At 50.5% G+C, this 136,818-nt stretch overlaps 11 protein-coding genes and 1 pseudogene across 19 annotated transcripts in view; 6 read left to right on the top strand and 6 right to left on the bottom strand.

The window, feature by feature from the left end:
- The window catches only part of ZFP3 (ZFP3 zinc finger protein), a 25,583-nt gene extending 4,598 nt beyond the window's left edge, over positions 1-20,985 (bottom strand). Inside the window, exons 1-2 of one of the 4 annotated variants that reach the window (XM_032615252.1) lie at positions 20,913-20,985; positions 133-4,873 (exon numbers count right to left, since the gene is read on the bottom strand). In XM_032615252.1, coding sequence (XP_032471143.1) covers positions 3,354-4,865 — 1,512 coding nt within the window. In that variant the 5' untranslated portion in view covers positions 4,866-4,873; positions 20,913-20,985 and the 3' untranslated portion in view covers positions 133-3,353. Of the gene's footprint in view, positions 1-132; positions 5,008-13,697; positions 14,028-20,912 lie in introns of those variants that run through there. The other 3 variants (XM_032615250.1, XM_032615251.1, XR_004347233.1) reach the window with 3 other exon arrangements.
- Positions 20,986-54,868: 33,883 nt separating this feature from the next.
- On the bottom strand, positions 54,869-76,958 carry KIF1C (kinesin family member 1C). The gene is given in 24 exon segments (XM_032616216.1): positions 54,869-56,181; positions 57,769-58,383; positions 59,190-59,262; positions 59,409-59,595; positions 59,998-60,081; positions 63,474-63,568; positions 64,411-64,490; positions 68,541-68,573; positions 68,575-68,617; positions 68,746-68,825; positions 68,936-69,105; positions 70,105-70,250; positions 70,454-70,532; positions 71,032-71,107; positions 71,199-71,264; positions 71,415-71,492; positions 71,814-71,925; positions 72,014-72,192; positions 72,926-72,991; positions 73,606-73,785; positions 74,125-74,201; positions 74,611-74,743; positions 75,006-75,126; positions 76,810-76,958. Coding segments are annotated over 22 exon segments (3,309 nt in total). The 5' UTR covers positions 74,717-74,743; positions 75,006-75,126; positions 76,810-76,958; the 3' UTR covers positions 54,869-55,497.
- On the top strand, positions 75,133-77,958 carry LOC116745497 (translation initiation factor IF-2-like). The gene is made up of 2 exons (XM_032616248.1): positions 75,133-76,431; positions 77,156-77,958. Exons 1-2 carry the CDS (start codon positions 76,338-76,340, stop codon positions 77,956-77,958), a joined length of 897 nt encoding a protein of 298 aa, XP_032472139.1. The 5' UTR covers positions 75,133-76,337.
- On the top strand, positions 77,373-84,026 carry INCA1 (inhibitor of CDK, cyclin A1 interacting protein 1). The gene is given in 8 exon segments (XM_032616220.1): positions 77,373-77,497; positions 79,117-79,206; positions 81,873-81,986; positions 82,224-82,263; positions 82,540-82,580; positions 82,582-82,731; positions 83,196-83,361; positions 83,599-84,026. Coding segments are annotated over 7 exon segments (702 nt in total). The 5' UTR covers positions 77,373-77,497; positions 79,117-79,162; the 3' UTR covers positions 83,746-84,026.
- Positions 84,027-84,172: 146 nt separating this feature from the next.
- On the bottom strand, positions 84,173-85,888 carry LOC116745466 (annotated as a pseudogene).
- Positions 84,410-104,710, top strand: CAMTA2 (calmodulin binding transcription activator 2). Of its 2 annotated transcripts, XM_032616214.1 has the most exons (28): positions 84,410-84,547; positions 85,833-85,927; positions 86,138-86,241; positions 86,621-86,688; positions 86,771-86,906; positions 87,506-87,577; positions 87,841-87,994; positions 88,338-88,472; positions 89,021-89,955; positions 90,674-90,800; positions 92,491-92,625; positions 94,276-94,391; positions 95,012-95,196; positions 95,499-95,577; positions 95,719-95,941; positions 96,100-96,401; positions 97,484-97,680; positions 97,934-98,117; positions 98,322-98,393; positions 98,695-98,882; positions 99,067-99,141; positions 99,250-100,369; positions 102,959-103,026; positions 103,259-103,347; positions 103,489-103,573; positions 103,824-103,913; positions 104,013-104,169; positions 104,284-104,710. In XM_032616214.1, the coding sequence occupies exons 2-22, from the start codon at positions 85,897-85,899 to the stop codon at positions 99,311-99,313; spliced, it is 3,582 nt and encodes a 1,193-aa protein (XP_032472105.1). In that variant the 5' UTR covers positions 84,410-84,547; positions 85,833-85,896; the 3' UTR covers positions 99,314-100,369; positions 102,959-103,026; positions 103,259-103,347; positions 103,489-103,573; positions 103,824-103,913; positions 104,013-104,169; positions 104,284-104,710. The 2 variants fall into 2 exon arrangements, with proteins under 2 accessions (XP_032472105.1, XP_032472106.1); XM_032616215.1 differs by lacking the exon at positions 87,506-87,577.
- Positions 99,293-104,710, top strand: SPAG7 (sperm associated antigen 7). Its single transcript, XM_032616221.1, has 7 exons — positions 99,293-100,369; positions 102,959-103,026; positions 103,259-103,347; positions 103,489-103,573; positions 103,824-103,913; positions 104,013-104,169; positions 104,284-104,710. Exons 1-7 carry the CDS (start codon positions 100,285-100,287, stop codon positions 104,391-104,393), a joined length of 684 nt encoding a protein of 227 aa, XP_032472112.1. The 5' UTR covers positions 99,293-100,284; the 3' UTR covers positions 104,394-104,710.
- Positions 104,711-105,518: 808 nt separating this feature from the next.
- ENO3 (enolase 3) lies at positions 105,519-113,596 on the bottom strand. Of its 3 annotated transcripts, none has more exons than XM_032616219.1 (12): positions 113,271-113,596; positions 109,633-109,719; positions 109,291-109,386; positions 109,082-109,140; positions 108,841-108,910; positions 108,310-108,443; positions 107,191-107,413; positions 106,902-107,099; positions 106,499-106,700; positions 105,971-106,079; positions 105,757-105,815; positions 105,519-105,670 (listed from the first exon to the last, which is right to left on the bottom strand). In XM_032616219.1, the coding sequence occupies exons 2-12, from the start codon at positions 109,715-109,717 to the stop codon at positions 105,601-105,603; spliced, it is 1,305 nt and encodes a 434-aa protein (XP_032472110.1). In that variant the 5' UTR covers positions 109,718-109,719; positions 113,271-113,596; the 3' UTR covers positions 105,519-105,600. The 3 variants fall into 3 exon arrangements, with proteins under 3 accessions (XP_032472110.1, XP_032472108.1, XP_032472109.1); XM_032616217.1 differs by lacking the exon at positions 113,271-113,596 and adding an exon at positions 112,010-112,640; XM_032616218.1 differs by lacking the exon at positions 113,271-113,596 and adding an exon at positions 110,351-110,882.
- On the top strand, positions 112,559-115,988 carry PFN1 (profilin 1). The gene is made up of 3 exons (XM_032616222.1): positions 112,559-113,372; positions 114,845-115,037; positions 115,660-115,988. The coding sequence occupies exons 1-3, from the start codon at positions 113,241-113,243 to the stop codon at positions 115,755-115,757; spliced, it is 423 nt and encodes a 140-aa protein (XP_032472113.1). The 5' UTR covers positions 112,559-113,240; the 3' UTR covers positions 115,758-115,988.
- A 642-nt stretch (positions 115,989-116,630) lies between these two features.
- On the bottom strand, positions 116,631-121,250 carry RNF167 (ring finger protein 167). 3 transcript variants are annotated; one of them, XM_032617722.1, is made up of 10 exons: positions 121,174-121,250; positions 120,537-121,035; positions 120,372-120,452; positions 118,992-119,117; positions 118,799-118,886; positions 118,519-118,609; positions 118,184-118,289; positions 117,948-118,041; positions 117,220-117,300; positions 116,631-117,138 (listed from the first exon to the last, which is right to left on the bottom strand). In XM_032617722.1, the coding sequence occupies exons 2-10, from the start codon at positions 120,618-120,620 to the stop codon at positions 116,840-116,842; spliced, it is 1,050 nt and encodes a 349-aa protein (XP_032473613.1). In that variant the 5' UTR covers positions 120,621-121,035; positions 121,174-121,250; the 3' UTR covers positions 116,631-116,839. The 3 variants fall into 3 exon arrangements, with proteins under 3 accessions (XP_032473613.1, XP_032473614.1, XP_032473615.1); XM_032617723.1 differs by having other exon boundaries at positions 121,207-121,240; XM_032617724.1 differs by lacking the exon at positions 118,992-119,117.
- A 231-nt stretch (positions 121,251-121,481) lies between these two features.
- SLC25A11 (solute carrier family 25 member 11) lies at positions 121,482-124,477 on the top strand. Its single transcript, XM_032617725.1, has 8 exons — positions 121,482-121,728; positions 122,329-122,481; positions 122,565-122,771; positions 122,958-123,048; positions 123,130-123,220; positions 123,307-123,406; positions 123,487-123,538; positions 123,675-124,477. Exons 1-8 carry the CDS (start codon positions 121,634-121,636, stop codon positions 123,828-123,830), a joined length of 945 nt encoding a protein of 314 aa, XP_032473616.1. The 5' UTR covers positions 121,482-121,633; the 3' UTR covers positions 123,831-124,477.
- A 157-nt stretch (positions 124,478-124,634) lies between these two features.
- Positions 124,635-128,910, bottom strand: GP1BA (glycoprotein Ib platelet subunit alpha). Its single transcript, XM_032617720.1, has 2 exons — positions 128,639-128,910; positions 124,635-128,408 (listed from the first exon to the last, which is right to left on the bottom strand). Exon 2 carries the CDS (start codon positions 128,400-128,402, stop codon positions 126,576-126,578), a length of 1,827 nt encoding a protein of 608 aa, XP_032473611.1. The 5' UTR covers positions 128,403-128,408; positions 128,639-128,910; the 3' UTR covers positions 124,635-126,575.
- Between the last annotated feature and the right edge of the window lie 7,908 nt (positions 128,911-136,818).

Genomic DNA, 136,818 nt, shown 5'->3' with positions numbered 1-136,818 from the left:
GAAGCTACCAGAGCACATGTTGGGGTACTAAGGTGAAATTTATAGGATGGCAGGAAAATGGCATACAAATTCATATTAAGACCATAATGAAACAATGTACTTTGGAATATACTTAGAAAGGCATCAAATCAGTAAAATTGTAAAGAAATACTTTATTTACATAAAGTGTTAATATACCAGTAAAACTGTTTAATTAGGGAAGGATGAAAATGTACATGGTTAGGTCTGCAAAAATTCTGAAGGGTATTTCTGGGTATTTTGGTAGGTTTTTGAGATTGTGAGGCCTGGTATTTTTAATGGGTCTAAAATTAAGAAAATTCACATCTTTACTTTCCTTGATAGAATTCTACTTGCACTAGATTATGACTACCAGTCAATTATATTATGGTCAGATTTTGGCTCCTAAGAAAATTGAGGGGGAGGGGGCAAACAAGGAAAAGAGAGAAATATTTCTGAGCTAGCTGGGTGTAAGGTGGATAAGGGCAGGTAGTGAGGTTACAGGATGTGTGTGTAGTGTATATAACAAGGTGGAAATAATTTCATTCACCAGAATTTCTCTTGGGAAAGAATTAATATATGTTGGAAAATTCTTTTTAGAATGAGAGGTGAGAACTTCTTCCCTTAATATGATCAGGCACAACAAAAATTGGTCACTAAATTGCCTTCTAGTGTTCCAATGAGCGGTCTGTTATTGAAGGGCCTAAAAAGGAGCTGAGGTGACAGCCCTGAGAGGGGAAGACAAAGAGAAAAATCTTCAGTGGCAGTTTAGCAAAGAAGGGACTGCTGAGAACGAGATGTCTAGTAGGATGCAAACCCCCTTCTCCACCTCTTACACACCAGAATCTTGAGTAGAGTCCGTATTACTCATGGATATGTTTCTGTGAGGGGATCCTTTCTGGGGAGCTTGAATAGGTGCTGAGTTCGATATTAAGGGCTGGCAAGGGGTGAATGTGCAAATAAAATATTCAAACACAGGAATAAGAAGGTAAGGGAATAAGTAACATCCAGGTTTCACATGAGAAAGATACGTTTGGGTATAATTCAATTTGAGCTTGAGTGATGAAAAAAGGAATGAGAGCACACTGCACTTGTAAACACCCTATGGAAAGAGATGAGTTAAAGAACTTCTACTAACGTCTAACTACTAGAGACCGAGGTACCTGGAAGGATGTGGAAACTGTGTAATCAGCTTTTTTCTGTTTGTTTTGATATGGACTTTTTTTTGTCTTTACTGTATTTGTTACAATATTGCTTCTGCTTTATGTTTTGGTTTTTTGGCCTTGATACATGTGGGATCTTAGCTCCCCGACCAGGGATCGAACCCACACCCCTGCATTGGAAGGCAAAGTCTTAACCACTGAACTGCCAAGGAAGTCCCCATCAACTGTTTTACTTGTACAGCCCTTTTCTCAAGCCAAGAGCATGAGCCCGGGGGTGGGGGCACATATTGGGGTACAGAATAAACCCACTTGATGGGTTTTGGCTATGACCAGTTATGTTTCCAAGGACATGATTTAAATCCATTATATTCAATTTCATGTAGTAATTAATAATGAATAGAAAATGTACAAAGGATTTCGAATAAGGCAGTAATGCACGCACCTATTCACAGTACAACACAGTGCTTAGGAGCACAGCTCAGGGCTGGAGTCTTGGCTCTAGCACTTACCAGCTGTGTGATCATGGGCAAGTTACTTGACTTCTCCCCTGCCCCTCACCTTTCAAATTGGTGTAAGAGAATCCACATCACTGATGGTTGTGCAACTCTGTAAATTAACTAAAAAGCATTCAACTGAACACTTAAACAGGTGAATTTTATGGTATGTAAATTATACCTCAATAAAGCCGTTTTGTTTGTTTTTTAAAAAAAGAGTACCCACACCATAGGGAGGCTGTGAAAACAAAACTGTAAACTGTCTGGCACTGTGCCTGGCACATAGTAAAAATTCAATAAATACTAGTGATTAGTATTAGTGTAATAAAGAGATTAAAGAATAAAACACTGAAGATATATAAAGTTAAATTTTTTAAAAAGAAAAAAGGAATTATTGGGCCAGTTGAAACTTGAGATCACTTAGCTCAACTCCCCTCATTTTACAGATGAGGAAATTAGGGATCAGCAGGTGAAGTGCCTTATTCAAGGTCTAGTTCTAAGACCAGACCCCAAGCAAGCTGGATCCCCGTTAGTGCAATTCCCACTACCATTCACTGCCTCAGAAACATTGACACATGAAAAATTGAGGATGTGTTTCCTTGAAGAAAAAAAAAAAAAACACGTAAGAGAACACAGGAAACACATGTAGAAATGCTGAAGAAAGAGAATTCCAAAGCCAAGGACAAATTGAGAAGAGGCTGTCACATCCTGGCCTATTAGCCAGGGACCCCAGCAGTGGGACCCAGGTCATGGGAGCTTAAGTGCTTTGGCAAGGCAGGGTCCTGGTCAGTCAGGTGAACCAGCTCATCACTGTGGCCAGGTGCCTAGTGACAATGAAGCTGCAGTCCTCTTTGTTATTTCCTGACACAGGATCTGTCAGCAGCAACACAAGCTGGGGCCCAAAGTGAATGCAGCAGAGTTCTTGGGAGCACTCAGTCTGAATGGCCCTGAAATGAGAAAGAGCTGCAAAAGAGCTGCTTCTGCCCATGCTGAGTAGTCTGGCCTCACTTGTTTATCCCCTGGCCTTGCTAATCAGCCCCTCTGGATTCTGAGGGCCTTCACTTACAATCCTATAAATTGCTTGTCAGTTTCCTCTACCATGGCACCCTCTCAGATGACTAAGGAAGCCTAGCACCAGATGGGAAATGACCCAAGCTTCCCGCTTCTTCATTAATGCTGCCATCTTCCAAGGGAACTTGATAGCAAGTTTGGAAGATTTTGAAGCTAAAAAAGCTTACTAAATTCCAATGCTAAAGAGTGGGAAAGAGAGAGGTGTGTCTTCTAGGCCATGACTTTAACATTTCAGGGGTAATATTTGAGGGGTCAACTCTGTCATTCCTAGGAAGTGGTGGAATCATGTTCCTCCATTTTTCCTGAACAGTAACAATTTGGGCTAGATGGCCAGTAAAGACCCCTAATGTTATGTGATCCACTAGTGGGGAGGGAGGAAGGAAAGGAAAAAGGGATAGTGGAGAATTAAGGCCTGAAACAGCTTTTATGATTTAACTCAGTACACTGAAACTTCTCAATGAATAGTTCATAAAAGTGCCTCATCCTTTTTGACCAACTGTTTAAATAAAAATCAGTAAAAGGACAGAGGAGGTTCTGTCTATTCATTTGATCTGAGAACTTGGGGTACAGACTGAGAACAATAAGTCTGACTTCAGCTTTTCCACAGAAGGCTTTCATGCTTTGCAGATCATTCCATACAGTGAACACTTTGATGTCGGAGGAGGTGAGAACTCCGACTAAAGGTCTTCTGACATTCTTGGCACTCATAAGGCTTCTCTCCAGTGTGAATTCTCTGATGTATGATAAGTTGGGAATGCTGGCTGAATGTTTTCTCACACTCATTACATTCATAAGGTTTCTCTCCAATGTGAATTTTCTGGTGGAGAAGCAGCTCAGAGTTATCCCAAAAGGTTCTGGCACATTCATTACACTGATGAGGTTTCTCTCCAGTATGAATTCTCTGGTGGACAATAAGGTGAGAGGTCCGCCTAAAAGCCTTTCCACACTCAAAGCATTCATAGGGTTTCTCTCCAGTGTGAATTCTCTCATGTCTAAGAAGTTCTGAGTTTCCCCTAAAGGCCTTCCCGCATTCCTTACACACGTAGGGCTTCTCACCAGTATGAATTCTAATATGTCTAATAATCTCTGAGTTCTGGCCAAAAGTTTTCCCACATTCATTACATTCATACGGTTTGTCTCCTGTATGAATTCTTTGATGCCGGATGAGCTCAGAACTCTGACCGAAGCCTTTCCCACATTCATTACACAGATAGGGTTTTTCTCCAGTATGAATTTTCTGGTGTCTAATGAGGCCTGAGCTATGCTTGAAGGCTTTGCCACACTCATTGCATTCATGATATCTTTCTTCAGTATGAATTCTCTGATGCTGAATAAGCTGTGAGCTAACCCTAAAGGTCTTCCCACATTCATTACATTCATATGGTTTCTCCCCAGTGTGGATTCTCTGATGTAGAATAAGGGCTGAGTTCTGACTGAAGGCTTTACCACATTCTTCACATTTATAAGGTCTCTCTCCAGTGTGAATTCTGTGATGGTGGATGAGATGTGAACTCTGAATGAAGGCCTTTCCACATTCATTACAAGCAAAGGGCTTCTCTCCAGCATGAATTCTCAGGTGCCTTCGAAGGCTTGAGTTAGTTCCAAATGTTTTTCCACATTCTTTGCATTCAAAGGGTTTCTCTCCACTATGAACTCTCATATGCTGAATAAGATGTGAGTTTTGATTAAAGGCTTTCCCACATTCTTTACATGTATGAGGCTTTTCTCCCAGAGAATTTCTATGTGTTTTATTAGGTCCTAAATTCTCTATGAAGTTTTGGCCAGAAGCAGCAAATGTGCTAACTGCCTCTGCCGTAGTATCTCCCTGGTACGTGATCAGGTTTGAGCTAGGATTGTAGGCTCGCTCACTTTCATTATTTTCATGGTCTTTCTCACTTGAGGGTGATTTCTTAAAGATAATCAACCCTGATGCAAAGTCTCTCTCCTCAGGGGACACCTGCTCCAGAACCTCTTCTGTGGACTCTCTGGAATGCTCCTCCAAAATGTCTTCTTCACATGCTGCTCCAAACTCGTGACCCTGATAAACCACCTTTGGAAGTTTTTCTAATATTGCCCCATGTGGTTCAGATTCTTCAGAAATTTCTTCCTTGGGAATTACCTCCTTGTTCTCAGTCCCCATCTCACAATCTGAAATGAGAGAGGGTAAGTCTGTGAAGTGGCTGTATCACAGCTAAATGAAGCCAATACTAGGGAGTATGGAGCTTGACATGGTTCTGACAGCACCCAAAAGCACTCTCTGTATCTGGTGAGATTACAGGACGCTGTTGAAGAGAAGAGAAAGATTTAGGATTATGGTGGACATGCTACACAAAGAGCAGATGCTGACTGAGAAGAGTGAGGGAAATTATCAGAGGAAAAGATTTAAGGAGAGAATAGGAAATGGATGGTAAGAAGATGCTGATAAAAGTTCCATAATATTAACAGTGAATTGAGGCAGAACCTGAGGTTGGTAATAAAAATATTTAAGGAAAATTGTGGCCATATTAATAGATGGTATATGGAAAAGGTTGGGAAAGGGACAAAAATGACTAATATAACCTTTGGGTTTATAGAGGAAGAAACCAGAAATGAGTAGCAAGAAGAAATATCTTTAGCCCAGTTCTGTGGCGCTCACCAGCTCTAGAGAATAGGGGATTGTATATGTTGTAGGCATTACCTATTCAAAAGGTTAATGTGACTTAGCTATAACAGGGACAGAAGGAACCACCCTTGGCTCCCGTATATTTGGATAAAGTATGGTTCTAGCTTTTTTCTAGATGGTTACTAAATTGTATCAATACCTAATTTTCCCTACTAATTTGAAATGCCTCCTATACCATAGTCTAAAGTTCCATATATATCTGGGTCAATTTCCAGGCTCCATTCAGTTCTATTGATCTATTCCCTCTCTAACACCAAACTGTTCAACCTATTGTAGCTTTAAATTTTTTAATATGTTAGAGAAAGTGCTCACTTGTTAGTCTTCTTTTTCAAATATTCCTGTCTATTTTTCCAAATAAATTTTAGCATAATTTTGTAAAATTTCCAAACTTACCCTGATGTTTTTATATCCATCACGTTTCTGTATGTCTTCTCTTTTAGTGAGTTTTTCTTATATTTTCTGACTGGTTGTTATTATATATATATGCGTGTATGTGTGTGTGTGTGTGTGTGTGTGTGTGTGTATACATATATATATATACATACATATAGCAATGCTGTTGATTTTTACTTACTAATATTCTAATTGGTCCCTTTATACAATTTTCTTAGCACTTTTTTTTTTTAGTTTTTTAAAAATTTATTTTATTTATTTTTGGCTGCACTGGGACTTCGTTGCTGTGCGTGGGCTTTCTCTAGTTGCGGCGAGCGGGGGCTACTCTTTGCTGCGGTGCGCAGGCTTCTCAATGCAGTGGCTTCTCTTGTTGCAGAGCATGGGCTCTAGGTGTGCGGGCTTCAGTAGTTGTGGCACGTGGGCTCAGTAGTTGTGGCTCGCAGGCTCTAGAGCACAGGCTCAGTAGTTGTGGCGCACGGCTTAGTTGTTCCGCGGCATGTGGGATCTTCCTGGACCAGCGCTCGAACCCATGTCCCCCTGCATTGGCAGGCGGATTCTTAACCACTGTGCCACCAAGGAAGCCCCTCTTTAACACTTTTATAAATCTTAAAGCCTATACTTTTTTAAAACTTCTAAAAGGCTGTGGCAAGGATTTTTAGTTGTCTATCCCAATCTCCACTCTTCCCCACCTCAGCAGCAACAGAATAATGAATTTATTTTTGTAGCAATGAGGCTGCCTAAAGAAATATATTCTCAGCCTTCTTTACAGCTAGATTTGGCCATGTAACTAGCTTCTGGCCAATGAGACAGTAAAATGCAAATGACAGCACAAGGGACTTCTGGGATATCTCCTTAAAAGTAAGGGGATACATTTCTTCACCTTCTTCTGTGCTGTGCCTGGGGCATGAAGTGATAGCTGAAGTGCCATCCTGGACCATGAGTTCACCAGCATACCTTACAGTGGGACAAGAACAGGAAGGCACCTGGGTCCTTGATGACTCTGTGGAGCTGCCATACTTGCCCTGGAACGCCTGTCTCTGGACTTCTTTTATCTAACAGAGAAATAAGCTTTTTCCTTGCTTAAGCTATTATGGTTTTTTAATTTATGAAGCGAAACTTGCTCCTAATTGGTACAATGGCCCCAGGGATTTAGCTGTCCCCTCACAGAAGATCCAAATGCTGGGGAAATGAGCCCAGTTTCTGTTCAGGTATTAAGCAACCGGGAGCTAATATTGAAGAGGAGAGGCCCTTTGCCTAGAGCAGTGCATCTGTGCACCACAGCAAATCTGAGCAACACAATCCTCCCATCAATAAAAGTGTTAATTGCAGAAGGTGGTTCTCAAGGGGGAATGGGGCAGCTATGGGACTTCATCCTTATTTTGCAGAGTCATGGAATGGTTTTTAAGCCAAGGAATGACACAGTTCATGGTCAGATTAGCATTTCAGGTAGATATACACAAGTGGCCATTTAGTGGCTGAACCAGAAAGCAGCAGACAAGGACATAAAGGAGATCAGTTAGAAGTCTGATGTAGTCATCAAGGCAAAGGGTGATGAGATCTAACTAGGGTAATAGTGGTAGTGTGAATGAAGAGGAAACAGACTAGAGAAGTGCTTGAGAGGACAAATTCTCTAAGACTTGGGGTATGATTGGATATAGGTGTAAGGAAGGTGTAATTAGATGGATAGTGATACCACCAAGGTTGGGAATATTGAGGAGCAGCTAGGTTAGGGGGTAAGATGATAAATGAGCTGTGATTTGGACAAGATGAGTTTCAACACATCCATACAGAAGTACCAAGGAATCAGTCAAAATATATTGGTCTAAAGCTTAGAGCAGTCAGGACTAAAGATACAGACTTGAGAGTACTCAGCATAGACAATAATGAGTATAGTTGTGACAACTGTCAGATACTGAAGACAGAAACCTAGAAAGCCAAGGCCAACATTGAAGAGTACTCCAGTTAACTTCCATGTTCCCCTCCAGATCTTTCAACTTTTCTTCACCTTGCTCTCTGCCCCAGAAGGTAACCTATATAGCACTCATCAAGGGGCCCTCTGGCTTCCAGTTGTGTTTCACCAATGGGGAGCCCTAGCAGGAGGCTGGAAGGAGGGAGGACAGTGAGGTCAGAGTATTTATCCTCCTGGTTCCTTCCTATGAGATCACCTTGGGTTCATGGTGTCCCTCAATTGAAGTTCATTACTCCTCTCAAGGAATCATCCTACCCAGTTGTCTCTGTGGGCTTCAGGCCCTCCCCTACCTCTTGCCTCTTCTGGCCTAGGGCTGGTGACTACTCTGCTATTGCCAATCCCAGCTTTCCTCAGTACCCTGCCTACACCTGCATCTTTTATATTAACTTCTTTGCAAATAAACCCTTCTCAAATTATCCTAATTTGAGCGAAGTACCTGTTTCCTGTTAGGACCCTAATGATAAAGGGGTAGGCAAAGGAAGAGAAGCCTGCCAAGAAGAGAAAGAATGGTTAGTGAAGTAGGAGAAGAACCAGAAAAAGTGTCATATAAGTCACCAAGGCAATGGCAGAGGGAATTACAAAGCGTCACACACAGTTGATAGATCCAGTAGGATAAGAACTGGAAAACGTCTGCTGGGACAATTAGGTGGTCACAGATGACATGTAAAAACAGAGTCAACGGAATGACAGAAGCAGAAGCCAGGTGGCAGTGGACTGATTAATTAATTTGCTGCTTCTTTCAAAAAATCTGGGTGAAAGGAGAGGACCAAGATGGGCAGTAGTGTAAAAGGTCAAAGAAAGTCAAAGAAGAATTTTCTCTGATGGTAGAGATTTGAACATGTTTATATTAGAAAGGATGGTGCCAGTAGAGAGAAAGGTTAAGAGGGAAGAAAAGATGAGATTACTGAAGAAATGAAGATCCTGAGAGGCAGGAGAGACTGGGGTCAAGTGGTGAGGGAAGGGCTAAGGGGTGATTTTGGGGTGCCCTTTGTACAGCCCCTTTTCTCTGCCCAGCCTCCAGTCATCCACAGGATCATACCCTCTGGCCTCCCTAATCACTCAGGGGTGCAGCTCTGGTAAGCCCTCTTTCCTGACACCTGGAAGGAACCTGATCTCCTACTGAAATCCTGAAGTGTTGGAAGCTCTTTGTGCTACCCCTAAAAATGACCTGGAATCTTCTTCAACTTTCCCCCACTCAGCGCCTTCTCTAATTTTCCCCTGGAATAAGGGCAGGCACACAGAAACTGGATTTCTCCTTTTCACTGAAATTTTTGAAAATTATAGATAATGTGTACCTATGTAACTGTAAGAATCCATTGTAGAGAATTTAGCTATCTTCATCCATCGTACTATTTGAGTTAGAAAGCACTGTCTTAAATAAATTTCTCTCTAATGCTCAGCCAAGAACAAGTTCTACAAGCTGGTATTTCAGTCCCTATCTACTTCTGACCCCCTCGCTGGCCTTTCCTTTTCACCAGCATCTCTCCCATAGTTACTTCTTTTCCAACATCAAGCTCCACACAAAGTCAGCATTCATAAAACCCACATCTGTCCCACACCATATGGAAAATCACGTGTCCACAGTAAAACAAGACGCAAGACATAGAAGTTAGGTATGTATATCTATCCCCAACTTCAACACCTGGTTCAAAATTCTAGTCCAGAAAGTCTTCCCCAACTAAAATTTGCCCCCTCTGACTATTCTTTTACTTTGCATTCCACCAGTGACACGATATTAATGCCAGTTGTTAAATATTGTTTTGTTTAATAGACACCTTCTCATATACAAATCAATGCCATCCTCCTTTTTATTTTCCTTGGATGCACTGTGCGGCATGCAGGATCTTAGTTCCCTGACCAGAGATCAAACCCATGCCCCCTACAGTGGAAGCGCAGAGTTCTAACCACTGGACCACCAGGGAAGTCCCAAAGCCATTCTCCTTTTGGTTGATTTTCCAGAGGCACAGATACACATTAGACCCCGTCCTCATATGGAAACACTCTATTACTCATAGCATAAATTTAAATTTCCAAACGTAATTTCTTATGTTTGTCACTTCTTCACTTTTCTAAATTTGAAATTAGTTGTTTCTGGAGAGAGATAAGATGGATGTGCCATCTTAGGAGTAGGATGACCACTCTTGGTCCTCAGTCTGGGGGATGTCAAGCATCTACTGGGTCTCCATAGTTCAGAATAGGGTCTTCAACTCTGCAGATCTGGATTTTTTTTTTTTCAATGCACTCAGAAATCCTCATTCACAAAATACTGATGCATAAACCACCTATTAATTAACCATGAGAAATAAAACTTCAAAAGGACCATACTGTCTACATGAGAAGCCACCACATAAAACCCTAAAAATTGTTTAGTTGGCTTACAATCATAGCAGGAAGTTTTTTTTTTTTTAATGAACGATGCTTAAATAATGATTCTTGGCCTGGAATTAGGTTAGATGAAGAAAAGTCAACTGGAAAATCTCTAAAAATACTAACTTCCAGGTCCCACATCAGACCTCTCAGAGTCAGAATCTCCAGGAGTAGGCAAAGGAATGTGTATTTTTAACAAGTGCCCAGGTGATTCTGATGCCCTATCAGGTTTGGGAACCACTGTGTTAGACAGTCTGAGTGACTGGAGTTATCTAACTCTCAGTCTGGTGCATCCATCTGTACCAAGGTCTGGTCCACCAAGCAGATCAACACGTGTGCAAAGCAGCAGGATTACAGATAACACTGCCAGTTCTTGCTCTGCATTCTTTTTTCCTGCCCTCCAACTTGACCCCTCCCCCAACCCTACCCTAAACTTCTGGGAGCAGACAGGGAATATAATACAACTGACTAGGTCACATTTCCATTACGCTTATCAGACTGACCCTAGTTACCGTGACTGGACCTGAGTTTGCCCAAACTGCCTAAATCAGAGTTTACAGCAATCTCTTGGGATAGCAATATCACTCAATCCTCTAAACTCATCTGCCAAAAACATATTGTGATTTTTAGTAAAAAATCATTGAATAATCTATCAGCTGACAGCCTGATTAGGTCTTTTTAAAATGTTGTTAAAAGCAAAGATTGGAAAAAATTAAAAATTTTAAAAAAAGCAAAGATTGGGACTTGAGTTATAAAAGGTCCAAGAATCATTTACTCCCTCAGTAAATTGTCCCCCTGTGTGGCACTCCAGAGGTTTTTCCACCCCAGCGTGATATGCCATAGTAAAATTAAGGAGGGCATGGGTGAGAGGTATGTCTTTCTTCTGTAAAGGAGGAAAAGAGCAATTGTGAAAAAGGAGGTGGAAAAGAGAAATCTATAGGCCACAGGTCCACTCTCAAGCACACTGGTGGTAGGCAAGGGTACAAACTGAAGTCAAGGATCTAGAGACTGATGTCCATTCAACAATCCATGCACTTACAGATGTTATAGAAAATGTTTGTGGACTCCCTCAATATATGTCATTTGAAGACTACTGCACTTAACAGCATTCTGGGCAGAGCATGGGGTGAGCAAAGCCTCAGAGACTAGGAAGTACAGGAGGAATAAGAAAAGGAACAGAAAGAACATTCTGACCTCAATGTAGCATGTGCAGAGTTGGGGTAAAGAAGGAGAGAAGATAAGTGAGCATGCACTGACCTTCTGGGGAGTAATGAAAGCTCTTACTATGTGCCAAGCAACTTACACACATTCTCCTGTTACACCCCTACCACCTCTTGCTGAGACAAGTATGCTGGAGACATCAGTGTAGAGAGGAGTGAAATCAGCCCATCGGAGTGCTTTCCTGACTTTCTCCAGCAACACTTTTGACAGCCCCAGAGCAGGCTGGGAATCTGGGGACACGTGTGGTGGAAGAATGAGAAAGTGAGGGACTTGAAGATGTTAGCCAGGACACAGTTGAGATGACCAAGTGAGACAGGGAGACAAATGAAGTGGGGGAAGGAGGGAAGAGTGGAGGTTACAGACAGGGTGAAGGATGTGGTGAGCACACGGATCCAAGGGCAGGAATCCTGCCAATTGGCATGACGTTTAATTTTGAAATGTCAAAATTTGTAACATCCTTTGCAACTATTCAAATTCATGATGAAAAAATGATGAAATATTTTGGATGTCAACTTACAAACACGTAAGGGGATACACAAAGCTTTTCAAATTATTTTATGGGATATTTGAGCAAAAAAGTTTGCAGTGGCCTCGCACTCTTTGCAGGAGATCTGACCTCACCCAAGAGCTCCAGGAGTGAGCTCCAAATGAGTTAACCCAGTTAAGTTAATACCATTCCCCTGCCAGTAACTGTTCAGAACAGTAGGGATTGTTTCAGGAATGGACATCTGGGTCAATGATACTCTGAGGAAGTTTGCTGGGAACTTCTGGGAATAGTTTCCTGCCGTCCTGAGAGAACCACAGAAGAGACTTCTACATATTGTTGCCTGGAACCGCTGCTGCCATTTCACTACCAGCTGTGGATGAAGGCAGGACGAGCTGAGAAAAACTGAGGGGAAATGGAGCCAGCAGGGCCACTAGATTCAGTCATTCCTGAAACCACTTCACCTCTTGACTTCCAATTATGAGAGCTTATACACTTGTATTTTTTAGGCCAGCTTGAATTGTATCCTGTGACTTATAGACAAAAGCATCTTAATTCATAAAAATACTTTCCCTTAACTTCTGAAAGGTCAGATCCTACTAAATACTCAGTATCCAGTACAAGGATCACCTCCTCCCCAAAGTCTTCACCTACACCTGCAGGAAGGAGGTTATCTCTTGGTCCTCTGAATCAGCATTTCACTCACCTCTTTCTTTGTACTACAGTTATCATGTCGCTTCCTGTTCACTGCTCTCCAATGGCTACAGAATTAAAACTTCTTAACATGGCTCATCATGCCTTCCTGGTCAGGCCCCTGTCTCCCTTCCCATCTCCTGTCCCATGCTCTCCAATGACAGGTGGGAGCTGCAGTCATGCTCAGGGTGCTGCAGTTCAAACACTTCTTATTCTTTAAAGCTTCTCTGCCTTTGAGAACAGGCTATTCCCACTTCCTGGAATACTACTGCCCACTTTTACACTTAACAAACCTCTACAAGACTCAGCTCAGAGACAGAGAGTCCCCTCTGTCTTCTTCTCTGTCCCTAAGACTCCTTCACCTTGTTGCAGCTACCTCATTGTACTGTTACTCTATTTTCATCTCTGCTTCCTTCTTCAGACCATGAACAAGGATGATGTTCTATTCATCTTGATATTCCCAGCGCCAAGCACATTTCGGGTACCTGCTAAATATCTGTTAAATGAATTTGTGTAAATATCTTATTTACATAACTAATCTGTGACACCCTTGAGGACTAACTGGATAGTTCATTCATTTTGTATCTAAAGAGCCTAGATCGGTGTCTGACACATAGCTGATGTCAATAACTATTTGTAAAAATAAGTTCCTTCTGCCAATCTGGATGACACTTAATTTAAAGCACTGTTATCCTCTTTTCCTCTGTCCTCCTGGTTCCCACAATCAAAAGGCTCTATTAACTCTGCACTGAAATCTGTCTCCTTTCCGTAACTAACCCTCTTAAACCAATATCCGGCCCTGGGCACAGTCTGCCAGGAGGCCTGAAGTTTATGACACTGCCCGCCATTTCGTCCCCGCAGCTTACTTGGGGATGGAATGTCAGAGGAAACCACAGCTCCCATCATCCCCCACGTAAGGACACCCCCGCGGAAGGGGGTGTCCCTGCTGCTCCTGTGCCAGCGGCTGACAGGCAGGGAACCGGGACGGAGACGGGCCCTGGCCGCGTCCAGGGTATGTGCCGGTGGGGACCCGGTGCGGGGTGGGGAGACCATAAAGCCCAAGGTCACAGAGCGAACCCGGGTCAGGCACGGGCCTAAACGTCGGGTTTTCGCGGGGCTGGTGGGCCAGGGGTTCGGGAGCGCAGCACCCTCCACCCCCGGCCGGGACAGAATGAGGTCTCACCTCAGGCAGCTACCGCCCCACACGCGCTCCCCGCGGGCTCCCCGCGCTGCTCCGCCCGCTGCCTCAGAACCCGCAGCTGTTGTCTGGGTTTCACTGGCTATGGGCATCAGCCACTTCCGGTACCCGGGCGGCACTCCAGCCAATCAACGCGCGCCGCACTCCCAGGAGGAACAGGTGGTCGGCAGGCCGGGGTCTCCTCACCCTTTTCAGGCTTGCTTTGCGCCGGTTCTCGCGCTCACCCGAGCCCCATCTCGCCGCTGCCCTGCCACACCAGCTCTCTGAAGTGGCCCTGTGCGCCTGACGATGCCCCACTTCAGCCCCAGGATCACTGACGAGCTAGGTCCTCCGAGTTTCCTAGAAAGGCTCCAGGGATGCACTTCCGCCCTGGGATCGGCCGCTCTGCGCGCTGCTGTCGCTCCCCAAGCATTGATCTGGACTTGAGAAATTGAAAGTTGGCTTCGCTTTCTCACCGGGCAGAGATCACGCGCCCCCCTGCATCCCTTATCCCGTCACTCCCTCCCTTGAACTACACGAGTCTGGTAAACACAGACCCCTACATCCTAGGAACAGGCCAGTCATCTGCTGGGGGCGAAGGGAGACCCGCTCTTGAAGTCAAGGAGGGCTTACTGGAGGGAGTGATGTTTGGGCTGAAATCTGAAGGTTGAGCGGGAATTACCCGGGTCAAGAGTGAAGGGGACAGCGGTTCCGGCAATGGGAACGGCATTCTTCCCTAGCCTCCTTATTTCTTGAACAGCTTGACCCTTCTCAACTCAGCACCTTTGTGCTTGTTACTTCCTCTGCTTCTTGTTATTCAGGTCTCACTTCAAAGGTAACTGCATAGGAGAAGCCTTCCATCCTATCTAATGTTGCCTCAAACTATGATACCCCTCCCAAATATCAGTTACAGGGAAGGACTATGATTGGCCTTGTTTAGGTCTGGTGCTCACCCCTGGACTAATCATTGTATTCAGGGGAAAGGGATAGTAGGTTTAGCCAAATCTGGGTCACTTGTCTGCCCCAATTGTGGGGGCAGGCTTCTGTGTTCGCCTCACCATAATCCTATGGAATAGGGAAGGGAGTGACTACTCACAGAAAGTGATATTATGTATATATCTAGTACACAGCCTATCAGGAAAAAAAAGAAAGAAAGGGGAAAAGAAAGCTTTTGCTTGAGTTCATGGGATTAGGCCCTAGATTATAGGGTCCACCACTTTAGCCATTCTCACACCAATATCCTTAACTCCTTTGCCCTACTGTCTGCAACTGCATTGGAAGTTTGTTAACCCTGGATCAGTTGAAATGTCCATTTTCCTTGCCCAGGCAGCTGACAGCTGGTGGGGAAAATCATACATTTTGGAGAAGAACCCCAAAATAAATTTATGGTCTCCACTTCCCAGAGGTCTTTCACTTCTGCCTAGAAATCATCTTGTTTCCCTAGTCAGCTTGTCTACCATTTTCATGATTGCTGTTTCAACCTTCTTCGTTCTGCTTGAACCTCTGTCCAAGCCATGACCCACCATCACAATCACTGCCACCTGCATTCATCCCAAGGAAAGATGTCCATACTACGAGAGTATCCTGCCACAGACCAAGAGTGGGAGACATTTGGTTCTACTGTATTTATCTAGTACACCTACATTAACAGCCTTCTTCTCAAGAACCTAGATCAGTAATTCTCAATCTTGGCTGCACATTGGAATCACCTGGGGAGCTTTTTTTTAAAGTATGTTTTTATTAGTGAGCAGTATTCAATTATTTGAATACACCACATTTTTTTATCTATTCACTTATTAATATTCAGGTGGTTTCTTGTTTATGGCTATTACAAAGTTGCTAAGAACATTCATGTACACTTCTTTATATGCACAGATGCATAAGCTTTTATTTCTCTTGGATAGCTGCCTAGGAGTGGAATGGCTGTATCATATGGTAAGCACATATTTAACTCTTAAAGAATCCAGCAAACCATTTTCTAAAGTGGATGCACATCTTACATTTTCACCAGCAGTGTATGAGTCTTTTTCCTCCACATCCTCGCCAACACTTGATCTGATCAGTTCTTTTTTTCTTTTTCTTTTTAAATTGAGCATTACAATAGAGATCTAGTGGCCTCTTATAGTGGTTTTACTTTGTGTTTCCTTACTGACTAATTCACCTGGGGATCTTTAAAAATATTGATGTCTGGTGCCACCCACATAGATTCTGTTGAAAATGATATGAGATATAGTCTGGGCTTTATTGTTTTATTTCCCAAGCAATTCCAATATGCAGCCAGCAAGGTTGGAAACCAATAGCTTAGGTCAGTGATTCAAAAAACGTGGTGTCTGAATCAGCAGCATCTGGAATGATGGTTAGAAATGCAAATTCTCAGGCCCCACCCACAGATCTCCTGAATGAGAAACTCTGGAATTAGAGCTGAACAATCTGTGTTTTAACAAGCATTTCAGGAGTTCTAATGCACTCGAAAGTTTGGGTATCACTGGTCCAGACATTAACAGTGCTTCATTTGATCAGCCCCTGTACGTGGGTTAAACAGGAAAAAGATAGGCTGTAGCCTCCTGGATATTCCCCTGCTCACCATCTGCTTCATTACACTAGCCAATTTAGGGGCCATCTGGAGTAATGGGGACCTACCAAGGGAAGGAGGCCAAGGCATATGATCCACAAATACCATTCTCATGCCCAGTGTGTATGAGGATGTGTATGACTAGGTAGGGGCTGATGTTTCACTGTCTCCTAACAGGTTCAGGACTTCCATCGAATTGAGTCTTATTACAGATAAGTATGAGAAGTTTTGCTCCTTTTGAAAAAAATGGCAGGTAGGAACGTTGGCCGCCCTCTTGAATTCACACAGAGACAAGTACATGGAAAATAAAAGCCATACTGCTCTTGCTCGACCTCGTCCCTGCTATCCGTGGAAGATGTGGGAAGGAGGGCTACCAGTACTGGCTACTCTCCTATCTTATACGTCAAAACTGTGTCATTTCTCAGATTAGTTACAGCTCTGATGTGGACCTAAGTGCTGATCATAATTATATTTTCTATTGTCTATGGACCATATTCCAAACTACTACCAAACTATTAGTAACAGCACTCAGTGTCCCCTGAGATTTAAATAACATTGTGAATGTAAGTCATTGTTAGGATTCTGGAAGAAATGACCAAAAGCACCAACCCTGCGAACTTTCAGGTCTTTCAAAACCCTTCTCTCCCAGGTGAATAACCCTGGGCCAGGACACAAGGACACTGGCTTGGATAGCTTTCTCTTCCTGTAAACTTCTCTTACCAACTCCCCACATCTACTTCTTTTATCACTATCACCTCTCTCCTTGATCCTGCCTTCCTTTCCTTTCAACTGCACCAACTTCATAGTACATCCTACAGACCAAAATCTCACTCAGCATGACACAAATGCACCTAGCCTTATGTGACTTAACCATTTCCTACAAACATACCTTTCCCCCCATATAGACAGAGTGTTCCTTGAGAGCCAGCACTCTGTTACATTTCCCAGAGAGGTGCTGGCCGTGCTGGGCCCATGTTTAGTAGAAACAGGCTGACCTGAAATATTCATATCTCGCCTCCACACACTAAAGCAACTGGCTGAAGCTGAGTCGAGGCTCAGTTAAGTCTTCAGGGAATCCCCTGGCAGTCCAGCAGTTCGGACTCCACGCTTCCACTGCAGGAGGCACAGGTTAGATCCCTGGTGGGGGAACTAAGATCCCTCAAGCTTTGCAGCAAGAGAAAAAAAAAAAAAAAAAGTCTTAAGTGTTCTCCTTTCACCTCCAGCTATGAAGATGCAAAGAAGTAAAACAAAAAGGCAACTTCCTTTTCTAGAGTTACAATTACCCCAAGGAGCTCAGGGCAACCAATTCTGAGCCTGATCCAGCAAGGTCATGTTATCACTGAGCCAAGATAGCAGATCCTTCTTGGGCAAGTTCTAAACCTAAGAGGTGCCTCCAGGGTCCTTATAAGGGCCATGTCTCTCTCTCAGGTGAAACCATGGCCCCTTTCACATGGTATAAAATGCAGAAACACCTGAAAACCTTACTCTCCCAGTACCTGCTCCATGGTTCAGTGCCAGGTGGAGAGACAGAGAAGAGAAGGCTGCCCTGGCAGAGGGGTCAGTGCTGGGCTTTGAGGAAGGCAAGCCGGAGGTGGTGGGAGGGGATGCACTGGAAATAGACAACAGCAGAATGTACAAGGGAGCAAGTGATCAGAGGACAAACCAGGAGCCCCAGGGTACAAGTTTCCTCCCCAGGGCTCTGGAGTCTTCACAAGGTCAGCAAGATAATGAGCCCACTGCCACCAGGGCTAAGACATGACTGAGCCCTGACAGTGCCCCTGCCCACCGAGCCTGCTTAGAACCTGCTTATCACAACACTTCAGGAAACTGCTGGTAAGTAGTCTGAATTCCCATATGAGTAGAAATTATTTGCCATCCAGGCCAAGGCAGTCCTACATGAATATTTCTGGAGCTCTGTTTTGAGAAACAACATGGGAGGAAAATCAAGTCCAAGTGTCTCCCACCATCACAGGGACATAGAAGTTTCCAATGTGACTAGTGAACCCAAAGGAGGCCAGAATGACTCCTCACTCTGTCTTCATGGTTTTGTTTTCCCAGCTCAAGATACAACCCCTAAAAATCATGGATGATATTCGGAAAAGATGAAGACTCTAACTCGAAAAGATACATGCACCCCAACGTTCATAGCAACACTATTTGCAATAGCCAAGACATGGAAGCGACCTAAATGTCCATCGACAGATGAACGGGTAAAGAAGATGTGGTGTATAAGACACATCGGAATACCACTCAACCATAAAAAAGAACAAAATAATGTCATTTGCAGCAACGTGGATGGACCTCGAGATTATCATTCTAAGTGAAGTAAGTCAGACAGAGAAAGACAAACCTCATATGATACCGCTTATATGTGGAATCTAAAAAATGATATAAATGAACTTATTTACAAAACGGAAAGACTCACAGACACAGAAAACAACTTATGGTTACCAAAGGGGGAAGGTGGGTGGGGAGGGATAAATTAGGAGTTTAGGATTCACAGATACACACTGCTATATATAAAATAAACAAAAAGGACCTACTCTATAGCACAGGGAACTATATTTAATATCTTGTCATAATCTATAATGGAAACAAATTTGAAAGAGAATATATATATATATTTCTCTGAATCACTTTGCTGTACACTGGAAACTAACACAACACTGTAAACCAACTATACTTCAATTTTAACAAAATCTTGGAAGCAATATTCAGTCCTTCAGCAAGATCCCTTCTCTATGATGCAACCTTTCTCTCAGGCTAATGCAATCCATTTGCCATCTCCCATGCTCTGTTTATTTGCTGTTCATAGTGTATTTTCTCTTATGCCACATGCCTGCCCACAATGCTGCCCTTGGGTCCACTGCCACTGAAATCCATAGCTGTGATGACGCCTCAGGGTCTTTCTCAAGCAAAAGGATCCCTCTGTCTCTGAGGCTTAATTCTGCTGCCAACATCCACACGTCTTCTCTCTAGATTTATCTCGGGCTTGTTGCCTTCCTCCCTCGTTCAAACTCTCTCTGCAGTAGTGAGTCATTCAAATGATCCTTAACCTCACTACATTAATGCCATCCATATACGATATCATGGTGTACAGATCTTATTCAAGTGGGCAAAATACAAGCTTTGAGGCATGGTTTAAAAGAACGATAAATCCAAACCTTACAAATACCTAACAGTTTACAAAGCCCTCTCATATAAACTAGCCATGATCAGGGTCTCTGAAAGCTTAGGCTATCTATGGCAACTGTAGAAAAGTCTTTCACAGGTGATGGTGACCCAAAGGATTCAGCGACTTGTCCAGGTTTACTCAGGTCAGAAGAGGGGAGGGGGCTTCCCTGGTGGCACAGTGGTTAAGAATCCGCCTGCCAATGCAGGGGACATGGGTTTGAGCCCTGGTCCAGGAAGATCCCACATGCCACGCAGCAACTAAGCCCGTGTGCCACAACTACTGAGCCTGTGCTCTAGGGCCCGTGAGCCACAACTACTGAGCCCACGTGCCTAGAGCCCATGCTCCGCAACGAGCCCCTACTCCGCAATGAGCAGCCCGTGCGCTGCAATGAAGAGTAGCCCCTGCTGGCCACGCAACTAGAGAAAGCCCACACGCACTCAGCAACAAAGACCCAACGCAGCCAAAATAAAATAAATTAATTAAAAAAAAAAAGACGAGGGGAGACTAGATTAGCACCCACATCTTCAGACTCTCCTCACTCCAATCTGGCTGCCCTCCTAAAGTCCCACTGAATACACATCTACCTCCATCTCTTCATGGGGCTCGGTTTTGTCCAGGCCTGTTTTGGCACTATTTTGACCAAGAGTCAGCTGCAGAGAGGAAATTTCAAATGTGACATCCAGAAAAATCCACATCTGCCTTACATGTACATAAAGTATCTCCCATCTACTGGAATAAAATCCTGCATGATGAGGGTGTTTGGGTTACTTATCTGGCTTCCCTACTTCAAGACCCAGTTCCAAAAAATCACATCCACAAAAACTTCCCTGATTCCTCTCTTCTCATTTCAGTTGCTCCTCCACTGTCCTCCTGACCCCTGGCATTTGGGCTAATTTGACCTTTTGGATCTTGTATTCTCTTGTAAGACTATTTGTCATCTCCCCACCTAGTGATAAAAACCCAACCTGCCCTCTGGGATTTTGCCCAGAGCACAGCGCTGACCAGAGACAGTCTGTACATGTTGACTGAGAAATGTTTACCTGGAAAAGTCTTCTGTGATTAAACTGAATTTTAACAATGGCCTCAAGGAGCAGAACCTTAACCCAGAAGAGTAATGGCAGGAATTGGGGGCACAGGATAAAGCTGGTTACAAGAGCAAATATAGCCAGCTGGCTTTGCAAAGCTCCTTATATCCCACTAGATCAGCAGTTATCATGGGATTGGTAACTTTTTCACAGGGTGATAAGGAACATTAGCTGACCCTAGCGTCCACAAGTTCTACCTAATATAGGAGGGTCAGTGAACCAAAATGTAGCAACCAGATGGATCAACCATAAAGCTTGGTTAATTTCATTCTTTAATTTTGGATAGGGCCACCCCTGGATAAGCAACAATCAATCTTATAAAATTATACATTCTAGATAGTCAAACTAGACCTTTCCTTAATCATGATTGAGTATGTAATTTGACCTACCGTGCTGGACCCCAAGGGAGGACACACTGATTCAGGCAGTATCTTTGGTGCCAAGATGTTGAAAGAATCTGGGACTGTTTCCAGCACTAGAGGGCGACTGTTGAAAGTCTCCAGAGCCCAGAGGGAAAAGCAGCAACCCTGGAGGAGATGGACAAACAACCTTAAATTAGGCAAATACGTCACACCTCCCATCATCCTAACAAATACTGCTTAATATGAGATGTGGGTTGTTAGGATGAGAGAAGGAAGGGGCTGAACCTGGAGGAGACTGGGATTCATGGAGAGGGACATAAATGATTATATTAGGTCGCGTCAAAATCGGGGGATTCCCTTCCCTTGACAAGGCCTAAGTGTGAAATTACGTGAGACAATGGACATTTCAACCCCTCAGAGACCAGTCAAAGGACTATCCTGCTCCTTTAGAATAGCGCGCTCAACAACAGTGTGCAATGTCCAGGTATGGCTACATTTGTTTCAGCCCTCAGCTTGTGGGACTAGCCTTCCACCCTAACGCCATCCAACAGATGAATTCTGTTTTATATCCTGAGATATAGAATGTCTACCTTGTGGGGAGGAGAGCCAAAGAGCTTTGCCTAAAGCCAGGCATTTGCTTCAAAGGGGGAGGTGTTCTGACTTCTGAGATCAGCAGCAGAAACCACATCCATGCAAAACTCCATGACCTCCTTTGAAGCAGGTTTAATGAGCAGATCCTTTCCTGTTCTTTGGTAGCAACATTAAACCACAAAATGTCATAATTTTAGGGAATAAAAAAAAAATCCCAGGCTGCTCTGTAGACCAGATATTTCAGAATTTCTGGAGGTGAGGTGGAAACATCAGCAAAGCTCCCTTGGGGGGATTCCAAAGTGCCCCAACTTAAGAATCCCTGGTTAGACTATTGGGGAGCCACCTGGATCTGGGACCAAGTTGGCTTCTCTGGAGTTCAGGTGCTCCAGGCAGGTGTAGATACCTGAATGAAAGTGGCCTCCTGACAGGAAGGAGGAAGAGGGGCAGGCGTGCCCTTTAAAGGGTTAGGTCCCAGCTCCTGCTTTGGAGAGGTGAAAAGAGTGTTGGATTAAGCATCACAAGACCTGGATTCCAGTTCTGGCTCTGCCATTTAGTATTTCTGGGACCTTAATAAGTGACTTAACCTCTTGGCTTCCTTATCTGAAAATGGGCAGACGTGCCACGTCTGCCCATGATATGCCTGATGAGAAAACCACCAAGTACAGAGCTGACAGTTTTAAGCAAGAAATTAGTTTCTGGAGACATCACATAATTTAAGGCAATTTCCCCAAAAGGAATAAAGATAAAGTGAGCTGGTGTCATCACGTAGCTCATAAACCTATAATAAATGAATATGTTTTGCTTTAAGGCTATGTTTATGATGTATACAATTTCACAAGGTACTCTCTCCTAAACGTATAGGATCAAGTGGCATAGCAGTTCTTGAAACTTTTCTACGGAGTTTTATTACATCTCACTTTCATTTTTCAATGCTAACATTAGCACCATTACACAATAAGTACAAGGGTGAGGTTATAGAATGCAAAAACATTTAAAATTATAACAGTACATTTTTGCCACCTTTGTAATTCTTTGTTTTACCTTTTTTTTTTTTTTTTTGGCCGCACTGTGTGGCTTGCAGGTATCTTATTTCCCCGACCAAGGATCGAACCCAGGCCCCCACAGTGAAAGCACCAAGTCCTAACCACTGGACCACCAGGGAATTTCCTTGTTTTATTTATTTTAAATAAACTTTTTAAAATATAAATTTATTTATTTAATTTATTTTTGGCTGTGTTGGATCTTCGTTGCTGTGCGTGGGCTTTCTCTAGTTGCGACAAGCGGGGGCCACTTTTTGTTGCAGTGTGCAGGCTTCTCATTGCGGTGGCTTCTCTTGTTGTGGAGCATGGTCTCTAGGCGCGCGAGCTTCAGTAGTTGTGGCACACGGGCTTAGTTGCTCCGCGGCGTATGGGATATTCCCGGACCAGGGCTCCAACCGGTGTCCCCTGCATCGGCAGGTGGATTCTTAACCACTGCGCCACCAGGGAAGCCCTTAAATAAACTTTTAACTTTAGAACAGTTTTAGATTTATAGAAAAATTGCAGAGGTATTACAGAGTCCCATGTACCCCACACCCAAGTTCCCATATTAACATCTCTTTATGTATTATTTATTTATTCATTTATTTATTTTTGGCTGTGTTGGGTCTTCGTTGCTGCACTGGGCCTTTCTCTAGTTGCGGTGAGCAGGGGCTACTCTTCGTTGCGGTGCTCGGGCTTCTCACTGCTGTGGCTTCTCTTGTTGAGGAGCACAGGCTCTAGGCACGTGGGCTCAGTAGTTGTGGCACACGGGCTTAGTTGCTCCACAGCATGTGGGATCTTCCTGGACCAGGGCTTGAACCCATGTCCCCACATTGGCAGGAAGATTCTTAACCAGTGCACCACCAGGGAAGTCCTCCCACATTAACATCTTACCTGAGAATGGTACATATGTTACAATTAAGGAACCAGTTGAGCCACTGTTATTAACTAACATCCATATCTTATTCATATTTCCCTAGTTTTTACCTAACGTCCTTTCCCCATGCCAGGATCCCATCCAGAACACCACATTGCTTTTATTTATCATGCCTCTGTAGGCTCCTCTTGGCTGTGCAGTACATTTAAAAATAACAGCTCAATCCACATCACCACAGGAGGCACAGGAGCAAATCAAAACAACTGCCAAGTTCTCATAATACTCACAAAGGAGGCGGTCATTTGTTTACCAGTTCATTAGTGTGAACAGTATCCAATTTCCTTCATGAGCTTTCAAATTGTGAATCCCAAAATTTTGTTTTAATTGGAGGGGATTGGCTTTATTTTGCTCTTTGTGTATTAAATGGATTTTATATCACATGCTTTCAAATTACTCAACATCTCATAAAATGCATCCAATAACACCACACAGATATAAGGCAGTTCCCTTATTGAGCAGAAGACAGATTCCATATTGTGGGGCCCACCTCAGGAGACTGTGCTTTTGAAGGTCTAGGACGGGGTCAGAGCTATCTGTATTTTAATTCCAAGGTGGTTAAGTCTCCACGTTCCCAACTTAGGGGGCTCGGGTTCAATCCCTAGTTAGGGAACTAAGATCGCACATGCCGCATGGACAAAAAAAAAAAAAAAAGAAAAATGAAAAAGAAAGTCACCTTAATCCTAAGGAACATCCTTTCGATTTTTTTTTTTTTTTTTTTTTTGGCTGCATTGCGCGCTTGTGGGATCTTGGTTCCCCGACCAGGGATCAAACCCATGCCAGGGAATTCCCAGCCTTTCAATTTAAATTCAGTATCCGAGTAACACAGCCAGCCTGGACGCTAAAATTCACACTCAAGAGAATGAATGATAAATATTTCAGTGAACATGTGCCAAGACACATAAGTGTACAGGCATCCTTCAGCCTACATGCAGGAGCTGCTCCTAAATTTCACTTTTAGATTAGTTACTGAAACCAGAAATACATTTATTTACCTTCAGAACATTGTTATGACTATTGGATAAGTTTTCCTAACAACCCACAAAAATGTATTTATCCATTAACACAATGATACATTTAAAAGTGCTTTCCAGGGACTTCCCTGGTGGCTCAGTGGATAAGACTCCACACTCCCAGTGCAGGGGGCCTGGGTTCAATTGCTGGTCAGGGAACTAGACCCCACATACCACAACTAAGGAGCCCGTATGCTGCAACGAAGGAGCCCGCGAGCCACAACTAAGGAGCCAGCCTGCTGAAACTAAGACCCAGTGCAACCAAATAAATTAAATAAATAAATATTAAAAGTGCTTTCCAGGGCTTCCCTGGTGGCGCAGTGGTTGAGAGTCCGCCTGCCGACGCAGGGGACACGGGTCCGTGCCCCGGTCCGGGAGGATTCCACATGCCGCGGAGCGGCTGGGCCCGTAAGCCATGGCCGGTGAGCCTGCGCGTCCGGAGCCTCTGCTCCCCAGCGGGAGAGGCCACAACGGTGAGAGGCCCGCGTACCGCAAAAAAAAAAAAAAGTGCTTTCCAGGGTTGAGAACGACTGGTAAAGCATGGACTTAGAGAGAGCCCTGCACTCTACTTACTGGCTCTGCATACTTGGGAAAATGACTTCAGCTTTGCACCTCAGTGACCTCACCTGTAAAATGGGATAATGTTAGTACATAGGGGTCTTGGGAGAATTAAGTGAGATAATGCACAAAAAACACTTAGCATATGCCAGGCACTAGAATGTATGCAATGGCAGTTACCAATGCAGCAACTGCTGGTGCAAATAAAGAGAGGAGAGATTTTCGGGGATGAAGGCGCAGTGTCCTCAATGGGCGTCAGGTGGCGCCACAAGCCTAAAAACCAAGTCCAGCCGTGCCTGGGAAAGTAGATGAGTGAAAAAGTTGAATCTCAGAGCACCTGTCAACCTGACATAGCTGCCACTTTGAATAGATGTGGTGTCTTAAGTCAGGTGTTAACATTTTAATGGACCCATAAAATTCAAAATATAGACCGTTCCCCTCATCCAGATTCTTTCTAGTTATTCCTATATCAAGGGACATGTTGAAACATGCATTACTGTATGTATATTACTTAATATAAAAGTAATATCATAACTGGCATCCCAAACAAGACAAGCCATTTCTGTTGGCAAATATGGCATTGAAACAATGGCCCTGGTGGAGAAAGAAAAGAGGAGAATGTAACAAACATTCGTGACAACTGTGGCGGAGATGGGAGGTTGCCTATCCCAATATCACCCACCGCTCCTAGAATCCCGGAGATTTAGCGGGGCGCATAGCTTCTTGCAATAAAGAGTACAATTCCTAGTTCTCCTTGAGCTGGTGTGGACGTGTGGCTAAGCCCTGGCCTGTGGGACGTGAATGGAAAGGGCAGCTTGTAGGAAATTTCCTTGAGAGACAGATGGCAAGTACCTTCCTCCATTCCCTGCCTGCAACATGGTTTTGATGCCAGCAACTCCACCTTGTACCTGAAGGCTGGGGCTGCACCCTACGGATGATGCCAAGAGACTATGAGGGCTCCATAGGAACTCTGAATTGTCTACCTCTGGCCTTTTATGTGAGAGAAAAATAAATTTAAATCACGAGTAAGCCATTTTATTTGGGGTCTTTGGTACTCATAGCCAAACACCATCCAACTGATACTCCATGTAAGAACCCTGGTTTTGTTTTTAAAGAATACTTTTGTATTTTAAAAATATATGGATAAGGGCTTCCCTGGTGGCGCAGTGGTTGAGAGTCCGCCTGCCGATGCAGGGGACACAGGTTCGTGCCCCGGTCCGGGAAGATCCCGCATGCCGCAGAGCGGCTGAGCCCGTGAGCCATGGCCGCTGAGCCTGCGTGTCCGGAGCCTGTGCTCCGCAACGGGAGAGGCCACAACAGTGAGAGGCCCGCATACCGCAAAAAAAAAAAAAAAAAAAAAAAAAAAAAAAATATATGGATAAGGGACTTCCCTCGTGGCGCAGTGGTTAAGAATCCGCCTGCCAATATAGGGGGGAACAGGTTCGATCTCTGGTTTGGGAAGACCCCACATGCCACGGAGCAACTAAGCCCGTGTGCCACAACTGCTGAGCCTGCGCTCTAGAGCCCATGAGTCACAACTACTGAAGCCCGCGCGCCTTAGAGCCCACACTCCACAACAAGAGAAGCCACTGCAAGGAGAAGCCTGCACATCTCAACGAAGAGTAGCCCCCGCTCACCACAACTAGAGAATAAAGCCTGCATGCAGCAACGAAGACCCAATGCAGCCATAAATAAATAAATAAGCAAACAAAAGATGGGGGAACAACCTAGCATAAAAAAAATATATATATATGGATAAAAAGAATGGAAGATGAATGGAGAAGATGGTGACAGAGATGTGAAGACAACACTCAAACTTTTAAGACTGAGAAAGAGAAGGGGAAATGTGGACAATAATAAAGTAACAAATATCACTGATTTGAGTCTTCTTTCAGTGCAGTCTGAGAAGGAGGAGGGAAAATCCAGAGTGGGAAGACTAAGTGAAGACCCACAAAGCTCCTGCTGTTGAAACAGCTGGGCTCTCCCACTAGCTGTTTGAATTAGTCACCAAACTAGTAACCAGTGGGGCTTAATCAAGGCCAAAGGTTTCTGAGATGAGAGTAACAAGTGGAGGTAAAGTTTAAGGTACTAATCATTCAATAAATCCTTGAGTCACCATGGACAGGCACTTTTCCAACAAGTAGTTGGAAAATATATATTTACAGAGACTTTCTGGGATGGTGGTAAGGACTATTAGATAATACACCGTACTTACATATTTAGTAGTAGTCATTTCCCCTGGGAAAAAGGATGCTTTGAGAGTAAAGACCAGAAGCCCATTAAATGGAGAAGTCACAGATGGGTTCCTCCCAGATAGCCAAAAACAAACAAGGCCCGTTGCCTTGCCTCTAGTCCAGAGACATCTTTTGTTTGATATTTGGTGGAATTCTTCTTGGGCTGCTAGATTTAGCAACATATAGACAACTATAGCTGTTTGTGCTCTTTTTGATTTGCTTTTTTTTTTTGGAACCTTTATCTTTGGGTACTTATAATTGGTTTAAAAATAAAGTTCTGTGACTGAGTTTTGTTTTTGTTTTTTTGGCAACGCACCATGCGGGATCTTATTTCCCAGACCAGGGATCGATCCTGCGCCCCCTGCAGTGGAAGCATGGAGTCTTAACCACTGAACCACCAGGGAAGTCCCTGAGAATTGTTTTGAAAAAATAGAAGTCCTTCAAGCTGCCTTGGATCCAAAACAATCTGAAGTCTTCCTGTTCTGCTCTTCCTGGGTTCTCCTACAAGAATATCTATGTTGGGAGTCCCCAAGACCACCTTCAGATTTGATGATTTGCTAGAATGACTCACCAAACTCAGAAAGCTGGTTTATTACAGTGAAAAGATGCAGATTAAAATAGCAAAGAGGAAAAGGGCATAGGGTGGAGTTCAGGAAAGAGCAGACACAAACTTGTTTCTCCTTTTCCTGGGGAATCACATGGACAGTGCTTAATTCTCCCAGCAACAATGTGTGACAACCCATACAAAGTGTTGCCAACCAGGGAAGCTCACCCAAGCACTGGAGTTCAGGATTTCTGTTGGGGGTCAGTCATGTAAGCATGGAAAGCCTATGTGACTGACCTTAGCTGTTCAGTCTCCAGCCCAGATGTGGCCCAAAGCCCCTAGGCATACAAAAACAGGTGTTCACCATGCATCACATTGTTAGCATAAACTATCTGGTATGGCCCAAGGCCTCAGATATACAAAGATACTTTTAGCAGGCAAGATATTCCGGGCTCAAAGGTTATCCCCCCAGGAGCTGGTTAAGGGTCAGTCTTGAAAATCTTGGGAATGTGCAGAGTTTGTGCAGCCCAGATCTGCTGAGTTCTCCCTCTATTTTTACAATAAAGCCATAAAAATTAATAATAATAATAATCTACCTAACATCTTTATAATAAAGAACGATTACATGAGCTAGCTTCTGAAAACCTCCTTGGAAAGAGACCAATCAAAGCATATTTCTAACAGCAATGTGTCTAGCGTGACAACACTCAGTAAGTGAGTCAATGAATATAGGGAGGGCCAATACCGGTGCCTCTGGAGATGTGAGATCTGTGTCTTAGAGCTGCCCAGTTTTTCCAGCTGTGGCTCTGTGCCTAAGCCCACTCCTACAGCTCTTTCCCTTGGCTACCTTCCTCCCAAGTGTTCCCTTCATTTTTCCTTCCATCCCTTTCTCTCTCCTCCAGCTGTTCCAAGACCCCCAAGATCCAGATTTCCATTCAGTCCCCACCAACCAACGCATCCAGGCTCTAGGGCTTCCCTCCAGGATCAGGAGTAGGCTGAGGCAAGTGAGGCACAAGGCCACAGTATTTAAGGTGGCATCACTCTTAGGGTCATGCAAGAGAGCAAGTGCCTCTGTAAATTCTGTACCCCAGGCATTCACTCTCGTCCTAGCACCACATTTTGTCTTGAAAGAGTCTCTGCACGGGAACCTGTATCCCTCAGTTTTGCGTGGGCAGGTATGAGAAGAAACACAGAAGCCAGGCCCTGGGAAAGAGTCAAGCATTAATTCATATGAGCATGAATGCATCTTCATTTCCTCCTCTTTAATATACACCATCCCAATGGGTAATTCAATCAACATTAAATACCAGAAAATAACTTTAATGCCAGTATCCACTTGTCTCATCTTTACCAGGGCCCCTCTACTCTTCAACAGTTTCAAAGGCATAAGGGCTCTTTTACCACAGCACCCTGGAATCTTTCTTCCCAGTATAAACTACTTGGTAGGAGAAAATTTGCCAGGACCCTTCAATTCAAGGCCTTCTTGCATTTCCCTGATTCCAGGTAGGAAATTACTACAAGAGCTATCAGGAGATTTGACCCTTATTGACAAGGACGTCTGAGCTACTTACATGGCGTGACAAGTCAGAATGTTTCCATTACTTTCCAAGAATTGCAACCAGTGCTTTTCCAACTGATGTGGCACTTCTGATGATATAGAAAGAGGAACTGTAGACAAACTTACTTCCAGGTTTACCATTTGATCCATTATTCGCATAAGAAATACATGAACCAAGGCAGTGCATACAGAAATCAGCTAGCAGCTTCGTGTCACAAAATAAATACACAGAGACATTCCAATTGCTCAAGTTTTTATCATCTCTTTTTTTCACAAAGCAGATTCTCAGGTACAAGTCTAGCTGAGGGTATCCTCACATTCATTACATTCATAGGATTCTTCCCTGAAATGAATTCTTTGATGTTGCTGTAAAGCTTGACCTAGGTCAGAGAACATTTCCACATTTATTACAGCCAGTTTCTCTCCCATATGAATTCTCGGGGTTTCAATTATAACCGAAGACCTTCCAGCACTTATGATGTTATTCACAGGGTTTCTCTCCAGAATGAATTCTTTGATGTTGAATACGACTCAAGAGCTGATTAAAGGTTTTACCACATTCAATAAATTATAGGGTTTCTCTCATGAGTAGACTCAGTGATGCAGAATAAGATGTGGGCTCTGAGGAACGGCTTTCCTGCAGTCATTACATTTACAAGGTTTCTCTCCTAACATGAAGTCTCTGAACTGGTAAGGCTGAATTATATCTAAATGTTTCCCCACACTCCTTACATTTGTAAGATTTTTTTCCAGTGTGAATTCATTGATGTTCAATGAGACCTAAGCTGTAGCTGAGGGTTCTTCCACACTCAGTGTACTCATAGGGGTTTCTCTCAAATGAATTTTCTGATGATGAACAATGTATGAACTCTTCCAGAAACTTTCCCCACACTCACTACATTCCTATGGCGTATTTCCACTGTGAATTCTCTTGATGTTGAGCAAGTCAAGATAGCCACCTAAAAAAGTTTCCCCACATTCCTTACATTCCTAAGGTTTTTTCCACTATGAATTCAATAATACCTAACGAATTCCATTTTCCCTTTGAAAACTCTGGTATTCATTAGGCTTATATGATTTTTCTCCAGTATGAATTACTCCATATGGAGTATGGTGTACATTTTTCAGCCACTCATGTCACATTTTCACCTAACTCATTGGTAAAGATTAAAAACAAAACCCTCAGGGGCTTCCCTGGTGGCGCAGTGGTTGAGAGTCCGCCTGCCGATGCAGGGGACACGGGTTCGTGCCCCGGTCTGGGAAGATCCCACATGCCGCGGAGCGGCTGGGCCCATGAGCCATGGCCGCTGAGCCTGCGCGTCCGGAGCCTGTCCTCCGCAACGGGAGAGGCCACAACAGTGAGAGGCCCGCGTAACGCATAAAAAAAAAAAAAAAAAAAAAAAAAAAAAAAAAAAACAAAACCCTCATAAAACTTTGTTGGTGAGGTGGGGTGGGGACATGAGCCCTTGTTCACTGCTGGAAGAATGCCAATTGGTACAAATTCCAGGGAGAGCAAATTTTCCCAAATGAAAAATGCATGCACCTTTGACTGAACAATTCTAAGAATGTGTTCTACAGATAGGCTTTATTGTGTGAAAAATCACAATTGTACAAAGTTATTTAGTGCAACATTGTTCATAATAGCAAATGGTTTGAAACAGTCTAAATGGATCCACAGGGAAGTGGTTAAACAAATTATGATACATACATAAAATGGGATACCTTGTAGCCACGACTAAGAATGAGGAAGCTCTTTATAAACCAATATGAAACTATCTTAAAAATAAAAATAAGGTTCAGAATAGTCTTTACTGAACATTACCATTTGTGTAACCAAAAACACAAAAACAAAGGAAGGAGGCTTCCCTGGTGGCACAGTGGTTGAGGGTCCGCCTGCCGATGCAGGGGACGCGGGTTCGTGACCCAGTCCGGGAAGATCCCACATGCCACGGAGCAGCTGGGCCCGTGAGCCATGGCCGCTGAGCCTGCGCGTCTGGAGCCTGTGCTCCGCAACGGGAGAGGCCACAGCAGTGAGAGGCCCGCATACCGCAAAAAAAAAAAAAAACAAAACAAAAAAAAACAAAGGAAGGAAAACCCCACAAACCTGATTGTATATGCACAGCCTATCTCTAAAAGGATGGAGATCCTTATTCTAGGCAGAAAAACATCGTTCTGATGCCCTTTTGTTTTGTTTTCTGTACCACACAAATGTACTGGTTATTTTAAAAATTAAATTGAAAAAACCCTGGAATCTAGAAAAGAGACAGATGAAGAGATGTGAATTCAGGCGGGCGATAGGGTTATGATAGAGCAAGGAAGTCAAGAGAGTTCATTATTTAAAACTAATCTGTTGCAGTTTCTAGTTCCACATGTACAAAGCTTGGAAATTGCCACTCCATCCTAACAACAAGTAAAAAGCTAAACAAGCTGAAAAATCAAAAACTCTCCTAAGATCTGTAAGAGAAGTGAGTTCACAGGGCAAACAACTGCCCCCCAAAACTGGAGAGACAGGCAAATACAGAGAATCAAAACATACTGGAGCAGAAACCACCACTGGAACCATTGCTGGGCTAGGGAAGCCACAACTGAAATTGATGAATTACTGGAGGCAATTCTGAGAGTGTGAACAAGTCTTAAGAGTTAAAAACTCTAGGGGTGGGACTTCCCTGATGGCGCAGTGGTTAAGAATCCGCTTGCCAATGCAGGGGACACGGGTTCAAGCTCTGGTCCAGGAAAATCCCACATGCCGCGGAGCACACAACAACTGAGCCTGCACCACAACTACTGAAGCCCACGCGTCTAGAACCCATGCTCTGCAACAAAAGAAGCCACTGCAATGAGAAGCCCATGCACCGCGACAAAGAGTAGCCCCTGCTCATCGCAACTAGAGAAAGCCCGCACGCAGCAACGTAGACCCAACACAGCCAAAAGTAAATAAATAAAATTAATAAATTTTTTAAAAAGAAGAAAGAAAAAATCTCAAGAGAATTTTTAAAATATTTTGAACTGAATGAAAATTAAAACACAACTTATCAAAATTTACAGGATGCAGTGAAAGCAGTGCTTAGGGGGAAATTTATAGCATTGAACGAATATATTAGAAAAGAAGATCTAAAATCAATCATCTAAGCTTCCACCTTAGGAAACTAGAAAAAGAAGAGCAAATTAAATCTAAAGTAAGAGAAGAAACGAGCTAATAAAAATTAGAGCGGAGGGACTTCCTTGGTGGTCCCGTGGTTAAAAATCTGCCTTCCAATGCAGGGGACATGGGTTCAATCCCTGGTCAGGGAACTAAGATCCCACATACCTTGGGGCAACTAAGCCCGCGTGCCACAAACTACGGAGCCCACATGCTCTGGAGCCTGTGCACCACAACTAGACAGAAGCCTGCACACCGCAACAAAGAGCCTGCCTGCTGAACGAAGATCCCAAGTGATGCAACTAAGACCTGACGCAGCCATAAATTAATTAATTAATTAAATATTTTTTAAAAAATTAGAGCAGAGGGACTTCCCTGGTGGTGCAGTGTTTAAGAATCCACCTGCCAGTGCAGGGGACATGGGTTCGATCCCTGATCAGGGAAGATCCCACATGCCATGAAGCAACTAAGCCTGTGCACCACAGCTACTGAGCCCACGTGCCTAGAGCCCATGCTCTGCAACAAGAGAAGTCACCACAATGAGAAGCTCACGCACCACAACGAAGAATAGCCCCCGCTGGCCACAACTAGAGAAAGCCCACATGCAACAACAAAGACCCAACACAGTCAAAAAAAAAAAAAATTAGAGCAGATATCAATAAAATTGAAAACAGGAAATCAATAGAGAAAATCAATGAAACAAAAGCTGATTCTTTTTTTAAATTTAATTAATTAATTAATTTACTTATTTATTTTGGCTGCTTTGCATCTTCATTGCTGCACCCGGGCTTTTCTCTAGTTGTGGCAAACAGGGGCTACTCTTCATTGTGGTGCACAGGCTCTAGGTATGCGGGCTTCAGTAGTTGTGGCACAAGGGCTCAGTAGTTGTGGCTTGCGGGCTCTAGAGCACAGGCCCAGTAGTTGTTGCACATAGGCTTAGTTGATCTGTGGCATGTGGGATCTTCCCGGACCAGGGCTCGAACCCGTGTCCCCTGCATTGGCAGGTGGATTCTTAGCCACTGCACCACCAGGGAAGCCCCTGATTCTTTAAAAAGATCAATAAAGGGAAATCCCTGGTGGTCCAGTGGTTAGGGCTCTGCACTTCCACTGCAGGGGGCGTAGGTTCTACCTCTGGTCAGGGTACTATGATTCTGCATGCCACGTGGCACAGCCAAAAGAAATTAAAAATAAAAAACAGTAAAAAGATCAATAAAATTGACAAGGCTCTAGCCAGGCTGACTAAGAAAAAAAGAGTGTTCTGCTAATAACAGAAGTAAAAGAGGGGACATCACTACAAAGCTTATGGACATTAAAAGGATAAGAAAGGAATACTATGTACAACGCTATTCCCACAAATTTGATAACTTAGATAAAATGAATCAATTTCTTGAAAGGCACAATATGCCAAAACTCACCCAAGAAAGAACAGAAATAGGCCTGTTTCTATTAAAGAAATTGAATCAATAATTAATAACCTTCCAAAACAGAAAGTAGTTTGGGTTCATTGGTGAATTCTACCAAATATTTAAGGAAGAACTTACACCAGTTCTCCACAATTTCTTTCAAAAGACAGAAGCAGAGGGAATACTTCCTACCTCATTCTATGAGGCCAGAATCACGTTAATAGCAAAAACAGACAAAGAAAAGAGAACTACAGACCAATTTTTCTCATAAACATAGAGGCAAAAATCCTCAACAAAATATTAGCAAATAGAATCCAACAATGTATAAAAAGAATCATATGCCATGACTAAGTGGGTTTATACCAGTATGCAAATCTGGTTCAACATTTGAAAATCAATTAATATAATCCATCACATGAGCATGCTAAGGAAGAAAAATCACATGATCATATTAATACCAAATTCAGAAAAAGCATTTGACAAAATCCAACATGCATTCATGATTAAAAAAAAAACCCTCAGCAAACTAGAAATAGAGGGAACTTCCTCTACTTAATAAAGAATACTTGGGGGGCTTCCCTGGTGGCGCGGTGGTTGAGAGTCCGCCTGCCGACGCAGGGGACACGGGTTCGTGCCCCGCTCCGGGAGGATCCCACGTGCCGCGGGGCGGCTGGGCCTGCGCGTCCAGAGCCTGTGCTCTGCAACGGGAGAGGCCACGGCCGTGAGGGACCCGCGTAGCACCAAAAAAAAAAAAAAAAAGAATACCTGGGACTTCCCTGGTGGTGCAGTGGTTAAGAATCCAACTGCCAGTGCAGGGGACAGGGGTTCGAGCCCTGGTCTGGGAAGATCCCACATGCCGCAGAGCAACTAAGCCCGTGCGCCACAACTACTGAGCCTGCACTCTAGAGCCCGTGAGCCACAACTACTGAAGCCCACGTGCCACAACTACTGAAGCCTGCACGCCTAGAGCCCACGCTCTGCAACAAGAGAAGCCACCGCAGTGAGAAACCCATGCACCACAACAAAGAATAGTCCCCGTTCACCACAACTAGAGAAAGCCCGTGCACAGCAAGGAAGACCCAGTGCAGCCAAAAATTAAAAATTTATTTAATTAATTAATTTAAAAAATATATATCTAAACAACAACAACAACCCTGCAGCTAACATCATACTTAATGGAGAGAAACTTGAAGCTTTCCCACTAAGATCAGGAACAAGGCAAAGATGTCCTCTCTCACTACTCCTTTTCAACATTGTAATGGAAATCTAATGCAATAAGACAAGAAAAGGAAATAAAACATATACCACTTGGGAAGGAAGAAATAAAACTGTCCTTATTCACAGATGACATGATCGTTTAATGTAGAAAAATCTGAAAGAATTGACAAAAAAAGCTCCTGGAACTAATAAGCTATTATTGCAAGGTTGCAAGACACAAGGTTAACATACAAAAGTCAATCACTTTCCTATATACCAGCAATGAACAAGCGGAATTTGAAATTAAAAGCACAATACCATTTACATTAGCACCTCAAAAAATAAATAAATCTAAAAATATACATACAAGATCTGTATGAGGAAAACTGCATACATACTGTTCAAAGAAATCAAGGAAAAACTAATTAATCAGAGAGGTATTCCATGATCCTGGATAAGAAGACAATATAGTCAAGATGTCAGTTCTTCTCAACTTGATCTATAGATTCAATGCAAACCTGATCAAAATCCCAGCAAGTTATTTTATAAAGATTGACAAGCTGATTCTAAAGAGGCAAAAGGCCCAGAAGAGCCAATAAATATTGAAGGAGAAGAAAAAATTTGGAGGACCGACACCACGTGACTTCAAGGCTTACTATAATGCTAAGTAATCAAGACATTGTGGCATTGATAAATGAATAGACAAATAGATCAATGGAACAGAGTGCCCAGATAGAACCATATAAATATAGTCAACCAATCTTTGACAAAGCAGCAAAGGAATACAATGGAGAAAATATAGTTTTTTTCAAGTGATGCTCAAACAATTGGATATTCACAGGTAAAAAATAATGAATCTAGAATCTACAAACCTTACACTCTTCACAAAAATTAACTCAAAATAGATCACAGACCTAAATATAAAATGCAAAACTATAAAATTTCTAGAAGATAACATAGGAGAAAATCTAGATGACCCTGGCTTTGGTCATGATTTTAAAGATATGACACTGAAGGCATGAGCCATGAAAGAAAGTATTGATTATCTGGAATTTACTAAAATTAAGATCTTCTGCTCTGTGAAAGGTACTGTCAAGAGACTGAAAGAACAAGTGACAGATGTGAGAAAATCAAAAGATATATGTGATAAAGGACTGTTAAAATATACAAAGAACTCTTAAAACTCAAGAATAAGACCTGATTAAAAAATTGGCTAAAGAACTTAGCAGACACCTCACCAAAGAATATACACAAGTGACAAACATATGAAAAAATGCTCCATGTCATATGTCATCAGAGAAATGCAAATTAAAGCAACAATGAGATACCACTAACATACCTATTAGAATGCCCCAAATCCAGAACACTGACAACACCAAATGCTGGCAAGAATGTGGAGCAAAAGGAACTCTCACTCACTGTTGATAGGAATGCAAAATGGTACAGCCACTTTGGAAGACAGTTGGCAGTTGTCAGTTCTTACAAAACTAAACCTACCCTTACCATATGATCCATCAATCATGTTCTCAGTATTTACCCAAAGGAGTTGAAAACTTATGTCCACACAAAAACTTGCACATGGGTGCTTAAAGCAAATTTATCAACAATTGCCAAAACTTGGAAGCAACCAAGGTGTCCTCCAGTAGGTGAATGGATAAACTGTGGCACATCCAGACAATGGAATATTATTTATTGCTAGGAAGAAATGAGCTATCAAGCCATGAAAAGACATGAGGAAAACTTAAATGCATATTATTAAGTGAAAGAAGCCAATCTGAAAAGGCTACATACTGTATGATTCCAACTCTATGACAGGCTGGAAAAGGCAAAACTATGGAGGCAGTAAAAAGATCAGCGGTTGCCAGGGGTTAGGAGGAAGGGCGGGATGAATAAGCAGAGCACAGAGGATTTTTCCGGCAGTGAAAATGCTCTTGTGTGGCTGAACCACACCACACTGACTCCATTCTGTCAGCTCCATCTTAGGACCGCAATTCTATTCCCTCGCCTTTCTGTGTTCACAAAGAATGCGCCCAAGCCAGATAAGTTCCCTATCAACTTTCACCCTTACCTTCATCTGATATGACAGCTGGAAGAATGTCTTTTGCTGGTGCAGATAGTTAATGGTCATGATACCCCTCGGGGGGAGGAAAAACCCAGGTTCCAGTCTGTGCAGCCATGCTTCTCACTTGGTAGTCAGATTCTATTTTTAGCTTTGGCCACTTTACATCCCCTTGTACCCTCTGGATTGTCCATCTGCCCAAGCCTTCCTACGCATATGTAAGTTCTCCACAATAAACTTCATAATTGTACTTCGGAGTTGCCTGCTTCATTTTTCTGTCTCAAAGTTCCTTCTCAGTTTGGAGGATATTATGAAATACCTCCTCCTCCCTGTATCAAGTCGGTATGATACTATGGTGGATACAGGTCATCATACATTTGTCCAAATGCACAGAATATACAACACCAAGAGTGAGCCCTCAGGGCTTCCCTGGTGGCACAGTGGTTGAGGGTCCGCCTGCTGATGCGGGGGACGCGGGTTCGTGCCCCGGTCCGGCAGGATCCCACGTGCCGTGGAGCGTCTGGGCCTGTGGGCCGTGGCCGCTGGGCCTGCGTGTCCGGGGCCTGTGCTCCACGGCGGAAGGGGCCGCAGCAGTGAGAGGCCCGCGTACCGCAAAAAAAAAAAAAAAAAAGAGTGAGCCCTCAGGTAAACTAGGGACTTTGGAACATGTTGATGATGTGTCAATGTAGGTTCATCAATTGTAACAAACGTACCAAGCTGATGGGGGATGCTGTTAATGTGGGAGGCTTGGCATGGGATATCTCTGTACCTTCTTCTCAACTTTGCTGTTAACCTATAACTGCTCTAAAAATTTTTTTAATTGTGTACTTCCCTGGTGGCGCAGTGGTTAAGAATCCACCTGCCAATGCAGGGGACAGGGGTTCGAGCCCTGGTCCGTGAAGATCCCACATGCTGCGGAGCAACTAAGCCTGTGCGCCATAACTACCGAGACTGCGTGTCATAACTACTGAGCCTGCGGGCCACAACTACTGAATCCCGTGTGCCTAGAGCCCGTGCTCCGCAACAAGAGAAGCCACCGCAATAAGCCTGTGCACCACAGCAAGGAGCAGCCCCCATTCGCTGCAACTAGAGAAAGCCCACGCGCAGCAACGAAGAACCAATGCAGCCAAAAATAATTTTAAAAAATAAAATTAAAAAAAATAAAAATTGTGATCTTTCCCACAGCTCCCTCATTTTCTTTCTTTGCTTTTTCTCCATAGAATTTGTCACCATCTGACATACTATTTATTTCACTTATTTGCTTTCTTTATTGCTTTTTCCTTCCATGAGAATGTCCATTGAGGGAAAGGCTTTTTTTCTTACTGCTAAATATTTAGAGCCTAGGACAGTGCCTGGCACAGAACAAGTGTTCTATAAATAATTGTTGACTAAAAGTACAGTTAGGACATACCTAATCAGTATGCTTGCTCTTCTGTCTTCAGTAGCAGATCTTGCCTCTACCTCACAATGTGGACCCACAAATCCAGGCTAAGTGCTCCCCCAGGTAATTGTGGGGGTCCCCAAAGGAGGTCTTACATGTACCAATGGACAAGGCTGGTCATCCACAGACTGACACATTTCATGCACTTCTCCTGCTCAGGACTCCTTCCACTGGGTATCAACTTGTCCTGGCTCCTAGAAACAATGTCAGCTATTATTCCTCTGTTAAATGCTCCAAACCTTTGAAAGCTGTATAGAAACTGCTATTATAGAGTTATAAAAATTTTTTTAAGATTTCTTTTTGATGTGGACCATTTTTAAAGTCTTTATTGAATTTGTTACAATACTGCTTCTATTTTATGTTTTAGTGTTTTGGCCACGAGGAATGTGGGATCTTAGCTCCCCAACCAGGGGTCAAACCCACACCCCCTGCATTGGAAAGTGAAGTCTTAACCACTGGACCGCCAGGGAAGTCCCTAGAGGTATAAAATATTAATGCTGCAAGAGACTTTTGAAATCAGCTAGTCCAAGACTCTCTTTTAGTACTTGCACAAGATGAGACACAAAAAGCAGGAGTTTTGCTCACAGCTCAGTTTGGTGTCCAAGCCAAGCCCAGAATCCAGAGCCAGGACTAGACTCCCTGAGATTCCCAAGCACTCAACAGTTTGCTTAGATATAGTCATAGTTCTGTTATACTTTTTCACTTGGTTCATAGGTTATTTTAATTTTCAAAGCTTGGTTTTCTCCTGTACTAATGGGAGGATAAATCAGCATCATCTGGGAAAGAAACAAGAGCCTTAAATGTGTCCATACCCTTTCACCCAATAATTGTATTTCTGGGAATTTACCCAGAAAAAAAAAAAAAAAGACCAGAATTTGAAAACTTTTGCAATGGGCCCTTGCTGTTTTTACCTACCCAGTGTTTCTTTTCCTTTTATTGGTAACTATATCCTTCTTTCATCTCCCAATTTATGCCAGCAGGGTTTGAGACTCTCCCTGAATTCTAACCAACCAAAAATACTTATAGAATAGGTTCTCCTTTGTCTTTCTTTGATACCTATTCAGAGAGAGCACTTTTTCCATATGCTTACTGGTCACTTGTACTTCCCATTTATTTATTGAATAATCCTTCCACTCTCCCCCTTCCCTCAATTTTGTAATACGACCTTTGTCATTCTCATACTACTAGGGGATATCTCTGAGGTATGTCTCTTCTATTAACCTCTCTGTGCTTGCAGGCGTGGCATTCTGAGCTGAGCCTGGATGATGAGAATTTCCATGAACAGGAATGGGCAAGGAGAGCAGTCTGTAGGAACAGGGTGGACAGGCTGTGTTGACAAAGGGGCTCACTGTATGACAACATGGTGCTTCCCAACATTTTTATTCTCAATTTTACTACCCGGGAAATCTAAATTGTGGAGTCCAACATATATTTTAGAAAATTTTTCTAATACAAATACTTGTGTTTTAATTTTGTCAATAAAGATATCTGGCAAGGGGAACACTATCAACATCATTTTGTTCAAAAAAAAAGAAAGAAAGAAAAAGAAGAAAACAAGGAAGGAAATAATTTCAGAATGAAGGAAAAGCCTTCCCAACAAAGGTAACCTTCTCATACACATTGCACACACACGGTCCGGGGTACCCAAGCACTTCCTTCGGGTCCAGGGCAAACCCCAGCGTTCAGGTTGTGTTTGGAAACTCCTGCAGTAGTAGAGGAGAAGTAGGGTCTACAACACTCAGAAATGGATCAGGACTTTTCCCCACGGGTTCAAAGGTGCCTGGGCGGGGAGAACACAAGACTGTGGACAGTCAGACTAAGAGCACGGAGCCTGACTCTGATCTGACTGCCCCACGCTCCTTGATGTCTTTCCTTCTTTCTTCTCCCAGTCTTGCCTCCAGACCTGATTTCAGACCTACTGGGGGCCTATGATTCTTTCATGAAAGGCAAAGGGAGAATTGTCCTTTGCCTGACTTAGAGATTTATTTTGCTGTAGGTCTGAGACTTCTCTTTGGTCACTGAAAATCACCATCTAACTTGTGGGGTGCAAGGGGGATATTTTATTAAAAGTGACCAGGGACTTCCCTGGAGGTCCAGTGGTTAAGATTCTGCACTTCCACTGCAGTGGGCACGGGTTTGATACCTGGTTGGGGAAGTTCCGCGTGCCGCGTGGTGCAGCCAAAAAAAAAAAAAAAGTGACCATCGTTTCCTTTAAAATAAACTAAGTTTATTTTAAAAGAATAAGGTGGGGCTTCCCTGGCGGCGCAGCAGTTGAGAGTCCGCCTGCCAATGCAGGGGACACGGGTTCGTGCCCCGGTCCGGGAAGATCCCACAGGCCGCAGAGCGGCTGGGCCTGTGGGCCATGGCTGCTGAGCCTGTGCGTCCGGAGCCTGTGCTCTGCAACGGGAGAGGCCACAGCACTGAGAGGCCCGCGTACCGCAAAATAAATAAATAAATAAAAGAATAAGGTGCAAAAGAAAAAATAAAGCAAGGTGCAAAAGAATACATACATACATACGTGCGCGCACACACACACACACACACACACACACACACACACACACACAGGTCTACCTCTATTTATTGTGCTTGCATTTTTTACAAATTGAAGGCTTGCAGCAACCCTGCTTCGAGCAAGTCTATTGACACCATTTTCCAAGAGCATTTGCTTGCTTTGTGTCTCTGAGCCACATTTTGGTAATTCTCCCAATATTTTAAACCTTCCACCAGCAAAAAGATTATGACTCATTGAAAGCTCAGATGATGGTTAGTATTTTTTAGCAATAAAGTATTTTAAAATTAAGATATGTATATTCTTTTTTTAGTCATAATGCTATCGCACATTAAATAAACTACAGTATAGTGTAAACACAACTTTTATATGCACTGGGAAACCGAAAAATTCATGTGACTCGCTTTATTGTGATATTCGCTTTACTGCTGTGTTCTGGAACTGAACCCGCAATATCTCCGAGGTATGCCTTATATATACATATACTCATATATATAAGAAAAAAGGTAAGTGTGTATGTGTATACCTGTATGCGCGTGTGCACAAGCGCACACACAAACACACATTCTGCATTTATAAGAACTGCTGGTGGTTTGGCGATTGTCTCTGGGGAATAAAACTTGATGCCCTACATCAACTATACTTCAATAAAAAAAGATTAAAAAAAAAAAAAAAAACTTGAGGTCCACCATGGGAAGGAGACCTACTTTTCCTTATACATATCCTTTCATATTCACATGAATTTTTTTTTTTTTACCGTGCTGTTTTCAGAGTGATTGTTTTAAAATCTTTATTTCGTCTCAAAAAAGGTAACAGATTATTTTCACTTTGGCGTTCTCTTGCCCAGCCATTCTCTAGCCCATTTTTTGGTATCTATAAAATAAAACTTGAATAAAGATAAGAAAAACTAGTGACGATGCAAATTATCAGCTATGGACCTTCTAGATTTCTTTTTTGGTCTGCCAGGTTCTCAATGCCTACAACAGAACCTGCTCTCTTCACGTTCCCTGACACGTGAGATAACCCTTCTTTAGGTGGTAACTGTGGGATTCAGCTTTTACCATTGCCCATTTTCTGTCCTTTCATTTCTCACAGCATTTTAGGTGGTCTGTGTGTGTTTTAGTTTTTAAAAATTCATTTGACTTGTTACTATTGAAATTTTCAAACACATACCAGAGTCGAGAGCATAACATAAGGAACCTCCAAGTACTCATCACCCTCATTCAGCAAACATCAGCTCACAGTCAATCTTATTTCATCTATAACCCCATCCTCAGTGGGGACATGTGCCTCCTTAACTATAGTTAGATTTGGAATTTGCTTTTCTTGGGCGACAGGGTAGGGGAAGCTTTTATTTAATAGCTTTATTGAGATATAATTCACATACCGTAAATTTCACTCCTTAAAGTGTACAATTCAGTGGTTTTACAGAGTTGTGCAATCACCATCATAACCTAATTTTGGAACATTTTTTTCATCCCCAAAAGAAACTTTGTATGTACCTATTAGCAGTCACTCTCCATCCTATACCTCGCCCCAGCCCTAGGCATCCACTGGTCTGCTTTGTCTCTAGAAATTTAACTGTTCTGAATAGTTCATAGAAATGGGACCAGAGAATATGTTGGGATTGCTTCTTTATGCCTCTCATAACCTCAGTGACTCAACGATTTAGTCCAACGTCTGAAGCTCAAAGAAGTCTAACCTCTGAACCTCCTGAGGCTGTTAGTCTTCTTCAATCTGGATTCAGCATTCCAACACCGGAACGCTGCTTTTGGGAGTGCCGTGTCTCCATGGTTACTGTCCTGAACTCCCTCTCAGAAGCAGGGGCGCACTCAGTGCGTGATGATGGTAAACTGCAGTGTTCTTTTAATGGAAATATAAAACCTGCTCAGGATGCAGTTAAGCTTTCTAAGGTCTCTTCCCCCTTCTCCTTCCGTTCCCCCTTGCATATAGCTATACAGAAGCAGGAACAGGCCCCCTGCCTCGAAGTTCCTCTGATTGTCCAGTCCTCCATGGAAAATCTTATTATTTATTTGTCAGAGCAGAGACAAAACAAATGTCCTTAAAAGGAAACAAGCAACTGCAGAGGAGGACAATGCTCGCCCAGGCAGCCTCCTCCTTTCCCCACTCCAGCCTGTACGGAGCAGGGTACAGGCAGACAAGCTTGGGTCCATGCCGGGGCAGATCCCAAAGAAGGGTGTCTGTAGTCTGTCCCCTCCTTGAAAGAAAGCAGGGCTTGAAAAGGCTCCCTTTCCCTGCAGGCCTCCCCCTGGTGCCAGATGCAGGTACTGTGAAAAGCACCGCTCCAACCCAGGCCTTACAACAGGAAAAGCTTCTGAAACAAGTTATTTGTGGTGGAGGGCAGCAAAACAGGCTGAGGGCCAGCAGGACTTCGCCGTGCTTAACAGCAGAGAATCTCAATCAGAGCAACATGTTTCTTTTCCCTTTCACTCCACTACTTACGTTATCTCACCTCTTCTCCCTGTAGCATCTCAACCTCTTTCATCTGATAATCCAACCTTAGCCGGTGGAATTAAAAAACCTGTAACACCAAATACTTTTGGTGTAGATAGAAGTGCTTAAGAAAGGCAAGCCCTGGGCTAGCCATTAACCTTGGTTCTCCAGAAATATAAGAAATAGGTGAGGAAATATTTACATACTAGGGACCACAAACTGTAAGTTAAATCTTTACTTATTCTGTATCCTGTCCTGCAAAAACTGGGGTTCAGGATCTTTTAGTTTTCTTTTTCTTTTTAACCTTCCCATTTTATTTATTTACTTATTTTTTAAATTGAGGTACAGTTTATTTACAACGTTTCAGGCGTACAGCAAAGTGACTCAGTTATCAGGACTTCCCTGGTAGGCCAGTGATTAAGACTCTGCGCTCCCAATGCAGGGGGCCTGGGTTCGATCCCTGGTCAGGGAACTAGATCCCACATGCATGCTGCAACTAAGGAGCCCGCCTGCCACAACTAAGACCAGGCACAACCTAATTAATTTTTTAAAAAGTGATTCAGATATATATATATATATATATATATATATATATTCTAGTTCAGATCCTTTTCCCTTACATGTTATTACAAAATACTGAGTATAGTTCCCTGTACTATACAGTAGGTCCTTCCTTTAGTTTTTCTAAAGGGTCGAAGAGCTTCTTCCATCAATATTAGAAGGGTTGTTTTCATGATTCTAAGAATCATTTGTCTGTAGCCTCGAGCCTGTGAACGTTACAGGAATCTTCATTTGTTTGAGTGTTTGGTATAGAAAGCTGTCTTTGTTCACTTAAGATGTAAACTGTGTTAATCATCACAAGACGTTGACTTTGCTCAGGGACCTGGTCACTATTAACCCTCTGGGACATCACTGCTCTATCTCTAATAAATTCCACTAATAGAGAAACCTCTGTGTGTTCTCAGGAACCTATCTAAAGGCACTCCTTCTTGTAAAAACAAAACAAATGCAAATTAACAAATAAATCTATAAGATTAACTGGAAAACACAATGCAGAATCTTACTTTCCCAAACTCACTTGTACACCCAAACCAAGGAATCCATGCAAATATCTAGAACAATGTAAAGCCGTCTGGGAGGATTTTACAACTCACCAGTGGTTCGGTCACAGCAGATTTGGGGATGGGGGAAGAAGTCACTAAGTCAGGGAGGGAAAAATTCAAATTACCTGTTGGTGTTTCCATACTGATGACAGCATTTCCTGCTCTTACACTCTTCGAAGGAGGACTGGACTAATGCTTAACACAGTATTCCAGGCTAAGTGCTCACTGACTCCTTAACACAGCCTCATGAAGTAGGTACTACTATTCCCATCTACTGTCGGGGAAGCTGATGCACAGAAAGCTTAAGTAACTTGCCCAGAGTCACACAGCTTGTGAGTGGCTCAGAGTCCATGCCACTGGCCACGACTCTTTACTGAATAAAAGGGAATCTTTCTCTCAGTCGACAAATATTTGAGCATCTACCATAAATTAGGTAATAAAACAAGGGAGCTCCACAAATATGATCTTTGCTCTCAAGGAGGGGAAAATTAATGGGGGTAATTTAGTAGGAGAAACAAGAGAAGTTCATAAGTAAATAGTGAAGCAGAACAAGATTAAGTTTCCTCAAAGAGGTATATACATTTTTCCACAGGGGTTCAGAGCAAAGAGGAGACACCCTCACGTCATATCTGGTTTGGAAGATGAAGGCTTCACTCAGGAGACGGGATATGAGTTGGATCTTAAAGGAGAGCAGTATCCTGACCAGAAGACAGTTGCAGAAGGACAGAAGTTGTTCTAGGCCAAGGAAAAGATATGACATGTTGGGGAGTCCCATTTGGCCAGTGGGTTCTCATGTGGAACAAAGTATGAACTAGAACCAGGTCTCCTGACACCCCGTCTTGGGCTCCTTCCCCTACTCTTCACCGCCTTGTCAATCAGAGCATTCACCTGTTGATGACTCAGGCTTCTACGCTTGATAGAACCTCCCCAGGACTCAAGGTCTTTAGTTTAGAAGGAAGTGACTCCTTCCCGGGCTACTTCCTTCAGCTGGAGGTGGACCTCTAGCTCTGGCCTACTGCCAAGAAGCCGACAGTGACGTAATGCTACTCTTTTACTGTTCTCGTGATATCTGCCACGCCCGCCTTGATATACTCCTTTTATAAGCCTCATGATGGCTTCTCTCTCCTGCCAGTCTTTGCTCAAGGAGAATCTGGGTCTGACTCAAAGATAAACAGGTTCAGTCCCTAACCTCAAAGAGTCCACAGTCAAGGGGAGATGACAAGATTCACAATTGCATCATCACATGGTCCATGTAGTGACAGAGATGTGTCCAGGATAAGCTGGAAAAGAAAAGGATCCCCAACCCAGACTGAGGGAATTGACGTTTCCTGAGATGACAGCAGTTAAGCTGAGACTCCTGGGGGACAGGAGGAAGCCAGTTGAAGGGGGCTGTCAGGGGCGGAGGACCTTCTAGGAGAAACAAAGAGGCAGAAGAGTGTGGGGTCTGTAAAGAACAATTTGGTGGGAGGCAGAGAGCTCTCCAGAAAGAAGGCAGGAGAGGAAGACAGAGATATTTAATATGACTTTTGTGTCATCCAAAACACATAGGAAAATGCGTCCTAAGCAGTAGACCCTCCATAGCTTTTTTTTTTTTAATAAATACAATAAGATGACAGATTAAATGTTCTCTAAAGTTCCTTGCAGTCCCCCAAAGTCAATGCTGCTGCTCAAGGCCTCTTTGAAATTTGAGTTCCAAAGACTGCGAGTTTCTAATGGGAGATATCAAACCTCATCTATGGGCTTATTTTCCAGAAAGTGTGCTCCACAGAAGTATCTATTTGGGTGAGGGGGAAGGATGTGAAACCTACCTTAAAGGTAAGCTATACTGTTTGCTGGGTTTGCTCTGCCCTTGGGTGAGTTGTCAAAACAAGGCCCTGGACTGGGGACAATCACACGGGAGGGGTAAGAACTGTGACCCTTTAAAACCACCACGTTGAAGCAGAGGTAATAAGCAAGATAAGGATCAGGCTGATTTGGGCTTATCTCCTCTGACCTCTGAGGCCAGTGTTCCTGAGATAGAGGGGAGGGGACGGGGCCGCTGTGCTGCCGGAGCAGAAGGCAAACAGTAGGAAGGTGGCAGCACTCACCTATGATCTCCTTCTTACGCGACTCAGACGTGGGCTAAATCACCAAAATCAGTACGAAGGGTTTACCCCACGCACAATGGTGCACGAATTAAGGGCCTTCACAGTGCCCACCCCAAGGCCAGTCCTCACAAGGCGATGAGGATTTTGTGTCCAGCCTTCCCACCCACCCACAATATTAGAATGTTAAACGCTGCTGTGAGGTCTTCACAATAGGAACCCTAACAATTGTCTAGGATCCCAGGTACACTAAGTCCCCTACACACGAACCTTCAAGTTGTGAACTTTCAAAGATGCGAACGTGCGTTCAGGCATGAGTGAAACTGCAGCTCGCCCTCCGTCTCCTGTTGCTGACGATCCTTCAGCTCTACCGTCTCCCACCTCCTCTCCCTCCTCCGGTCAGTAACTCTTGTTGCCTGTTCACTCGATGCCAGCCCCTGGATGCCAGCTGTCGTCCTGCACTACTGTCCTTTTCAAGGTACTGTACTGTAAGATTAAAAATGGTTTATTTTTTGGGTTTGTTTTTAATGTATTATTTGTGTGAGAAGTATTATAAACCTATTACAGTACAGTCCTGTATAGCCGATTGTGTGAGTTGGGTACCTAGGCTAACTCTGTTGGACTTACGAATAAATTGGACTTACAAACACACTCTTGGAACAGAACTCGTTTGTATGTAGGGGACTTACTGTACTTTGTGGCTAATAGGTAAGGAAATTACAGGAAAGGAAAAGTCAGGGGATGGAGAATCCTTACCACTTGCCCCTCCCAGCCATCTGGACTGGATATTATGAGGGACCACAAGGAACCATCATCTTTCTTGGCTGCAGAATGAAAACAGTGTTAGGTCCCCCTAACTCACTGACTCCCTATCTAAGAAGTGCTATTCAAAAAAAAAAAAAAAAAAAAAAAATCTTTCAAACTAGAAAAAAAAGAAAGAAGTGCCATTCCGCCTGGCAGGTAAGAGCCTTAGGGCTGTTTAGGCACCGTGAGGCCGTCCGCCAAGAAGCACAGGGATTCTCCAGGTGAGATGGGCATGTTAGACCCCTGCTCCCCTTGGTCATTCCCCCGCCCCCATCCCCTCCCCAGGGCCACCACTCCTATGCCTTGTCCCCCAGCTTCTACTCTTCTGTGAAAATTCATGGTGAATCCCAGGTTTGAAGCACTTCCCACTGAGACCTATGGTGACCTTCCTTCCATTTACGTCCACCCTCTCACCCGAGACGTGAACAAGTGAAACCAAAGGTGGTTTTCAGTCAGATCCGTGAAACTCTAACTTCCTTAATAAATAATACGCTGTAAATAATACGCTGTAACCTACCTTCACTGATCAGGCTCACCTTAACTGTTTATACAAAACTTCCACGTCCTCTAAGCTTCACGTAGCCTAAACGATAAGAAGTTTGCCTGAGTTGTCGTCCAGTCAGCTGTATCCAGTTTGAGCTCTAGCCGGTTAAGACTGGTTGAGACCGCGGGCCTTCCATCTGGGCATGCGCAAGTGTCCCCGCGGTGACCTTTTGACGTCAGCGGGCCCCCAACTCCACCCTCAGAACGTGCTAATGGCGCCATTTTCTCAACACCCGGCCCATGAAGAACCCTGTCGCTTAGCTGCACCTGCGCAGAACAGAACGTGGATTACCTCGCCTTTTCTTATTCCCATCACCTTTCCCCACGCTCCCCAGGCCTCAGACGGCCTTGCTTCTTTATTCCATAAACACCCCAACCCCTCTCATTCCTGGAGGCGGATCTGAGATTTGTTCCCCTGTCTCCTCGGCTGCCTTGTGAATAACACTTTGCTGTAAACCTCGGGGTCTCTGCGTTTGCCTCACTGCAGGTGCCCAGTGATATTCTTCCTTAAGGAATATTCCACTTCCTACTTCAAGTATCCATTCCTCCCTGGGCCCCAAACAAGAGGTGCTCTTATAATCCTACAAGCCATGAGCACCCCAGGCACACTTCTTTTTTTTTCTTTCTTTTTTAATTTTTGGCTGCCTCGGGTCTTCGTTGCTACACACGGGCTTTCTCTCTAGTTGCGGCGAGCGGGGCTACTCTTCATTGTGGTGCCTGCGCTTACTGCGGTGACTTATCTTGTCGCGGAGCACAGGCTCTAGGCGCGTGAGCTTCAGTAGTTGCAGCACGTGGGCTCAGTAGTTGTGGCTCACGGGCTTAGTTGCGCCGTGGCATGTGGGATCTTCCCGGACCAGGGATCAAACCCATGTCCCTTGCACTGGCAGGCGGATTCTTAACCACTGCACCACCAGGGAAGTCCCCAGGCACACTTATTTCTGATAATACCTGTTCAAAGCCCACTCCTTGACCCCCATCTTGTGGGTCTTGCCTCTCCTTTAGTCTTTCTAGCATCTGCTTCTCTTCAGTTACAGAGCTTCATTTCTAAGACACAGAGGTTTCTTTAGTCTCAAACTCATTCCCAGAAAAGCATCTGCACTTAGTTATTTTCCTTGCACCGCTCTGCAAGGCCCCTATCACATAGGCGACTTTGTCTATACATTGTCGTGATTCTTCTCATTTTTTCCAGCCATTTAAAAATGTAAAAACTGCCCCTAGCTCTCCGGCCATACAAAAACAGGCAGCGGGGACTTCCCTGGTGGCGCAGTGGTTAAGAATGCACCTGCCAATGCAGGGGACATGGGTTCGATCCCTGGTCCAGGACGATCCCACATGCCGCTGAGCAACAAAGCCCATGCACCTCAACTACTGAGCCTGCGCTCTAGAGCGCGTGAGCCACAACTACTGGGCCCGCATGCCGCAACTACTGAAGCCTGCGTGCCGCAACTACTGAAGCCCGTGTGCCTAGAGCCCGCATTCCGCAACAAGAGAAGCCACCGCAATAAGAAGCCCGCGCACTGCAACGAAGAGTAGCCCCTGCTCACTGCCACTAGGGAAAGCCTGCGCGCAGCAAGGAAGACCCAATGCAGCCAAAAATTAAATTAAATAAATTTTTTTTAAAAAGGTGGTGGGCCAGAGAGACCCCTGAGATGGACAATAAACAAGTGAAGAAGTACAAAGTAGCCTTTCAAAGAGAGAGGAAGGCTATGTGGAAAATAAAACAGGGTGAAATACACTAGAGAGTGTGGGTGTCTCTGGGTAACATGATGGGAAATCAAAGAAGGTTCTCTGAGAAAACACGATTCAGTTGAGACATAAATGACACACAAAGATGGGGAAAGAAAGTGCTTAAGACACTCAGAGATAAAGTGAGAAAGGTGGGTGAAGACCAGATCCTGTGGGCCTCATGAGCCATGGTAAGGAGACTGGCTCTCAATCTAAGTGTCCTGAGAACCACAGATTTGAAAGAGGAGAGAGGCTGTGAGGTTGGGCTCCGGAAGCTTTACTTCTAAGAAGCTTCATATGTGATTCTGATGTACAACCAAATTAAGAACTCTATCGCATCCTAAACATTTCCCCTCAAAGGTCTGACTCTGGATCTTCTGTCTAGAATCTTTTCAAAAGGATATTTCCAAAGGCCTTCTTTCCCCTACCATGTAGTGTGCAGTAAGGGCTTCTAGCTGGGTCCTGGTCTCACAGTCCCACATCCTGCCCATTTCATGACTGAAGAATGATCAAGACGTTCTGAATCATAGAGAAAGCAAGCTGGGTGGTTCCTCCATCATGGGAGTGACAGCCACCTGCCTGGTTCTGCATAAACTTTCACAGGAGCTAATTCAAGTGTGAATGCCCTGCCCTGGAAATTAACAAGGATAAGAATCCATCTGACTTTTTACCATATTTATTAAATGTATTTAGTTACTCTCCAATACAGCTCCTGCTGTCTACTACAAGTTATGATATAGCCAAAAGCTATTCATTATGTTTACAGACTATCTCCTTAGTGAGAATTATCCAATAACTAATTATTATCTGAGAACTCAAGCTTTGATTAAATTTGTAGACTTTTCCCCTCCAGGATGAATTCTCTGAAACTCAATAATGTGAGAAATTCATTTAAAGCCAGAACCACATTTGCCTATTATGATACAACAGAAACAGTACCAGCCTGGAAATCTGAGATCTGGTCCCAGACTTACTAGATTCTAAAAGCAAGTTAGTTAGAATTTCTGGGCCTCATTTTCCTCATGAGTATTAAAATTCTGATAGTGTTTACAATTTTGTATACAATTAACATGCATTATTTTGTGACTTAAAGTCAAATAAAAACCTTACAAGAAAAAAATCAGAGACTTGGGCTAAATAATTTTTCCATATATATTCTCTCATGTCCAATTAAATTCAAATACAGGTTGTAATGCCTTTATCATTTTCACAGCTTCTCTTCTGTGGGTTTTCTTGTGTGTGTGTGGGGGGTTGGTTTTGTTTGTTTTGTTGCTGCTTTGTTTTGTTTTTGTCCCCCCCCCTCCCCCGCCCCTCCCTGCAGGGCTTGCAGAATCTGTTCCCAGATCAGTGGATAGAACCCATGCCCGCAGCAGTTAAAGCACATAGTCCTAACCACTGGACCACCAGGGAATTCCCTCTGTGGGTTTTCTTCTCTGAAATCTTCCTAAGGTGATTGTCTCGCTTTTGCTATAGGAATTTCCCTTTAAGACACTAACATACACTCATTTGCGGATTTCTGAAAATCCTGTTTCCTGGTCATCGTTCTTTTTCCTCTGCAGCCCCACACAACCTAACATGCTACGCACATAGTTGGTGGGTGTTCAATAAATACTTGTTGAACAAACATTTTAGGGTACATTTATGGGAGACAACAAGAGATCCTTTGTGGTGAGGAAATGTGGATTATTTCCATGTTCTTCCTTCTACTTTTCTGTATTTACCAAATTTCGAACAAAGCAAACCCCAAGCCAAAAGCTCCTCTAGTATGGGGGCATCGTTGCCCCTAAGGTTGGTCCACTTCCCTTGCACCGTCCCTATGTCAGAGGGTGCCCAATGAATGTCCCTTCTCTTTCCTTTCTTTGGAATTCCTGATCATCCATGATGTGGAAGAAAATACTAACTCTGAAGGGAGTCAGGTCGTTCCCTCTGGAAAACGAAGATGATAGCTGGTCTCGGAAGAAGAAATGCCCGCAGAGCTCCAGGCCCTACACTCCACACCCGTGCCGCTCTCCTCGGGCCCCCGAGTCCCCCAGCCTCAACCTCGGGCAGCTCCAAGCACGCGGGAAAGGGAAGCCCAACCTAGCGCCGCGTCACGCCCAGCCTCCTGCGCGTGCACGCCCCCCGGAGACTCAGGAGCGCGCAAGGCCGCGCTCTCTCAAGGCTCTGTGAACGCGCTAGCGAAAGCTACCCGCAAGCGAACGTGCGCCCTTTCTCCCCCTGGCGGACAACAGTGGAACAACAGGGCTTGGGGCGAGGCTTTGGTGGATACGGGGTACCAGGCATCGTGGAGGGTTGAGCTGGAGAACGCCTCTGACATTTTGGGGGACCCGACCTCATTTTGCGACACCTCTCTTCTGTTTCCAGTCTTCATTTCCAGTTCATAACAAGGGAAAAGGGAAGGCACCAACCTTGAGCTCCCAATATGTGCCAGACCCTTTTCCTGTATTATCTCATTAAATCTTCCCATTGATTAGTCCTATTTACAAAGAAGGAAACTGAGGCCCAGAGGGGGTGACTTACCCAGAGTAACACAGCTAACTAGTGATGAGTCTGGAACCCAGGTCTGTGTGCTCCAAAGTTCGACTGCAGCCCTAACCTTCTGGAGATGGGGTCCTGGGCTTAAAGAACAAGACCCTGCTTCTCCTCTCTAGCTGAGAAGTCACTCCGTAAGGACAGCCAGAACCGTTTCCATGGTCATTTTAAAGAAGCTTAGCTCATTAGGCATGAGAACTTTTCAGGCTGGTCCACGTGCCTGGGGCATCAGGCAGGATCCCAGCTGCAGCCTAAGAGCTACGGGAGCTCAGGGCAAGACTTTCCCAGGTTATCGGAACACACAGTCCTTCTTCAGGTTCGGGGGCAGAGGGAGCAGAAGAAAGGACCTGGAGGAGTCGAGATGGAAATCCTCATTGATGAGGCTATTGGGGCACTGCATTGTTTAGGGATGAGAGAAGCAGCTTCTACAACATCCATCTGGTGACCAGATCTTTAGGAGAGACATACTATCCAGATGATGCCACAGTCTCCTCTTGCCTTTCAAGAGAGACAGAAGTGGGTGGGAGGAGTGAGAATGTGTATAATGAGGCAGAGGCTGTTGGCCTGAATTGCCAAGGAAACCAAGGGTAAAATTGAGGGAGCTAGAAAGCTAGCAGGTTGTCTGCCATGACTTTTGTCCACGATCCTGGAGGAGGCTTACAAATAGTGGTTCTCATTTCTTCTCAGGGCAGCTTTGGAAGAGACCAGAAACTAGAGGCAGACTCACGTGAGGAGAAGGCAACGTGGTTTCTAGAAGGAAAGATGATCATCCTAGAGGCATGAGACAGTCTGAGCTTCAGTCCAGTTGACCTGAGCTGGAATCCTAAGTTTGCCTCTTAGGAACTGTATCACATTGGGCAACTCATTAATCTATTCAAACCTCAGTCTCCCCATCTGAAAAATGGAGACAAAAAGAGTCCTTTACAGTTTTAAGGCTGATATGCATAAGGGATGGTAGCATGTGTAGAACAGATAAGAGATTAGTAGGCAATTCTCTGAATAAAATCTAAAATTCATCACATTTTAAAAGACTGAGCTGAGGGCTTCCCTGGTAGCACAGTGGTTAAGAATCCACCTGCCAATGCAGGGGACATGGGTTCGAGTCCTGGTCCGGGAAGATCCCACATGCTGCGGAGCAACTAATCCATGAGCCACAACTACTGAGCTTGCGCTCTAGAGCTCGCAAGCCACAGCTACTGAGCCTGCATGCCACAATTACTGAAGCCCGCACACCTAGAGCCCGTGCTCTGCAATAAGAGAAGCCACCGCAATGAGAAGCCCCTGCACCGCAACAAAGAGTAGTCCCCGCTCGCCACAACTAGAGAAAGCCCGTGCGCAGCAACGAAGACCCAACGCAGCCGGAAAAAAAAAAAAGATTGAGCTGGAAGAGAGAAATGGATAAAAATGGTAGAAAACATTTATACAAGGTAGTCTTGAGGGGAAAATAATCCCACTGTATTTTAAATTAGTGGGCTATCTCTCCCATCTCAAATCCTACAAACTGTCTGTGCCACTCAGCTTGCTCTGACGTGCAGAGAACTTTGTAGTCTATCATTTTCTTGCTCACATTTAGTCTCTTTAACCAGATTATAAACTGCTCAAATAAACACAGTCGACAAACCATCCATTACATTCCAAATCTTGGGTCACTGTCAACGGATCCCTGAAGACCTGGCATTCAAAATTGCCAAAATAAAGGTAGCCAGCATAAGGGTGCAGAAACCAAGAGTAAACAATTGTAGCCTTGCCCAGGGCTGCGGTTTGGCTGCAACTGGGATAATGTCTATGGTTTTGGCTGCTTGCACCTCAAGACTGACATCAGGAAGCTGTGGGCAAGCAGCTCAGATTTTCACATGGGTGGAAGTGTGTTCCTAAGGTTGAAAACATGGGGATTCTGGGGTTTGGCCTGGTGCAGGCAGAGCAGTGTTGCAATTTAACCTGCAAAACATGTACAATACGGCACCGCCATGGACAGGCTCCTCCAAGCTAGAACGTTAAAACAAGCAGGCAGCATCCTCCTTGAAAGCAATCTTAAGACAAAATACTATTTGGAATACTGAATGCACCCTGATAAAAGGCAGGAAACACGAACGGGATGAAATAATCAGGTGGGTGCAGTAAGCTTGATTAACACGTTCATTGTAAAACACGCCCAAGACAGAACAGAACCTGGGGAAGTTGTGGCTGCTTGGGAGAACTTTCAAATAGCTAAGTGATTCAAAGACGCAGAAACCACCCCCCCACCGCCCTGTCCCCCAAATGCCTCTATTTCCTGTTAGGAACAGCCACTTGGGCGTTGCCAGGCTGAGACTCCGTCTTCCTCCCCTCTCATCCCTCCCTCACCTCCCTCCAGGACAATGACAGCCGTTTTGGGGGCAGAGATGGAGACACTGGGTAAGCAAAAATGAAAGGGATATAAGGAATGGGTTACACACTCAAGAGGAGACGTGATGCTGAACATTCCAGAAACCATGATGGAAACATTCTTCTACCTTAACCTGAGTGGTGACCTACGCAAAAATTCACTGAGCCGCACTTGAGATCTGCGCACTTTACTTTTATATAATCTAAACCTCCATTGAAAACCAAAACCAAACGACCACCAGCCACAAGCTCCCTCTGTTTTCCGTCCTTTATTGAAAGGTCCCACATCCTCAGGGACCCCAGGCAAACCAGACGCCAGACAGGCCCCCCAAATATAGCAGGAGGCCTGAAAGGGGAGAGGAATGACTTATGATCCCACCACACCTCCCTGGAAACAGAAACCCACCACAGACAGACAGACAGACAGGGCCAGGAGCGGGGAGACCTTACCCCCCTCTAGGTTCTCTCCCCTTTGCCCCCACTTGAAAAGAAAGTCAAACACCGACTACGCGGCACCCCAGCCCCCCACCCACCCTAGCAGCGTTTGTGGGACCCCCTTCCCCACAAGGGGCAGCCCCGAGGCAGCTTCCCGTCACTCTCCTTCACTTTGGTTCGCTCCTGGCAGCTCCGTGCCCTCTTCCTTCCTCCCTCAGCCTCCGGCCCAGTTACCCCTACATCTTCTATCACCTACTCGGACCTTCTCTCTGGTCTCTAGGGCCTCCTGCCCCAGGGCTTCTGGGGAAGCAGCATCTCCTCCCAGCGAGGGGCTCCGCCAGGACCTCTCTGCCCAAGATGCGGGGCTCACACGGCCGCCCCACTCCCCTGGAGGTCAGGGGCTGAGCGCTGCCGCCTCATCCGCGGGGGCGTGGTGTATGGGGGGTAGCGGGGCCCTGGGGGCCTCTGGGCTGGGTACGGTTGGGGCTGCTGGGGATAATAGTTGTGCTTTTTGGGCTGGAAGTGCTGGGGTTCGGGCTGTGCAGAACCCCCTCCCCGGGACCGGCCCCCTCCGTCCAGGGAATTCCTGCGGGGACGGTGGGACCTGCGGGGACTCGGGGGCCTGCGGGCAGGGGTGGCCAGAGAGGGGGTGAGCTCCTCAGGGGGCTGGGGTGGCGCTGGGGACTCCCCGGCCCCCGCCCCCGGCCAGGACTCGCGGTGCTGGGGGTTGCTCTTGAAGGGGAAGCGCAGTTTGCAGTCGTGAGGGGGCACGAAGCGGGCGGGGGGTCTGCGCAGCCCCCCGCCCCGGCCCCCGGAGCCCTGCAGTCCCTGCAGCCGCAGCTGCTCCTGCTTGAGCCAGCGAAGGCGCCCCCGACGGAAGGCGGGGTCCTCCTCCATCAGCCTCGACACCCGCTCCCAGCTCGACAAGGGCGGCGAGGAGGGCCGCGCAGGAGGTGCTCGGTCACTGGGGGCTTCCTGCTCCGCTGCCTCAGACCCTTGGGGCTGAGCCCACGTGGCCTCACCGGCTTCTTCATTCTCATCCTCGTGATCCTGGGAGGGAGAGGGGGTGAGAGAAAAGGGGGCACGTGAGGAGAGTGGAGTCCTGAGGACGTGCAGATTCGGGAGGACAAGCTGGAAGGCCCTGGAGCAGCTGGACGTCCGGGGTCCTGAGAGAGAGAGGCATGGAGATGAGGAAGCTGGAGGGACACTGGTTTAGGAGCCCGGACCCAGAGTCGGGTGGCCGACGCAGTCCAGGTGTGCCACCTCCTAGCTGTGGGTCTGGATCTCCGGCTTGTAGCCTCTGTGCCTCAGTGTCCTCACATGTAAGATGACATCAACAATGACAGTACCTATCACATAGGGCTGTTGTAAGATTACCTGAGAAATTCTACCATGCCTCACCTAGTGGGCACTCAGCAAATACTGCTGAATAAATGATGTGCCCTGGGGATACAGCAGTCAACAAAGAGGGAAGAAAAATACCTGCCATCATTTTAGTGGACGGACACAGTTGATAAATAAATAAGGAAAATATATAGTATGGTACATAAGCTGTACTTCCATAAAATGTTAAATATATGTATCTAAGTTATTTAATATATATTATTTACATTATATGTAAGTACCATGCAATATATTTTATATATATTTTATATAAATGCATATATGTGTATATATTTTATACACATATAAAAATATATATTCACGTGGAAAACACCAGAGCAAGGAAAAGGACAGGAGGCCAGGGTGGGGGTAGATGCAGTGAAAGGACAGGAAGAGATTCACGGAGAAGTTACCATTTTAGGGAACACCCAAAGGAACTGCGGGACGAGCTCTATGGCTCTGAGAGGGAAGGGCACTCTGGGCAGAAGGAACAGCAGGTGCAAAGGCCTTGAAGCAGGAATGCACCCAGCAAGTTCAAGGAACAGCAAGGAAGCCCAAGGGTCTGGAGAGGGGAGAGTGAGGAGAGGGGTAAGAGCTGCATTTGGAGCCGTAAGCCTTCAACACCATGACTGCTGCTATAACTGGCTGCCTGTCATCCCCCTTTAGAAGGCAAGCGGGAGCGCAGCAGAAATTCTGTCTGTTGTGAGTAACCCCAGTAGCTAGCACGATGCCTGGCACACAGTAAACACTCAACTATTTACTTGTTGAGTGAATACATGGAAAACGGGTAGGTGATAACACTCCCACTCGCAGGGCCACTGTGAAGGTGACACAGGAGAAGCGCTCAGCACAGCGGCTACCAGAGTAAAGGAAGGGTCACCCAGGAGAGGGGTGGTTCTATGAGTGGTCACCTATGGGAACACTCATTAAGTGGTAACTTAAGGACTGTACCCTTTATATCAGTGGTTCTCAAACTTCATTGTATTTTAGAACCACCCGGGGTACTTATTATAAATGCAGATGTGTCCCCAAAGACGCTGATTCAGTAGGTCTGGGGCAGAACCCAGGAATCTGCATTTTCAGTGAGTGCCCTGGTGATTGTGAGGCAGGTGATTCACAAACTATGCTGTGTTAAACTTCGGTAAGATTTTTTAAAGGAAGAGGAGGAAGGGGGCTGGACTCTGAGGTGGGAGGTTCAGGTTGCTACAGGAGAGAGATGCAGGCGGGGACAAGCCGGGCCAGGCCCCGTCCTACCTGGGTCAGGGGGATGACCCTCTCCATGCGAAGCATGCGGTCCCTCAGGGCCTGCAGCTCGCGGTCCTTGCTGCTGTTCTGCAGCTTCACCTCCTGCAGGATCCCCGTGAGCTTGTCGATGTGAGCCCGGAGGTCCTCCACCTCTGCACCGCGGGCTCCCTCCTCACTGCCGCCACCTCCACCTCCGCTGCCTTCCTCCTCGCCCACCGTGTCCCAGACATCCCGGGCCACGGCCCTCCAGGCGTCCCCGGGCCCCTCAGGCTTGCCGTAGGTGCGGCACAGCTCCCGCATCTTGAGGGCAGCCAGGGCCTCGATCTCGGCCCGCCCGTGGCGGAAGTCGGCCAGGGCCACCTCGTAGCAGATCTCCTTCACTGCCTGCATCTTCAGGTCGGCCATGGTGGCCCAGCGGGGGTCTTTGCCCTGCAGTCGCCGTCGCTGTGGGATCTGGTACACCCTGCGGGGGGCCCTGCGCTTGCCGCTGCTGGGCAGGCCGCAGCGCTTGACGATAGTCTGGACCGTGGTGGGCGGCAGCTGCTCACGCAAGGACGAGATGAGCCGCCAGCTCTCTTCGCAGGAGCGCTTGTCGGAGTCGTCCCCGCTGTCAGAGTCCGCGTACTGGGGCCACAGAGAGGGAAGACAGACGGGGAGAGGGCTAAGGGCACCCCAGAGCCATGTGTCCCAGCGACATGGAAACACCGTGGTCAGAGCGGCTCGGTGCTGGGTGCACGGCTTAACCTCTGCTCGTCTGCACAGTGGAGGTAATGACGGCACCTCCTCACAGATACGTTTTGAGGATTAATGTGCTCAGAGCATATGGCACAGAGAAAGCGAGTATTAGCTGTAGCCGTACCAAGTATGGGTTTCGTGTGTATATATCGCTCAGGATGCGGTTAAAGATTTAAAAGTAAGTCCATTCAAAGAACAATCCTTTTTTTTTTTTTTAATATTTATTTATTGATTTATTTGGTTGGCTGCGCCAGGTCTTAGTTGCGGCATGCGGGATCTAGTTCCCTGATCAGGGATCGAACCCAGGCCCCCTGCATTGGGAGCATGGAGTCTTAACCACTGGACCACCAGGGAAGTCCCCAAAGAACAATCTTAAGTAAATAACAACATGGGCGGTACTTGGATTTGGTAAAAATCATAAAGGTGGCACAGGTTCAGCTAGAGTCCAGGAAGCCCCAGTCACCTGGGAGGAACCCTAGTTCCCTGCATGGGTTCCTCCCTGGGTCACATTTCTCTCCTGTCTCCTCCTAGATGCCACCTCCACCCGCTAGCCCCGGGCCCACTCCCCACTCTGGCTCAGGCAGGGTGACCAAACTCAGAGTCAGGCTGAAGCTCTGCCAGGCCGGCTGCTCCAGTGCCCACCCGCCCACCTCCCGCCTCTGCCTGCCCCACCGCACCCCTGGCCAGCCCCTCACCAGCCGCTGCTGCTCCAACAGAAGATCAGCCTCCTCCTTTTCTTTTCGGTACTGGTTCTCCAGATCCTGCAGCCTGGGATTGGGTGAGGAGGGGAGGAAGAGCTCTGAGGTTCTGGAGCCACCTCAACAGGGCGTCTGACAACAGGAGGGCGCTGGGGGCTGGGCACCTGGGAGGGACGGTCAGCAGGGCCCTGGGGCGCAAGCACCCTCCCCACGCACCTCTTCTCCATCTCCAGCTTGATATCAATGCCTTGCTGCTCCAGCAGTTCCTTCTGGGCAAAGTTCCAGTCGACGGGCTCGAAGGGCGGTCCTGGGGGCGGGGGGACCCCTCGCTCCCGCTCTAGCCGCGCCTGCTCCGGGTGATTGAAGCGGAAAACGTGGTTCTTGCCCATCACAATCCTATTCCCTGGAGATAGGAGGATGGAGAAGTGGACTCACTCGCCCACGGCAGCACACCCCTCCACATGCCCGAGGTGCACAGGGCCTTGCCCACAAATCCCAGGATACCCAACACAATCTCTTCCATCACCCCAAATCCAAGAGCGGCTGGAGCTGAGGCTCCCCTAGCTGGCCCCAGGAACCGCCCTGTCCCCGACAGCCAAAGGAAATCAGGAGCTTGGCATCCTCTTCCTGTTGCCCTGAGGCAGCGAGACAAACCAAAACCTGACTCCCTCTCTCTTCCCTTCCCAGTTCCGTCTTCACATTCCCACGCTGTTTCCTATTTGTTTCCGGGTCCTGCCCAGGAGTCACCCAAGAAGCTCCTCCTTGCACAGCCAGGGCCCAGGACCCTCACTGCCCCCTCCTCTACCTGACTTCAGCACCACAGGCTCAGTCACAAGTTTCCCGTTGACGTAGGTCTCGGCTCCTTCGCAAGGCTCCAGGGTGACCACCACTGAGGCAGGGAGAGAGGAGAGGGAGTGATCAGACCCTGGGAGGGGGAGGGGGATGGTCACAGATTCCCACCCTGCATTCCCCCAAAACACACATACACCCCCAGTCCCACCACCCAGTACCTGTCAGGGGTGCCATGGCCCCTCTGGTGGCAGGCAGCACGGGAAAGGAAGAGCAGAAGGAGGGTTAGAGCCCCAGCTACAATTCCCAGGATCCTCTGAGGGGGCTCCCTTCTCACCCTCTGCCATCCTCCCCAGCAGCGGCTTAGCAAGCCCGGAATCCTCAGAGGGCGTGGCCTCGCAGGTCCAGCTGGCCGGCAGGCCCTGTCATTTCTGCCTTCCAGATGACCACTCCTTCCTTCCCAAACAACACTGCTACTGGCCAGGTCTGAATTCCTCCAGCAGGCTCCTAGCCCCACTTCTGTCTGATGCATCTTGCACACTGCGACCTAACTAATCTTAAGCCACAGTCAACTATCTTCAGTCAAGATCACTATTTTCACAGGAGGAGATAAAGCCAACCCAACCCAAACATCTCTCAAGGTGCTCCTTGTACAAATCACCAAGCCTGCTGCTTGCTGGGACATGAGGATGCCTGAGGCACTTCCCTGTCCTTGAGGACCAGTGCCCCGTTGTCACAGAGGGGCCCCCGTATTCCAAAAACCCAGACTCTATGACTCCTTAGCTGAGGGACATTAAGCAAGTCACCCGATTTCTGTGAGCTATAAAACGGGATAACAAAGTCTTTCTTTACAGAGTGGCTGAAAGGCTCAAATAAAGTGATGTGGGAAAGAGAGTTCTTATTTACTTTACAAGGAACAAAGAAACCAGAATGAATGGTAACGTAAGGCAGAGACGAGCCTACGGACGCTGTAGGAGTACAAAAATAGCAAAGAGTAACTCGGCTTAGGGGCAGAGGACTGGGAATGATTATGGGAAAGTGGTAACTCCTGAGCTGATGCTCAAAGGGAAACTTGGATGAAGGGGCAGAAACGATGGAGAAGATGTCGGACACAGCTAAAGCATCACCACGTCGGTGACCGGCAATGCAAGAAAGTGGCAGAGAAGAGGACGAGGTGGCTAGAAGGGTACCAGTCTATCCCCGCCCTTATTTCCCACCACGCCCCAAATTCATCCATCCATTCCACAAATATATTGCACCCCTATGATATGCCAGGCACTATTTTAGGTCCTGGAAATACAGGAGAGATAAAAACCAAAATGCCTGGTCTTACCGAGCTAACTTCCACTTGGTAAGAAAGATGATAAACAATTAATTGAGCAAGTAACCTAAAGGCAGGGTTGGGCGGGGATAGTTGTTATGGAGGGAAATGGGGCCAGGTGAGAACCCACATGAACCCACAGCGATCTGAACCGAGGCAGCCCAGGACTCACAGCACAGGCCCTAGAGTCTGCCATGCTGCGTCCCAATCCAATTCTGCCATCCTCTAGCTGTGCAGTCTCAGGCAAATTCCCTAACCCCTGGGAACCTCAGCTCCCTCACCTGTGAGCTACGTGCGAAAATGCAAAGGCACAAAGTAGATGGTAAGTAATAACTATTTTTCTGTGTTCACACCTCTATCCGTGCTGCCTGCTCTTAGACGTCTTTGGTCAAGTGTTAAATCTTAAAGGCCCAAATGGACTAACCCTTTATACAGCCCCCATCATTTGGGGCACAGAACCATCTGCTGCTTCCACTGTGATGTAACCTATTCGGGCCTGTCACCTCCCCAAACACACCCTGAGCTCCCGAGGGTGGGCTGCCTCCACAGGCCTTGTGTGGTTTTGGTATCACCCCAGTACATGGCTTGGGGGAACCGCAGAACAGGAACTCGGTAATAACTCACTGGGCTGAACGGATTCAATAGCTCGCAGCCCACAGGGCCGGAAGTGTTTGCTGCCGCTAGGGACTTGAACGAGACCAGAACAACTGCATTAATCCACTGACCAGAAAATGGAACTGAAGTCCACCGGGCAGGTCTTCAACCTGAGCTGCAGGCCACACGAGAGCATCTTTTCTTATTTTAAGACACATGCTGACCACGGGTGCCCTGTCTCCTGTCCCCCAGAAGCATCAGACCTGAGGCACATAGCACAGGCTCCAGGTGAGGGAGAGCTCAGGTGTGACACGGCCAACCTCCCTGCCCCACTCACTTCCCAGAGCTTAACTTCACTTGGGCACAACTGAACCCAAATCAGTCCATTAAAAAAAAAAAATGACCTGGACTTCCCTGGTGGCGCAGTGGTTAAAGACTCCACGCTCCCAATGCAGGGGACCCGGGTTCGATCCTTGGTCCAGGAACTAGATCCCATGTGCCGCAACTAAGAGTTTGCATGCCCGGCGAGCCGCAACTAAAGAGCCCATGAGCCACAACTAAGGAGCCGCCTGCTGCAACTAAGGAGCCCACGTGCCACAACTAAGGAGCCGGCGAGCCACAACTAAAGGAACGCTTGAGCCACAACTAAGGAGCCCGCCTGCCGCAACTAAGGAGCCCATGTGCCACAACTAAGAAACCGGTGAGCCACAACTAAGAAGCCTGCCTGCCGCAACTAAGGAGCCCATGTGCCGCAACAAAGAAACCAGCAAGCCGCAACTAAGGCACCTGTGAGCCACAACTAAAGAGCCCACCTGCTGCAACTAAGGAGCCCACGTGCCGCAACTAAGGAGCCCACCTGCTGCAACTAAGGAGCCCACGTGCCGCAACTAAGGAGCCCACTTGCCACAACTAAGACCTGACGCAACCAAATAAATAAATAAACATTAAAAAAAGACCCAACCAGAACAAAACGGTGACCTCAGAATATGTCCTAAGTGGTACTTAACCACGAACATTGTTTTGTTACCTGTCAGACAGACTACTACCTACACCCTGAGGGCTTGTGATTCCTAAAAGCTTTTGCTGCTGTGGCCAAAAACAGCTAAAAACCTCTGAAAGTTTTGGAACCACAGGGAGACATGGGATGACTAACTGCCTGAAACTTTTGTAGTCATGGCTACATAGATAATCAGGTTTTCAGAGATAAATTCAGATATCCCACTGAAAAACCTACAGGGTTTCATAAAAAATGACTAGGGTGCTATTGAGGCTAAAAAATCAAGGAAGAGGGCAGGATCTCCTCTTCCCAAAACCTCACCCTCTGAAGCCACAGTCTTCTGTTTCTGCCTTGGGGACCCTCACCACTCCCAGCTCATAACAAGAGTCTGCGCCCTGAGGGCAGGTGCAGATAGCAGGGCCCCCACTGCTGACCAGGAGTTCGAAGCCCCCTCTCAGGGCGAGGACACATCCTGTCACGTGGCGGCTGCACTCCCAGGGCCCGAGCCAGGGCTCGGTATTCAGTGAGGGGCCTGTCTCTCTCTGTCTGGTCACTCCAATCTCGCCCCCTTAGCCATTACCTTCTCCGTCTGGCTGAGGGATGCTCCGGAACAGACAGTGTTGCTCCCGAATGAACTGCCCAGTCAGCTTGATGTCCACATCGACCTGGCCGACCCTGGGGAAGCAATGGCCAACAATTTCTGAGCACGTGCCAGTCATACATACACCAAGCCCCTTCTGAACACAAGTTCAACCAACTCAGTAAGCCAATTATTCCCATTTCACAGATGAGGAAGCTGAGGCTCAGAGAGGTAAGTAACTTGCCCAAGGTCATGCAGCCCGGCAGTGGTGAAGCTGTGATGTGAGCCCAGATCTGCCTGGCTCCAAAGCCCACATCCTCACTGTTATACAGCAAAGGGGAAAGGGAACCTGGAGTGGGGTAGGTGCCCCCAGCCTTGGTTCCTGCATCCTTCCCATGATGATCACCAAGGACAGCTGAACAGCCTGTGTCAGGAGAGGAAGGAGCACCCTCACCCCTTTAACTCCAGGAGGTGACCTTGGAGGCGCTGAGCCCCAGGGGTTCATTAGTATTAGCCAGTGAAGTTACCTGTCATATGGGCATTGCCCTCAACAGCATGGGGCCAGGGTTATGTTTCCCTTCTCTCTCCCACCCCAAGGGAGGGTCCCACTAAGCGATGCCCAGGCAGTGGTGCTGGGGGCCAAGAACGCAGCGGTCCAAGCTCCCACCCACTCTCTGCTCCAGTAGATCAGGACCTATCCCCGCCAGTGCTGGGCTGGTTTGGTCCCAGGAGGGGTGTCACCCACACCAAAGCGGTGGGTGGAGGCAGGCTCAGCAAGTTCTCAGGAAGCCTGGCGCTAACAGGGCTGCAGAGGAGCTGTCCTGAGATGTGGGGTGTCCCCAGGAGATCATTAGAGAAGGGAGTCGCCAGCGTGGCCCTCCCTCTGCAACCACACCCTAAAAGGAGAGGCTGCCCCACGGGCCCAAGCAAACGCTACCTGGTGACACCATCTTTGATGTGGTAGAGCAGACATTCAGACATCAGGGGGTCTTCATTCAGGTTCACCAGGTGTGGAGTCTGAGGGGGAAGGGGTGGCAGTCAGGGGAGAGCCGCCAGGGGTGCAGCCAAGAGGGAGGGAAGGCGCTTGGCAGACATCCCACAGGCTCCCCGCTGTGCCCCTCCCCCTCACTGGGAGAGCGAGCTCTCCCACCCCCTGCTCCCACTCACCCCAATGCCTTTGGGGCAGCCTGACCCACCCCCTCCCCGCACACAAGATGCCCCCACCCTTCCGGCCCCTCCCCAGGCCCCATTTCTTCAGAGGCACCTGGACACACCAGTCTCCCTGACCCGAAACCTTAGAAGCCACCTGCCCTCTCTCTGCTTTCCCTGTATTCCCTCTGGCCCCAGGGCTCATCACTTCTTCCCTCAAAATATATCTTGCCACTTCGAGAGGGGACTGCTCAGACCTCTCCGGCCCACGCACCGCACGCCTGCCTGACCTGAGTCTGCTTTTTATGCCAGTACTCCTGGGCATCCTCCACGGCAGGGCCCCAGCCCACTTATCCAAGCCCCTTTGCGGGGCCCCCTCTCCCCTTCTGAGCACTTCTCAGTGCTCACCCAGTGGGCTCTGAGCACTCACTCCAAAAAGCCGGGCTCATCCCTGCCCATCCCCTCGCCTGCAACAGCCTCCCTCCAAGGTCTGTCTCAAATGCCACTTCTTCCACAAAGCCTTCCCAGGCCTTCCACCCGAACACAAGATCCCCTGCCTCTGTTCCGCAAGGATATACCGTGGCCTTTCTATGTGCAAGACCCCACTGAGGTGCCAGGCAGGACAGAGATGAGTCACACCCAGAGGCTGCTGCCCCGTTGGTCAGGAAATCAGAGCCAACTTGGGGAGATAAGACTTGTCGTGGAAACACCATTGCAGGTAAGAAACACATGCCTCATAATAGACTTCCTGAACTTTTCACGCCCTCACTTAGCTCATTCATTCATTCATTCATTCATCCCACTGTATCCTGGGAGGGGCTCATACACAAAAATGAATAAAATGAAGACCAGTCGGAGCTCATGGGGGTCAGGGGAGCTTCATGCAAAAGGCAGTATGGGAGCTGGTCTCTGATGATGAGGAGGACGTGGACATGAACAAGGAAGAGTGTTTCAGGTGAAAGAGGAGTCTGAACAAAGGCACGGAGGCAGGGGAGCACAGGGTGTAGGGGAAGACAGCCAGCAGTCAAGGCCCCATCTTTCTCTGGGAGCCCCCTGAACAGGAAGCCCAAGGCTACGTCCACGGTGGATGCGTTGTGTATCTGTGCGTCGGCCCCTCCAACGATGACTCTGCAACACTTCCTCTTCTCCTGAGGGATGACCACGCCCCTCCCGACACTGCAGTGTCAGGCCTGCTTGGGAATGGCAAACACGGATGGGTCCTGGAAGCAGAAAGCGATCTATCCCTCGGGAGAGGGGACATGATTTAGGGCAGTGCTTTTCAATCTTTATTCAGCCCTGGAACCCTTTGTTCACAGGAAACCTTACCTAGAAGCCTAACACGTCAAGCAGATAAGCAGAGAGCTGCTCAAGCCGAGGTGGGGGCAGGGGACCCAGAGTCCAGTCCTGCGCCCCCCCCCCGTCATTCCCTGTGAAGGAAGCTCCGAGCCAGGTTTGAAAATTACTGACTTAGGAAGTCCTTAGGCCTGGTGGAGAGGTCTCAGGAAAGAATGGGCTTTCCCTAAGGCCCTTGGCTCTCTCCAGGACAAACTGGAGCTTCTGCCCCAAGGACCCAATTCTCCACTCGACGTTTCCTAGGTTGGAGTCACCCCCGCCAAACCCGTTTCTCCTGTGAGCCTAACAGCTTTCTCTCTGAAATCCACATGACTTTTAAACTTATGAGAATGTCTCGCCACCTGGAGAAAATGCCGAAGTTACCTCCCCTAAGATGCTTTTTTTTACCAATCAAATGGGCAAAGATCAAGAAGTTGAAGAGGATGAGGGAACATGGGCTGTCTTGTATGATGCTCTTGGGAGTATAAGTGGGCATGGTTAAAATCTCTGGAGGCACGCTGGCAAAAGAGATCAAAGTTTTACCTGGCTACTGGTGGACCCCAAATCTCCACTTCTAGGAATATGTTCTACAGACAGCAGACCACTAGTAAGACTATCTTCTGTAACATTGTTTATAGTATCAAAGAATGGGAAACGACCTAAATGTCCATCAGTAGGAAGCTGGTTAAAAAAATTATCCTATGTCTATACAATAGAATATTCTGACACTGTGGGGGAAAAAAAAAAAAAACGGACAGAACTGCGATACACTGATATGTGAAAAAGTAACATGTCAAGTATGGAACTAGCACCACAGCAAAGAGGGGCGATGTGTGCAGGCCTACGTGGATGATTATAACACACGCCTGTACGTGCAGAGACTACCTCTAGAAGAACACATCAGGAGCCAGCAACAGGACTCGCCTCTGGGAAGGGAACCCGAGGGTGGGAAGGAAGGAGATTTCCTTTGCACCTCACTGTACGAAGTAAACGTTCCCGGTGGGGCGTGCCACCTTTACAAGAGCAACTAAGAACAAAACAGAACAGAAGCCCCTCCTGTTGGTCCCAAGCTCTAGCAGGTGGCACCTTGCACAGTGTGAGCCTCTCCAGGAAAGAAAAACCCATCCATCAGCCTGTCCATCCCTTTCTACCTTTCCCTAGCCCTGCAGCTGTGGCAGAAGCTCCACAGGTACCTGGCACCCCCAGGTGGCTGGCAAGCCATGCTGAGAGCCCCCTGCAGTCCCTCCTCCCAGATGTGCGCCTCTGGGGGATCCCAAAGCCCTGGGTGCCCAGCCCCGGACCTGACCCCTCAGCCCTGCCTGCCACCCTCAATCACCCACCGACAGCTCTCTCGCCCCTGGCCGTGCCTCAGGCCAGGCAAAGCCCTCTCCTCTGTCTGGATCCCTGTTCAATGGTCCCTGCTTGCTCAGTCACCCAGACGCCATATCCGTATGAAAATCGGAGGGGTCTCCTTCCAGTAACCCACTGCCCGGAAGAGGTGTATCTCACTTAGAGCCTGATCCTATGATGCTTCAAACCACAGCCCTGACAGGCATGGCTGGCTCCATTCCAGGGCTGGGACTGGAAGTTCCTGCTTTGCCCAAACTGGCCTCTGCATCACCGCTTCACCAGTGTGCACCGCTACAGCTGTGCTGGCCGTCGGAAGCCAGCGTCCACTCTGACTGGTTGGTCCCCGTGCTGTGCTGGTTGCTAAAGGTTTTGAATACCATTCCTGCCTCCAACTGAGCCTGATCACTCCTGCCCTGCTTCTTTCCTTCCTTCCTCTCCACAAAGCCTTACTGAGCGCTTACTACACAGCGGGCACGTGACAGGTGCTGGTGCGCCCCACTCGGCCGACAATACCCCACATTTGCTCGGCCCGATGTTCTCTCTGCTCCTCTCTACCACGCCCCCCGTCCATCTTTCAGGCTCCACTTTCCAAACCACCTTCTCCAGGAAACCAGTTTCCATACACCTCCAGGCCTCAGAGATGCTTCCATCTTTAAACCTCTCGCTGCGTTTACAAGCAACATCCTACAGGTTAGTGCTTACTCTTCCATTCCTTTACAGTCTTGTCTTCCCAAGTTATCCTTTCGAAACGTACTTTTAACGTGTTTTTTGCATTTGTTTGCTTGTTTTGAATAGCTAACACATACACAAGTTACAAAATCCAAATGATACAGAAGTGTACACAGTGGACATGTCGCTATCCCAACCAACCTGCAATCTCCCAGGGTCCCTCTCCCTTCCCCCTGGGGTAACCACCGTAACCAGTTTCTTATGAATCCAGAGATACATTCTACGCATGAACTCATACACGCACATGTGTGGGTGTCTATTTATAAATACCTAGATTCTAAGCAGCTCTTGAAATCCCCCTAAGGGCAGGGACCCTGGCATCCTGTGGTCCCTAGATGGAGGCAGAAGACAGGGACGGCCGGACAACAGAGAGGGGAGGAGCAGGAGTGGGGACAGAGGTGATGGAGGGACAATTCAGAGACCTGAGATCAGAGTTAGAACTCATGACCCTGCCACCCCAACCCTCTTCCTTTCAGCATCCAGAGTCTCTGAGGCCTCCTCACTCACCTTCTTTGGAGAGAAGACGCCCACGGTTCCCCCCATCTTCCCGGACAGCCACCCCCATCTCAGCCAGCAACGCTTCTCTGTAGGCAAAGGAGAGGCAGATATTGGTCTTGTCATCGGTACCCACGAACCCCTCCCCTGCAGGGCCTGACCTTCCCTCCCCACCTCACTCCTTCCAGGGCTCCACCTGTCGGCCCCACCCTCACACCTCTCCATCCTCAAGGCCTCCGTCTTACGTAGCTTCTCCTCCCAGGTCTCATTCAGCTCAGCTATAATCTTCTCTGTCTCCTGGGGGCACAAGACGGGCAGGGGTCAGGACAGACTGGGACAAGCACCTCCCAGGGGGTGCTTCCCAGCAGCCCCCAGAGCCCCACCCCTTGCCAGCTCCAGCTTCCCACCTGCAGTCTCTCCATGGCCTCCTCAGGCCCAATCTGGGGCTCGGCACTGGGGGAGAACGATGGCTCCAGCTCCCCGTTGTGTGCTGCGGGGGACGAGGGCGAAGCTGGGGCAGAGGGAGACGATACAGCTGGCAGAGCACCTCCGGGACTCCCCTCATCCACTTTCAGGCCTAGGAGGGAGAAGAAGGTAAAAGAAGGAGGCCAAGGAAAGATGGAACTGATCGGAAACAGAGAAGGTCTCACAGGAGACCAGCTTGGAAGGACTGCAGAAGACCCATGGTCCACCTCCACGAAGTAGGGAGACCTCCTACTGCAGCCTTGACAAATGGACACCGAGTCTCTGCTTGTTCCCCTCCAGGGATGGAAAGCTCATTACTGAACAAGGTAGCCAGTTCCTTCCATTGCAGGATGAATTGTACCATCAGAAAGTTCTTAGCTGAGAACTTTTCTTAGCTGAAAATCTGCCCCATGTTACATGTAGCTCTGTTTTCTAGTTCTGCCCTCTAGGATGAAAAAGACTACACTGCTTTTTTCTTTTGCAAGACTACCCTTCAAATGTACAGAGGCGAACATCGTGTCTACCTTCTCTTCCCAAGAACCCTTATTCTCCCCACCGTGCCCCTTAGCACCCCAACTCCTCAATGGGATGGACCCCAAGACTGAGTGCACAGTCCACACCGGACACAGCCAACACGGATCATAGATTATCTAATACAGATACCATTTCACAGTAAGGAGGCTGAGCCTTACGTTTCAGAAATTAGTCCACTGTTGACTATTATTAAGCTTATGGTCAATTTAATTCCCAATGTTTCACAAGAACTTCTGTCAAGGCAGGTGCCCAGCAGCCTATTCTTAATGACTTACTGTTCAAACCATAAACGCATGACTTGCCATTTACTCCTGCTCCTGTCGTTTCAGTAGTTCCAGGAGCCTGTCAAGTCCCTCTGAATCCTGCCTGCCTCTCCCCAGGAGGATCAGTCCCTCCCAGCTCTGTAACATCTAAAGGCGTGACCTGTCCCCTCTCCACATCTGCATCTAAGTCAAGGGACACTTGCTGGGCTTTCTGGGCAGTGGTCCCTCCCTGGTCCCAGGCCTGGGCAAAGGCAAATGAGGAGGGATGAGCTGGGCCAAGGAGCCTCCCTGAGCTGACCCTCCCAGAGTCCCACCTCCCAGGGCAGAGGCGGAGAGCCCCTGGGCCATCAGCAGTTCGCGCAGCCGGGCCACCTCCTCCTGCAGCTCGCGGATCAGCCGGGCATTAGGGTCCTCGTTGATGATGGCATTGCAGCGAATCTGCTTGGTGCGGTCGGCGTACCTGGATGAGGAGGGAGGAGTGGGACCGGTGAGGCCTAGACACGGGTGACCTTGGTCTGCTGCCTGATTCCCTCTCCCTCCCAGGTTTCATCATAGTGCAGTAGAGCTGAGGGTCAACCCTATCTCATGGGGAGGGTCCTGAGCTACCAGCCGCTGAGCTCCTGGCACTTTTCATGTCCCACCCCACGCCTACTAGAGCCCCACCTGAGGGTGCTAAGAGTCTCCTCGTAATTGATGTCCGCGGGGCTCAGGGCCGCAATCATTGCTGTGCGTGAATTCCCACCTACGAATGAAAGGAGGGGAAAGCTTGAGCTGGGCAGGGTCCTAAAAAAAGTCAGACTGGGTCACAGGGTCAGGGGGGCCTCATTGCTCAGGCAGGGGTCCAATAGGGTCACTGTCCAAGATAGGGTAAAGCTAAGAGTTGTGGAGCTAATCGTGAAATCTGGTGGTCAGAGAAAGTTGGGGTGAGGTCAGGGAGACATCAGACATCTGTGGGACAATCAGCGATCAGTGGGCGGAGGATGAAGTCAAAGGCAGGTGTGAGGTCAGAGAGCAGTCACGGGGAGCCAAGTCAGTGAGGCCCTTGGCTCGGCAGGGAGCGTGTGGCCTTGATCCCAGCATCAGGACACTTTCAAAGGATGCCCCTGGGGATCAGGGGGAGAGTCAACGGACCACTGGAGGATTTGAGGTTCCAGGGGTGTCAATGGGACTGGTATCAAAAGGGCGTTGGCAGGAATGGTGGCAGGGTCGCCACAGAGAGACAGAGAGGAGAAGCCCCTCACCCAGATTCTCCTTGAGCAGCCAGGTGAGCACAGAGTCCCTGTAAGGGATAAAATCCGACTTCCGCTTCTTTGATTGCTGAGGGACAGAAGGAGGAAGGGGGTTACGGTGAGCCACCCTCTTTGTCCGCTTTCCCAGAGCCCCTTCTCTTCCCACGCCCAGGTCTTACCATATCCGCGAGGGCCGAGATCACCTTCCCTAGAGTGGTCAGGGACTTATTGATGTTGGCGCCTTCCTGGCAAGAGGAACGTGGGGAATGAGGCCTTCTTCTCCCACTCCGATCCCCTTCCCCCGCTCCCCCCACAGCCAGAGTCCCAGGTTATGCTTTGAGACCACTGTACACAGCCCCCAACACTGCCCTGTCTGACCCTCCCAAGCCCCTCACCTTCAGGCGCATGCCCCGGGCCCCTGAGGAGTCAGCCCGCTCACTGCCAGCAAGGTCCACCAAACTGATCTTACTGACCTGGGTCAGAGGAAAGAGACAGGAGGTGACTGGGTCAGTGCGGGGCAGGCATATCAAGGGAACACCCAGCAAGGGGACTAGGCAGTTGGACAAGGCACACAGTGGGCTCCAAGACCTGCCCCAAGGAGCCTAGCGAGAAGAACAAATGCAAAAGGAGACTATCCCACTGATCTGATAGGGGAAGCACGGTGGACTGTGGAAGCTCAGAGGAGGCACTCAACCAAGCCTGGACAGGGAGAGAGGACACAAGGCCCGCTGATCACATCTCTGTCTCTGTTACCAGGTGGGATGGGGTTGCAGCAGGTGGAGGGGGGGGCCTACTTTCTCTGAGTCCAGTCCAGTGAGCTGATCGTGGCAGCGCTGCGTGAAGACAATGGTGAAGACGGCGTGGGAACGGCTGCTGGTCTCATTCATGTTGGTGGCGGCCACAGTCCTGGGGGGGTAGGGAATGGTCAGTGGGTCCGGCCCCTCATCTTCTTAACCCCATCTGCCTTGCCCTCCGTCCCATCAGCCTGCCTCACCGCGCTTTATTTCCACAGTCCATGAGGTCAGCAATGTCTGCGTAAGAGGTCACAGCCAATTTAGACAGGTCCTGCACGTAGGGGCCCAGGATGGGGTGCTCTCGGACCCTCAGAGAGCCCCGACTCTTGGGGTTCAAGAGGTCTCGTACCCTCTCACAGTAGATCTCCATGTAGCTCACCTGAGTGGGAGAAGCAAATAAAAAGTAATAAAGGTGGGCTTCCCTGATGGCGCAGTGGTTAAGAATCCGCCTGCCAACGCAGGGGACACGGGTTCGAGCCCTGGTCCAGGAAGATCCCACATGCCGCAGAGCAACTAAGCCCGTGCGCCACAACTATTGAGCCTGCGCTCTGGAGCCCACGAGCCACAACTACTGAAGCCTGCGTGCCTAGAGCCTGAGCTCCTCAACAAGAGAAGCCACCGCAACGAGAAGCCCGTGCACCGCAACGAAGAATAGCTCCCGCTCGATGCAACTAGAGAAAGCCGCGCGCAGCAACAAAGACCCAATGCAGCCAAAGATAAATAATTAATAAATAAATTTCTTAAAAAAGTAAAAAAGCTAACAACCACACCCAATGGGAAACTTAACCTGGACTCCACTGGATACAATACAGGTAACCTACACTGAGTGTTTACTATGTGTCGCGAAGCATTTTACATGTGCAAGCTCACTGAGCCTTCCAACAACCCTAGAAGGGGACCCCTGATCATTATCATTTCAGATAAACACGCTCTAGAGCTGAGAAAGAAGTCGTTTGCCCAAAGCCACAGTTACTAACTGGTAAAGCCTAGAGCAGATCCCAGGCTGCCTGACTCCTGAGACTGCACTTGGTCTTAATCGCTCTGCTCACCTCCTCCCTACCCAGGGGACACTGTGGCTCCCCTCCCAGCCCCCTCCCAAGACCTGGGCTTACCTCCACAGAATAGGATAGCTGAGCGCTCTGGTTCTTACTAACACGAGAGAAGAGGTCCTCACAGAGCTGGAGGGGGACACAGAGAAGCACAAAGATGCTGCTGTTCATGGCACACCTGTGGCGCCCAGCACCCAGGCCAGGCCAGGTCTCAAGTGACCCTGTTTCACCCTTACCACAGCCCCAAGGGAGGGATGGGATCGTTCCCATTTTACAGATGGAAAGCAACCTCTGAGAGGTTCACACTTGCCCAGGGTCACAGGCTAGTATTCAGTGAGCCAAAATGCAAGCCCGGAGCCGGTATGCTGCAGTCAGAGAGATTATGGTCAACTCTCAGTTATCCACAACTGGCTTTTCCTACAGTAAACACCTTAACTACGGTACACAAGCCTACATGGGAACTACACTCACAAGTAATTACGAGACAAGGTAAGACGGCAGCAAGTGGTAGAAACAAGGTTCAAACCCTGGGCGCTCTGCCGCCAAAGGTGTGGCTGTTCTCACTGAGCTTTCTTGGCCCTGACGTCCAGGTTGGAGCCAACCTCGTTCCCCATCACCTTCCCTATAACTAACAACCTCAGAGAGCCCGGTCTCTGCTCCACAACGCTTAGAACCCAGCCTACTCCCCGAGGGGCAGCTGAAGATGCTTCAGCCCTGGCCGCCCTGCCAGGCCCCGAGTGTACCTGGGGCACGATGCCCTGCTGCCCTGGTTCCTGCCGCCCCATCATGGTGTAGGATTTCCCAGCCCCCGTCTGCCCATAGGCAAAGATGCACACGTTGTAGCCTTCAAAGGCATGGAGCAGCATCTCTTCTCCAATATCCCGATACACCTGTTGCTGAGATGCAAACTGGGGGTCCTCGGCCTAGGTAAAAGGGGGGCAAGAAAGACAGCAGGAACCCTAGATGACTTTGTCCTTGGTATCTAGGTGCCCAAAGGTCTTGTGTGCCCCCACCCCGATCACGGTCCTAATCATCCCTGAGGATCCTATCTAGTTTCCTGCCAGCCCTAAATTATCCCAGGGATTCTGCCTCCCCCTTCCTGGTCCTAGTCACAAGTTCAGGGTCCTACCCACCCCCACCCAAGGGTCCTGGTCCTCCCAACCAATTCCCTGGAGGTCCTATTTCCCAGCAATGCTCCCTCCCCAGGACCTGAATCCCCCGTCCCTCTTTGCTTAGCTCTTCCCCCAACCTAACAACCTCACCGAAGTGTGTGACCAGTAGGAGTAATCGAAAGTGAAGCTTTTGGGGGCATCCTTGCTCTGTCTGGGATTGATGATGGCTGAGAAAGCAAAGGAACGAAGGCCAAGATCAGGTACTCCCGACCGCTGCCCACTCCCCACAAGCCCTCAGAAGCCAGGCATCCCACTCCCCACCTCTATCCTAGTTCATCTCTCCCCTTTAATACTCCCCACCCCCTCCAGCCACCAAAGCTAATTTTGGCTTCCCAGGACCCGCCCCCCTCCCGGCTGCCTCCCTGGATTGGGCAATGGAGGGCTCCAGGCCAACATTCCCCCTCCCAGGGACTGGGAGCACGGAAAGGCCAGCCTGTCCCAGCCTCCTTCCTTACAATTAGCACCTGCTCCCTGCCCAGCAGAGCCCTCCTCCTGGTTCGGCCCGCCAGGACTGGCCCGTACAGTGGGCCCAGGCTGCCCTGCCTGTGCCCAGACGGGCCCCTGGGACTCACTCACAGGTGGTGCTGCCCTGCATGCTGACCACACACTTGGCATCCTGGCTGGTCTCACGGGCGTTGAAGGGCCGAACCCTCACTGCCACTTTCACCGAGGCGCCAGCCATGGCTCCAGATACTCCCACCCTCCTCAGCTGGAGGACAGAGATAGAAGAGGAGGTCAGAGCTGTTGGGAGGCAATGTCTGGGGGACCCATACATTGCCTCCCAACTTCTCCCAGGAACCAGTCTCTCCACACCCCCTTCCCCGGCGACCCAGCCCCTCAAGGACCCAGTTTCTGTTTCCTTGGCCTTCCTCCCCAATGGCAGTCTCCTCAGGGACTCCCAGAGTTGTTCCTGCCTCTCTCCCCAGCCTTTTCCCAGCAGGCAGGGACCTGGGATGTCACCCCAGAGTTACCTGGTGTCCTGGCCCCAGACCAGGGGGGCTGTATCAGTTCTGGCTGCCACCGGCCCTCGTAGGAGGAGCCCCATCCTACACTGGGGGCCTGGCCACGCCAGCTGGGGCTGTAGGGGAAACCCTGGTTGCGGGGGAAGAGTGGTTAGGAGGCACCCGTGGCTCCAGAGGTGTGTCTGGGGTTCCAGGGTTGGAGGACAAGGGGTGGGGGGTAATGTTAGGAAAGGTGAGGATGGCTGTTCCTCTGGAGTGATCGAATGCAATGTGAATCCAAGGGCAGGGACGGTGATATTTTTATTCCTCGTCACTCACAAGTGCACTGAACGTTCAGAGAGAGGAGAGAGAAAGAGGCTGGACAGAGAGCAATTCAGAGAGGGACACATGGGCAGAGACACTGAGGGTGCTGGGAAGCGGGGAGAGGAGAGGCAGAAAGTCCCAAACACCAAGAAAATGAGAGAGACAAGAAGACTGAGGTCATGCTACGAAGAAACGTAAGGGGACACACAGAGGACAGCAAACACAGAAATGTTAAACAGGTAGAGGAAAAGCACAAATTGGAAGCCCAGAAGAGAAACAAGATGCAAGAAAATCCCAAACATAAGACCTGCCCTAAAATTCCCCCACAGGGTCAGCCAGGGAGAAGTAGAAACCAGCTCCCACCTAGGGTCCATAACCTCCACACAGAGGGAGAGACTGCTGATGGGCAAAATCCAATGGCTGGAGGTACAGCCCAGAACTGGGATCCACAGGGCCTGCCTATAAGCCCCAAATCCCTTGACCAGCCCCCAGCACTTCCTCCTTAGGATCCAGGGCAATGGGCAGGAGAGGGTGGGGTCATCCTGTAACCATCCTACCAACCACCAGGGTCCTCTGTTGGAGGATCCAGAATACCTATGTTTATGGGAAGGGAGGATAGCAGTAGGGTCCCCCTGAAGAGGGAGAGAAGGGAAAGGAAGCAGGCAGGTCCCAGCTCCAGCCTGGGGCCAGTGCTATGGCATCCACTGCCCTGGGGAAAGTGCCAGTCTGGAGCCAGGAATGTGGGTGATCCGGTGCCCACACCCTGGGAGGAGAGGCTGAGCAGCCCACACCCACAGACAACAGGGTGGGAGGGTTGTGAAGAGAGATCAGAGGTGTTGAGCCCCCTTCTGTGGCCCCAAAGGGCCTCAAACCCCTGTCCTGCTGGGCCTCACCTCACCAGTCTTTCTGGCCAGGGCATGGGAGGGGTGAGAGGGCTGGTCTGTCTGAGGACAGGAAGGGAGTAGCTGAAACCAGAGGCTGTCTCAGGAAGAACAGCCCTGACCCCCAGACCCTGATCAGGGGAGGGAAAGGACACTGATGGAGACACGCAATTGTAACGCCGTTGTGGCTAACGGGGCAGGGAATGAGGTGGCACTGCTGGTGGATGGCGGGGTAATGGGCCAGGAGAGAGGTACAGGGGTCGGCTGGTGCAGCGTAATGGGTCAGTGGGGTACAGAGAGTAGCCGCGGCTGGGGTGAGGCCGAGCGACCCGAAAGGGGGTCTAGGGCCACCTGCACCTTGCTCACCCAGAAGTTTTCACACAGGCCCCCGTCCCGGCCTTTCTGGGCGGCCATGCGGACAGTGTCCTCCGGTCCAGCCAACCGACGGCCGCCCCGGGCCTGGCACCTCTCTGCGCCTCCGCGGGACAAATAGCACATGATCCCGGCTCCCGCGGCCAGCCGGCCCCCGCCGGGTGGTGCAAACCGGGACCCCGGCTCCCCGCCCCCCAGCCCGGCACATTCCTCCGCGGGCGTCCCCTCCCTCACCCCCCCTCTCCCACAGCTCTCACCTCGTCGCGGCGGGGCTCCCGGAGCGGCTGGGCAGAGTGCAAAGGGACAAACTTCCCGTGAAGCGTGAGGCGGGAGCGGGGGCAATCCGGGGCCGCTTCGGGGCTGCCCCCGCCCCTCGCCGGGTCCCCGGGCGGCGGGCGGCGGACTCGCGCCCCGGGGGCGGCAGCAGTTGCGGACGCCAGCGGCCGGCGCCCGCCCGGGCAGCACGAGCTGGGGCGGGAGCGAGGGGCGGGGGACCGGCGGGCGCGCGCGCGCGCGCGCGCGCGGTTGGGCGGGCGGGCGCGCGCCGTCCCGAGAAGGACTAGGCAGCGACCCGGACAGCTGTTAAAGGGGCAATGTCCCCAGAACTGCGGGGCCCACCGGGCGGAGACGGGGTAACCGAGCTGCGGACACGGGAGGGCGAGCAGGACGCAGGCACTCGGGAAGGTGACCAGCGCCCAGAAAGCCGGGAAGAGTTGAGGCCGACCCCGCTAGGAGACCCAGGACCCGGACCCGCGCACGTCGCCGCCGTCGGAGGCGCGCTTAGGGGGCGGACCCGCGCGCAGGGCCCCGCCCAGGAGGTGGCTCGGCGCAGGCCCCGCCCCAGGCGCGCGGCGCCGGCCGGCTCCGCCCTCGGCTCCCGACGCTGCCTCGCTCCTCCTCCGGGCCCGGCGTATAGTTCTAGAACTGGCCGCGCAGCTGCCTCAGGTACCGTGGCCAAATGTAGTCGGCGACGGCACGGCCACCCGGTCGCTGGGTCCTTTCCTGGCCCTCACGTTCGACAGACCCCGCAGGCCCGGGTCGTCCCCTCAGACTTGGGTGCCTTCTCAGGCCCAGGCCACCCCTGCCTACCCAGCCTGGCCCCCCGCGGTCCTCAGGCAGTCCTTCAGACGCGGGCGCACCACCTGGGGGGCACATCGACTCCTCAGGCCCCCAATTGTGCCTTCGGGCTTAGCTGTTCCCCACGCCCCAGTCCACCTACCAAGGGTCCCCTGAGCCCACTAAGGCCTGGCCTTCCCTCCAGGCAGGGACCCACCCCCCAAGACCCCCAGGCTCTGGCCAACTCCTCAGACCAGCCGGACCCCTCAGGTTCTCAGCTGCCTCGTCAGGCTCAGGTTGCCCTCACAGCCTTGGCTGCCCCCGGGCCAACTGTCCAGTCCTCTGTCTAGCTTCCTTAGGCCCATTCTCCTCATAGATCTGGGTCGCCCACCTAGACCCAATTACCTGAGGTCTGAATGCCCCTCAGCTTCCACCTGCCCTCTAGTCCAGCTTCCCCTGCTCTGGCCCAAGACATCCAATTTAGACCCCATCTGCCCTTTCAGCCAGATTTTAACTACGGCATTTGCCACCTCAGCTCTAAATACTCCTCTCTCCATTCTTCACTTCGCCTAACTCCTTTCTCAGCCCATCCTTAGTTGCCTTTGGATAAATACTTATTCACCTGCAACAGTTTCCAATTTTCTGACATTTATGCTGCCTACAGTCACTCTTCTAACTCATCTAACATTCTTATCTGCCTTTTCTGCCAACCCCCCACTGGCTGTCAGGTCACCTTTGGCTGTCCCGAATTCTGGCTCTGTATAACTGACCTCTCTGCTCACCTTCTTCACCTGTAGACATTCCCAACTGCCTCCTCCTTCCTTGTCACCAACTGACCACTCTGTCCACACTTACCTTTTTTTTTTTTTTTTTTTTGCGGTACGCGGGCCTCTCACTGTTGTGGCCTCTCCCGTTGCGGGGCACAGGCTCCCGACGCGCAGGCTCAGCGGCCATGGCTCACGGGCCCAGCCGCTCCGCGGCATGTGGGATCTTCCCGGACTGGGGCACGAACCCGTGTCCCCTGCATCGGCAGGCGGACTCTCAACCACTGCGCCACCAGGGAAGCCCCACACTTACCTTTTATTAACCCCTCACACCTGGTTTATTTACCAACCCTGAATTCTCTGACCCCAGCCACCAGTTCTGTACCAACTATCCCCAAATGCCTCTGCCCTATCTAGTCTCCCTGTCACCCTTTTTCATTTCATTATCCCATGTTGCCAGTTAATTCACTCCACTGCCATCTGTAAATTTCACTTACTCTGTATGTTTGGCTTCACAACATTTATTTTTCTCTTTTCTCTTTTACCACATCCACATTTCCTGTGTCTCCCATCTTGAACTTGTATGTTCAGCTAATAGAAATGTTCGGTACTTGAAATACCTTTTCAGCTCTCTTTCTTCTTTTCTGGCCCCATACATCTTCTTTCCAATCTCTAGACCTGCTACAGGTTCATTCCTACAGCCATTACATGAGTGAATGATTCATTTTCCATTATCCCCCCCAGCACCAATGAGGGAGACTCTGTCCCAGCCACCCAGCCCAGTCCAGTCATGCAAGCGCAGGAGGATGGAGAAAACCTTATCCCTTTTGTCAAGTGAGTCCTCCCCACCCAGTGGGGAGGAGGGAAGATTGCATGCCTGGGTTCTTCCCTAAGAGGAGTAGGAAATAAGGAACAAGAAGCTCAGTGCCTGGTCTCAGGAGTAGGAAATAAGGAACAAGAAGCTCAGTGCCTGGTCTCAGGGGATTGGTGATTTATTAATTTATTCGGCAAATTGCTTTTGAACACTACAATGTTCTAGGCACTGTATATTAGGCATTGAGAATTCAGCAATTAGAACATAGGGGTCCTGCTCATAGAGCTTACCTTCTAGGGGGAGGAGATAGAAAGTGCATACAAATAAATATAATTTCAAATAGTAATAAGTACATGAGGAAAATAAAATAGACGTACAACATAATGTAAAACAGACTGTCTTGGAGACACAAGTTTATATAGGGTGATTGTGGAAGAGGAGGAGGAAGTGAGTTTGAATTGAGATCTGAAAAATGAGAAGGAGCCAGTCTGATAAGAACCAGGGAGCAAAAGAAGGAATAGTAGGTTTAAAAAAAAAAAAGCCCAAGAAAGAAATTAGCTTGCTGCCTTCTAGGACCAGGAAGCAGGTTAGCGTAACTGAAATTTAGTGGATTAAGGGAAAAGTGGAGTAAAGTCAGACAGGCAGAGGCCAGATCATATAGGATCTATAGGATCTTATAGGCCATTGAAAAGAGTTTGAATTTTATTCTAAGGACAGTAGAAAGGTTCTAAGTAAGGAAATGACATAAGCAGACCTTTTTTTTTCTTCAACTATTTTATTATGGAAAATTTCAAACAACTGCAGAAGTAGAGAAAATAGTAATCATGAACCTGGAGTATCCTTTTTAGTCAGGTGCAGTAATTATCATTACACAGATAATCTTTATATTGATACACCCATTCAGCCTCCTGCTACTCAGACTATATGAAGCAAATCTTAAACCATATATCATTTCACATAAGCATTTTTAAAAGATTATTCTTGGGACTTTCCTGGTGCTGCAGTGGGTAAGACTCCGTGCTCCCAATGCAGGGGGCCCGGTTTCGATCCCTGGTGGGGGAACTAGATGCTGCATGCATGCCGCAACTAAAGATCCCACATGCTGCAACTAAGATCTTGTGCAGCCAATATAAATAAAGTTAAAAGATTATTCTGTGCAGAATAGATTATTGAGGGATTCAGATGGAAGCAGGGAATGGAGGAGGAGGCTATCTCTGTAGTCCAGAGAGGGGAAGATAAGCTGGAATATGATGGTGGGAATGGAAATAGTGAGGAGTAGTCAAATTTGAGTGTATTTTATGGGGGATTTCCTGGGCAGTCCAGTGGTTAGGACTCCGTGCTTTCACTGCCAAGGGCCTGGGTTTGATCCCTGGTTGGGGAACTGAGATCCCACAAGCCATGTGGAGCAGCCAAAAGAAAAAATGATTTTTTTCTTTTTTTTTAGTGTATTTTAGATGTAGAGCTCACAGAACTTGCTGATAGACTGGATATCGGAGGTGAGGGAAGTAAGGCATACCAGATTTTTGGCTCTAGCAACTGGGCATTTGGGGTGCTTTTCAGCAAGATGGGGAAGGCTAGGGAGGAGATGTTGAGTGGACAGTTGAACCTGCAAGTCTGGAGTCCAGGGGAGGAGCCAGAGCAAGAAATGTAGATTTGGGAGTCGTCAGCACATTGGTGGTTTAAAATCATGGCCTGAAACAACAAGGTCCTACTGTGTAGCACAGAGAACTATATTCAATATCCTGTGATAAACCATAATGGAAAAGAATATTTAAAAAGAATGTGTATAACTGAGTCACTTTGCTGTGCAGCACAGATTGGCACAGCATTGTAAATCAGTTATACTTCAATTAAAAAGATGATAATAGGGCTTCCCTGGTGGCGCAAGTGGTTGAGAGTCCGCCTGCCGATGCAGGGGACACAGGTTCATGCCCCTGTCCGGGAAGATCCCACATGCTGCGGCGCGGCTGGGCCCGTGAGCCATGACCGCTGAGCCTGCGCGTCCGGAGCCTGTGCTCCACAATGGGAGAGCCCACAACAGTGAGAGGCCCGCGTACCGAAAAAAAAAAAAAAAAAGATAATAAATAAAGTCATGGGCCTGGGTGAGATCACCTAAGGAGGAATGGAGATAAAGAAGATAAAGTGCCGAGGACGAAGCCCTAGGACACTCTTCTAGAGAGCAGGAGAGCAGACATCAGTCAGTCTGGGGGCTTTAGGAGTGATGAGAACTGTTCTCAAACAGCTTTGCACACCCCTCCCTACCTAAAGGATATTAGTATTTCTGAGATGGGGAGATAAAGCAGGGTGAACAGAGGCCCTGCTCTCCTGGATACTTGCATTGACTAAAAGGAACCTGTCGCATCACTTGAGTAGTCGGGGCCTTCGTCTTTGACAGCCCTGCTTGCTCAATATGATGTTCCCTGGTTGTGAGGTGTACTTATTTGAGATTCAGTGAGATCTGAAGCTCAAACAGTTGCTAATCTCCATGCTCACTCCAGCTCCAATCTCCTTTCAAATCAAAGGCCTCACCACCTTCCTCAGCTAAAATGGATAACGGAGGACAAGGCCTGAGGGAGCCTGGGCAGCTGTATGGTCCCGTAGTAAGATAAAACTCCTAAATTCCTGGAGTGAGTAGATGCTGTAAGGGAGAAGAGCCAGACCTGAGCCTACCTTGTCCTCACCTCAGGTGTTCCAGGGTGGTCAGCCGATCTCCACCACCCAGCTTGCCTTCCCAGAGCCTCAGACTGACGCCCCAGCGCTATGGAGACACCTTCTGGGAGAACCTTAGTCAAAGGCCCAGGTGGGTAGAAATGGAGAAAATGGGGATTAACTGGAGGTAGGGAGGGAAGCTCTACAATTTTAAACTACCATAAAGCCTTATGGTAGCAATAAGCTTTAGTCTGGGGATAATTGCCCCCCACCAGCTGATGGACATTTTAGCTCCTAATGCCAAATAGGTGGTTGGGAGAGGTTGTTAGAGAAACAGTATGGATGGGGGTGTTCTCTCTGTATTTAGCCCCGTTTTTGTGCTTCACAGCCCCACCTGGATGGAGGAACAGTACATCCCACCCCTGCTGGTATGACAAACTTTCTGCCCTTTGACACCTCTCGGTTAAAGTTGCACCCACTGCTATCCTAGCCCCAGCTCTCCTTATTACCCCTTCCCTCTGGTGTCCCCCAGCCAGTGCACTGACCAGGCCTTCCTTCCTATGAATCAGTCTTCAGGTTTTCCAGATCACAGCTATGTTTTTGTGATCTGGGCTTCCCAAGACCCCTGACTCCCTATTTCAGTCCAGCTCCCCTGAGAGACTCAGTTCTGCCTTCTAGCTCCTTTTCCCATTCTCTGGCACAAGAGAGCCACTGGTTGCTCCCAGCCTGGCCTGTACCCCCTGAGGGCTCCCACCCCCTGAGGTGCTCTGCAGAAGAAAGAGAAGGAGGCCATATTTGGCGGGAATGCAGCAGGGATCTAGGGGCATCCCAGCCCGGGTAAGGGCTGTCACTTATCACCTGGAGGATCTAAGGAGGCGACACAGAATCATCAATGAGTAAGGAGAGACATTTGGGCTCTGGGAGCTAAATAGGGTATGGGGACAGGACGGTTTGAACTAAAGAAGAGGTGGAGAGCTTTGAAGGAATGGGAGGTTGTTTGGGAATGTGCCACGGTCTTGGTGAGATCGAAGCAAAATTTCTATAATATGGGAAGGAGGAGGGAACTAAGGGATGGGGGATGAGCCACATGAGACGAAAGGAGTGGAAACCAGGTCACTGAAGACAGGAAAGCACTCCATGCAACTGGAGGATAGTGCAGAGCTAGAGGTCACCTCTTGAGCCCCTGAACTGAAAATACTTCAGTCTGAGGGGAGCAGAAAGTTGGGAGTGGAGAGTTGGAAGTCAGATGACAACACTCCTGGGTCCCAGCAGGAAGTATTTCAGGGCAGGAAGGTGAAGAATGGAGAGACAGGAAGCCTGGCCTCCAGGCACCTCTTTCCTAAGTCTGAAGTCTCCACAGACTGAAGAAGGCCCAGTGGGGCAGCTCTAGGGCTCCGTCTGAGCCCCTGGTGCTTGACGACGACGGCTGTGGACTCCCCAACTCCACCGAACACCCTGGTCTGGAAGAGGAGAGGGCAAACTCTCCACGGGAGGAGGAGCACTTCCTCGCTCCTGGCAGGGCCCAGGTATGGTTGAACAGGAACTTGGTGGGGCGGTGGAGGGTGATTTGGATGCCTGGTCTTGCATGGAGAGACAGCGGGAGCACAAGAGGCGCGTTGGATAGCTGGATTTGAGAGGAACAAAAATAAAGTAGACGAGAGCCAGAGACTTGGGAGTGCCTGGGTTTGGGGACTAGGAAATCTGGAGAGAGACCTATTTTCTGATTCTTCCTTTTTTTTCCCTTCAATTTCTCATCCTTACAGCTGCTTTGGTCTCCCTGGAGTCCCCTGGGCCAGGAGGGGTCTTGTCTCTCCGGGCGGCCGAGCTCTCTGGGCTCCTTCAGCACGGCCACAGCCAGTAGGGACCCCCTTTACAATCCCTGGGGGTTGGAGTGGCAGTCTGAGGAGTAAGGAGAAACCGCCCATGCCCAAGATGCTAGCGTGCTCCAGGACCCACGACTAGTTCTGGGCGCTGGAATCTCCAGCATTTCTGACATCAAGGCATTCCCCCTTTCCCTGACCTTTCTCACTTTCCTCTCCCATCCTCTGAACTAGGCACGAACGGGGCTCCCTTGGCCTCCCATCTCTACCCGCCCGTCTCACAGGAGCTCCCCAAGGCCTGTCGTCCCGCAGGCCGGCTCCCTGCCACTGTGTTCTCTTTTTGTTCTGTTATTAAAAAGCAAGCATGTTGAGCCCGGAGTTGTCTTTCTTTCCGCGAAGTAGTGATGGAGAGGCTCATGTGGCGGGAGGGCTCCTTTCACCTTCGTGAGGACCCCGCTAAAATGAAGTCGGGCTGTGTCCCCCAAATTCAAGGAGCTGTGCCCGAAAAAAGTCCTGCCGGCTCCAGAGTCCCCCGCCCAGCGCTGTCGGCCGCCCGCGCCCCACTCCCCCGGCCGAGGTCACGTCGATCGGCCCAGCTTCCGCCTCCGGGACCCCGCATCCTGCCCCTCAGCGCTGCTGCCCCTTCCGGGACTTCCCGGCAGTCCGTCCCTCCGCCTGGCTCGGGGCCCTGGAAGCCGAGTCCCTCCAGCCAGCGCCCCACCCAGAGCCCCACGTGTGCTGACCCCAGGTTCTCGTCCCGACCCCCATCCCCTTAATTGGGAGGCCCCGCCCCGTGCGCAGTGACGTCGGACGCCGCTGTCAGCCGGCGCTGGGGGGGGGTCGGTTTGGGGTAGAATGGCCGCTGCCGCCGTCACCCGCGGGACCCCGGGAGGTAAGAGCCGGGGCCTCTCGCCCGCCTCTCCGCCCGCGCCAGGGGGCGCAGCTCCCACCGGCCCGGACGTTGCGCGCCGCGCCGGGGACCACCGGCCCTCTGCCGGTTCGCCCCCACTCCCCGCTTCCGTCCTCCTTCCCCGCGCCAGGGGGCGCAGCTCGGCGCAGGGCCCCACGGCGGACCTGCCGGGCAGGACCGTCCCGGGGACCCCCGCACCCCCGCACCCGCACTGTCCCTTGCCCGCCACGCGTCCGCGGACTTTGCTCCGCATCTCCTGCAGGACATCCCTCCGTGCGGGAGGGAGGCGGGACCCTCCCACCTCGGAGCGTCTCCGGGGACCACCGCCCCGCGGTGGGGGGGCCGCCCCCGGGCCCGCCTCGCACCCTGGCCGGCTCTCCATCCAGGACTGCGCACCTGCGCCCTAGGGCGGAGTCCTTACCACAACCCAGGCTCCAGTGCTCACAGCCGAGCTGGGACGGGCCTCTTCCTCCTCCCCATCCCCGGACACCTGGTGGAGCCCGCGCTGAGAGCATCCTCCAGCGTCCATCTGTTCCCCCAGGAGGGTGGGGGCTCAGGCTGGAGCCAGAGTGGTAGATGGGCTAGAGTAGGCCTGGAGGCCGAGGGAGGCAGAGGCTTTGGGGAGAGAGGTGCGGCGGGGTGCACAGGGCGGTCAGCCTCAGGATGGAGGATGGGTTGTCCTGAGGGTGGGTAGCTGGGTCCCGGTGTCTAGCCCAGATTCTACCAGGCCCTGACCAATCTGGAGGGAAGGGTGTAGGTTAAGATCAGTTGTCAGATCTGCCCTTCACCTTCGAAAAAATCAAATAGAGAAGTAACTCAGGGTGTGTCTTCTAAGGCCTAGCTCTCCACCCGGACTTAGATCTCCTGCCCTCCCCCCAGCATCCAGGCTCTCATTTGCCAAAACATCCTCCAAGAACCGGATGCTCTGAGTCCCAGCCTCAGGACCTGACCTCACCGTAGCCCCAGACCCGCAAGAGCCCAACGCCAGCCCCGCCGGCCTTCTCCCCTCCCCCACCCTGCTGGTCTCTTCCTGATTACTCTGTTCTGTTGTGTCTCCCCGCTCGTGTTGGTTCCTGGCACCATGTCTGGGTTCGCCCTCTCCTCCATTCCCTGGCTGTACTCTGACATCATAGTCCAGCCCCTTCCTCTCGCTTCCTCATCTTTCTTAGATATCACGACCCAGTTCTGTACCTGGTCTCCTACCTCATCCTCCTCATCCTGGATAGTGTGGAGGCTTCTGCCATGACCTTGTTCTCTCCCTTCCCAGCACAGACTCCCCCTCCCCCCGGCCCCTCAGGCCGGGGGTGACCTTGCCCCCTGGAGCCCTCACCATGAATACCAAGGACACCACTGAGGTTGCTGGTGAGTTCACAATCCAGGTTCCCAGTTTGGGTACAGCCTTTTTTTCTCCCCAAGTGGTGGTGACCTAATTCTTGGATCCCTGCTCTCCTTGTCATCATTTCATCCCACCCTCCCACCCCGCCCCATGCTCTGGATTTGGCCCTTTTCCCCTGGATTATCACAGGGATATCAGGAGCAACACCCTAAGTCCTCCCTTCTCATCCCCTCTAGAGAACAGCCACCACCTGAAGATCTTTCTACCCAAGAAGCTGCTGGAGTGTCTTCCTCGCTGCGCGCTGCTGCCTCCAGAGCGGCTCCGGTGGAATACAAATGAGGTTTTCTAGGGAGCCTGGGGGATTAGGGCATAGCAGGGCCTGGTGGGCTGGAGGAGTGTGAATGGGGGTCTTGCTGTGCCTGTCGACATTCTCTAGGCTCTTTGAGGATCATAGGAGAGGTATAAAGCCCTGCATCTTGTAGTAGCTCGCTCCTCCTTGGCATATCCACCTGTGTAAAGATACTATCTACCACTTACAAAGTACTTCCTACAAACCAAGCACTGTGCTCAGTACTTGTCCTGCATTATCTCCTTCAGTCCTCCAAGGACACTGTAGAGCAGACGCTGTTGTTATCCCCGAGGTATAGATGGGAAAGACCAAGAGGCCAGCCTGAGGCTTTGGAAAGGGGACACCCACCTGAGTGCCTCTTCTCCTGCAGGAGATTGCATCCTACTTGATCACCTTCGAGAAGCATGATGAGTGGCTATCCTGTGCACCCAAGACAAGGTGAGAAATTTTGTGAAGGTGGGGAGTGGCAGGGATCCTGGGTTCTGTACACAGAACTCGAGGCCAATCCTTCCCTTCTCAGGCCTCAGAATGGCTCTATTATCCTCTACAACCGCAAGAAGGTGAAATACCGGAAGGATGGTTACCTCTGGAAGAAGCGGAAGGACGGGAAGACCACCCGAGAGGACCACATGAAGCTGAAGGTCCAGGGCATGGAGGTAAGCGAGGCCTCCAGCTCACCTGCCCTGGTCTTCCTTCTCCCCGCTAGCTGGGTTCCAGCCCTGCCAGGGCTTGGTGACATTCTTTGTCTACCACCCTCCCAGTCACTCTTCCCTTCTCACTCACTTTGGATCCGCTAGGTGGTTGCTTAGCCTACTCTCTGCTTCCCATTTCCCTCCATGACCCAATTCTCCAGGACTTAGGCCACACCTCCCTCTGGAGGACACAGATGCCCAGTCCCCTTACTTCTCTCGCATTTCCCACAGGGGTCCGAGTACTGACCCTCTAAGCACAGGTTTCTCTTCCCTCAAATCATTGCTCCTCATCTTGGATGCGTTGTTGCCATGCCCTCTGATTTTTGGATGGTCCCATATGGCAAATCTGGTCCTTGTTGTAAGGCCCTGGCCCCACTGTTCCCTCCTCTCCGTCCTGGGGTGACTTGGGGTACTGGGATTTGAAAGGTGTGGGGAATAGATGGGGGTGGGTGAGGGTGAAAGAGGAACTGGTGGAAAGATTGGGATTCCTGCAAAGGGACTGAACAGAGGAAGAGTTGGGGAGCAGACTAGCCCTCCCCCCACCCCAGCCTGTCTCCTGGCAGTGTCTCTATGGCTGCTACGTTCACTCTTCCATCGTCCCCACATTCCATCGGCGCTGCTACTGGCTGCTCCAGGTGAGGATGGAAGAGCTCAGGGAGACAGAGTCTACCTGGCTCTTTGAGGGAGGTGGGGGCCTGCAAGAATGAAGTGGAAGGATGACTAGGTTCTGAGTGGGAAAAGGAGACTGGGAAGAAGAGAAAGGGGTTTGGGGATGGAGAGAGACAGAACTTGGGGGTGAGGTTGGGGGTGCCTGGGAAGAAAGTGAGGACTAGGAGGCTGAACCCCTGGGCGGCAGGACGCCCCCCATAGCACTCTGCATGTACCCTTGTGCTCTCAGAACCCTGACATCGTCCTTGTGCACTACCTGAACGTCCCAGCCCTGGAGGATTGTGGAAAGGGCTGCAGCCCCATCTTTTGTTCCATCAGCAGCGACCGTCGAGAGTGGCTCAAGTGGTCCCGGGAGGAGCTGTTGGGACAGCTGAAGCCCATGTGTAAGGCAGCAGGGCTAGGATAGCTCTCAATGGGGAAAGTGGACATAGGGAGCTCCCAAAGGGGCCAGGGTTCTATACTCAGGAGTCTGTGGGGTGACCATTTCCCCCCAAGCCAGGAGGGGTCTTTCCTGGGTGGGTGGGTGGGTACCAGGGTCCCTGGTGTGATCTAAGGTGTTGGAATATGGAGGGCAGCTATGAGCTATGGGAGCTGTCTTGAGGCTGCTGGCCTCTGTTCACCTGGCCAGAAGTCTTAGAGCATCTCAGGTGCTTGGAAGAGCCATCAAGATTCCCTGGTGACTATTTTGTGGGGGTCCCATAGCACTTCCCCCCAACTCTCCTCTAGTTCATGGCATAAAGTGGAACTGTGGGAACGGGACAGAGGAGTTCTCTGTAGAGCAGCTGGTGCAGCAGATCCTGGACACCCACCCGACCAAGCCTGCACCCCGAACTCACGCCTGTCTCTGCAGTGGAGGCCTTGGTTAGTGACCCCTGACCTTGGAACCCTCCTCCCTCCTAGTGTGCTGCCCTTACTCACACCAGGGGGATAGCTGGGATTTGCATGCTTATTTGCATGTCTTTTGCATGTTCCAGAAAGATGGGCCAGATGAGCAGAGGCCTTCCCATCTGCACACTGCCCAGTTCCTTTTACTTGATTCCTGGCAGCCCAGGCTCTCTATTTGCTTTCTTCATAAAGCAGCTCCTGGCCACCCCAGCACTACCACTTACACACAGGCTTAGCTTTATTCTAAGTTGGTACCCACTTGGTTCTGTTCTTTTGTCCTTTTTCTATGCCTTTACCTATTTCTCTCAGCTATTCCCCCAAGCCCTCAATCCTCTCCTGCAGTGCTCCTCCAGGGGGAGGGAGGGGGAGGAGAAATATTTCTGCCGCCTCCCAGTGGCCAAAATCAGTATGACACCTCTGGTATTTAGTGACATCTCAGGAAATGCATGAAAGCTTTCCAGTAAGGGAAGGCTGGAGAAAGATGTGTCGTATCCCTTCTCTCCCCACCACCCCTTCCACTGCAGGTTCTGGGAGCCTTACCCACAAATGCAGCAGCACGAAACACCGCATCATCTCTCCCAAAGTGGAGCCCCGAGCTTTAACCCTGACCTCTGTCCCCCATCCCCCTGAACCCCCTCCACTGATAGCCCCACTTCCCCCAGAGCTCCCCAAGGCACATACCTCCCCATCTTCTTCTTCCTCTTCCTCCTCTTCCTCCGGCTTTGCGGAACCCCTAGAGATCAGACCTAGCCCTCCCACCTCCCGAGGGGGTTCTTCGACAGGAGGCACCGCTATCCTCCTCCTGACGGGACTGGAGCAGCGAACTGGGGGCTTGACACCCACCAGGCACTTGGCTTCCCAGACCGATCCTAGGCCTTCCATGAGCTTGGCTGTAGTCGTAGGCTCTGAGCCCTCTGCCCCGCCAGCTCCTCCCAGCCCTGCCTTTGACCCAGATCGTTTTCTCAACAGCCCACAGAGGGGCCAGACGTATGGAGGAGGGCAGGGGGTAAGCCCAGACTTCCCTGAGACAGAGGCTGCCCATACCCCCTGTCCTGCCCTAGAGCCTGCTGCTGCCCTGGAGCCCCAGGCAGCTGCTCGGGGTCCCGCTCCACAGCCCAGAGCAGGCGGGAGAAGAGGAAACTGCTTCTTCATTCAAGATGATGACAGTGGGGAGGAGCGCAAGGCCCAGGGGGCTGCCCCACCTGTACCTTCACCCCCTCCTTCACCCGCACCCTCACCTGCCCCCTTGGAGCCATCAGGCAGAGTAGGAAGAGGGGAGGCCTTGTTTGGAGGAGCTGGTGGGGCCAGTGGACTGGAGCCCTTCAGTCTTTCATCATTCCCTGAGCTCATGGGAGAACTCATCGGTGACGAAGCTCCGAGTGGCCCTGCCCCAGCCCCCCAGCTCTCTCCTGCTCTTGGCACCATCACAGACTTCTCCCCAGAGTGGTCCTACCCTGAGGTGAGTCTCAGGCTTCTCTCCTCCCTCCTGCACCCCTCTTACCCTGTGGTCTGTGACCTAGTTTCCCTCAGTTCCCACGGCTGCTTAGTTCTCTTCCCAACCTCATAGAGTGTAGCTCGTTTCCTGTTTTCATAGGCCCTCTGACTAACCCTTTCTCCCTCCCTCCTCCTTCTACCTGTGAATTGTGATTGTGTGAGTCCCTCAAGTGCCCCAGGGGACTTCATTCCTTGGTGACTGTTTCATGGGGTGGGATGGGGCCGGGGAGGGACTGGGACAGCTCAGCCTGGAGAAGAGAAAATACAACTGGGATGTGATTGCAGACTTTGGGAAGCTGAAAGACTGTGTTCAGCAGTGGAGAAGTTCTGCTTTTTGCTGCTCCAGGGAGGGAAAGCAGGAACTACAGTGGGGGTCCAGAGGGGGCCTGAGAAAAGGACTTTCTTCCAGTGACAGCTATCTGCAAATGGGTTGGTAGCCTTGGGGAAGGCAATCAGGTCCCCATTTCTGGCAGATTCAGGTAGAGGACAGGAGTGTGGGGAGAAGGGACAGTGGGTTGAGTTCACTCCACTGGGTCCTGTCCAATCCCTACACCCCAGACCCAGGGGTGTACAGGGGACAGTAGATCCTCTCTCAGGGTCTGAATGAATGAATGAGTGACTGAGTGAAGGGATAATCAACAGAGAGAGCTCCAGTCACACTGCTTTCTGACTTCCGTCTGCAGGGTGGGGTCAAGGTGCTCATCACAGGACCTTGGACAGAGGCCGCCGAGCATTACTCCTGCGTCTTCGATCACATCGCAGTGCCAGCCTCACTTGTCCAGCCTGGTGTCTTACGCTGCTACTGTCCCGGTATGGGGACTGGGAATGGTAGGGGAAGGGACTAAGATAGGACAGTTAGGACTTCCAGGAAGACCTGGGAACAAATATGTTGGGTTGTTCCTGAGAGTGGAAAGACCTCATCCAGTCCTGGGGCTGAGCCCTGTGGTCCACCAGCAGGCAGATGACTCTGAGCTTAGGTGTCAGAAGGTCTAGTTCTGGTCTAAGAAATCTACTTCTTAGCTGACTGGTGACCTTGGGTAAGTCTGTTCCTTTTTTAGGTCCTTGGCCTCCCCTCCTATAAGGTCAGGCATTTGACCCACGGAGTCTCTAATGTCTGTCCAGGCCCTCTGGCTCCAATCCAGGGAGTTCTTAGGAGAATGAGAAAGGAGAGATGTTGGTCTCCTCCAACCAGTCTTGGGACTGAAGGACATTGGCTTCTAGACCTGTGCTGTCCAATATGGTGGCCATTAGCCACATGTGCCTATTGAAATGAATTAAAATTAAATAAAATTTAAAATCACTTTTTTTTTTTTAATCAATTTTTTTTTTCCTTTGGCTGTGTTGGGTCTTCGTTGCTGTGCGCGGGCTTTCTCTAGTTGCGGTGAGAGGGGGCTACTCTTCGTTGTGGTGCGCGGGCTTCTCATTGTCATGGCTTTCTCTTGTTGTGGAGCACGGACTCTAGGTGCGCAGGCTTCAGTAGTTGTGGCACGTGGGCTCAGTAGCTGTGGCTTGCGGGCTCTAGAGCTCAGGCTCGGTAGTTGTGGTGCATGGGCTTAGTTGCTCCGTGGCATGTGGGATGCCCTTCCCGGGCCAGGGCTCGAACCTGTCCCTTGCATTGGTAGGTAGATTTTTAACCACTGTGCCACCAGGGAAGCCCTAAAATTCACTTCTTCCGTCACACTAGCCATATTTGAGGTGCTCAGTGGCCACATGTGCTAGTGCCACCCTATTGGACAATGCAGATGCAGAATGTTTCTGTCACCGAGCAAAAGTTCTTTTGGACAGCCCCGGTCTAGATGTCATTGCCAAGGCTCATCTCTGCCCTTTTGCCACCACCTTTGCCCCTTACCCGGCACTCAGCAATGTTGCTGTGGGACCCTAAGGACCACTAGAGTGACAGTTTGACAGCTTTGCTGTCTATGAGTTGTGTCCTCCCCCAGTCTCAACAGCCCTGTTTAATGGTGGATTGCAGGAGAGGGGCTGAGACCAGAGAAGCTAGGAATTGGGAGTCTCAGCTTCTGGTCTTGGGGCCAGGGCCTGGTGGTTTCATTCTCAAGGCTATAGACATTGAGACCCTGGGAAAGAGCTCTTATTAGGCCCTGTTGGTGAGCAGCTAATTCCTTTCCCATATCTTACTAACAGGGTTGTGACCTCTGGACCTTGATCTTGGGGAATCAAGAGATTTCACCATCATCAAATTGTTTACAAGTATAGGTGTTTCTTGATCCGCTGCTTCTATACCTTGGTGCTGCATGACAACATCCTTAAGTACAGGGTCTAGAAGCCAAGGGGTCTCTGGCCTGTAGTAGGTATTAAGTTCTCAAACGAAGGGAATCCCTCCCCAGTTAGTGCCAAGGCCACTGAAGCCGGGAGCCTCTGGGGCCCACAGCAGGGGGAGTAGGGGAGGTAGATGTGAAATGATCACCTGTGACCCTGACACAGGGGGTCAGAGAAAGAGCCCAGGAAAGAGAGCCCCCTCGCTGATCCTTGCCCCCCCCAGCCCATGAGGTTGGGCTGGTGTCTTTGCAGGTGGCAGGGAGGGAGGGACCCCTTTCTGCTTCTGTGCTCTTTGAGTATCGAGCCCGCCGATTCCTGTCACTGCCTAGTACTCAGCTTGACTGGTTGTCACTGGACGGTGAGTACCTAGCCCTCTGACCCCACAACCTTTGAGCATGTCATGCTCCTAGACCCCTCAGGACTCAGGCAGCCACTGCCTTGCCCCTACTTTACTGCTCTTCCCAGCTCCTGCTTCATTGGTCATTTCTGAATGAGGCAGCAAGCTTCCTTCACCTCCTCTTCCCTGTAAATCTTGGAGCCAGCTTTGTCCCAGTGCTTGTCCTGTCCTCTGCATCTCAGAGGATGGGAGGGGCAGCGACAGGGTGTAGAGCAACATACATGGGATACACATGAGTGTATATATGTACCTAAACACGTATTTAAACTTTCTTACCATTTTTCCCTCTAATTATAAAGATAGGCATTTATTATAGGAAATTTTGAAATTACAGAAAAGCACAAAGTAAAAAATGAAAATTGACTATAACATTGCTCAGTAACATACAGCACCTTTAATATATTTTTTTATACAGAGGTGCACATACATACACACGTATGTGTATACGTGTGTGTATTTGTTTAAATTCAGAACTGTGTTTGTCCCTTTTACTGGTTATCCCTCCTGTGGCTTTCAGAATTGTTTCTCTCCACATCTGCTTCTTTCTCAAGGTTTGCTTTTCTCCGTCTCCTCCTGTCCCTGTCTAATCTGTGCTTTACCGCTCTCCTGTGGGTCTCCTGCCTCCCTCTTCTTTCCATTTCTCCTAGGACCCTTGTCTTCACTTCCCCTCTTCCTTATCGCCTGTCTGGTATGTCCCCCAGATCTCCTTTGTGCTTTCTCTCCTTTCCTTGTTTATCTCTTCCACACTGTCCTGTCACACCTGAGTCTCTGCTCATGCCTCTCCACCTCCTCCCCACTGTCCCCTCTCTACCTTCATGCCCTTCTGTCCTGGCATCTCAGAACATCCCCAGCCTGCACCGGTTTCTCTGTTTCCCTATGGCTCTGACCCCCTCCTGCCTCCCCTCCTTGTCCTTGTGTGATCTCAGGAGGGAACAGATATAGCTTGGGACGTGTGCATGTGCGTTTGTGCATGGGGTGGGGGAGGAGGAGGAGGAATGGATGTGACCATCCATCTCTGTCGTCTCCCCTCCCCGCCATCCTCTTTGTGGACAGCTGCGGGGGGCCAGGAGGAGGGGGTGGTGCTTTTCAAATCACAGTCTCTGAGCTCTTTGGGGCAGTGGTTAACAGAGAGGAGGGACCCTGGAGGCCTTGAGCCCCAGCCCACTACAGAGGTAGTGTCTGGGGCAAGAAAGGACAGAACCGTCACCTGGGAGAAGGCTGGGAGCGTGTGTGTGTGTGTGTGTGTGTGTGTGTGTGTGTGTGTGTGTGAGAGAGAGAGAGAGAGAGAGAGAGAGAGAGAGAGAGAGAGATCTGGGGCAGCTAGGGCTGGATTCCCTGTGGGGAGTCCTACTGTCTGTGTGTCTTGAAGGACACAGTCTTGGTTCTGGATTCAGGTCCTAGGTCGATGGATAGTATGAAGACCCCTAGTTTGAGGACTGGTCCTGGGGGGCTGTATTCAGAAGGTGGGTGGGTAAAGGGCCGTTGTTTGGAGAGGAGAAAAGGATATGATTGTGTCTTCACCACCCAGACTCTGGAACAGGGTCCAGTTCTGGTGTCCAGGGCATCCCCTAGACTCTGCCCACTGAGCCCCCCACGTCCACTCCCTCTCAGACAACCAGTTCCGGATGTCCATCCTGGAGCGACTGGAGCAGATGGAGAAGCGGATGGCAGAGATTGCAGCAGCTGGCCAGGCCCCCTACCGGGGTCCTGATGCCCCTCCGATTCAGGTACCTCCACGAGGAGGGCACTCGACGGTAGGGAGCAGGGGGAGGGTCTTCCTTAGAAATAGGCTCTAGTGTGTGTCTCCCCTGGCTCTCCGGCCCCAGCCAGCCCTCCTCCCTGTCCCTGACGCCATCCTGCTCCCACCCCCACCCCGCGGCAAGAGTGGCTATTCTGGGCACCCTCTTGGCATGACAGGCTTCAGACTATTTCTGGCCTGAAGGAGGGTGGAGGTGAGGGAGAGGGTGGGGGAGGGGATCCAGGGAGTTGGGGCTCAGTGCTCTGGGGGTCCCAAGTCTCGGAGGGAAGAAGGCTGGGAGAGGACTCTGAGTTCTGAGTGGGGGAAGTCATCTGTGGATATGGCACTGATCTGAGCCAGAGTGAAGGCACAACATGGGCAAGTGGGTGTGAGGTCTGGCCTGGAGGAAGCTGCCTGTGGGCCGGGGGGACACCCAGGAACTTGAACTGGGAGGACTGATGGGCCATCAGAGATCCGAGTGGTGGGAACCTAGACTGGGACGTGTGGGGAGAGGGCAGAACTGGAAGCTGAGAGGACAGGCGTGGGGTGGCTAAGGCCATCCCAGGCTGGGGATGCGCACATCTCTACCTAAGGGTGTGTGCACCACAGGATGAAGGCCAGGGACCCGGGTTCGAGGCACGGGTGGTCGTCTTGGTAGAGAGCATGATGCCACGCTCCACCTGGAGGGGTCCTGAACGTCTAGCCCATGGAAGCCCCTTCCGGGGCATGAGCCTGCTGCACCTGGCCGCTGCCCAGGGCTACGCCCGCCTCATCGAGACCCTGAGCCAGTGGCGGTGAGCCGGGGCCAGCGGGTGCAGGGCGGGGGTGCCCAGGGACTGAGGAGGAACTGGAGCCCTGCCATGGGAGCTGGGGTCACTGTGGAAAGGAAGAGGGCCTGGAAGAGGGTTTGCGCTTGGGGGAGTTTTAATGTCCCCTGACTTACAATGCTGACCTCTTGACCTCCTGACATTCATGGATCTCTTTGACTGCTTATCCCACTGACCTTAGTGCTTCCCAGTCCCTTCGATTCTGAAGTTCCTACCGGGCGCCCTCTCTCCCTGACTGGACCCTGTTGTCCCTTTCCCAAAAACTCCAGGAGTGTGGAGACCGGAAGCTTGGACTTAGAGCAAGAGGTTGACCCACTCAACGTGGACCATTTCTCTTGCACTCCTCTGGTGAGGATGCTGGGTTCCTGAGTGCACGTGGGCAATGGGAAACGGGAACGGTTCTTCAAAGGGAAGATCCTCTGAGGGATACAGGGGAGGAGTGAGGACGGGCCCCAGGCCTCACCTCCACCTCCACCCTCTTCTTCTCAGATGTGGGCTTGTGCCCTGGGCCACCTGGAGGCTGCCGTGCTCCTTTTCCGTTGGAACAGACAGGCACTGAGCATTCCCGACTCTCTGGGCCGCCTGCCCCTGTCCGTGGCTCATTCCCGGGGTCACGTGCGCCTCGCCCGCTGCCTTGAGGAACTGCAGAGACAGGAAGCTTCAGCTGAGCCCCCGTTTGCCCTGTCGCCGCCCTCCTCCAGCCCAGACACTGGTGAGGGTTTAAGAGGGGACTGCGGGTGGGAGGACACGCCAGGGGAAAGCCAGAGGGTGGGAGACAGAGTGCGAGAGGAGGCAGCAGGGATGGGGAGGTAAGAGCAGCAAGGGGGCAGGTGGCGCCTTCTGCCCTCACCCCCTTCCCTCACCTCGCAGGTCTGAGCAGCGTCTCCTCGCCTTCGGAGCTATCGGATGGCACTTTCTCCGTCACATCAGCCTATTCTAGTGCCCCGGATGGGAGTCCTCCCCCTGCTCCTCTGCCAACCTCTGAGATTACTATGGAGATGGTCCCAGGCCAGCTCTCCTCTGGTGCCCCAGAGGCCCCCCTACTCCTCATGGACTATGAAGCCACCGACCCCAAAGGGCCCCCACCCTCACTGCCTCCTCTCCCACCGGCCCCAGATGGTAGGGCTGCTCCAGCGGAAACTGACAGCCCACCAGCTGTGGACGTGATCCCGGTACCGCTTATGCCAATGGAATTATGAGGGCTCGAAGTAGAGTGGGGTGCGGGGTGGGGTGATGCCGACCATTCCATAAAACACAATCAGTCTGGCTGCAGTTTGGGAAGAAGGGGCCATTTACTCTCATTTAGGGACAGGCAAGTTTATCCTCTGCTTAGCTCCTGTCAGAGCTTGTGACTCAGAAGTCATGAGGCATCGGGGGTTAAAAATTTTGGGGAATATCTTCAGTTAGAGCCGGGTTGTAGGGGTTACTCGTTGATCCACGAAGGGACAAGGTTCTTGGGGAACGAGAGCAATGGCAGGAAGTTGGGAGGAGTGAGGAGCAGAGAGGTTGGCAAGATGGAAGCATTTGGCAATGACCTGAGGCAAGGGGTCGGGGTCGGGGGAGGCTTGCACAGGGTAAGAGCTAAGAGAGTCTTGTGGAATGAATGAACACATGAGAGAGTGGATCTTCAAGTGCAGCAGCGTTCTCCTCCGCTAGGACTGGGGACATATCTGCTTTAGAGAGGCTAATGGATTAACTGGGTAGCACTGGAGTACAAAAAATGTAGACAGCTCCACAAGGTAGGCTGCTTTACGTGTGGCCAGCAGGAAGTGCTGCAGGCTTCAGGCCTGGAGCAAAGGCAAGGCTGGAGCCATTCAATAAGGTGTCGTGTGATTGGCAGGCTCTGAGCTGATTCTTGGAGAGTGGGATGGGGTGGCGGGCATGGCCAGGTCTGTGGGAGCTGGCATGGGGCAGGCCGGGTGGGACAGTGGGCAGTCAGCCTGGAAGGGTAAGCCCTTCATTTGCCCAGCTCCTGAATCCCCATGTGGTGTATGTCCTTCCTAGCCCATGTTTCCCATGCCTCAACACAGAGGGCTGTACTCCTGAGTGGGACCTCAAGAAGTGTAAATGAATCTGGAACACTGGCGGAGAAAGACAGGGTTAGCAGGGACAGCCGTCCCTGAGGCCTCATCGTCTGGTGCTGAGAGGAGGAACAAGATAGGAAGTGGACTGACGCTACGGCCTTGGCTGGAACAGGCCAGAACAGCTGGTAGTCAGGGCTCCTCAAGGCTCACCCAGCTTCTCCTCCATCCAGGTGGACATGATCTCACTGGCCAAGCAGATCATCGAAGCCACACCAGAGCGGATTAAACGGGAGGACTTTGTCCGGCTGCCTGAGGCTGGAGCCCCAATGCGGGAGCGGACAGGGGCCGTGGGGCTCAGCGAGACCATGTCCTGGTTGGCCAGCTACCTGGAGAATGTGGACCATTTCCCCAGCTCAGCCCCTCCCAGGTGACCAGCTCAGGACAAAGCCTCCAGATCCTTCTTCAGAGGAACATGGGAGGGAGGGAGGAAACTTCCTCATGGCCAGAGCTCCATCCTGGCTCAGGCCCCAGGGCCTTTGAAAAGGGGATTGGCACTGGCTGCTGAGTTCTGAAGTCACTCTGCAGGCTCTGTTGCTGGGGCTGTGCCTTCACAGCAGTCTCCAGGTGGGAGAAGAGGGACTGCAGATGCCCCATGGCCTCCCTTCTCCCTGTCCCTGCAGCGAACTGCCCTTTGAGCGGGGTCGCCTGGCTATCCCTCCGGCACCTTCCTGGGCAGAGTTTCTCTCTGCGTCCGCCAGTGGCAAGATGGAGAGTGATTTTGCCCTGCTGACCCTATCGGATCACGAGCAGCGGGAACTGTACGAGGCAGCCCGAGTCATCCAGACAGCCTTCCGAAAGTACAAGGTCAGGGGGCTGGATGTTTCAGGGGGTGAATTACACAATCTTGAGTGGGGAGATTACAGGTTCCCGGACTTTGGGAGGGACAACAGTCATCCACACAGGCCTGGGATGGGGTGAAGGGTCGGGGACCCCAGGCAAGTCGGAAGGTTAGGTCACATGTCTGTTAGGTGGGCAGCTAAGTGCTGAGACCTCCTTCTCTCCCCTTAGGGCCGGCGGCTGAAGGAGCAGCAGGAGGTAGCAGCAGCTGTGATCCAGCGCTGTTACCGGAAGTACAAGCAGGTGAGACCGTCCTCTCTTGAAAGCATACCCACCAACCCACACCCACACACACCCATTCCAGCCCAGAGCATCCAGAATGCTGCCGGAGCCCTAACTCCCCTTCTCTCTCCACAAGCTGACCTGGATTGCACTTAAGGTATTAGGCGTGAGACCTGGGTGTGAGGTTGTCTGTGATGATTCAGCCTTTCCATGAGTGTGTGGATTAGAGAAATAGACTTGCATCAACTGAACTTGGGGGTGACCCTCAGGGGTTTGGGTCTCTGTCCATTTCAGCCCCTGCCCCTCCTCCCCACTCCTGCAGTTTGCACTCTATAAGAAGATGACCCAGGCGGCCATCCTGATCCAGAGCAAGTTCCGAAGCTACTATGAACAGAAGCGGTTTCAGCAGAGCCGCAGGGCGGCGGTGCTCATCCAGCAGCACTACCGTTCCTACCGCCGCCGGCCCGGGCCTCCCCACCGGCCCACGGGCACCCTGCCTGCCCGCAACAAGTATGGCGTTAGCCCTCTGGCCCTTCGGCCCTCTCTGCCCACCCACTGTGTCCATGCCCACTGTCCGTGGGCTCCCGACTCATCAGCCTGCCCCCCTGCCTTTCCTTGCCAGGATCCCTAAGGGGCGGAGGGCAGAGGATGCCTGAGTGTCCTGTGAGGTCTCATCTTTTCTTTCTTCCACCAGAGGCTCATTTCTCACCAAGAAGCAGGACCAGGCAGCCCGGAAGATCATGAGATTCCTGCGGCGCTGCCGGCACAGGTGCTGTCCTTTCCCTCACCGGATTTGGGCCTGCCACCTCCCCCACCCGACCTCCCCGACCTCCCCGATCTGCGGGTCTCCTCTGACTCCTTCCTTGTTTCTCCGCAGGATGAGGGAATTGAAGCAGAACCAGGAGCTGGAAGGGCTTCCCCAGCCCGGACTGGCCACCTGACCTCTCCACTGCCTTTCTCATCACCCTGGGGGCCGCTTCTTGCAGTCTTAACAGGGACAGGGCTCTCTGGGGGAGGGGGAGCCCCCTGTCGGCAGCTTTCCCGTCACTTCTCTTGGAGCCCGTCCTCGGTCTCCACCCCCTCCCCCTCCGAAGTGCTGAACTCCCTTTCCCACCCCCGGCTCCTTCTCCTCTTCCCTCCGGGTCGTGCCCCCCCTCTTTTAGTCCCTGGCTCCAGAAGACCCACGCCCCACATACCTGCATCTTCAGCTGTGACCTCCGGAGCCCTGCCTGCCCCTTCTCCACAGCTCCCTCCCTGCCTGTACCCACCTCGGCCCCTTCCTGACTTGCCTTATTTATTTGTTCGACGCGTCTCTGAATGTATCCGCCTCGGTCCCACCTCTGCCTTCGCTACGCGCACGCCCCTCGTGTTTCAGGGCTGACCGTGCCCCCACCCCGACTCCGCATGTCTGCGTCTGTTTCCTCCCTTTCTGGCCCCGTCTTCCCCAGTCACCCCGACCGACTCTGGCCACCAACCTCCGGGCCAAAGGGGGGGTGTATATAGGAACGCGTTGCGGAGTCCCGCCCCGTCCCCGAGGGGAGGGGGCTTGTACATAATGTAACATACAGAGTATAGTGAAGAATCTATTTAAGGCGCCGCAGGGAGGGCTGCACGGCCGGGCTTGTGGCTCCAGGCGTGGCGGGGGCCTCCTGCCGGCTCCACAAGCACTTTCTACTTGTGCATGGGCTTGGTTTCTACGAATTGCCATTAAACATCGCTGCACCAGCCAGCCTCCGGCCTCTGTCTGCGGGGGGCGGGGCCTCGGCCGGCGGGAGGCTGCGGGCGCGCTGGGCAGGGATCTAAGCCGCGCCGGGGTGGGTGCGTGGTTTACCGCCTCCGACGTGTTTCCGGCCTTAAAGGCATTTTGCCCTTCCCTTTAAGACGCGCCGCCCCCCTCTCAGTCACTCCCAAGATGGCGGACCTACTGGGCTCCATCCTGAGCTCCATGGAGAAGCCACCCAGCCTCGGTGACCAGGAGACTCGGCGCAAGGCCCGAGGTGAGGATCCCAAATTCACAACCGGCTTTCTTCGCCCGGTTATCAGGACCGCACTCCTACCCCTTTGGACGACCCCGCCTTCTCAACCTTGAAAGACCCCTCACGGGCTCCTTCAGAGACCCCCCGAGTCCCTAAAAGGGGTGCCATCCCGCCCGCTGTTCTTAGCGGACGATGATTGGCTACCTGAAGCCCAGCGCCGGGCCCCTGGCTCTTTCTACCTTGGCCTTCCACAGTCCTTGTTTTCAATTCGCCGATGGGCCCGCCTGTCCGCCGGTGGCGTGCTCTGATTGGTAGGCTGCCTTCAACCCCACCCAACCCCTTGGTTTTCCTCGGCCCGCCTTCGGATCGGAGGGGGGGGCGAGTTCGACCGCTCGGCCCCGCCCACCTCCCGGCGCTCGAGTCCCTGGGCCTCGTCCCCTTCCGATTGGATTCAGGACACGCCCATCCGCAGTCCTTTCTCCCCTATTGGCCACCTCAACTTAAAGGTCTACCTATTAAGTTTTGTTCGACCTTCCTCTTAGCCCACCCTACCCTCAGCACCTCTAACTGGCTGCTGGGTCCTTTCGGCGCTCTTATGCCCCGCCTACTTGGGGCCGCCCTCCAACCTTTCTCTCATCTGTACCCTTAAATTCCCGAGCTCCCCGGGCGGGTCGTGAATGTTGATTGGAGGGATGAGAATGCCCCTACCCGGTCCGATTGGCCATGGTCTCCCCGCCTGTGTTCTCCGAGTAACTTCCCAGCAGGAGGCTCAAGTTGGGCTGCAAGCTTAGGGCGCGGCCCGCCGGGCGGTATAGTCCTCTCTTGCTCGCTTTGCGGAGTGTGAATGAGTCTGGCAGAATGACTGACTACCTTGGGGAGGACACCGGCTCCCCACCCGTCCGAGGGAGGCCAGGGCAGCCTGGGTGCCTTCAGAGGGCTCAAGTGCTGCTTAATATCGAACTAACATCCATATTTACTGAATGGTTGCTAGGGGCCAGGGTACCCTCAAGGAGCCCACAGTCTGGAGTATCGATGAAATGCGCATTGATGAAACGATCACACAGGAGTTTAATAACCAATTTTATAAGTGCTCTGAAAGAAAAATAACTGTTATGAGAGGGGCTACCTAGGGGTCCTAACCTAGTCTGCAGTGAGCTGAGATGTGAAGAATAGGTAAGTCAGTAAGTGAGAGGGGAGCACAGTGCTCCAGGCAGAGATTTGAAAGCTCTGAGGAAGGAGGGAGCATAATGGGACCTGGGAACTGGAATTATTTAACACCGTGACTGACTAGGTGGGTTCACCAGCGGCCGTTGACAGACTAGGAAGCTGAAGTTCAGAGTTTAGTCAGTTGCCTGCCGTTACACTGTTACTAAGTGGTGGGGTTTCAAACCCATGTGTGACTTTTAAGTCTATGTTCTTAACCATAATCTTACGCCACCTCCTCAGATGCAGAGAGATGACTCATAAGCCAGTTCGAGAACAGTCAGTGACCAATATGGGGTGTGCTGATGGTCAGAGTCCTTGAGGTGGGAGAGAGGAGAGCTCCTGAGCTGTCGGGGCCCTGGGGCCACAGAGAGTAACTGGATAGGAGATGAACAGGGTCTGTAGCTTCTGGGAGCTCATAGTGGGGTAGGGAGGACAAAAGTTACACTCTGTTAGCTCTCAGCACATGCCGTAGTGGGTGTCAGAACCGAATGTGCTTGGGCCCCAGAGGAAGAAGTGAGTAACTCTGACTCATGGTGGATCTCAAAGTTTGCAAGAGGAGGAAGAGCATTTCAAGCAGTAGGAACAACATGTGCAAAGACATGAAGTGATTAAGAAAATGGGAAGAGGTTCAGTGCAGCTGAAGGACGTCCAATCCTGTGGAAGAAGTGGGCCTTAAGGATGTAAAGAATTTGAAATGGCGGAAGAGAGAAGAGGGGACAGTGAGACCCAAGGGTAGGGAGTTCCCTTTACAGCTCACCTCAGACACCTACACTCACAAAGGAGAAGAGTGTCAGACTGGCCATTTCAGCTTCATCTTGGCTGTAGAAGTAAAAAGTGGGGGTACGTGAGCCATGGCCGCTGGGCCTGCGCGTCCGGAACCTGTGCTCCGCAGCGGGAGAGGCCACAACAGTGAGAGGCCCGCAAACCGCAAAAAAAAAAAAAAAAAAAGTGGGGGTGTTACACAATATAGGAAGTTAAATAATTTCCCCTTCCCTATGCAGACAATGAGATGATAAGCTCCTTGAGGCCAGGGCTCGGTTTGTTCTCGTTACCACCCCAAGTGCTTTATAGTTCTTGGTGTGTCACAGGCATTAAATAAATGTTTGTTAGTTGGTTTCCCCAGTGGGTTGGGAAATGGGGTTGAGCATGATTATGATCTTTGTTACTCCCACTAAACTGTGAGCTCCTAAAGGGCAAAGTTATGTCTTAATCCTCTTTGTACTCCAGGTCCTAGCACAGTGCCAGGTATAGAGGAACTATCAATAAATGCTTGGCAAATAAACAGTAATCCTACCTTCCTAGCCTGACACGCTCCCAGTGGACATGAGATCTCTTTTGAAGCCTTACAAACTCTCCCCACCCATGCTTCCACCCCGGCCTCATGCTGCCATTTCTCACCCCTAGAGCAGGCAGCCCGCCTGAAGAAACTACAGGAGCAAGAGAAACAGCAGAAAGTGGAGTTTCGTAAAAGGGTGAGAACAACTGGAGAGATCAAAGGCAGCCTCAGAAAGGACTTCCAATAAGTTAGAATTGGAAGGTTGAAGAGTCAGTTTGGAAACTGTCTTGAGAGAGGTGAAACCCAGAAGCCAGTGGCACAGCGGCTGGGAAAGGCGTGGGAGGCCAAGGCCTGTTGGCCCGGCAGGGGAGAGGGATATTTGGGTGGGGCCATCATCTCATACCTTCTTCACTTTTCCCTTTACCAAGATGGAGAAAGAGGTGTCAGATTTCATCCAAGACAGTGGGCAGATCAAGAAAAAGTTTCAGCCGATGAACAAGATAGAGAGGAGCATACTGTGAGTGTCTCTGGGCTGGGGAGGCAAGAAATGGACGACCAAGGAGGCATGAAAGGGCCAGACAGGAGAACCCTCCAGAGGAGGACGCTGGGCCCCCTCGTGGCTCTACATAGTCTTTCCCCTTCGCTCCCCCCTTCCCAGACACGATGTGGTGGAAGTGGCTGGCCTGACATCCTTCTCCTTTGGGGAAGATGACGAATGTCGCTATGTCATGATCTTCAAAAAGGTAAAAGGGGGACCTCCCTGGTGGTCCAGTGGTTAGGACTCTGAGCTTCCACTGCAGGGGGCACGGGTTCGACCCTGGTCGGGGAACTAAGATCCTGCGTGCTGCGCCGCACTGCCCCCCAAAAAAGGTAAAAGGCCTGAGTTCCCCGCTGTCTCCTCTCTCCTTTTCAGCCTGTGCCCCACACTGGGGGAGAGGAATGAGATAAAACATGTATGTGGAACCTTGACCCCATCATCTCCTTCTTTCCCAGGAGTTTGCACCCTCCGATGAAGAGCTGGACTCCTACCGTCGTGGCGAGGAGTGGGACCCCCAGAAGGCTGAGGAGAAACGGAGGCTGAAGGTGAGTTACACCTGGCAGTCCCTGGGGCCCTGCAGCCCCCCAGCTGGGAGGGGTTGGGGTCAGGCCCTGAGCTCTGGTGCCCCACCTTGGCACCCCTAGGAGCTGGCCCAGCGGCAGGAGGAGGAGGCAGCCCGGCAGGGACCTGTGGTGGTGAGCCCTGCCAGCGACTACAAGGACAAGTACAGCCACCTCATTGGGAAGGGGGCAGCCAAGGATGCGGCCCACATGCTGCAGGCCAACAAAACCTACGGCTGTGGTGAGGCTGCAGTGGGGGCTGGGAGGGCAGGGCAGAGGAGCACTGGATGGGGGGAGGGGAGGGAGGCTGAGGCACAGGGCTCCTAGGCCCTCCCACCCTCCCCTCTGCCCCCAGTGCCTGTGGCCAACAAGAGGGACACACGCTCCATTGAAGAGGCCATGAATGAGATCCGGGCCAAGAAGCGTCTGCGGCAGAGCGGGGAAGAGTTGCCACCTACCTCCTAGACACCCCAGCTCCCTGGGGCAGGGCAGAGGGCAGGGAGGGATGAGGCTGCTGCTATTAGAACCCATCCTGGAGCCCCACCTCTGAAGCACCTCCTAACAGCTGTCACTCAGGCTGGGGGAAGCAGGTGTTTGATTTGTCACTGTTGGAGCTTGGATGTGTATATGTGTGTGTGTGTGTGTGTGTGTGTGTGTGTGTGTGTGTGTGTGTGTGAATGTACAGGTGGGTATTTAATCTGTATTATTCTCTGTTCTCCCTGGAATTTTCTTCCCCATGGGGCTGGGGTTACTTTACATTCAGTAAACACTGTTTGACCCAATGTCTTGCTTTGTTTGAACAGAGAAAGGTGGGTTCTAGAGAGGAAGAGAAACAATTATAGATTGAACAGTATAAGATTGTTTTTGTGGGCCAAAGATGGCGAAATATTGGCACTTTCGTAGAAATTTATGAGATAGTATTTTAAGAGCACAGTCACTACAGCCAAATGGCCTAGGTTTGGATCCTGGCTCTGCCACTTACTGTTACCTTGGTTAAAGTATTTTACCTTTTCGTGCCTCAGTTTCCTCACCAGTAAAATGGGGATAGTAATGGTAACTATCTGATAGGACTGTTTCAATGATTACATAGGCCGGTATATGTCAAATATTTAGAATAATTTCACATCCTTCAAGCTCCATGGAAATGGTAGCTGCTCTGGTTACACTCTCATCCTCACCAAGCTCTTCGATTTCATAAGGACGAGCACTCAGACTTAACACTGCAGTGCCCTCTGCAGACCGTGCACTTCAACTTATGGGCAGGTCTGATCCAGCTTCCCCCTCATGGTGATGTCAGGCCTTGGCCCCCCACCCTGCTCCCCTTCTCTGGAGCTGGTTCAGTGTTCTGTCAGTTCCTCTTCAGCTTCATTTCACATAATACACCTGCTTCCCCCAGCCTCCTTCCATATTGTGAGCTTTGTGGTTCTAGATCCAGCCCAACTTTCTCTCTGGCCAGTCCCTCACATCCTCCTTGTCCCAGCAGGTTCCCTGTCCGTTTTCCCTTCCTGCCCCTACTTCTTCACCTCCTGTCTCATCCAGCCCAGAGACCAGCGTCTCCCTCCCTCCCACAAACGAGCAGGCCACACTGCCTTGGTTGGCACCAATGTTTATTTCAGGAGGAAGAGCTTGAAGGCCTAGATCTGTCCCGTGGAATCCTGGGGCCTCCAGCTTCTCACTTGGCCTTTGGGTTACGGAACTTGTGTCCAGCAAAAACAGCCTTGTCCCCGAGAGCCTCCTCAATCCTGGAAGACAGACCAAGTCAGGGCTGTGATATTCCCACCCAAGAGCCCTCAGCTCCTTACACCCAGGCCTGCTGCACCCACTGTACCTCATGAGCTGATTGTATTTGGCCAGACGCTCTGAGCGGCAGGGGGCACCAGTCTTGATCTGAAGAGGGAAGAGGAATTCCAGGAGTTGTGTGAGACCAGGGACGAGGGATTGGGCCTGGCCCTGAGGGAGCAGCCTGTGGTGGCATTCAACTCCAGGGCAGGAGGCCAGGGATCCCAAGAAAACTCAGTCGGCAGGAGGGGGGCCACGAGTACCTGTCCTGTGCAGAGCCCAACCACGAGGTCAGCGATGAACGTGTCCTCGGTTTCCCCGGAGCGGTGGCTCACCATCACCCCCCAGCCGTTAGACTGAGCCAGTTTGCAGCTAGGTGGAGAGGACACTCAATAAGGTCCGGTGGGACCTCCTCAGTGGGAAAGCCAGGGGCTAGCTGGGGCTTTTCCCTTCTGTTTTGGGGAGTGGGAGATTTCAGGGGAGGGTGATGACTAAGTTCTTTGGGAAGCAGGAGAGAAGGGGAGATTCTTGATCTTGAATTTGGGCTCCTGAATGCTAGTGGGAAGAAGCAGAATCTGGGAGACAGGGATGGCATAGGGTCAGGGTGGGGATGAGGCATGGCAAGGCAACAATGGCAAAGCTCTTGGGGTGAGGTCAAGAGTTAAAGCCTTGAGGTCGAAAGGGTGGGGTGGGTCAGGAGCCAAGGGATAGTCAGACTTGGAGTTAGTGAGCAATACTGTAGCTAGACTGGGTATGGGTGGAGGGAGGCCATGAGGGCCAGAGGCACTCACGCCTGGATGGATTCGGTTACTGAGCCGATCTGGTTGACTTTCAGCAGCAGGCAGTTGCAGGCCTTCTTCTCAATGGCCTGGCTAATCCTCTTGGGGTTGGTGACTGTGAGGTCATCCCCCACGATCTGGATGTTGACCCCCGAGAGGAATGAGGTCCAGGTAGCCCAGTCATCCTGGTCAAAAGGGTCCTCGATGGAGACCACTGGTGGGAAAGGGGAGCAGATTCGGGTTAAAGGTCAGAAGGGCCTCACAGGGGAGTGACAGGTCAGAAGAGTTTGGGTGGAGATTGCAGTGGCGCTAAGGATCGGAAAGACTGAGTTGGTGGCAGTGGAGATGCCGAAGCCGGCATGTAGGGCAGCTGCTGGAGACTCAAGCAGGAGCGACGGAACATCCAGGGTCTCACCCGGATAGTTCTTGATGAAGCTCTTATACAGCTCCCCCAGCTTCTCCCCAGTGATGTGCCGTGCGGGGTCATCAGGTGACTTGAAGTCAAGATCATACTTTCCGTGGCGATAGAACTCAGACGCCGCCACATCCATGCCAATCACCACCTTGTCGGGGTAACCAGCCGCCTGGATGGCGGTCTTCAGCAGCTCCAGGGCTGGGGGAGGGAAAGAGAGGACCTGAGGCTCCGGTGCACCCCGTCTCCATGGGGACCCAGGGGTTCTGCCCTTCCGAGTGCTCACACTGACCTTCATTGTTCTCCAGGATGTTGGGTGCAAAGCCGCCCTCATCACCCACATTGGTGGCGTCCTTCCCATACTTGGCCTTGATGACCCCCTTGAGGTGGTGGTAGACCTCGGCACCGATGCGCATGGCTTCCCTGAAGGATCTGGCTCCCACGGGCAGGATCATGAACTCCTGCATGGCCAGCTTGTTTCCAGCATGGGAGCCCCCGTTGATCACATTGAAGGCCTGAGATGGGGAGAGGGTGCTTAGACCTGGGCATCGAGGTGGAATCTTGGATCCCCTACTTACTGAATGGTCTAGGATGAATAATTTTACTCCTCAGAGACTCCTTCCTCATTTCCATAACATGGGGACACCACCTGCTTACCTGCAGGATCTTATGTGTTAAATTAGAGCAACTGGATGTTAAGTTCTTAGCCTGTGCCTGGTGTAGCAGCTAACACTGATATGGCATATGGCACTTACTACAGGCCAGGCACTGCTCTAAGTGCTTTACATATATTTTATTGGCTCATTTCATTCTCAAAACTACCCTGTAACTAGGTACAATTTATTATCCCTCACTTTACAGCTAAGGAAACTGAGGCACAGAGAGATTAAATAAACTTGCCTAAAATCACACAACTAGTAAAGGGACAAAACCAGCATTCGAACCCAGCAGCTTGTCTCCAGAGCTCAGGCTCTTATACAATCTAGCCAGTAAGTAACAATAAATGGTAACATTATTATTGCAATGAAATTCAAAGGATTTCCATAAAGAGCAAATTTGGTTTGATAAGTATTAAAGAAGATACAAAAATAAAATGCCAAGATCTTTGCCATGAAGAAGCTCTCGATCTGATTTGGGGTTGGGGCATAGGGCAGAATGAGAAATTGGAGTTACTGAGCCTGGGATTGGAATGTGAAGGAACCCGGTTACATCAAGGGAAAGAGGCAGAGAGAGGTTAAAGGGAAGGTTTGGATTGTGGGAAAGGAGGAGGGCTGGACCGCAGCAGGAGAGGTTCCATTTCAGAAAACCATTTCTTTGGAGCTGGGTCTGAAAGGTGGACTTTCCAGGGGCTGCTTATGCCCTCCCTGCTGGGTGGGGTCACCGTGGGATGCGGCGGGGCAGCTGCACTCACAGGGACCGGGAGGATCAGGTCTGGGTTCCCGGCGAGATCTGCAATGTGTCGGTAGAGTGGGACCCCCTTCTCAGCTGCTCCGGCCTTGCACACGGCCAGGGACACACCCAGGATGGCATTGGCCCCAAACTTGGCTGGAGGAAGCAAGTACAAAGAAAGTGTGAGAGCGCCTCACACAGGGTTTAGGGTCAGCTCCTAGAACATCCCTTCTGGTCACCCCAGAAAGAATCCAGAACTCCAAACCACTGGGCACTGAGTTTGTTAACAGATCTCTCCCCAACAGCCTGAGGTGCTCTGGGAACACCCAGCCCAGGGGAATGTGTCGGCTTCACGGCTGTGTCCACAGCCTGGCCCAAGCCTCGCACAGAGCAGGCATCAGGAAATGCCTGTGCGATGAATACAAATCCAGCCAGTTATGGTGCGCCCCAAAATGCGAGACACAGAAATAATCCTAACCAGACCTCAGTCCGCGGTCTCTCCCCTGCCCCTCCCACAGCCCATTCCGTCCCCTGTCCCTAGCCCTTCACTCACACTTATTCTCTGTCCCATCCAGCTCAATCATAAATTTGTCAACTTTTTCTTGATCCACCACGCTTAGTTTCTGGAAGGGCAGGTTTGAGGAGGGGAGAACAGAGGTTAGATTTCTCAGGAGTCAGGGCATGTGCTGGAGGAAAGAGAAGTGCAGGTATTTGGGGCAGATGGGATGGTTGGCCAAGCCTGAGCTGCTTGGGACCAGGTAGCAGGTGAGGGGGAGAGAGGGTCCTCCACTTGCCTTTTCCAGCAGTGCGGGGCCTAGAGTCTTATTGATGTGTTCCACGGCCTTCAGGACCCCTAGAGGCCAAAGCAGGGGGTTCAGATCTTCTATTCAATTAGGTCTCTTCCCGTGGCCCCCAGCTCCTCAAGAGCTTTGGGTTCCCATCCTCTACCCTGTGCAGACATCGCATACCACGTCCTGAAACCACCCCATTGGTCTTTCCTCACCTTTCCCCAGGTAGCGAGATTTGTCTCCATCTCTTAGTTCCAGAGCTTCATAGATACCTGTGGAAGCTCCACTGGGCACAGCTGCTCGGAATCGGCCTGAGGTGGGAGGAATTGGAAGATCACAGAGAGCCAGTCCCATTCACCCCCCCAAAGGACTGATTGTCTCCTCTCTGAGCCCAGGGGCAGGAGGCTGTGTAGAGAGACTCGTGCTGCTCCCTGCTGGGGAGCAGGCTGGGAGAGGGGATCCCAGAGAAAGGAGTGGATGTGGCATAGAGTTGGGGGGCAAAGGCAGATGGAGTTGGGGGTCTTCCCAGGTAAACCCATTCAATGGGCCTGTGTTACCCTTGGCCGTGTGCAGGTCCACCTCCACCGTGGGGTTGCCCCTGGAGTCCAGGATTTCTCGGGCAAAGATTTTCTGCATGGCCATGGCTGCAGGGCGAGAGGTGTGAGTGCGGACCGTTGACCCCTTAAGGAACCCGAAATCCCTTGCCCTTTAAGAGTCTTCCCGCCCCAAGAAGGCAGGTGCTGGAGCTAAAAATATCCCACAAAAAGGTCACAGACCAAAGTGGCAGGCGCAGCCCCTCCCCCACTCAGAACAGCTCCCATTCCACTCTCCCGTCTTAAGAATCTGGAGGCCTCTCTTAAAACTCCACTACTTGCTCAACCCCACCTCCTGCAAAGCTGCACTTCTGCCTTCTCCCTCCACCCTCTGGCCAAGTACTCTGTTCTCCACGGATTCCTAGCCCTCGGATGCTCTCCTGTTAGTCTACCTCATTTTCCTGCTCCTCAGCCTTCTCCAAATCCTCAGGGGCCCCAGATTCCCCCACCTGGCTCCAACTGTAACCACGCTTCTCCATCGTCTCTGCCTGCCTCTCTTCACAGTCTCGTTTGTTTCCCTGTCCTTGGGCACCCCCATCCTGCTTGCTCCAACCCCTCCAGGCTTCTCAAGCACCCCCAGTCCCAGAAGGAAAAGAATGCTGACATTTCCCCCCCTTCTCCAGGCGGCACCACCCTCACCTTTTACCACCCCTATCCCCCGGGGCTGAAAGATTCACCAGACCTGGGATTTCTTCGCTGGGCTCCTGAGTCTAGGTGGCAGCTGGGACAGTGTCAGCTCACCCCCTCTCAGGCTGGGCATTTATCCTCCAGCCACCCTGTACCCCAGCCAGCCCCGCCTCTCACCCTCTCCATCTCCCCCTCCAGCCCAGCTGGCAGCCAAGTGCCCACTATAGCCTAAAACAGAAGCCTTTGGCCCTAGACACCTGCCCCCTTCCCAAAAGATCAATGACTACCCCCTCCTTTCTGTTCCACAATAAAAGTCCTTATTTTTAATTCCACTCCTGGGGAGAAACAGGGGAGGGGCTCTCCTCTCCCCAGGATTATATTCCTCTTTTGCAAAGGTTAAAGAGGAACTAGTGCCCTTTAGGAAAGGCCAGGGGTAACCTGAGTCCTGCAGGACTGGGGAGGGGGCCTGGAAGAGGGGCTGCAGGAACGACATCCACACGTGCACAGCTCACTTGGAGGGCGGGGGTCTGCCTCTGTCCTCAATGGGGGCAGGAGTAGGGGGTTCTGGGCAAGCTCTGAGCTCTAAAATTGAACTCCCCACTCAGAAGGTGAGAGAGTCTCACCTCTCAGGGTCCCCATTGCGGCCTCCCTCGGCTCCACCCCACCCTACCCTCTCTCGGCCAGCAAGGGCAGTGGGGGAAGGGACAGGCTGACGAATTTAGACAGGCCCTCAGAGTTGGCGCGGCGCCCTACTGATAGCGCTAGGACAGCACTTATCGCCCTGCGTGGAGAGTCAGGAGCCCTTTCCCCACCGACCGCGGGCGCTTCAGGTCGTGATACCAGCCCATCAGTGAATGATGCCGAATCAAAAGTGAAAAAAATGAATGGACGAGAGGAGGGGGTGGCCCTTTCCGAGCGTCTGACCGCCGGGGGCCAGTCGGGTGGTCGGCTAGCAGCGTTGAAGGGAAATGAGTCTCTGCACTCGGTGACTCTCTCCGCCTCGGCGGGCCTGGCGGGAGTGAGGTCTGCCCCGACTTTGGCTGCAGCCCTTGCCGGAAGCTGAGGGCACGCCCGGGCTCCGGCCGTCCGGCCGGCGAACGACAGTCATCGGCTTCCCTGCTCGTCGCCCCCGACTCGGAAGACCTTCCCGCCGGCGCCGCAGCGGCCGGCGCCCAGTGACTCAGCCCCGGGCTCTCTCCCGAGCTCCCCTCCCCGCCCTGCCTGCCCCATGGTGTGTCTCTCAGCCCCCACCTCAGGATCCCTACCCCCGGTCTTCCATCTCGCCCTCCCACCCCTTATCTCTGGCCGCTCCCTCTCCGGAGATTTCCACCCTGGGGAAGGGGGTGCGGCAGGCCAAGGGTCAGGAGACGGCGGGGGGGGGGGGGGGAGCGCCGCCACGTGCCCGCATGAAGCCCCGCCCGAGCCGCCCAGTGACTCAGCCCCCGCGGCTGTCGAGGAACACGGGTTCGGGGAGCGTGGATGCCCCTGGGGTTCGGAGTGGCCTCGAGGGCACCACGTCCGCTGGCGAGGACCCGAGAGGAGCGGAGCCCCTTCCCGCCCGGGAGGCGCCCCTCCCCTGAGGGACCGGAAGTGGCCAAGCCCCTCAGCTGCCCGGGCGGCCAGCAAGGGCTAGTTCACCTAAGCAGGCCGCCGGGTCCTGCCCCACCCTCTTCCCGGTGGGCAGTGAGTGAACTAATCGCACACTAGTTCTTACCATAAGTTTTACTGAAAAAGGAGAAAAAACTTAACGGGCCAACGTAGAAGGGACTTTCCCCTTCTTGAAAAAGTTGCAATCTTGAAACCGCTTAGTATTCTTCCGCCTTGAAAAATAAGCCCGCCCGTCTCGCCCCACGGTCGCTCCGTGACCTCTGCAGAGACGGGCCAAGGGGCACGGCCGGTGACCCAAACTGCTGACCGGGGGACGGGCGGAGCTGTGACGTGGGGGTGAGGCCTGAGGCTGGAGTTGATCCAGCGCGAGGGATAATCCCCTGGAGTCGAGGTGGGCTCCAGCCAGTGCCACTTGTGCCGCCCGGGTATATGCTGGGGACAGAAGTGTCCCTGGTGGATGCCTTCAACTCTGAAAACGGCCAGGGTATTTTGCCAAATTTCCCTTTACTCCCTTATTTCTTGAATAAATAAAATCAAGGGGGGGGCAGAAGCGGCAATGCGCACGCCTCGCCCCCGCCCCTTCCGCCTGGCGGGAGACACGTCCCCGGCCGGCCTTCCTCCGCAGGGGGTCCAAATCCGTCCCGCCCGGTGCGACCGGGCGTGCGCCCGCGAAGCCAGCCGCCAACCCTAACCGCGCCACGCGCTTTCCCTCCCGGCCCGGGCGCAGGCGCGGGCGCAGGCGCCGCCGCCGCCGTCCGCCGTTCCTTTCCCCCAACATCGCCCCCCCCCGGCAGAGGTGGGGGAAGGGGGAGTCATTCCGTTTAACCCTGAGTTACCCGAACCCTCTTTAATTTGCTAAATTTGCAGTTTGCTAATTCTTTCTCTTTTCACTTTCCTTCCTCCCTCTGGCTCACTCCCTTTCCGTACACCGAAGTCTGACTGATATTCTAAGCGAAGTGGAGGGAGCCCTAACCCTAATCCACCCCCGCCCCCCATCCTTTTTGCGTCGCTTTCCATCGAACTCTGCAAATTTTGCAGTAGGGGGAGGGATTTTTAAAATTGCACTTGCAAAGTTCGCTATCTGGGCAGGCGAGGAGAGGGAGGGAGGGAATGGGGAGCAGGCCCCGCCCCCACCGCCCTTTGCAAATAAAAATCTAGGGGGGTGGGGAGGAGCAGGAAGTGGCGGTGCGAGGGCTGATGCACTGCTAGCAGAGCCGCGGTCCGGACAGCAGCGCGTGCCCCAAGCTCTCCGCCTTCCCCCGCCCGCCAGCCCGAAGCAGCCCGAGCCCAGCCCGTGGCCCCAGCAGCAGCCCCGAGAGCACCCCAGTAGCAGCGCCATGGCCGGCTGGAACGCCTATATCGAAAACCTCATGGCGGACGGGGTGTGTCAGGACGCGGCCATCGTGGGCTATAAGGACTCGCCCTCCGTCTGGGCCGCCGTCCCCGGGAAGACCTTCGTCAACATCACGGTACTGCGAGGCCTGCGCGGAGACTGGCCGGGCTTGCACCCTGAGGGAGGGACTTGGGTGGTGGCGGGCGCGGCCTGGGGAGGGCAGCGAAAGGCCGTGACCCGGTCCTTGCCCTGGAGGTGGCGCGAATGGCGGCTGCACGTGAGCGGGTCCCTCCGTGGCCTCCTGAGTCCTACGCCCCGGGCGGCGGCGCCCAGCCAGCCCGCCGCTCCGCTTTCCGCGACGGGGCGTTACATCCGGGACACAGGGCGGGGAGGGGCGCACCGCCCGGTGCGGCGGCCCACTTCCGCCTCCTCCAGGGTGGGTCGGGCACGCACTGCAATTTCCGCTCGGGACTGTGATTGAGAAGGGACTTGGGGACCCCTGGACCCCCTAGCTCTACTTCCGGCCGCCAGCTCGCGCTCCCTCCACCATTGTTCCTCCTTCTGGGGGAGGGAGCCCCAGTCGCATGGCCTGGGTCCCATGCCTGTCCTCCGTGAGCTCCCTGCCCCTCCCAACTCCGTAAGAGAGGGCTAGGCCGCCACACGACCTCCCCCCACCCAAAGTCGGCACGTTGGACTCAACATTCCTGTGAGGCCAGCCCCGGAAGTCCCCTCGCCCTCCTTTCCCGCCATCCGGCGGGGCCTGGAGCAGGGGAACTTTGTGAGAAGTTCTAGGACAGTATATAAGTGAAGGAAGAAGGGACGACTACTGCTGTCCCCATCACCACCTCCTCTGTCCACACTGCCCGGAAGTGGGGAGGGGGAGCGGAAGTTCGAAATGGGGGGGAAGGGGATTTCCGGGCGGGAGGGGACCGGATGTGGGGATTTGGGGTGTTAAGGGGGAGGGGGAGATACGTTCCCTAGGGTATCTAGACCTGAGGGCTGGCTTGCCGGGTCTAGTCCCAGGGCCCCTCCAAAAGTTTTTCAACTTTCCCGGAAAGCCCCCAGGCATCTGCTTCCTCATCTTAGAGCATAAATACCTGGATCTAAACTCTAGGTTACTTGGAGACCCAGGCGTCCGGGCCCCTAACAACTCCTGCAGAACCTTTGACCAAATAAGGGCAAAGTTGCTTCGCCTGCTTTGCCCGCCCCCTCCCTTTCCCTCTTCGCTTCTGCTTTTCCTGAAGGAGTTCTGAGCATCCAAAGGCTCCCCACTCCATTCCACTCCATTCTCTTAACTGCTTTTTGGCCCCCTTTATTTCCTGGGTTTGCTTTCCTTATTAAACGACATCTAAGCCTTCAGAGGAATATGTTGTCCCTTCTTATTACCGTTCTCTAGGTTTGAAGATCATGATCTTTTTGTGTACTAACTTCCAACAGTCCTGAGTCTCTCAAATTTCACGGATGTGTACAAAGCACGTAACATACACATCTCCCCCCCAGGGGGTTTAGCTTCCCGGAGAAATGGAAGGCAGGTGGGTCCTTGGAGAAGAAGAAGGTGGGAACTTTGGTGTACTGACTAACTTGATGGGTGCTTGATTCCCCTTCCAGCCAGCTGAGGTTGGTACCCTGGTTGGCAAAGACCGGTCAAGTTTTTTCGTGAATGGGCTAACGCTTGGGGGCCAGAAATGTTCTGTGATCCGGGACTCACTGATGCAGGAAGGGGAATTTACCATGGATCTTCGTACCAAGAGCACCAGCGGAGCCCCCACCTTCAATATCACTGTCACCCTGACTACCAAGAGTGAGTTTGAGTCTTACCCTTTCCCTAGCTCCAAAATCTCTAATATACTTCCATCTTAATTTTTTTGGTTTTTCTGTGTGGATCACCCAGTATGAAGGGACCAGACCAGGTTTCTACTCCCAGCCTGCTGGATGCTGGGACATTGGATTGTCCCTTCAGTTCTCAGTTCCTCATCTTACAATGTAAAGAAGTTGAACTGTATTACCTCTTAAGTTCCTTCTTGCCTTGAGCCTTTTCACATGAGAAACTTCTTATTTTCTTGGAGGAGGTAGGCTGTTAGTCATAAGCCAGCACTTAGCTCTTGTGTTTTGAGCTCGTTTCTTAAAACTTGGAGGTGGCAGGCTCATCCACAGCCGTTTCTAGCCTGAACACGAGTCAACACATTGTCCACAAGCCTTTGACCCCTAAATTTTACTGTGTTCCTTTCCAGCCTTTAAGCTTGATTTTCCTCTTTTGAAAAGCCCTATTGTTTCAGGGTGACTGACAGCCTGCCTGTGTGTGGGGGGGGGGGTTGGGAGAGATGAGGTTGGGTTACAGCCCCCAGGGCTGGACAGCTGCTGAACAGCTGGCCGGGGGTGGGATTGTGACACCTGGGTTCTAGCATCCTTTCTCTTTCCTCCAGCGCTAGTCCTGCTGATGGGCAAAGAAGGTATCCACGGTGGTACGATCAACAAGAAATGTCATGAAATGGCCTCCCACCTGCGGCGTTCCCAGTACTGACCTCGTCTGTCACTCCCCACTGCTTTTGCACCCCTCTCCTTCCCACACACACATACACCATTTTTATTTTTTGGGCCATTACCCCACACCCCTTATTGCTGCCAAAACCACATGGGCTGGGGGCCTGGGCTGGATGGACAGACACCCTTCCCCCAACCCATACCCCTCCTGTGTGTGGTTGGAAAACTTTTTTTTTTTTGGTTTTTTGTCCTGAATAAAAAAGATTATACTGAAAAGGTGCTGTGTGGTTTTAGCCTGGGTGTCAGGATGGAGGACAGCCACTGTGATCTGCCTCCATCCTGGCTTGGGGTCAGAAGCAGCAGAAGGGTTGAGGCACTACAAAGTCTAGGGTTTTGAGCTTGCTTTCATTTCCAGGATTAAACACCTGCTTCAGGACTACCTGGCCAGGTAGGCCAGCCCTACCTAGGTTCTCAGTGTGCTAACTGAATTAGTGGGTAATGGAATAGAGCCATCCAGACCAAGAGAATGGGTCCAGGCCTGCGGGCAAGGCAGAGGCCAGTTGAGTCATCCTCACACGTGGGTGGGGCTCCCCTTCTCAGAGTCACAGCAGATGCCTATTGGGGCTGCCCTTAAGACTACAGGTTAGGGCTTCCCTGGTGGCGCAGTGGTTGGGAGTCCGCCTGCCGATGCAGGGGACACGGGTTCGTGCCCTGGTCCGGGAGGGTCCCACATGCCGCGGAGCCTGCGCTCCGCAACGGGAGAGGCCACAACAGCAAGAGGCTGGCGTATGGCAAAAAAACCCCAAAAAACTACAGGTTAGCCTCCCAGCACTCCCTTGCCCATGTATGGCAGAAAGGGGCAATGCCCCAAAAGGATAAGAAGTTTACCTGTGTGAGAATGATCTCACCCTTAGTCCACAAAAACAATTTTATTAACCCAATAAATGAAAACCCCATCCCTTTGTACCCCCAACCCCTTCAAGAGGATAGGGTTGGGTAAGGGAGAAACCTGGGGTGGAAACGACTCCTATCCCTCGTCTCCTATCCCTCAGCGTAGAAGACAGTAGAGAGGAAGAGGAGCTGTGCAAATAGGTCATCAGAGATGGAGGGGAAAGGGGACTACTAGACCAGGATGGCAGCTGCAGAGGTAGAGGGTGAGGGGTCTGTGGAAGACCCAGGAAGGACTAGGGGAGCTGGGGCTAGAGAACCAAAGGAGGTGGGAGGGGTGGGGGTGCAGCCCAGAAGTGGGGTCCGTTCGGAAGCAGGGTGGTCCCTTGGCTCCCCTTCCTCGTCACCCTCTTGCCCCTGGGTTTCTTCCTCCTGCTCCTCATCCCCAGGACCCCGATGGACAGGCTGCTTGCAGATGGGGCAGGTCTTCCGGGTCTGAGTGAGCCAGGGGTCCACACAGCGGATGTGATAAGCTGCCAAGAGGAATGAGGTGAAGGGCGTGGTGCCTGCTGGTGGGGGGGGGGGGGCACGGGCACAGGAAGTGAGGGCCTCACCATGAGCACAGGGGAGCACCCTCAGCTTGTCCCCATCCTCATATTCATCCAGGCAGATGGCGCACACATCATACTGGTCTCCTGGTGGAAGAAGAAAGGAGTTCTTTTACTGAGCCATCCTGGACCAGGGCCCACAAGAACTCACTCTGAGAGGCCTGTGGTTGAGCTAAACCCTGCAAAAGTTATTTTCTCTGGTTCTACAGAGCCAGTGGAAGAGCTGAGACTGGAGCAGGGTAGAACATGAGGAATCCGGGGTTAGAACAAGTAGAGAGGAACAGAGGTAAGAAGGGAAGTGGTTTTTTTGGGGGAGGTGTGAGGCTGGAGAGAGAGGGGGTGGGAGGAGCAGAAATGGGGCAGCGCTTCTGCCATAGCCTTATATGGGCACTGGAGGCTCCAGTGCCTAAGACCCAGCCCCTCCTTACCTGTGTCTGCCTTCTCTGGCGGAATCTTCCCCACTCCTTCCATTTTTCTGCTTTCTCCACCTTCTCTCTTATGAGCAAGGTCCTCCACCCCCCTCCAACCCCAACTATTACATTTAATCATTTTTGCTTTACATTTCCTGCTCTAATCCTGTCCTGTCCTCATTGTACGTATGCGTAAAAAGAGGAGCAAAGGTGGTATCTCAAGCTGACACCTCCCTGCCATCTCTGCCTCTTTTCTCCTGGGTTCCAACTCCTTCAGAACCAGGGAAATAGTGGGAAAGGCCTGCTCTCCTCCACCCTCCTCACCCTTCTGATAGTCATGTGTAGGAATCTGTTTCAGTTGCTCTTTGGTCAGTCGATTCCTCTGGAGCCGTTTCCTGTGCTGGATACAACGAACTATCTGGTGAAAGGGGGGGTGGATGGATCAGTCTTAGAGAACAAATCTGGACAGTCCCATACAAACCAGCCCTATCTTGCAACCCCAGAGCCAGTCTGGCTTTAAAGGCCTCAGCTCTTCCCGTCTTGGTCCCTGAACTACTCACCATCACTGCTCCCATGGCCAAAACCAGCAGTCCCACGATCCCTGTGAAGGGGATGAGGTAATAGCCCAAGGGGAAGCTATTGTCTGGGACCAGAAGCACCCGAGCCCTGGGAAAAGGAAGACGAATATCAGAGGGGCAGGAAAGGCAAAGGGACAAAGGAAGAGGGACAAAGTAACTGGCTCTGGACAGGGCCCACGGAGGGGGAAGGGGATGGGAAGAAAGTACCAAGAGGCAGAGCATGATGGGCCTGAGGCTGGATGGTTGGGGCACGGGCTTAGACTCCAGGTTGGCATGGAAGTGCTGAAGGAAGAATGGGAAGGAGGGACATGTCCTACCCCTTCTCGTAGACAAAGAGGGCACGCAGGTACTCGGAGCTTCTCTCCCCAATAAACACAGACGGGATCCAGATCTGCTGCTGGATTTCCTCTGCAGGGATTAGGGCATTACACTGGGGACCCAACCTTCCACATGAATCCTTTGGTAACTCTGGCATTTGACTCTCTTGCCCCATTCCACCTAAAGGACTGATTTCTTTTCCCTAAGGCTTCAGCCCTCCCGCCATCTCTCAGTCTAAGCTCTACTGAAAACCCAGCTGTCCAGATCCTCCAACCTTACCACTATTCCACACCATATTCAGAAGTTCATTGGAATTCACATTGTGTACCACAGCTGCACCATACCCAGCCTTCTGAGCATTTAGGACCTAGGGAGACAAGGCAGATAAGGAGCCATCATGGGCCTTGCCACCTTTCATTCCTGGTGCCTTTTTTACCCTCAGCCTCCCAGCTCCCACTCCACATTCAGCAACCTTGAGGTCAAAGTTGCAGTCGAATCTTCGAAGCAGTGCAATAAAGACTGACCCGTTGACCGGGGCTGGGGGTGGTGGGGCAATGGGACTGCAGGCATTGTCTGGGTGAGCCTCCACAAGGAAGCCCTGGAGAAGAGAAGCAAACAACAGCTGGATTTCATCTCCCTAGATGCTGCTCCCCACAGGTCCCACCAAGCACAATGGCCCCCACAGGTCAGTGGGGTCTGAGCTCATTCCTGGGGTCTGAGCATCCCACCAAAGTCAGACATCTACATCTTCTCTTAGCCTCCTGAAGATGCAATTACATCAAACAACATCCCTTTCCCACACCCTCCATCATCCCTCTCCCTTTCCCAGATGAGCTAATATATACTCCACATTCCTAGCTAATTGTTTTGCCTTCCAGTTTCCCACTGATTGTAATTCAGTTCTCCATTCATCCACGTCACTTTCTCAAGTTGTTTCACATTCCCTGCTCTAATACATACTCTTAGGGAACATATTCCCTTTTTTAAAAAATACACAAGACCAAACCCAAATGCAGTTATTTGTGCCAACTCCCAAGTCACCAAACTCAATACTTAATTATAATTTTAGCCTCCCCCAGGAATGGAATCTTAAACCACTCTATCTGGAATTACTTGGGTCAGCACTAGTGAGGTAATCTGCCTGGTAGACCCCTGCAGTCCCCTAAAGAAAGGAGATCTTTGCCACTAGCAAAGAAAATCAAATCTTTGCTAGTATAACTTCCTTGCCCCACCCCCTTCTGGCCATAAGTCTTTCATTCTGTATAGTTCTTCAGAGATCCTTTCTATCTGCTAGGTGGAATGCTGCCTGATTCATGGGTCATTAAATAAAAGCCAGTAAGAGCTTTGAAATTTACTCAGTAGAATTTTTTTAACACCTCCCTTTAATTTTCCAATTACCCATCTCACAAACAACTATACTGATATCTATGGCCCAACTGAGTTCTTGCTATGTGGCAGTTTTTGTGAAAAACTACTACAAAACTGCTTATCTAATTCTCACAATAATACATCTGATAACTTCTATTATTATCCCATTTTACAGTAAAACCAACTAAGGCTCAGGTAATTTGCCCAAGGTCATAAAACCAGTAATTGGCTCTAGAGACCCTACTGATAGGCACCACTCGTCCTGCCTTTTATCGTAGTCCACTTTCAGTCTCCCTTCTAAGGCTCAGAGTTCTAGAAGTAGACTTTGTATTCTCCCTCCAGATTCTGGATTCCACCACACTAGATGTGTTCTTGTACTTAGTTCCTAACTTGACTCTCTTCCTACCTCCAGCTTCCCCCAAGAAAGGCTCCTCAACCCCTACCCAGCAGGGAGAATTCAGGGAAACAGGAAAGAGAAAATCACCTGAAGTCCCTCCTGGCTCAAGGCAGCCCCAAAGAGAGCTGGGAGGTCTGCAAAGTCCATGCTGGCATTGTGGTCCGAGATCTGCGGATAAAAGAGTCCATGTTTGTCCTTCAGCCTGCAACCTCTCCCTTCAGCGCCCTTCCCCTAACGTCCCCTCAGACTCACCGCTCGAATGAGCCCCCGGGTGGGGGCCGCTCCCCACAGCACAGTGGCCACAACCACAGGAAGCGGGAAGGCCGCAGGGTGCATGGCAGCGGGAGGGGAGAGGCGGAGGAGGCCGCGTCCCGATAACAGAGGCAGAAACGGAGTTCTGCGCCCTCTCTTGTCCTCCTTCAGGATCCCAGGGGTCCAACCACCCCCAGGTCCCACTTCCCAGCTACATGGGGGCGCGGGGAAGGACCCCCGACTCGGGGAGTGAGACAGCCAACCCGTTTAATGAAGCTGGGAGGGAGACACCAAAAATACCCCTTTCTGGTACAGGAATAATACGGGGAAAGGGAACGGAGGCAAGCACAGGTGACAGAAAAACTTCTGGAAGGGTGGGGGAGCTCAAGGAGGTGGGACTTCCGGCCAGGTGGGCCGTCTTTCCATCCCCTGGAAGAGGATTTCCGGCAAAGAAAGGCCGCTTCCAGCAATGGACGCTCAAGAGGAAGGACTTCCGGTCCTAAAAGGCCGATTAAAAGAAAGGTTAGAGGTGGAGGGAGTGCCTGTGGAGATGAAAGGAGCACCGAGGCCCCAGAAGACGACTTAGTCGCTTCTCCGTGCTAGTGCCCGGGATCCCTCAGCTGCCCGGTTTACAAACCTCCCTTCCTCCCTCTGGCCGCCGCCGCTATACCTTCAAGTCTCGCGAGAGTCCTCACCACACTCCCTCCCACCTGCTGACAGCTTCCTGTATCTATCGCGAGAGACCGCCTAACTCTGGCTAGTCTAACTCACTCGATCTCGCGAGATCTTCAAATACCCGCCTCTCGATTTTCCCGCGACTCCAATTCGATAAAAATTGCACCTATGCTCTTGCTGCCTAAATAGCCGCACCCCGTCCCCTCACCCATTCTTGAAGCTCCTCCTTCAGCTCCGCCTTACTCCCGGACGCCTTTGCGGTCGCGCCTGCGGCTGCGCCTGCGCCAACTTCCAGCTGGCGCTGGCCCTGAGCGCCGGGGCGTGCGCGCGCGCCCTCGCCCCTGTTGCGCGCGCGGTGTCACCTTGGGCGCGAGCGGGGCCGCGCGCGCACGGGTCCGGGAGCCGAGGGCCATTGAGTGGCGATGGCGGCGACGGCGAGTCCCGGGGCTAGTGGGGTGAACGGGAAGCCCCGTACCTCCCCTAAGTCCGTCAAGTTCCTGTTTGGGGGCCTGGCCGGGTAAGCTCAGGCCCCAGGGATGGGACAGGAGGAGGCAGGGACGGGTGCCAGGAACCGGGCCCTGTTCTTTGGGTGTGTTGCAGTGAACCGAGGTGACACGGGGTCATTGCTGTTCCCATCGTATTACGAGGTCCTTGATGGGCTGCTAGGATCTTTTCACCCATCGTAGGGCCCCTTCTGGGCTGCATACACGGCCCCCACCGGGCCACCAGAGTTTCCCAACCCATTGCTTGGCTCTGCGGGGCTGTTTGGGGTTTCAGGTCATTGCATGGCTCCTGCTGGACTACGTGGAGTCCCAGGTCATGAATGCCCACCTCTCCTCCTTGGGTCGGACTGCATGCAATCTCTCGGTCACTGCTTGACACCCTGGGAGCTGCATGGAACACTTTCATTGCATGGCACCTACTGGACCGCTGGACTTTTCAGACCCATTGCTCTTGGTACACGCAGAGACTCTTGTACACATGCCCACCAGCCTCCTGAACATGTAGTCAATCGCATGGCAGGCCCTGCCCTTTGTGATCTCTTGTTGTCGGGCTCCAGGGGGCTTTGGTAGATCTGGGACACCTAGCTCTTGACTCCACTCCTGTCTTCCCCCAGGATGGGAGCTACAGTTTTTGTGCAGCCCCTGGACCTGGTGAAGAACCGGATGCAGCTGAGTGGAGAAGGAGCCAAGACACGAGAGTACAAAACCAGCTTCCATGCCCTCACCAGCATTCTGAGGGCAGAAGGGCTGAGGGGCATTTACACCGGGTACTGGGGCCAAAGGATGGGGGTAGCGTGTGGGTTGACAGCTCTAGACTTTGGCTTGATGCACTGACTCCTTCGCTCCCCAGGCTGTCAGCTGGCCTGCTGCGCCAGGCCACCTATACCACTACTCGCCTTGGTATCTATACCGTGCTATTTGAGCGCCTGACTGGGGCTGATGGTACACCCCCTGGCTTTCTGCTGAAGGCCCTGATTGGCATGACTGCAGGTGCAACTGGTGCCTTTGTGGGAACACCAGCTGAGGTGGCTCTTATCCGCATGACCGCTGACGGCCGGTGAGTTCCAGGTCTGAGCCTGTCCCCAGCCCCATTCCCTGAAATCTAGAATGAAAGAACTGACTTCTTATTCTAGATCTAGAGCACAGCATTCACCTGTTCACAGCATTCTGGCCTCCATTTCTTTGCTCCTGTGGGAGCAGGGTGGTCTATCCCAAACTTGGCCTCTCCCTACCTTCCCACCAGGCTTCCAGCTGACCAGCGCCGTGGCTACAAAAACGTGTTTAATGCCCTGATTCGAATTGCCCGGGAAGAGGGCGTCCCTACACTATGGAGGGTGAGTGAAGGGGCTGGAGACTGGGGATGTGGGGTCAGGTCTTGGGCATTTCTGACTTCTCCCCCATCTCCCCCACCCCAGGGCTGCATCCCTACCATGGCTCGGGCCGTTGTCGTCAATGCCGCCCAGCTCGCCTCCTACTCCCAGTCCAAGCAGTTTTTACTGGACTCAGGTGAGACCCAGAGCTGGGCCCTCAGCTCCCAGCCTAGCCTGGGCCAGCTCTGAGCTGACTGCCACCCCCTGCTCTGCCTCCTCCAGGCTACTTCTCTGACAACATCCTGTGTCACTTCTGTGCCAGCATGATCAGCGGCCTGGTCACCACTGCTGCCTCTATGCCTGTGGACATTGTCAAGACCCGGTGAGTATGCAGCCCTGGGCCTGGAGAAGGACGGGAGAGCCCTCTTTATGGCTCTCATGCCCCTGCCTCCTCTCCTTCAGGATCCAGAACATGCGAATGATTGACGGGAAGCCGGAATACAAGAACGGGCTGGTGAGGAAGCAGGGCTAGGGGCTTGGGCTGCCCGATTGGATGCCCTTGGAGTGGGGGTGGGGGATAGCTGGGTAAGAGGAAGAGGGTCCCAGAGGCCAGGTCCCAACCTCAGTGCCGTGCCTGCCTGGCTGTCTAGGATGTGCTGGTGAAGGTCGTCCGCTACGAGGGCTTCTTCAGTCTGTGGAAGGGCTTTACACCATACTATGCCCGCCTGGGTCCCCACACTGTCCTCACTTTCATCTTCTTGGAACAGATGAACAAGGCCTACAAGCGTCTCTTCCTCAGTGGCTGAGGCGAGCGAGGGGCCTGGAGCCGCTGTGCCGGGGCTCCCACTCGCCCGCTGCTCCTACAGTCAGTGTGCCCCCCGGGGGACCTAGACGCTGCTGCCCTGGGCCCCGCTATTTATTTTCCCTCCACAGTATGGTTCCCTCCTCTGTGATAAGGGACTTGTGGTCTGTCCTGCCCCTGCTCCAGCTCGCCCTCCTTGCCCTGATCATCGTGATCTCTCTGTCCCTGCCTGTGCCCTGCATGGAGGTGGGAAGCTCCCTGCAGATTCCTGGTCTCCTCTTGGGTATTAGTTTCAGGGCACATAGTATAGCAGAAGGCCCCCCCTTCTCAGTGGGGAAACCAAGGCAGAGCTGAGGGGACAGGAGAGAGCCGAAGCTGTCAAGATGATCAAAGGTCTGCAGTGGGAGGACATGGCCCTTCCTTCCTCCACCTCACTGAGGACGTAATCAATAAATTGGATTGATGACACCACCCCCAAATCTGGAGAGCTGTGGGCGCAGGAGGGGGAGGAGACTGGACAAAGAAGCGGATGCCCCTGGAGAACAGGAACTGGAGTTTTTAAAAAAAGTTATTAAAGAAAAAGTACCCGCTGTTTTTATGCAAATGTTATGTAAGTCAGTCATGTTGCAGCAGCTGAAGGTTGAGAAAAACCCAAGCTCCAGTCCCTGTGTGTTGCTTCCTAGCCCCTCGTTCAAGAATACAACAGACGCCCAGGTCATCTCATGTAATCCCCAGGAAAAATCTCTGGGGTCTGGTGACTGTTTCTGCAGCCTGAAGAGGGAGGGAATAGAGTCTGAGAGGGGAAAGCTGACCTGTCGGGGGCAGAGTGGGCATGGAGCCGGGCCCCCAGAGCCTGGAGGCTTGATGTGGGCTGTAAGCTGGGGAGAGTGACTGCCTTCTCCATTTCTTTAGGAGATGTGTGACTCCCAGGTCCTGCCCTCAAGGAGCTTAGGAACCTCTTGGGGCATAAAAGGGCATAGGAAGGTCAATTGGAAGGAGGGCTGGGCGGGCATGAGGCCTGAAGGTTTCTCCTGAGCCAGGACGGGACAGGCAGGCCAGGGGACAGGCAGACCGCAGGTGGGAACTGTCACCTTGGCAGAACCTCATCAGTAGAAGAAGTTGAGCTCAGCAGCCTGGCGGTGCAGCCGGGCCCTCCCACTTCTGCCTCTTTTCTTACCCTCTCCATGCACATGCTGGCCTGGGCCACAGGGGCCGCTTTGAGACACTTGAAGCCTGGACCTTGTCCTTAAGGAGTGCCAAGTCCAAACGGGAGGATGACACAGGGAAACTGGGAGTCAGCAACAGACCGCTGCAGGGGGATGTGGGGCACCCGGGCCAGCCTGGGCGAGGGGAGACAGTGCACAGTACCTGACTGGCCAGGGAAGTGGGGCGGGGCAGCACTCCTGGCCCACTGAGAGCAAAGGCTTAGAGGAGAAACGCGGGGGAGCAGGTGATCTCTGCAAAGTTTGTAACAGCTGGAGCACAGGCTGTGAAGTGTCTGCTGTGGGAGGGGAAGCTGCACAGTTAGATGGGTTGGTGCACGGAAATCCTCGATCGCCAAGCTCAGGAGTTGTCCTCTATCGGAAAGAGTTCAGAGCAGGAGAAAGATGCGGTCAGGGTTTCAGGTTAGGATTCTTCCTGCACCATCTGGAGGAAGGGGTCTCCGTGGAGCCAGAAAGGCTCAGCCCTCACTCCCATTCTCTGGGCCCTAAGTGCTGGCTTGGGCTGGAGGCAGGAGAGAAAGCTCTGTCCAGCGTGGTCAGGTGAATGGCAGAATCCATGGCACCAGGGGAGAGAACTGGGCTCCATCTGCCTTCCTCCTGGCTTGACAGCAGGAAACAGAGTAGTTCAGTAAAACCCACCAAGATGGTACTCACTGCCAGGCCCTTCCCTCCCCTGTCCTGCCGCCCTGGGCAAAGCAGGAGAGCTGCGTGTCTGAGGCCACAGGTGCCAGGAGGCACCCACCTGTCCTCCTAGTACTGCAGGTTGCAGGCAGATAGCCTCAGTAGTACCACTGAGCTCCCAGGAAACTTCTGGATCTTGAGCTGGAACTTGCTTGTGGTTGGCCTGGTGGGTGGTTACCCTTGGAGGAGGGAAAAGGCGGCCCAGGCAGGGGAAGTGCAGGCTAAGACTAGAGCTTTTGGGGGTGAGCAGTGCAACTAGGGTGGGGCAGCTGGGGCCTTGGGAATGCTGGTGACGGTGCCCCAGCCTCGTTTCCCTAAATAGGAATAGAACGAACATTCTATTTTAAAATTATTTTTATGATACAAATAATATATGATGGTGGAAAACCAGAAAATGCTAAGCAGAGGAATAGAAAATAAAACCACCTGTATTTATACCACCCAGAGACAATCAGGGCTCACATCGTGACATCTCTTCCCAAGTTTCCTTCAATACACGGATACATGTGAGAACTGTGCTATATTCTGTTTGTTGTTTGCTTTTTCCTAAAACTTCCCCAAAGTGATGGTAATAGCCTAGTGTAGTGGTCTGGGAACCCCGCCGTCCATGCAGCATCAGGAGCTCTCCTTGTTCTGTGACCCACCCAACTTCTCCATCTCACTACCTCTCCAGATACGCTGGGTCTGGGATTGTGTGCCCGGGGTGTGCAGAGGAGGCTCCTGACAAAGAAGCAGCAACGAAGCCCTCCCCTGACCCTGTACTCTGTACCCACCCGCCCCCAGCTAGATCCCAATAGGAAAGCCCATCAGAGTCTCTCTCGAGGTCCCCAAACCACGCCCCCCCCTCAGAGGCTGTGGCCAGAGTACCTAACAGCCACTGTCCCCAGCAGGTCCTGACCACGACCCATGCTCAGGGCTGAGGGCCGCCGTCCTGCCAGCAGAGGCCCCACACGGCCATTAGGCCGCACCCACAGGAAGAGGCTAGAGCGGAAAGTGGGGAGCGAGCCTTGGAGGAAAAGCAGCCAGGCCCGGGCCACTGTCACTTGCCTTCCCCTCTGCAGCTCTAGATGCGAGGTGTGTGTGACTGTGGCCAGGGCCTGTGGTTTCACGTGCTGGACCCAGAACAGCAGCAGGATGAGGACCACAGAGGCAAACAGGAGCCAGAGGAGACCCAAGATATAGAAGCCCAGGAAGAGGCAGCAAAAGTCAGAGTTGAGAAAAGGGTCGTTTCTGGAACTCTCCATATTCCACTGAGCCACGCCCTGGGCCTTCAGGAGGTTGACAAATTCAGAGATGGTGGCTGTGGTGGATTCTAAGATAGTGGGAAGTGAAGTAGGTTCAGTGGAGGTTAAGGATACGGTGGGTTCTGAGGTCTCGCTTGTGGGCTCTGGGGTGCTCGGGGCTCTGGGCTGTGGGGTGCTCTGGGCCCTGGGCTCTGGGGTGCTCGGGCCTGTGGGCTCTGGGGTGCTCGGGCTTGTGGGCTCTGGGGTGCTCGGGCCTGTGGGCTCTGGGGTTCTCGGGGCTCTGGGCTCTGGGGTGCTCGGGCCTGTGGGCTCTGGGGTGCTCAGGCTTGTGGGCTCTGGGGTGGGTTTTAGAGTTTTGGAGAATGTGATGGGTCCTGTAGAAATTCGGAACGTGGTCTGTTCCTTAGTTGGAGGCAAGGAGGACACTTGGGGGCCTAGCGGAGCAGTCGGCAGTGAGTAAAGCAGGCCCCAGTGGGTGGTGTGGGCACTGGTGTGGGTAGAGAAGCTGCCCGCAGCCCTTGTGGTAGGCACCTTGTCATCCTCTTCATAGACATCGTAGTCTATGCTGTCCCTGTCGCCAGGGGTGTGGCAGCCCTCGCCTGAGTAGGTGTAGACAAACGTGTTGGGCAAATTGACACACCCCACGCTCGTCACGTTGGGGGTCATGGCCTTGGCGTCCACACCCTCCTTCCATATGTACACATTGTTGGCATTGTCCTGCAGCCAGTGGCTGAAATAGAGGATCCCGCAGTCACAGAACCAGGTGTTGTCGTGGAAAAAAGCAAAAGGCAGGAGGAGGTCCCCAAAGAAGCCCTTTGGTATCGTGGGCAGCAAGTTCCGCTGGAGGTAGAGGGTGTCAAGTTCCTCCAACCCATCCAGGAACCCAGGGGGCAGCTCACTCAACCCGTTTTCAGCCAGGTTGAGCTTCTTCAGCTTGGGCGTGGGCTGCAGGAGCCCCGGGGGCAGAGTCTTCAGCTTGTTGCCACGCAAGTAGAGCTCATGGAGGTGGCTCAGGCCATCCAGGGCATCAGGAGACAATGAGGCCAGCTCATTGAAGGAGACGTCCAGGGTATAGAGTGCTGGCAGCGCCCGTCCCAACAAGGGCAGGCTTCTCAGCGTATTGTGGGATATAATCAGGGTCTCCAGCCGGGGCAGCGTCGCGTCAGTCTGCAGGCTGGTCAGCTGGGTCTTCTCCAGGTGCAGCTGAGTGAGGTGAGTCAGATTCACCATGGACGCCATGGAGAAGGTGCCCAGGGGGTTCCCACCCAGGCGGAGGATGTTGGTTTCTGCTTGCAGATCTGAAGGCAGCGCCTTCAGCCCCTTATTTTCACAGTTCATTTCCACCTCGCTGGCCACTTCGCTGATGCCACAGATGGGGTGGGAGTGCGAAGGGCTTGGCAGCAGGAGCAGCAAGAGGAAGAGAGGCATGGGGACCTGTGGGCAAGGGGGGCTTGAGAGTGGGCACCCCTCCGCCCCCCGGCAGTATGCCTCCAGGCCCTAGCCCCCACTGCAACCTCCAGGATCCCTTCCAGAAACTCAGCTCCCACACCTCCCCTCCTCCACTCCCCTCTCCTCCCCTTGCCCCCTGAAGCCTAAACTGCTAGCTCCAGGCCCTTGGCTGGTATCCCTCCCTCAGGCCCCCTCCTCCCTCAGCCCCAGCTTACAGGCCAGCAGAAAGACCTCCGGAGCCACAGAGCTTCTTCCAGGGTGTGACTTGGGCCTTCTCTCTTCCAGCTCCAGGGAGGGCCTGGTCAGCGGCAGGAAGGGGGTGGAGATGGGGAGGAAATGCTAGCCTGATAGGGACTCCTGGGACGGACACAGGCCTTTATCACCTCCTTCCACAACTTTCCCCAAGCCCTCCTTTTGGTCCTGCTCTTGCCTACTGTCCTCCTACACCAGGAGATTGGGGGTGGACTCCAGCCACCACTCTCTTCCAGCTTTTAAAAAAACCTCTCCAGCTGCCCCTGTCATTTCCGCTTCACAGCTGCATTCTTTTTTCTTCTTTTTTTTCTTTGTTTTGGCCACACCACACGGCATGTGGGATCTTCCCCAAACTCGTGCCCTCTGCATTGGGAGTGCAGTCTTAACCACTGGACTGCCAGGGAAGTCCCACAGCGGCATTCTTCGAACTGCCTAACTTTTACCCTCGCCTCCCCCTCCCTCCTCATCCCACTCTAGGCTGTTTCTCCCCCACCCCCACTCCATGGACTCAGTTCTTACCATGGTCACCATTGACCCCCAAGCCTCTCCATCCACTGGGCACTCCTCCACCTGATCTTGTTTTCCGAAGCCTGAACACCTGTGGCCACTCCCACTTTGGGACTCATGACAGTAACTTTTTCCTTTTTTAGGTTTTTCTTTTTAAATTTATTTTTAAGCTTATTTTTTAATTGAAGTATAATTGATTTACAATGTTGTGTTCATTTCTGCTGTTACCGCAAAGTGACTCAGTTATACACATATATACATTCTTTTTCATATTCCTTTCCATTATGGTTTACCCCAGGGTGTTGAATACAGTTCCTTGTGCTACACAGTAGGACCCTGTTGTTTATCTGAGAGTAGGTTTTTCTTGGTTTTCCTCTTGCCTCTCTGGCTGACCCTTCTCAAAGTCCTTTGTGGATTCTTCTTCCCCTGCCCTTCATGAAAAATTAACATGCCCCCAGAATTCCGTCTTTGGCCCTCCTCTTCTCTTATGCTGCACAAACACCGGAGAGTCTCCTCATCCATTCCCTTGCCTTCGACCACCACCTGTCCCCCAGTGACTCTCAAACCTTTGTCTCCAGCCCAGGCCCCTCTCCTGAGACCCGAACACATATGTCCCACTGCCTTTTGGATTTCTTGGCTCTCCCAAAGGCCCTGAAGCAATATGTTCAAAACTGAGCTCATCATCTGTCTCCAAAGAGCTTATGCTGCTGCGTTGTCCAACCTGGTGAGTGGTTCTGTCATCCACTCATTTTACCTATAGCCTTTCAGCCAGAACAAACATCCCCGATAGTCATCTTTAACTCCCCCCCTCCACTCCCACGTGCAACCTGCTACCAGGTCCAGCTGATTTTACCTCCTTTTTTTTTTCAGAATTCTTTTTTTAAAATTAATTATTTATTTGGCTACGCCGGGTCTTATTTGCAGCACACGGGATCTTCGTTGCCTCATGTGGGATCTTCATGGTGGCATGCGGGATCTAGTTCTGTCCAGGGATTGAACCCAGGCCCCCTGCATTGGGAGCGTGGAGTCTTAACCACTGGACCGCCAGGGAAGTCCCTGATTTTACCTCCTAATGCCCCTCAAACCCACCCCTTCCCATCCCCCCTGCCACCATTCCTTGTCCAGGGTGCCATGTTCTCTCCACTGCTTCACTGCAGCAGCCTCCCCAATGCTCTCCCAACTTTCTAACTCGCCTCCTTCTCCCCACCCAAGTGGTCGTTCAGAAATGCAGATTTGCTCATATCCTTCCACTGCCTGAAAGTCACCAATGGCTCTTTGTAGCCCTCAGGAGGGAGTCTAACGTCCCTAACATGGCCTACGGGGTCCTGTGTGATCGGACCCTTGCTCACCTGCCCAGCCCCATCTCTTAACACTCCACCCTTCACTCTAGGTTATTCTCTTTCTTGTACCTGGACCCTTCTTCTCACCCCTTGTCCCCTTCTGCCTAACTCTTACTTATCTGGAAAGTTCCAGCCCAGAATTTCTTCCTCTGGAAAGCCTTTTAGGATTTCCCAAGACCAGGTAAGGTGCCTGTTTCAGAAAGTCAGCCATCATATCTATTGGTCCATGGCCCCTTCCAATGATGAAAATGTCCTATCAACTGTCCCTAGAAGGGGCACCATGCAGCCGCATGAGCCTGCCCCTATCTGCTGACTGGTGACTGGACAAGGGGTGGACACTTGAGCCAGATGCAGTTAATCCATAGACTTGTCATGTATATAATTTGCTGGCTGCAAAAAGTACTTGAAAACATGGAGGAAATGAGGCACTAAGCAGCAAGAAGTGAGGGGGAGAGCTGCATAGACAGAGGCCCTGACCTGGAGTAAGGCCCCTAAAGGGGTTGGTTTTTTTGCCACTTTGGCACCAATTAGGGTTTTTAGTTGTAAGTAACAGGAAATGTTCCGCCTAATTTAGGCTGAAAAGGAATTTATTAAAAATACATTTTGGACTTCCCTGGCAATCCAGTGGTTAAGACTCCACGCTTCCACTGCAGGGGACAGTGGTCAGGGAACTAAGATCCTGCATGCCGCGTGGTGCGGCCAAAATAAAAATAAAAATATGTTGGCTACTTCACAGACTTCTCAGTGAGGGCTACAGAACCAGACGTGGGACTGTGTAGCTAGGAGCAGTGCCCAGAACCAGGCTGCAGAACCAGTCTGGTGAGCAAATCTGTGCTCCTGCTGCAAGACCAGGTCGCTGAAGCTTGCTCCACTGCAGCTGCTGAGCCAGGAACTCAGTGTTACCACAACCTCCCGGCTGCAGAGAGAGAATCCTGCATCATCCCTACCCCATTGTGATACTCGCTCCTGATTCAGAGTCTGGGTGTGAGTCTGATTGGTCTTGTACTTGTGACCCAGCTGCAAGGGAGTCTGGGAAAGCAAGTATCTGGCATTTTCAGCTTCTGTAATAGGAGGCAGGTTCTGCTTCTCCAAAGATTTCTAAGTTGAAGGATTTTGCAGACATAGAGAGGAGATGCATATACTTTGGCACCGACTGAAATGGTACTAATGTTTTATTTTCTTCACATGTCGACGTCCTGAATTGTTGCTAATTTTACATCTTTGAATGTTTGGGAGTAACCCTACTTGGCCATTATGAATTACTCTTTAAATATAATTATAGGTTGGTTTGCTCACATTTTAGTTAGAACTTTTACATCGAAGTTAGAAAATAGGAGTGGCCCATAGATTTCTTTTGAGGGGACTTTGTCTTATTCTGTTCTTTTGTTTTGTTGTCAGAGTTATACTGGCCTTGTAAAATAAGTTGGAAATTTTTAGAGCCTCTGGAAAAGTTAGAGATCATAGGGATTTTCCATGCAGTTTTGGTGGAATTCACCTATGAAACCGTCTGGACCTGATGACATTTGGGGGAAAGCTCCTTGAATACCTTTCCAATTCCTACTCTAATTGTTTGTCTATTGAAGTTTCTACATCTTGAGTCAATTTTGGTAACTGATATTTTTCTAATAAAATATCTAGTTCATGTGGCAGTTCAATTTATTGTTGCAAGTTTGAGCATTTTATAATTTTACCATTTGTTAAAATCTCCATATCTGTAGTTATGACCCCTAATGTTGTTTATTTGTATTTTTGCTCTTTCTCTTTTCTGTCTTCCTCCCTGCCCTTCTTTCTTTATTCACCAGACTTGCCAAAGATTGGTCTATTTTATTGGACTAAAGAACCAGATTTATTATTTTACTAGTCAATTGTTGGGGTTTTTTATTTGATGACAGGTGTCTACTTTTATCTTTAATAATTTCTCATACTTTGAGCTTATTTTCTTTTTTTAACCAATTTATTTTTAAAGGATTGTCTTTTTAAACAATATTTTTGTTTATTTATTTATTTACTTGGCCGCGCCGGGTCTTAGCTGCGGCACACGGGATCTTCGTTGTGGCATGCGGGAATGTGGGACCTTTTTTTTTAGTTGCAGCATGCAGGCTCTTAGTTGCGGCGTGTGGGATATAGTTCCCCGACCAGGGATAGAACCTGGGCCCCCTGCATTGGGAGCACAGAGTCCTAACCACTGGACTACCAGGGAAGTCCCTAAAATTTATTTTATTGAAGTATAGTTGATTTACAACATTTTGTTAGTTTCTGATGAGCTTATTTTCATGTTCTCTTTCTACCTTCTTGAGTTGAAATCTTCGTTGACTTATTTTCAATCTTTCTTGCTTTTCAGGTAAATTCACTTAATTTATACTTTTCATTTGAGTGCTGCTTTGTGCCATCTCACATTTTTTATTATCTAATACCTAAGATGAATATTTGCAATTTTTATATCCAACATCTATTCCTCTAAAATAAGAGGACCCCCATTTCCTTTTAAGAGATTACACCTCCCCAGATTAGTGCAAACTTGATGGGTGTAGGTATTCTGGCCTCTTGCTTTGGAAACCAAAATGTCCTTGGAAGTTCCTTCCACTAGACCCTTCCAGTTACCACCTGAGTTCAGCCCAGAGATGTGACCTAATCATGGACAACCATACTCCCTCTCCTAGGATTCAAATGGTGAATGAGGTGACAAAAGAAGAGAAAATAGAACTGGACTTGATTCATTTCAACAGAGTGCTCAGGAAAAGCTGTAGAATAGTTCGTGCTACTAACTCCTCAGCCTGCCTAATCCCTGAGCAGTCCTGGATTTCCAGTGTTCACTTGTACCCCGTGAGCTTCTGCATCTTTACAAGAAGTCTGTGTTGGATTAAGTTAGGTAGAGTTGATTTCTGTTGCATGCATCCCAAGAAATCCAATTCAGGGCTCTGGTTGTGGTTCATTTTTAAAGAGTTTGAGCAGAAGTCGTTAGCTGGAGGTCTACTTGAGACCCATTCAGCTTTTCCTCTTCTTTTTTCTTTTGAGAAATTACTCCTTCCCCATCCTTAGAATTTTTCGTGCGAATGACTCTATCCCAGCTGCATGAGTGAACCTACGTCAGTCACTAGACTTCCTCCCCTTTGACAAGGACCCTGATACAAGCTGGTCAGGGTAGTCCATGGTCAGAATGATTGGTCCAAGCACAGACACAGGAAGTAAGTTGGTCCTTTCATAACGAAGCCCAAGACTTCTCTTGGATGCTTGAGGTATGCATACTTTCTCTGGCTGTAGACAAGGAAATATGTAACCCCAGGTGAGCTGTTGGCACACATCTTGTGATCACAAGGGGATCTGGCCTTAGGATGAAGCTAATGTCAGGAGAGGTATAATGAAAAAACAATCTCCTTGGCATCATTGAAATGCTGTATCAAACCAATTTTGAAGTTCAGTGAGCCAAACATCCTCTTATTTATTCCTTAAACTGATTGGTATTGGAATTGTTACTTGCAACATAATGGGCTTAAAGATTGTATTTTCTATTTTTTCTTTTCTTTTTTTAAAAGTAGAATCACTTACAAAGATATTTTTTTAAATTTCAGGTAGACTTTTAAAAATTAAAATTTTATTTTGAGATAATTATTGATTCACGTACAGTTGTGAGAAATAAGACAGAGATTCCGTGTACTCGTTACCCAATTTTCCCTAATGGTAATATCTTGCAAAACTGTAGCACAGGGACTTCCCTGGTAGTCCAGTGGCCAATACTCTGTGCTCCCAAGGCAGGGGGCCCCGGTTCGATCCCCCTTCAGGGAACTAGATCCCACATGCCACAACTAAAGATCCTGCATGCCGCGACTAAGACCCAGCACAGCCAAATAAATAAATATTTTTTAAAAACTGTAGTACATACAATATCACAACCGTGATACTGACATTGTTCTATCAGAACATTTCCGTCACCATAAGGCTTCCTCGTGTTGCTCTTTGATAGCCTCACCCTCTTCCTTTTTACCTCCCCACCCCTCCTTACCCCCTGACAACTACTAATCTGTTCTTCATTGCTATAATCTTGTCGTTTCAAGAATGTTATATAAATGGGATCATACAGTATATAACCTTTTGGAACTTTTTTTTTCCACGCAGCATAATTCTCTGGAGATTCATACAGGCTGTTGTGTGTGTCAGGAGTCCATTTCTTTTTATTTCTGAGTAGTCTTCCCTAGTACGTATGTTCTGAAGTTTATCTGTTTACCCATGGAAGGACGTGTGGACCGATTCCAGCTATTGGCTTATTACAAATAGATCTGCTATAAACATTAATGTGCAGATTTGGGTGTGAACATAAGTCTTCATTTCCCTGGGAAAAATTGCTCAGGAATGCAATTTCTGGGTCATATGGTAGTTGCATGTTTATTTGGGGGGGCTTTATCTTTGGGTTATTCTTTGACTTTATCCTGTTTGGGGTTTGCTCAGCTTCTTACATGTGTAAGTTTATGTCTCTTGCCAAATTTGGGTAGTTTTCAGCTATTATTTCTTTGAGAACTGTTTCAGCCTCATCCTCTTTCTCCTCTGTTTCTGGGGCTCTGTTGACACAATAGTAGATCTTTTGTTATAGTCCCACAGCTCCCATGGGAGACTATGTTTTTTTAGTCTCGTTTCTCTCTGTTATTCAGAATGGGTGATTTCTATTATTCAATCTTTCAGCTCACTGATTCTTTTCTCTGTCCCCTCCATTCTATTGTTGAGCCTGTTCCCTGACCTTTCTTTTCAGTTATTATATTTTTCAGCTCTAAAATTTCCATTTGGTTCTTCTCTAGATCTTCTATTTCTTTGCTGAAGCTTTCTGTTTTTTCATTTGTTTCAAGCATATGCATAATTTCTTGTTAAAGCATTTTATCGTGGCTGCTTTAAAATATTTTTCAGATAGTCCTAACATCTCTGTCCTTTGTGTGGTGGCAGCTACGGATTGGCTTTTTTCATTCAGTTTGAGCTTTTTCCAGTTTTTGGTATGATGACTAAATTTTTTTAAAATCAATTTTTATTTATTTATTTTTGGCTGCGTTGGGTCTTCGTTGCTGCATGCAGACCTTCTCTAGTTGCAGCGAGTGGGGACCACTCTTCGTTGCGGTGCGCGGGCTTGTCATCGCGGTGACTTCTCTTGTTGTGGAGCACGGGCTCTAGGTACTCGGGCTTCAGTAGCTGTGGCTCACGGGCTCTAGAGCGCAGGCTCGGTAGCTGTGGCGCACGGGCTTAGTTGCTCCGCGGCATGTGGGATCTTCCCGGACCAGGGCTCGAACCCGCGTCCTCTGCATTGGCAGGCGGACTCCTAACCACTGCGCCACCAGGGAAGCCCCATGATGAGTAAGTTTTAATGTAACGTGGACATCTTAAAGTTATTTTATGAGGCGCTGGATCTTATTTAACCCTTCTGTCTAAGCTGGCTTTTTCTGCCGCTGCTCTGGCAGGGAAAAGGGTGTCGCTGCCTTTTTACTTTTACTGCCAGGTGGAGGCAGAAGTTCAAGTTTCCCATTCAGCCTCTGTTGACATCTCATGGATGAGGGTGGGAGTTCTAGTTCCCCATGTGGTCTCCACTGCCCCTTGGGTGAGAATGGCCTCCATACTACAGAAATGAGTGAAAGTTTTCTCTCCAGGAGGGCTCCTCGAACACCACCCCAGCAGGGATGCCTTGCGACTGCCAGTCTGGATGAAGTCCAGGCTCCCACATAGTCTCCATGGACCCTGAGTGTGAGAGGCCTCATTACCAGCGGGCTGGGGTGAAAGTCCCCTCACCCTCCTTGGCCTTCTTAGAAACCACCCTGGCAGAGATGTTGGGGTGCCTCATGGCAAGCCTGGGGAGGGTGGAAATCTATGCTCATCACTTGGTCTTTGCTGGTCTGGGTGTGGGTAGGGCCGAATTTTTTCTGTAATATTTGGCTGGAATCGAGTGGTTATTTTCGAAGTTTTCTGTCTTATTAGGCTGCCCCTTTCCTGCCCCTTTGGCTAGAGAGAGCAGGCTTTTGTTAGGGCTGTGTCTGTGGTGATTCCAGGTTGCTGATTTCTTTACCTCCAAGTCTGGGACATTCGAGGCAAAAAGAAAACCCAGGGAACTCACCATCTTCGTGCTATTCCGTGGATCCTGAGGTCCCTAGCCTTTCTGCCTTCTTCTCTCGATCTTTGTCTCTTGATGTTTGCTTTATATACAATGTCTAGTTGTACTTAGCAGGCGGAATAGGAAAAAGTAAATCTATTCCATCATCCCAGGAGCAGAAAGCTCTCAGGTGGATTTGGCTAACTTTTTATTGCAAACTTCTAAGTTTATTGCAATT

This window comes from Phocoena sinus, chromosome 20 (genome assembly GCF_008692025.1).
Source record: "Phocoena sinus isolate mPhoSin1 chromosome 20, mPhoSin1.pri, whole genome shotgun sequence".
NCBI classification, from domain to species: Eukaryota; Metazoa; Chordata; class Mammalia; order Artiodactyla; family Phocoenidae; genus Phocoena; species Phocoena sinus.
This window is presented reverse-complemented; position numbering and strand designations above follow the sequence as displayed.

Excerpts from the sequence above, each read along its gene's own strand:
- LOC116745497 (XM_032616248.1), top strand. The coding sequence starts at position 76,338 with ATGGAGACACGCAATTGTAACGCCGTTGTGGCTAACGGGGCAGGGAAT. Across the intron at positions 76,432-77,155 it reads GGTAATGGGCCAGGAGAGAG|AACTGCGGGGCCCACCGGGC; the intron begins GTACAGGGGTCG and ends CAATGTCCCCAG.
- CAMTA2 (XM_032616214.1), top strand. The coding sequence starts at position 85,897 with ATGAATACCAAGGACACCACTGAGGTTGCTG. Across the intron at positions 95,578-95,718 it reads ATTTCTCTTGCACTCCTCTG|ATGTGGGCTTGTGCCCTGGG; the intron begins GTGAGGATGCTG and ends TCTTCTTCTCAG. Across the intron at positions 97,681-97,933 it reads CCCAGCTCAGCCCCTCCCAG|CGAACTGCCCTTTGAGCGGG; the intron begins GTGACCAGCTCA and ends CTGTCCCTGCAG.
- SPAG7 (XM_032616221.1), top strand. The coding sequence starts at position 100,285 with ATGGCGGACCTACTGGGCTCCATCCTGAGCTCCATGGAGAAGCCACCC. Across the intron at positions 100,370-102,958 it reads GACTCGGCGCAAGGCCCGAG|AGCAGGCAGCCCGCCTGAAG; the intron begins GTGAGGATCCCA and ends TCTCACCCCTAG. Across the intron at positions 103,914-104,012 it reads AGGAGAAACGGAGGCTGAAG|GAGCTGGCCCAGCGGCAGGA; the intron begins GTGAGTTACACC and ends TGGCACCCCTAG.
- ENO3 (XM_032616219.1), bottom strand. The coding sequence starts at position 109,717 with ATGGCCATGCAGAAAATCTTTGCCCGAGAAATCCTGGACTCCAGGGGC. Across the intron at positions 109,387-109,632 it reads GGACCTGCACACGGCCAAGG|GCCGATTCCGAGCAGCTGTG; the intron begins GTAACACAGGCC and ends CTCCCACCTCAG. Across the intron at positions 106,701-106,901 it reads CTTCATCAAGAACTATCCGG|TGGTCTCCATCGAGGACCCT; the intron begins GTGAGACCCTGG and ends CTTTCCCACCAG.
- PFN1 (XM_032616222.1), top strand. The coding sequence starts at position 113,241 with ATGGCCGGCTGGAACGCCTATATCGAAAACCTCATGGCGGACGGGGTG. Across the intron at positions 113,373-114,844 it reads AGACCTTCGTCAACATCACG|CCAGCTGAGGTTGGTACCCT; the intron begins GTACTGCGAGGC and ends TTCCCCTTCCAG. Across the intron at positions 115,038-115,659 it reads TGTCACCCTGACTACCAAGA|CGCTAGTCCTGCTGATGGGC; the intron begins GTGAGTTTGAGT and ends TCTTTCCTCCAG.
- RNF167 (XM_032617722.1), bottom strand. The coding sequence starts at position 120,620 with ATGCACCCTGCGGCCTTCCCGCTTCCTGTGGTTGTGGCCACTGTGCTG. Across the intron at positions 120,453-120,536 it reads CCCGGGGGCTCATTCGAGCG|ATCTCGGACCACAATGCCAG; the intron begins GTGAGTCTGAGG and ends TTTTATCCGCAG. Across the intron at positions 118,290-118,518 it reads CTCTTTGTCTACGAGAAGGG|GGCTCGGGTGCTTCTGGTCC; the intron begins GTAGGACATGTC and ends TCCTTTTCCCAG.
- SLC25A11 (XM_032617725.1), top strand. The coding sequence starts at position 121,634 with ATGGCGGCGACGGCGAGTCCCGGGGCTAGTGGGGTGAACGGGAAGCCC. Across the intron at positions 123,221-123,306 it reads GCAGTTTTTACTGGACTCAG|GCTACTTCTCTGACAACATC; the intron begins GTGAGACCCAGA and ends TGCCTCCTCCAG. Across the intron at positions 123,539-123,674 it reads CGGAATACAAGAACGGGCTG|GATGTGCTGGTGAAGGTCGT; the intron begins GTGAGGAAGCAG and ends CTGGCTGTCTAG.
- GP1BA (XM_032617720.1), bottom strand. The coding sequence starts at position 128,402 with ATGCCTCTCTTCCTCTTGCTGCTCCTGCTGCCAAGCCCTTCGCACTCC.